The sequence below is a fragment of the Paramormyrops kingsleyae genome, chromosome 6, assembly GCF_048594095.1.
Source record: "Paramormyrops kingsleyae isolate MSU_618 chromosome 6, PKINGS_0.4, whole genome shotgun sequence".
Classification (NCBI taxonomy): domain Eukaryota; kingdom Metazoa; phylum Chordata; class Actinopteri; order Osteoglossiformes; family Mormyridae; genus Paramormyrops; species Paramormyrops kingsleyae.
The window spans coordinates 11,371,453-11,512,684 of NC_132802.1; the positions used below are offsets into that span (position 1 = coordinate 11,371,453).

At 41.9% G+C, this 141,232-nt stretch overlaps 8 protein-coding genes across 22 annotated transcripts; 6 read left to right on the forward strand and 2 right to left on the reverse strand.

Annotated features, from left to right (window-relative positions):
• The first annotated feature begins 200 nt into the window (after window positions 1–200).
• ocstamp (osteoclast stimulatory transmembrane protein) lies at window positions 201–3,517 on the forward strand. Its single transcript, XM_023835221.2, has 3 exons — window positions 201–317; window positions 953–1,922; window positions 2,906–3,517. Exons 1-3 carry the CDS (start codon window positions 280–282, stop codon window positions 3,305–3,307), a joined length of 1,410 nt encoding a protein of 469 aa, XP_023690989.2. The 5' UTR covers window positions 201–279; the 3' UTR covers window positions 3,308–3,517.
• Window positions 3,518–10,536: 7,019 nt separating this feature from the next.
• Window positions 10,537–17,637, forward strand: LOC111855760 (thyrotropin-releasing hormone receptor-like). Of its 2 annotated transcripts, none has more exons than XM_023835098.2 (3): window positions 10,537–10,750; window positions 10,942–11,821; window positions 14,028–17,637. In XM_023835098.2, exons 2-3 carry the CDS (start codon window positions 11,021–11,023, stop codon window positions 14,442–14,444), a joined length of 1,218 nt encoding a protein of 405 aa, XP_023690866.2. In that variant the 5' UTR covers window positions 10,537–10,750; window positions 10,942–11,020; the 3' UTR covers window positions 14,445–17,637. The 2 variants fall into 2 exon arrangements, with proteins under 2 accessions (XP_023690866.2, XP_023690865.2); XM_023835097.2 differs by having other exon boundaries at window positions 10,537–10,725.
• A 24,506-nt stretch (window positions 17,638–42,143) lies between these two features.
• LOC111855758 (peripherin-like) lies at window positions 42,144–57,147 on the forward strand. Of its 4 annotated transcripts, XM_023835094.2 has the most exons (10): window positions 42,144–42,219; window positions 49,734–50,268; window positions 53,439–53,499; window positions 53,587–53,682; window positions 54,134–54,298; window positions 54,701–54,826; window positions 54,990–55,210; window positions 55,643–55,692; window positions 56,051–56,124; window positions 56,252–57,147. In XM_023835094.2, exons 2-10 carry the CDS (start codon window positions 49,763–49,765, stop codon window positions 56,297–56,299), a joined length of 1,347 nt encoding a protein of 448 aa, XP_023690862.1. In that variant the 5' UTR covers window positions 42,144–42,219; window positions 49,734–49,762; the 3' UTR covers window positions 56,300–57,147. The 4 variants fall into 4 exon arrangements, with proteins under 4 accessions (XP_023690862.1, XP_072569748.1, XP_023690864.1 ...); XM_072713647.1 differs by lacking the exon at window positions 42,144–42,219 and having other exon boundaries at window positions 49,632–50,268; XM_023835096.2 differs by lacking the exons at window positions 42,144–42,219; window positions 56,051–56,124 and having other exon boundaries at window positions 49,632–50,268; window positions 56,252–56,344.
• Window positions 57,148–59,767: 2,620 nt separating this feature from the next.
• On the forward strand, window positions 59,768–79,518 carry LOC111855761 (transmembrane protein 198-like). 4 transcript variants are annotated; one of them, XM_023835101.2, is made up of 6 exons: window positions 60,788–61,524; window positions 62,255–62,388; window positions 76,515–76,759; window positions 77,353–77,928; window positions 78,002–78,150; window positions 78,466–79,518. In XM_023835101.2, exons 3-6 carry the CDS (start codon window positions 76,606–76,608, stop codon window positions 78,613–78,615), a joined length of 1,029 nt encoding a protein of 342 aa, XP_023690869.1. In that variant the 5' UTR covers window positions 60,788–61,524; window positions 62,255–62,388; window positions 76,515–76,605; the 3' UTR covers window positions 78,616–79,518. The 4 variants fall into 4 exon arrangements, with proteins under 4 accessions (XP_023690871.1, XP_023690869.1, XP_023690870.1 ...); XM_023835103.2 differs by lacking the exons at window positions 60,788–61,524; window positions 62,255–62,388 and adding an exon at window positions 59,768–59,903; XM_023835102.2 differs by lacking the exon at window positions 62,255–62,388 and having other exon boundaries at window positions 60,788–61,516.
• A 364-nt stretch (window positions 79,519–79,882) lies between these two features.
• On the reverse strand, window positions 79,883–85,262 carry LOC111855691 (matrix metalloproteinase-19-like). Its single transcript, XM_023834924.2, has 9 exons — window positions 85,028–85,262; window positions 83,968–84,056; window positions 83,483–83,613; window positions 82,984–83,196; window positions 82,649–82,894; window positions 82,170–82,265; window positions 81,682–81,846; window positions 80,568–80,695; window positions 79,883–80,412 (listed from the first exon to the last, which is right to left on the reverse strand). Exons 1-9 carry the CDS (start codon window positions 85,118–85,120, stop codon window positions 80,176–80,178), a joined length of 1,398 nt encoding a protein of 465 aa, XP_023690692.1. The 5' UTR covers window positions 85,121–85,262; the 3' UTR covers window positions 79,883–80,175.
• Window positions 85,263–89,547: 4,285 nt separating this feature from the next.
• On the reverse strand, window positions 89,548–93,202 carry pym1 (PYM homolog 1, exon junction complex associated factor). Its single transcript, XM_023834854.1, has 3 exons — window positions 93,125–93,202; window positions 92,021–92,114; window positions 89,548–91,642 (listed from the first exon to the last, which is right to left on the reverse strand). Exons 1-3 carry the CDS (start codon window positions 93,153–93,155, stop codon window positions 91,114–91,116), a joined length of 654 nt encoding a protein of 217 aa, XP_023690622.1. The 5' UTR covers window positions 93,156–93,202; the 3' UTR covers window positions 89,548–91,113.
• A 6,425-nt stretch (window positions 93,203–99,627) lies between these two features.
• Window positions 99,628–120,616, forward strand: spats2 (spermatogenesis associated serine rich 2). 5 transcript variants are annotated; one of them, XM_023835089.2, is made up of 14 exons: window positions 99,628–99,756; window positions 107,265–107,702; window positions 110,244–110,323; window positions 110,706–110,814; window positions 111,716–111,765; window positions 111,912–112,140; window positions 112,690–112,878; window positions 115,833–115,968; window positions 116,572–116,630; window positions 117,128–117,181; window positions 117,442–117,551; window positions 117,673–117,775; window positions 117,887–118,035; window positions 118,131–120,616. In XM_023835089.2, the coding sequence occupies exons 2-14, from the start codon at window positions 107,678–107,680 to the stop codon at window positions 118,401–118,403; spliced, it is 1,566 nt and encodes a 521-aa protein (XP_023690857.1). In that variant the 5' UTR covers window positions 99,628–99,756; window positions 107,265–107,677; the 3' UTR covers window positions 118,404–120,616. The 5 variants fall into 5 exon arrangements, with proteins under 5 accessions (XP_023690857.1, XP_023690861.1, XP_023690859.1 ...); XM_023835091.2 differs by having other exon boundaries at window positions 99,741–99,815; XM_023835090.2 differs by lacking the exon at window positions 99,628–99,756 and adding an exon at window positions 100,272–100,523.
• Window positions 120,617–131,933: 11,317 nt separating this feature from the next.
• Window positions 131,934–137,531, forward strand: ormdl2 (ORMDL sphingolipid biosynthesis regulator 2). Of its 4 annotated transcripts, none has more exons than XM_023834861.2 (4): window positions 131,934–131,986; window positions 132,557–132,731; window positions 136,518–136,639; window positions 137,018–137,531. In XM_023834861.2, exons 2-4 carry the CDS (start codon window positions 132,558–132,560, stop codon window positions 137,151–137,153), a joined length of 432 nt encoding a protein of 143 aa, XP_023690629.1. In that variant the 5' UTR covers window positions 131,934–131,986; window position 132,557; the 3' UTR covers window positions 137,154–137,531. The 4 variants fall into 4 exon arrangements, with proteins under 4 accessions (XP_023690629.1, XP_023690626.1, XP_023690627.1 ...); XM_023834858.2 differs by having other exon boundaries at window positions 136,488–136,639; window positions 137,018–137,527; XM_023834859.2 differs by lacking the exon at window positions 131,934–131,986 and adding an exon at window positions 131,992–132,072 and having other exon boundaries at window positions 136,488–136,639; window positions 137,018–137,528.
• Window positions 137,532–141,232: the final 3,701 nt, after the last annotated feature.

Consider the following 141,232-nt stretch of genomic DNA (forward strand, 5'->3'; position numbering starts at 1 on the left):
AGCCCTAACGGTGGCCTTGCATGGAGCTGATTTGTGAAACAGGCTTTTAAAGCGTGACACAACACATGCCGCTTTGCGTGCTGGTGCACGAGGGACGTTACATGCTCGTTACCTTCTTCCCCATGTGGATACCCACAACATGAGCCACAGCGCATGAGCCACAGTGCGTGAGCCACAGCGCTGTGGCAGTGACTCTCAGAGGTGACAGATAGCAGTTCTCTTTTTCGACAGTCAGAGACAGATCCTTCCCACAAGAGCTGTTGGAGCCATTTAAGTGCGATGTCGTCGATTAAGGAGCCGGCCTGCTGGAAATTCAGGTGTGTGTCATTTCAATTCTGTTCAATATACATCAATTTTTGCACTCATATATCCAGTTTACGCTAATAAGATGTTGGTAGCTATGCTGGTTCCAGACGACTCACAGTCCAGTTGGTTTTGGATGTTTTGTTACATATTAGTAGTAACCTACTGATAATCAACAAAGGTAGTTTCATACACAACTGACTAAAAAAGATTATTTAGGTGACTAAACCAGTAACTAGCTGGTTACACATTTATACACAACCCTCATATATATATTATTCAGTGGTATATATAGTTAAGTTCTCCAGGACAACAATGGAAAAACTATGATTAACTGATAACAACATTTAATACATAACTATTTTATTGCTTATAAAAACTTTTTTAGTTAAATCAAACTTCACATTTTTGCACATAATTTTCCACACTGTGTTTTCTTGCAGTGATTCTTTGCTTATATAAATAAAATATATCAAATTATAGCTGATGCATTTTTTCAGCATTTCAAGTTTGAGGATCTGGTTGAAATGAAATCTTTGTCTGAATTTTTACTTTCTGGACCAGAAATTTCCACATCTGTGTGTTTTAAGCAGGAAGGACTGTCGACGTCTTAAATTAGTATCATTGACGCATCGCATTGCTTTTTCAGGTCGGGTCTTTGGCACAGAGCCAATGCGACCCTTGGGTGGCTCTGGAGCATCTATTCAAAGACCCACCCAGATGGCATCAAAGAGGTTGTGACCCTGATGTTCTTGTGTTTGGCTGTGGCGTTCCTGAGTGGCATCATCCTCTTCAGCTGGATGGCAAGCTCCCTGAGTTACGGGCAGCGCGTTTCCGGGGCGACGGCGTCCATCTACGGCGTGGCTGCCTTCGTCTCGCTCTTCCTCTGTCACCCTGTCCGCTGCGTGTTCACCATGGCCCTGCCCACGCTGGGCACCAAACAAGGGCGTCGCTTTATTCTGTCAGCCGCCGTTACCCTGCTGATGCTCAACGTCCTCCCCAACATCGGCGCAAACGTGGGTGTGGTGTCACACACCTTGAAATGCAGTGGGGGCAACCTAGCCCAGAGCCTGATAAATTCCTCGGAGATAATTAACTGGGCAAAAGGAGAGCTGGTCACTGCGGCGATGAAAGCAAAAGAGACAGAGCTGCAGTTTGTGCGCAGTTTGAGAAATTTTGATCACTTTACTTATATAAACCTCTCTAACATCAACCAGAGGTTTGTAAGTGTCAGCCAAAATATCGAAAGAGACTTTTCTCATGCCAAATACACCATAAAAAACATGAAATTAGTGGCCAGCAGATTTATAGCTGCCCTTTTTATTATCTATCTCTTTGTTGAATCTGCCCTTTACCTAAAATCGTATTTGACAGACGTGAAATTTGACAACCCATACATTACTGGCCATAAGAAACGTAATTCTCATTCTGCAATCTGCAGAATCTCTCGACAAGAACTTTTACGATGTGCTCCTCGCATATTGGTCATGTCTTGGTATTTCACAGTGACCCTGTTGGTTATTATCTTGGATCACATATTGTACCATTTAGTCAGTGCCAGTAAAGCTAGGCTGCTGGATATTCCGCCGATTTCCATCAACATCAGCTTGGCGTACAAGGTAAGGATCAAACACCCTGTTAATAAAGCTGAATGTTCTTATTATATTCCAAGCAAAACTAAAAACCTCAAGAACCCAGCAAACACTAAATTTGTAGTTTAATATAATAATATTCAGTAATATAATAATATTCTTTAGACATTTATCTGGTGATTGAAAATCTATATACAGCCACCTCTCAGCTGTACAACCTGCTTAAGTTAATTCAGACTTAATGCAAAATATATCCTAGCTGCACAGTTTATGGAAACATTAATGCAAAAAGGCAACCTTATTTTTTCATTTATTTAATATGTGTTCCTTTTTAATTATATTACTAAAAAAATATGCTATATTAGTAACACTTTACTTGATGAGGCACAAATACTTATAAATAACTCAGTTACTGCTGAACAAATCATGAACAAATATAATTGCTACATGAGAAACGATGTGTCACAATTCATGAGAGTATTTCACTTGTGTTATTCATTGCTTCCTTCAGTAGTTCCTTCAGTGGTTTACAAAGGTTTATAGAATAAGAAATATAGTAAATGCTTGGGATGATTCATTAATGATGAATTAACATGAGATCAGTACAGTATGTAGCTAAGACTTAGTTTGAGGTTAATTAATACACAACTAATAGTATAATGCTATACTATAAACTAATAGTATAATACTATACTATAAACTCTGTGCTTCATTAAGTGAAGTGCTACCTATATATTTTTGGCTTTTGTGTTTTTTGCTATAAAGTGTCTTGAATGGTATGGAAAAATGCAACTATAAAATGTTATTATTGTTATTATTATTATTATTATTATTATTATTATTATTATTATTATTATTATTTAGCTAATGGTTTGTGAAATGGATTAAGTTGGTCGAGAACAGCCTGTACAAGTAATGAAAATACTAAAGACTGAATACCAAAAAAAGACTATAGTAATATAAAACAAGAGTAGCAGTTGTGGTAACAGGCATCTTGCCTCTCCTGTCAGGTTGAGTCCTACAGTCCATCCCTCTGTATCTTCGACCCAAGCTGTGGGACCGGGGTTTTGGTAGACTTCCAGAGGGTATATCCCTGGTCCATCAGAACTGGGTCAGAGCACTGCACCTCGGACCTATCGGCACCAGACCCCGGAGTTGCCGCCCTCCTGGGACTGCTCTACCTGCTGGCCTACAGCATGGTGTTCCTCGAGGTGTTTGCCACACGGTGGCGCTACACCATCTCTGCTTCCTTCTTCAAGAGTCAGGAGGCGATAAGACTCAAGCACCTGCATCAAAGAATACGAGCTAAGCAGGGGAACAGCAGCATTTTTTCCATTGAGACGCATGCGAGTGGTGGCTACTCTGGCCATCATCCTTCCTTTCCATTGACTGCTCACCCAGAACCACAGTGACAGAGTCACTGTACTTCTGGCCTGGGCAGCACAGGGTCTGAGGCAGTGTGAGATAGGCCTGGGCAGCACAGGGTTTGAGGCAGTGTGAGGCAGGGCTGGGCAGCACAGTTTCTGAGGCAGTGTGAGACAAGAGATTCAGCTGAAATTCAGCTGAAATGAATGACATTTTATGATATGAACTGCCACTAAATAAGAAGAGAAGACTTAATTGTCATTAAATTGCTGGGAAATGTAGAATAAAACATAGCACTACTGAAAAACGCTGCTTCAGCAATTTCAGTAATTAAACTTGGAATGTTTAGGTTCCTATTGCAGTTATTAAGCACCACTGAGATAAGCCTATTACAGCGTGAAAGAATTCCAAAAATTAGCCTGAGTCCTTTCTAGCCAGGATTGCCCTACAATAAACACGGTTTTACTTTGTTCTGCTGGTGACCCCTGCTGGAATCCAGGCAGTGGCAGGTGGAAATCGACTCTCTTCTTCCCATTTCAACGTTCCTCATTCCTCATTTGTTAATTCAAATTAGCTTCATGATGGCAGCACGCCGGTCAGTTTAGTCCAGATGACACCAAGCAGGTGAAGAAAATGAATGGATGGGTAAAAATGAAGGACAACAGTTATGGAGAAAAACACTTTGAAGAATGAGCTTTAAAACACAGGTAAGTATGTAATACCTGCAGATATATATTTGACCCAGCTTCTGTGGAGTCAAAGGTAATTGAAGGTCATCAACATCAAAAAAAACTGAGAGGTCCTTCCCATTTTTCACTATAGCTTATAAAACCATATTCTAATAGTCGGAGGCAAATGCAGCGGGGAAAAGTATTCAGAAATTGCAGAGCCATAATCCTTAAAAGATGGGAAAGTGAGTTGAGAAGAGACAAGCCCCTTTAATCCACTGATCTGCCCTCTAGCAGCATCACCGATTTCACCATAAACCCTACAAATGCAGTTAGATAAAGGTCAGTCTGCTCGAGGTCATTTCCATGAACGATAACAATGAACTTCCCTCCACTTCCATGTTTAGTGGTCAAAGGCATTTCTTGTCCTGCAATTAAATGGTAACACATGGTATGAAAAAGAATGTGAGTTCATACACAAGAGGTCACGAATGAACAGAAACGCAGAGGTTGCACTGTGTCATACAAGACCTGTGCTTGTTTTTCCCACGATACACCCATCTTGTTTACTTAGAACAGCCTTAATTGCATGAATATCCTCCTGAGACCCAAGGAGAAAAGTATCCTTCAATTATAGGTTATTTGTCTTTGGAGGAAATAAGACATCTTACAATTTAGATTTTTTTCTAATTTATTTTTATTTTTAATTTGACGGCATGTCCTCTTTAGTGTACAACAGGAATAAATAAGTTTCCTTACATCAGTGAAAAGATAGATGCAAAAACAAAATGTCCACTACAATGGACATAAATGAATGGGTGGGGTCTCAGGAGGTTATAAAAGACCTAGAATAACAGTTGCGACGAATCCTTCACCGGGGGTGCTAGCTGGGCAGCAACAAGCATCAAAAATAGCACAGGAGGCACAACTGAAATGAAAATAATACAGCACTTAGCAAGGAACCTAGAATGAACAACTGCTTTTAATTACAGCGCTATGAAAGGAACACAAGGACTCAAGTATTATGCATGTCTGGTTGTAATCTTTGTGGAGACAGCTTTTAGTCAGCGCCTCGCACCTTCAGCCAAATACGCTGCAGAATATATTTATATGTTTTAAGCAGGTGCTCCTATCCAAAGCAACACACAATAGTAGGGTCAGCCCGTCCTGGGCCATGTAGGATTAAGGGCCAAACAATAAAAGCACTTTAGCGGCTGCAGGATTTGAAGCAGCAACCTTCTAATCACAAACATAGAGTCCTAACTCACAGAATCACACATTCATTTGCTAAAGGGTTTGAGTGACAAAAGGGCCACAATTTTTTTTGGAAAAGCAACATAATTGGCAAATTCGACTCCATCTTAATTGTTTTCAAAATATTAAAAATCTCTGCTTTACATTGAAGTAAACTAGTGGGTGTAAAAATTAAGAAGTATCTTCTGATGGTGCTGTTTGCTGTAACTCAAACCAAAGCATTGACTAATGAGACATAATTAGTTATAAAATTAATATGTCTAGCTTCCTTTTCAGATTGTGCTTCTCCTTTTTACTCTTTGCTGCCTGACATCCATTCCCTGTACAATCCTGACAAGGATAACGGACTAATATGTTAATTAACATTGACTGCATATGGATTTACCAGATTATTCCATTGAAGAAACAATGATACAATGATACAAGCCTCAGTTCAGAAACGGCATGGTTCGTGTTGTCATACCTTTTTGTACCACCGGGGGCCGCTAAGTATATGGAAGATGTTCACTTCCCATTCACTCAAAGAAGAGTAAATAGAATAGGACTAGTTTGTGATGTTAATGACCACTTTACTGGGGCATGAATAAGCAATGTGGGGTCACAGGCCCTGATTATCATTTTTATCTATGAGTATGTCCAGTGAATGGGCTCAGAATTTACATGAAACACTATAGTGCACATATATATTCACCCTGAATTTAATAGATACAAAGAGGCATATTGTGTGCTAATGAAGCCTAAGCTGATTATTACATACTAATCAGAGGTTCCTCCTATTTTCTTTTCTTTTATTTAATACCCTAAATTTAGATTAGGGTAATTTTATTAATGTTCTATTTACATATCATTATATTTCACCTGTTCGAGACAGCAGCTCAGCCTGCTTTCCTGGCTTATTTTGTAACAGTGTACATCTCAATAATAAAATCTTTAAAATAATCATAACCTGCTATCACAGGCATAACACAGGTATTTGACTGAATACTCTTTCTGTGTTCATCTTACATATTAGCACTGTGTGCAGTGAACAGTTCAATCAAAAATAAATTATAAAAGATGGTTGCTTAAGAGGAGCCAAAATGTACTGAATTTAAATCCTTCCTTTAACTGAAATGCTTGTTAGGGACCAATGGAACACGGCACCACTTCACTTCACTTCTCTAGTTTGCTGAGCAGCCTGACTTCAGGGAAGCTGAACCCTTCAATAAAGCCCTTCAGTTCAGTTCTGCGGCAAGAAGGCAAATATTCGGATAATTAAACTTTAATTTAAGGGACCTTATATTAATTAATGCGCCATTTTGGCTTCTGAAATGAAGGACTGGTGAATGTCCTGTTTGATTATTAAATGGGCCATTTCAAGAGATAACACAGCCATTAGTTAGCCAGTAATTTACTGGTCTCGCAAGAAAAATTGTATTTAACTAATGCAACAGGCTTTTTACTCTGTTTTAAGATATTGTGAATGTACATTCCGTTTGAGAACGTAAATGACTAGGGTTTAAGCTATTGGTGGTTTAACATCTATGCAAGAGTAGAGTTCTATATATACTGATCAATGCTAAATCGGGCATATGTCACAAATAATGGGGGTCATATTTATTCACATTTATAGTTGTGTGATGTATTAAGTCTGAAATGATCTGCTGCTCTGTGCAGCATTTCAGTGCAGTTACCTGCAGGCAATGTCCCTCTGCTTAGAGGTAATTTGAGGGTTTCAATTTTCTCTGCATGAATTCGTCAATTAATCCGTCAGAAGTCAGGAAACCATGAGCAGTTCATGGTTATAATAATACTTGGGAAAATGTATACATTTTTAGTCCTGATGTACGAAGCATTAATTTATTTGAATCATGTATCTACGCATGTATTGCTATATGTTAAGGATCTGATGTTCATTATACCTGATGTACAGTACTATGCATCATTTTCTTTGTACGGTCAAAGAAAATGATGTATAAATGATCTTCACGTTGGTGTAAAACTATGATTTCATATCTCTGAAAATACAACAGTTTAGTCATTTCGAAACATAAAATCACCTCAGTATTTGTAGCAACAGTCCAATACACCCATGTATTTTTTAACTCGACCACTACCCCACCTTATTTGGCTAATCAATAACTCATTGAATTTTTAACTAATTAAGTTAATTAATTAATTGAGCTGGTTGTGAAATGTAATGATGCATGGAACTGCTGAAGTGCCCCTGATGAGAGGTTTGGGAACTGAAGCTGTGTTCATCTAGCCGTCTAACATGACATCAGTTACTTTTTGCATGAAACAAGGAATTTTCATATGCTGTAATATTTCATTGTGTTTTTTCTTTATTTACCAAATATACACTTTTACACTTACTACTCTAACTGCTTAAGACTTTTGCAAGTAGTATGTTTTACTGCAAGGCCTTCTAAGCCCCATAAAATAAAATAAAATAAAACACAACAGAAAAACACATCAAACATGCTCTCTCTGTCACAGTCTTTCTGGGAACTCTGCTTAAGCATTTACAACTGAGTGTTTCCATTTCAGAGAATATTCTGGCAATATCAGAAAAATTCAGGTCAGTCATTTTCTCTGAAAGCAGTTACTCAGTCTTCCGTGTTTTTTCTTTTTGTCAGGCTGCCTTTTAAATCAGAGAGAGGATTTTGGTGCCTTACAGTTTGCATTTAGCTTACAAATGAAATGCAGCTTTCACTGTGTTCCACTTTCACTACCCTATTCAGGTCCAGCTTAATGGCTAAAACAGTGAGCAGAGTCATATCTGTGACAGAAATATCTTGCAAATGATACATTTCCATTAGTTTACCCAGCGGTGTGTGTGTCCATGTTCGTGTCTGTCTGTCTGTGTGTCTGTGTCTGTCTGTGTGTCTGTCTGTGTGTTTGTCAGTCTTTGTGTCTGTCTGTCTGTGTGTCTGTGTCTGTCTGTGTGTGTGTGTGTCTGTGTATGAGTGTACATCCACATGTGTCTAGGTGTGTATCCATTAATCCTCTGCACCACACGTTTCATCCTATAATCTTCCATATCACAACAAATAGTTAACTAAGCAAGAAGCAATACAGGAACAATAAATGAACTCAAATTTGGTTCATTTCATTTTATTTATTAATGACAAGAGAAAATATCAAAAGGGACATATTCTGCACTTAATTTTGAAAAAAGTCATACTGCTTAGCTAATGATCTTTGGCTACATGTCTTAATTTAAACTTCCAATCCTCACATGAAGAACAATAAAACAGAATATTGACTCCACCATGCCTTTTTTCCATTTTTCTATTATTTACAAGTGATCAAACGTATACATAGCTCAGAAAAAAAGGTTCCCACAGACACATACTATAAAATGATGAGTAGATTTGCCTTCCAGTTCAGCACTGCAGGTACCAGCTTTTGTATCCGAATCTGCAGTTTCTTCAGACTTGGAAACAGACCCTTGACTTTAGCTGCTGTGTTTGTAATCTTCCCATCAAAGCACAATGGTTATTTTTTTGATCATAGACTCTGACCTATAAAGCAATTTATAAAGGCTGAGGCTATGGATCTGTGCCAGCAATTGGAAGGTTATTGGTTTGAATCCCATAAATACCTGGAGTGTTTCTACTGCACTGGGTCCATGATCGAGGCCTTGAAGCTGCAACTGCTTCATCCTGGGTATGAGGTTAATCTCCATCCAGCCCTGCAAGCAGCTACTCCAACTTCCAGGGAGTGACAGAGTGGTGGCAGGACTGACACTCTAGCTGCTGGAAAAAACTCACACTGTTCCGTCTGGATGCTGAGGTGTTGCCCGCCACATGGCTGCACTCAGGTTCTCATCCCTGAGGTGGTTCTGTCCTGTGATGGGTAGCAGTAATCAGCACATGCTCCTTACTTCCACTTCACTTTTATTTTTGTTCATGCATTTATTTATTTTTTTCTTGGTTATTGTATGTGTAAAGGGGGATAACTAGTACAGTATATGCAACTTAGCCAACGCTGAAATTTGACTAGAATACATTTCCTACTGCGACACCATGCGTCTATCTTACAAACACGTAACATATCCAGGGAACAGGGAGGGGGGTCAATTTAGAGATGCCAATTTATATTATTGCATGTTTTTGGATAAGTGGAGGAAGCCAGAGAACATGGAGTGATATGGTAAGAACATGCAAACTTGACATGCAGTGGAGGCAGATTTCAAACCCCCATCCCTGGAGGTTCGGGAAACTTCTCTTGGTTTTAGATTAAGATCAAACCTCCAGCGGAAAACATACAATGCGAACAGACAATGCTGTTAGTGGAGAACTGATTTCAGCTGTTATATGAACTGCTAAATTCTAGAGCATTAACAAAGTTCCTGGGATGAACTCTCTAGTGGAAAAGAAATATGCGCAAATTTCAATAAGAATGGAAGGGCACTACATGCCAAAGATATAGAAGCAAGTCATACATCTACAAGAGTCCGATACAGTCTGGTACACAAGATTCAAATCTGCCAGAACATATATATACTGTAGTGCAGTGCACATATGAAAGGACAGGAGAGGTACTAAAAGCAACACGTGTTCTTTTTCTTTTTCTGGTTGTGGAGGAGACACTATCTTGCATGCCACCCTGCAGCCATTGAATCGAACCATAGCCAGAAATAAAATTTGGGGAGGGGGAGGGATGGGCGTCTGGCCAACCTACTGATAGGTTCCCCGCAAAAAATTTTTGTAGGGTACAAATTCATAATTTTTTTATATACCTACATGCCGGATTCAAACACAGCCCATTCTCTTTGCTCTCCATTGTGGGTCATGAACACAAAACCATCAAAGCCCTGTCCTTTGTGACATCACCACTTCCTTCTCTTCTTCTCCTGCTGCTTCTCGAGATCCAAGGCATCATCAAGGTGATGCAGAGAAACATCCAGCGAAAGAGGGCAGACGGAAGTGCTTTGTGATGGAACCCATGGACTAAAAGTACATGTTTGATATCATGTGCAAATCTGCACCACGTCAATAAACAGCTACTTTCAGATAAGGCGGTGAGGTCATCCTACCAGTAGTTCAAGGAAGGGGGTAACGTGGTATACGAATTAGGCAGCTGATCAGTTTTTAAAATTTTATAAGTGATTACTGTGCGTTTTATTATTTATGTGAGGGTCTGGTAGGTGGGCGGGACTCTTATGCTGCCGAGAAAAGGAACATTAAAAGCACCTCCAGGTCTTACAAGGTCAGATATTCATCAACCTTCCATACTGCCCTCAAACAGGCTAGGGGGAGGGGGGGGGATAAGAGATGGGCGGTAGAGGGAGGGTGAGAAAGAGAAGGTGTATGTGAGAGAGAGGCAGAAGGAGGGAGTGAGACAGTCCATCATATGCAGCATCTAACTGGTCTGAAGCTGGATAGGAAGAGCACGGCTCTCCCTGCATCACCACTAAAAATGTTTAGTGGCTATGTGCCATTTCCACCCTTTGGCATTCAGCCCAGTTCAAAATAATCAACATAATCTCAACAGTTTCCCCACCAGCTGGACACAACCATGGACCCCAAGGGACTTACATCAATCATGGAATCATGGTGAGCGTTAGATCATCTCATCCCGGTTTGTGTCTCTCTTCCTATGTATCGGTTAATTTTTAAGCTATTGATAAACTTTGGTCAGCAGTGGTGATAGATCTATGTCTCTCATTACGTAAATATTTAGAACTTAAAAATCGCACAGCACTCCGTACCAAATGCAGTATTAACTTTTCCCAAAAGGAGTAGTTAATTTTCTCCTTATCCTATCTCCAGGATTTATGACAACTCGTACGGACGCTAATAACCGCCTTTCAAGACCTCCGAAAATCCACGCAGTAGCAAGACGCACACGATGGAGAACCTAACGAGGCTTCTCGGGAAGGATACCCATATCAACTTAACGAAAAGCGAAGCGCTCATAAAGATGCCACAAAACCCCGTGGAAGTCCAGGTTACCACAATCCTCTTAGCGTTAGTTATATGCGGAGTGGGAATTGCTGGAAATATAATGGTGGTGCTGGTAGTACTTCGCACCAAGCACATGATGACCCCGACAAACTGCTACCTCGTAAGTCTGGCTATAGCAGATCTCATAGTGCTTCTAGCTGCAGGTCTCCCCAACATCTCCGAAGTTGTCGCCTCCTGGGTTTACGGCTACGCCGGATGCCTGTGCATCACATACCTGCAATACCTGGGCATCAACGTGTCCTCTTGCTCTATCACGGCTTTTACAGTTGAACGGTACATTGCCATTTGCCACTCAATCAAAGCGCAATTCATCTGCACCGTATCACGGGCAAAGAAGATCATAGCGTGCGTCTGGATCTTCACCTCGCTTTACTGCATCATGTGGTTCTTTTTGGTGGACACCAACGAGACCGCGTACGCCGATGGGGTGGTGGTAAGGTGTGGTTACCGCGTCTCCAGAAACCTCTACATGCCGATCTACTTCTTGGACTTCACGTTGTTTTATGTCATACCTCTGATCGTGGCCACCGTGCTGTACGGTCTCATCGCCCGGATTTTGTTCTCCAACCCGATCCCGGCCACCCCGGCAGAAAGAGCCGGGAACGATTCGGTCCATCAGGGACGAGCGAGCACGGTTAAAGTGTCATGCAAATCCAATAAGGGAGCCATCGCATCCAGGAAACAGGTATTTTAAAGTTTGTTTTTATCATTATCTTAATTACTTACGAATTAATGGATAAGCCATCCAATTAATAACCATTGTAGCTTAATAAAGAGATAATTTACAAGTTTATTTCTAGAATAAATGTTAAATATTATTTTTAAAACTGGTCATATTTCAGAAAGAAATGTTTTTCTTTACAATGGACAGAATTCCTTATATCGGGATAAATGTTTCCAATGATGGAATATACTAAGTGTATATTCTAATGTATTGCATAGTCTTTGCTTATAATTATAATTATCTTGCAAGTTATTATTATTATTTTAATTCTGCTAAATTACAACGCGTACTTGTAAATAGTAGTGAAGACTTAGAGATTTTTAATTGGCCGTTTAGTCCCGTATTCCATGAAATAGAAAGCCCATAAATGTCAAGCTATAGTATATAAGAATCAATTTATGTGCTTCTGTAGCACCCATGGGAAATTCCATTGCAGTCCGGTTGAATATTTAGCTGTAGATGTATTGGTTTGGGAAAAATAAATCTTCTTTAGCAATGGGTGTACCAGTTGATCTGGTAAATAATGCAGATCAGGAACAATTGTTGGATTGGACCCTTGGCGGGGGTGTGGGATGGGGAGAGGGGGGGAGGTCTTCCGCAGTAACATTTGCAGAGAAAATGCACAAGAAAATGACAAATTGCTAAATGGTTATAGAAGAGACGCAAAATAAGAGGGACTGACTCCCCCCCCCCCCCCCCCCCCCCCCCAAATAGGGTCTACAACTGCGTGTAATGAAGATCAATCCCATTGTAAAAATCTATATGAAAACAATGTACAACGTTTGCTGGGTTCAGCTGAAATTACCTTTAAGATATACCCTTACTCATATATTAATTAAATTTGGCTTATACAAAATTCAAATATACAAGCCACCTTTTTTGTATGACATGTAAAAGAAATCCTGGTCTTAGTATGAAATAAGACTGGAGCTGACTAAAGTATAATTATTCTGGCAGGTAAACGACAGTTAAACAAGATTAGTTGATTTCGCTGGGTGAGCTGTCACTCAGGCCCATATCAAATGTATTTGTTCTGTAACTGTTGGCACAAATCTATCATCCAGTAGAGCATAACGTAATCAAAATGCAGATTACTATGCAGGCTATGTTGGAGCGAAAGTCACATGCCCATGAAAGGGAGTTTGGATTTTATCATGGCTATTTATATGAGTAATAGCTTTGAGGTATGATGCTGGACAGCACTGTCAAACTGTCATGATTTTACAGTGATGTTCAGTGATATATTTATCAGCCAGATGTTTTACACAGCAGTACTTAAATATTGTTTTTATTTTACTTGGAAATTTAGTTTTGTTTTAATATTTCATGGAAAAGAGATATCGGTCTGATAAATTACAGGTAATAGACATCTTACATTGACAGGCATGTGTGGGGACCCGGGGGGGGGGGGGGGGGGGGGGGCGTGGGATGGATTGGGGATGCCTGAGCACCTGTCCCTTTTTCCTAAACAAATGATAGTGCCCCCCTTTGGTATTCCAAGTGCCAATGGTTTACAACCGATGAGGAGGACCCCTCTCCAGATTGTGAAAATGAATCGAGAGGGGGCACTCCATAAAAAAATAACAAAAATTCTACAGGTCAGCCATGCACCACTATTCAGCAACAAAATTACTTAGCAAAAGTCACACGATCCCATGCAGAATAACCGGTCGAAGGATGGGTGCATGGGTGGCTAGCAGAAGCTGAAAACATGCTGTTAACCAGATTTTAAACCAACTTTCAACTGTACAATATGCAACCAAAATCCCCATTTGCTACATACCTATTTAAAGACTGATTGTTTGCCTGAAAACTCTCCCATGAATCACAGTTTGCTCTCTAAAATACTTGCGTAATATGAATCTTTTTTATCCAGTTTAATGAATGATTTTCAGACCTAGTTCTTTGCTTCAGAGCTAATTCACATGCTTTTCTTTATAAAACCTCCTTAAGATATTAATACAACTTAAACATATTTGCACACTGTATACCATCTAGGCCTTTTATATTTTCTATATTTATTCATAGTACATTTAACTACATGTTGTACTTGCATAACTATGTACGTAATAAATAAAGGAATCTTGAACCTAATATTACTACCATGTTATATCCGCTTTGAAGGCTTTCTTGTTGTTTTTATCCTGCTTTGTCCACCACACTTTAGGTGACCAAAATGTTGGCGGTCGTGGTGGTCCTTTTCGCCCTGCTGTGGATGCCTTACCGCACGTTGGTGGTGGTCAACTCCCTTATGGACCCTCCTTACCTCAACACCTGGTTCCTGCTCTTCTCCCGCATGAGCATCTACACTAACAGCGCCATCAACCCCATCATCTACAACCTCATGTCACAGAAGTTCCGCAGCGCCTTCCGGCGACTCTGCGAATGCAAGCGGCAGCGAGCGGAGAAGGTGACCAAGTACAACGTGCCCGTCTACTACAGCGTCATGAAGGACTCCTCCCACGAGAGCCCCGAGCACGACGGCACTGAGCACGAGGATCTCGCCTCCTACGGCGCCGGCAGCCGGAAGGTCAACTTCACAGGCAAATGCGACAGTGCCAACGCCATGTTTAGCATCGCCTGATGCCGGATCCCCTCGCCCGGTTGAGATGGCGAATTTTTCCCATTGAAGGGATGCGTGATGAACAGAAAACTTTTCAAGGCCAATTAAGAAACAGTGAGTGGCAGTAGCTTGAAATTATGTTTGTAGCAGTGCTTTTACTCTTATTTGAAAAGCTTTATTTTTTAAGTACAATCATGAAGTTTAAATTATAGCAGACAATGCCTAAATTCCAAAAAGATATATATTTATGGGAAAGATTAAGAAATGGTCAAAAGTATGTGGATACTCCTATTAATTAGAGCAGTGTTTCCCAACCCAGTCCTCGGGGGAACCCCAGACAGTCCACATTTTTGCTTCCTCTCAGCTCCCAGCGCACCTGTACCAGGTATACAGTGTTCCTGATTGGCTGCGAGCTGGGAGGGAGCAAAAACGTTCCTCGAGGACTGGGTTGGGAAACACTGAATTAGAGGAATTAGCTGATCAAACCACACCCACTGCTGACACGGGTGTATAATTAAGCACACAGCCAATGGGAGGTTTTACAGAAGAGGTTAATGACTTTCAACTTGGCACCATTATAGGACACCATCGTTCCAAACAATAAGTCAGTCTGCCAGTTAGAACTGCCCTGGTAAAATTAAGTGATTGAGATGTTAGATGTTAGAACATCTGCAAGCAAGTTCAGGTGTGAAATGGTCGACCACCCAAGCTCACAGAATAGGACCTGATCACCCAGCATCAATTCCCAACCTAAACAGCAGCACATCCCACCAGCAATGTTCCAACATCTGGAGAAAATCCTTCCCAGAAGAGTACAGGCTATAATTGCAACAAAGTACAAACCAACTTCATATTAATAGCTGGACAAACTGGTCTCCACATACATTTGGCCATACAATGTATCATTGATTTCTTGCTAAAATTCCTCATCCAGTGATTTTCAGCAGATCCAGAAGGTCCAGATGATGTCCTCCAGGTCCACCTGGATATATTTCAAGTAAAACTGCAAATGATCCAAAAACTGTATTACATCAACAGTTAAACAGCCATCTGTTGCTTGTCATTTACAAAATATTTTTTTCTTTTAGCAGACCTGACCTCCTATTCATAGTTGAAACATATTTGTCTGTTACCTGAAAATGTTCCCAGTCATCGTTGCTTGCTTGAAAAAGCAGTGTAAATGTCAGAGGTGGAGGTCTTGTGTGCTCACTGTTTGCGTCTCACTACGGTTCAGTATCTTTCCCGAAAGTGACCACTTAAAGCACTTGATAAGGTTTAAACACAACCCAAGTATAATGGAGTTAATGATTTAACAACAACCCCATATATCAGCACAAATTGTCACAGACTGAGGAGAATATTTCATTTAAAAATAAACTTCATATATGGGAAATGTATCAAGCATTTTGAACAGTCACAATATTGCCTTTTTGTAATTTTGATCTTTAAAAAGAAGAGATGTCTTCACTGATATTGTTGCTTTTCCAGAAGGATTATTTGGTCAGAATGGTGGTGTTGTTGTTAGTAAAATATTATTACCATTTCATTGTAAATAGAGTGACATATCTTATTTTAAAGGGCTGTAAGTAAGTGCCGTTTATTTGCATTACTCATGTTACATTATGGAAGGAATTTGTACATGTTCAGTATTAGTTTTTTCTGCAAAATTTGCTCATTGAGTGTAGATTGATCAACTGAAGTCAGGCAACACAGAGAACATCTGGAGGCCACGATGCTGTAATGTTAAGCTACGCTAAAAGATAACCAAGTCTTCAGAGTAGGTGGCTGTTGAGTTGTCCCTATGAGGGGTTAACCAGGCTGGTCCCTGATACACTATAGTGACCTCAAACCAGATGCTGGTGATGTGGATTCTGACCTTCAGAAGTGCAGACATTGTAGAGAGCTCTCAGATTCTTGGCTTACTGTTTCAGTCAGCTTTTCTGAATCTTGTAATAGATGTATGAAAAAGAGCCAAGCTCCTTAAATTGTTCAGTTTAACGTGTAAGTTTGATGCCCTTGATGTTTAATTTCAAAAGGCTTGTTTACTGGAAGAATATGTCACGAGGGTTTAACAGGAAATTTCACCCAAACTCAGTTGTTTCGTGCATCCAAAGAAATTTTGTTACATGCAACTTGGAAAGTATTTTCTGAAGTATATCATCCTCTGCTATTATTAGGAGATGTGAGATGTACTGAGTTTATGGAGAGTAAAATGTATACAGTACTCTGTGCAAATAGTATTGTTTTCTTATTTTAGTGACAGTGCCTGATATGTTCAGTATGGTGGTATCACATTAATGTTAAAAGATGTAGCTGAAGGTTCCTTGGTGCTAGGAAAAGATTGTTGTCTAGATGGCTGCGAAACCTCCACAGACACAAACGCGGCAGCCTGAGCTGAAGATGGAAATGTCCGATTTATCACTATTCAAAGTGCAATGAATGTTATGCTTTGATTCTTTGTGCAGTAAATATCGCAAACAATGCATAAGATGATCAAACTTCTGTCTGAGATTCCACTGCAGTTTTTTTATTTGTTCTTTTTAACTATTTATTTGTTTAATCTGTAGGGGATTTGATTTCCATTTTGATTGCCTACCGAATTTAGGCCACGATCCTGTGACAGAAAGATAAGCACAAGACCATCATCTCACAGGTAAAAGAAGGAAACGGAACTATTTTTAAACACTATAGAAGTGAAATATACTGACCCCAAGAAGGACAATGTGTAAATTTGCCTGAAACACTCTCCATTAAATGTTTTTATCAACATGTAGTGAGGAGTTGCCACTGACTGGGAGATTAAGAAGTACACAAATGCCAAGTATTGGCTCCGGGCATTAAAATACTGCTTAGACCCCACACTGCATAAGACATGCAGTCCATGACAGCGAGAATTTTTTGTTAATATTGCACTCCTATTTTATAGGAACTAGAGAGCACTTAAATTATGCATTGTTCAAGCCAAACCACGAATATGTCATTTCCAAAGGCAGCAAGTCAAAAATATAATAGCCCAGTTATAGACAGTGTTCATTTTAGAATTTCTGTGACCTTTTTTCTTTGTGTTAATTTGACCAAAGACGCTACCATAACATGTTAATGCTTTAATGTTTTCAGGGCTTCTTGTGGTCTCAATGCTACAGAGGTTTGCTGCGGTCATTTCCGAACCTGTTTGTGTTTTCACCAGTTGCTTGCTTGCCTGTGTTTTTAAAGAGCAAACATTAAAAATTTTTGATTTAAATTAATAAGGATCTTGCTTAGTATACATTATTCCTAGCAGGAAGTATGATTATGGAACAGTACTGGGATTAGGTGAATTAAGTTTCCATCCTAATTAATAACTGGCCCAGCCTGATGTAAGGAAACCAGCTCACCATGACTGGATTGTAAGATGACATTTACATTTCACCTGGCACTTTTATCCAAAGTGACTTATAGTAGAGGTAAGAGTTAAAATGTATGCATGCTCCCTTGGATTTGAACCCACAACCTTTGGATCATACTTGTTGAACTAGAGGAGCGTATAACAAAGTCTTTTGCTGACTTTCATTCAGTCATTGTTTTCTAATTCTAAGGTACCTGCAAGCAGGACATTACTTATCTGAATGGAAGCCAAAGTAAAAAAAAATAAAGTGTCTTGCAGTATTAACCCAAGCTTATGTCCTAGAAAGGTAAAACCCAACATTGTGTTGTGATGTGCTGAGGGTGTAGCTGGCAGCTTCTGAAACCACAGCCCTATCTGCATGGTGAGTATCATGCACACTGGGGGCTCGGGCAGCGTGTTGACCACACCAATATGGGCTACAGGATGGAGCGTTTCATTATGCCAGTGACTTCCACACTAACAGGATTAATATGTACCGGGGGCAAATACAGGGGCGGGGCCACAGGGGCAGTGGCTCAATGTGAAAGCTAATTGGCTCCAGGAGTGCTGCCTCCCCTGTCACTCACCGATTCAAAACATATCATTGGCTAATGAAAAAGTTGGTCCCTCTTATGCCTCACCCCCTAAAAAAATCTCAGTATCGCTCCTGATACGTTCGCATGCAGCAGCTCTGGATGAGGGGGGGGGGAGGGTGTTTATTATGTCGCTCACCTCAAGGTGAAGTATCAAAATGCACTCAGCAGCAGAACCACTGTGCTACTGAAGATAACAACAGGCACACTTCACCATGAACATGATTTACCACACAGTCCCTGTGGCTTTACGCCTGATACTTACATAAAAAGCTCTCAAACATACAATTTTATAAAACATCACTCAGTGTAATTCATGGTATTGCAGCTGGGCTATTTCCTAAATTATTTTGTCGTTCACTTTTTGCTTCTAATACCTTTTACTTTAAGTGCTCTAGAACATATACATCAAGTCCGTAACTAATTCTGTTGAACAGTCAACTTCTAAAAAGTGGGATTTTTCAGATGTTTTCAGTTATTACTGTGCAGTCAGTTCAGTTGTATCCAGTCCATCTCTGTTAAATTGCATGTTTTCTCAAATATATATTTTGTTGTTGCCCTGGTTCCCTACACTCAAACAAATCACCGAATTTGAATTCCTAAACATACCTGGGAGATGTGAAGGCACATCTTCGGTCTAGGTTCATAGGTTCCGTTGAATGTATGTTTTCCGTCAGAGGAATAGAGCTCTTGGTAAATAGCTGTTGCTATATATAGAGTCGTCAGCCAGTCGGGGTGTTCTGCGACATGCCAGATGGCCTTGCGATACACGTGCAGCCTTTCCGTAAAGAGACAGTAATTGCAACGTTTCACAGGAGTGCAAAGCAGGCGGCAATTGTGAAAAGAGATGGTGAACCAGAGGCTATGAGAGCTAGGCCTTGCGATTACTCCTAAAGTGCCTATGCTTTTCATGATAGCTATAATAAGTATTGTGAGCCAGCTGGGGGTGAATGATGGCACGTGGGCCAGTCGATCTTCCATTACTATGTCTTTTACATCATTAGCGTCAACCCGACACCATTAGCTTAACAACAATGCTGGTCTGGGCCTAATCCCAAAATCCATTTGCCACTGGTTATATTCAAATGTGCTTCAATAAATACTAGATTAGAGGATATACGGTGAATGCATATTGTACAGACGTAGTGCTGCTGTCATTTGCCATTTTTATGTGAGGGATCCTCTCTTTGAATTTTGAATATTTTTTAGAAATTATCCTTTGCAAAAAAAGGATCAAATCCAAAGCTTTCATTTTTGTCATAAATCGTACTGTTGATGCAATAAGCCTCCATCTTCCATGCTGTTGATGCAGTACACGGTCCCTGGAGGCTAACTAAGAAGCTAATTGTGCTAACCAAGCAGCGCCGGGGAACACCCTGGAAAGGATGCCAATTCATCTCATGACACGCAAACAGCATAAAGATGCTAATTTGCCTAAACTCACTTCGGATTGTGGCATGAAACCCCCCCACACACAGATGCAGGGGCAGGATTTAAACCTCTGACTCTACAGCACCCCCTACTGTGTAGCCCTGCAACTAGCATCAATTTTATAACTACCTATATTTGTTGCTTCTAATGTCGAATCAATGCAAGAAGCCGACACACCTTCGGCATCAATTTCTAATTGTTACTGCAGTGGGGATTCAGTGCAAAACATCCTATCCATGTGATCCATGCCATTGTCCTACAACCGGGACTGAGTCATCGTGCGCAGACACGCCGGGCCACCAAGTGGCTGAGAGCGAATGCCGAGAGCTTCACGCACGATCGGTCACTTCCTGCCATGGCGAGCATTCGAGATGCTTGCTTGCTCCCGTCATGGATGCGCACAATTAGTACCACAGTATTGATCAGCCTTTTGATTAATGGACCCATAGTGCTTATACCTGCACTTCTGAGGGAGTTTTTCTTTTTTTTCGCTAATGGAATGCTTCTGTGCTCCCCTGCCGCATGATCCGTGTCTTTTTATGAAGGCTTGTGTCACCAAAAATAGGACCAGATAAAGGATATGTCTCTTCCCTTTGGATGAGGTAATATGAAATATATTTAGACATGACATGAAATATATGGTTATGCAATCTTTTACCTATATGGTAATACAAAAATCCAAGTTATGCATTTAGGTTATATTATATGGGTTTTTAAATCGCTGGGTTAGATGTAGTACTGAGAGATGTCCTTTAAATAGCTCTAGGTTTCATGTAGAGTAATAAGTCACCTGTAGTGTTAAACTAAACCAACTGACCTATAAGATAATATATTAAAACAGCTCTACCTTTAAGACTCTAATGTGACTGGGCATTAGTGAGTCAGAGTGCTGCTGATTGGCTGAGCCAGCATCACAGAAATGTATAGCACCTCCTCTTTAGTAATATTCTCATTCTGTAATACCCTCAAAATCAGCTTGAGAGGTAATTGAATGGCTAAATAGTTTGTCTTATTGGTTCCTCTGACCCATACAAATGTGCACAAGGGTGACAAACTGCGCCCCTCAAGAGCTGTTCACATTGGCATTCAGATAAGAGCCACTTGCTACCAAATTTCAATGACGTGGCAGATTTTGAGCACTGGACCAGCTCTGAAGACCAACTTGGGCACTCTATGATTGTTTATAGTTCTATGCTCCGGGATCTTGACTAACACCAGGAGGGTTATATTTAACATGGGTAAGAAGGATTTGCTGCAATACAGCAATACACGCCCCCACCTTTGTAAATCAGACACATCACAAGGGAATCAAACAATGTAATGTGTAATTATTTGTAATCACAGTAATCTTCTTCTATTCCTCATCTTCGCAGATAAAAGGAAGGTTTAAAATTTTAACTCAATATAAATAATTTAGAACAACACAATTCCAAATAGTTTCCCACTTGGATATTTTGATATGATAATTACAAATTATAAATGCTATGGAATGTAATATTGGATCCAATACATTAACCATTATACTTCTTTCTAATGTTACATAAGATATGGGTCTGTGCAAGACCATAGCCATGGAATCAGCATTGGAGGGGACCTAGGCTGTAATTATAATATATACTGGGAGGGACATTGTGAGCACATCTGAATATTGGGGGGGGGGGGGGGTGTCCCCCAGTATTATATTATAATTATGGCCTTGGTTCTGTGTATAATATTCTGCCAGTTGACCAGTGTAGTATGACCTCTGTGTGTGTGGTTTCATCCCAAAACCACAAAATACTATGAGCGAAGTCGTATGGAAACTTTATGAACCAACCTGGGGTCAAATCTTCCAACTCTAAATAAACATCTGGTGAAAAAATCAGCATTGAAAAAAGACAGATTGCATGGAAAGCTCAATGTCACAACATCCAAAAAAACTATGGAAAAAGACCCACTTAAGGCAGTTAACGACATGCTATAAATCAGGCGCTTTAGTGTAGGTAATAAAAAGTGGTATTTGTGACGAAGAGCGATACCTTTTCACAATGTAAGGTAAAGCCACTCTGCTTGTCCTGATTGAACATGCATACTTCTGATTTGTCAGGAGAACGTGCGCTGGTGGCAAGTCCAGCATCTCTGGCAGAAGAGCGAAAAGATGGCCAATTATCTGCAGCCTCTGCAGTGCTGCTTATCAAGGCTGGAAGTAAGTGCTAAAATCCAAAGAATCAGAGCTGTATTAGCCACAGGGGAGCTCGTTACGGCGGACAGCGAGGCTCTGTACTTATGAACTTCAGAGGCGGTCGCCGAGCAGAAGCCCGAGTCCCCTGTGTCTGTCAAAAACTGAGTGATATGCCGTCCATGAAAAAAAACAGAGCGAATGTTTGTCTATTCAGTCGGCCGTCTCCCTTCCAACCATTTAAAGCATTAATCACGTTTAGCAGCTTCGATGGGGAAAAAAACACCACAGAGACGTTTGCTGCTCTTTCTGCCTCCTGAGAGCCTTTAATGATCCATGGAGAGACACTTACATAACAAACAAATAACCAGCGACGAATGGTAGCTTCCTGTCCGTTGTTTTCCGCTGAGTGCAACCATTTATCAAGAAACTGAAATTTTCACAATATATTAACCATTTAAAATCAAAGCCTTCTCGGTGTGTTCAGGAAAAGCGGCGATACGTCAAATTTGCTGAAAACTTTACTGAAACTATACTGGAACTCAGACTCACCTAGGAGCTTACTGAATGTTCCTGAGAAATGAGTGAATTCACAATGCTAATCTGATGGCGTCCACTTTGTATGATTACAGAGGATGATTACTACATGGGGACCTCATTCACATGAACATACCAAACCCCCCAAACAGTGGGGCTGTTTGGACCTCGTGTCCCTTTGCCTATCTCCATGAGTCATTATCGTTTGGGTAATTTATTCCACGCTGAAGAGTCCATCCTCCTTGTCATTCGGATTCTAACAGGCATAATCAAAAAATGAATAGAGCAGGACAATGGCTGTCCAGCATTAAGAGGTGAATCATTTCATCTTGATTTCAAGATGCCTAATATATTACACTGAAGCAGCTGTATTTTTTTTCTTTTTTATGTTTATTAAATCTCAATAATGAATATTCATTCACCTGGCTCTTACGCTGATCCAGGACCAGGAACAGAGCTCTCAGTCAGAAATGCCTGATAATTCTTTGCTCTCAAGAAGCAACTAACAACGAAGTTACCCTCAACTCACCAAAGTGAAGATCAACCACTGAGCCTTTTCTCAAACGTTCAGTTCCAGTACAAAAGATTTTACTGAACCTTACTGGGTAATTTATTGAATCTCAGAAGGTATTTTATTGAATGTTTGGTTTACCTTTTGTACACTATGCCTTATTATTACCAATAACCAAAGCAAGCATTAGGGAAGATTAACTCCTGTTTCACTTTTGTTTTTTACATAATCAACGTATATTAAATGCAGCATGTGTTAAAACTGACATATGAATGAATGAATGAATTTGACATTTATTTAGCACTTTACAGAACCAATGGGGAGCCACTTCAACCACCACCACTGTATAGCCCCCACCTGGATGATGTGACAGGAACCATTCTGCACCAGTACACTGACCACACAGTAGCTAAGGTGGTGAAGGGGCAGGAGATAATTCACCAAATAGATATCTCATGAAGCTTAATTCCTCTTGTGTGCTTTGGTTACACAGTTCAACAGCAACAATTCAGCAAGACAGCTATTCTATCACTTATAATTTGTACATGCCTATATCTAATAATTGAAAAATGCCAGAAAATCTGGATTCCTTGACAAGCACAGCTTTTATGTGATTATGCTACTCCTACTATTATCTCTATGTTGAAATCTGTGGTCTCCTTTGTCATAAAAACGGAATGATTTTTTTTCTGATTATCCCTAAAACAAATGAAATGGGTTACAGACTTAACTAAATTTTCCATCAGTGACTTTATTCTGTCATGATGAAATTCTGTCTGCCCCATCTAAAGAAAATGTTGTAAAATAATGGCCCATAATCCCATCAGCAGCCTGGTAATTGAATCGGTTTTTGTGCTTGGGACACATCCATACAATAGCTTGCCTTCTTTAACCGTATCAGTAACACAGAAAACCAATTTCTTCATAAAGACCTAGCTTAGTCATAGACTGCCCATAGTGTGTGTGTGTGTGCGTGTGTATGTGCCTACTGCCTAGTGATGGACTGGCATCCCCCCTCCCCCAAATACCCCCATCCTATTTGTTCTAACAAGTACACAATTATATAAAACCAAAAATGTGTGGTGGGCAAGGAGCCATTAGAACTGAGGGTACAGGTAAATACCCCTGGTTGGGAGGGAGGGGGGTGTGCTGATGGATGGGCGATGGTCACCAGCTCAGGAGGAAGCTCCTCTTCCCCTAAACAAGCGGCATGCTTCCTTTCTCCCCAACTCAGGCTTTAAGCTGCACTGGGGAAGACAGTCGGGGCAATTAACAGCCCCCAGCCTGCCTTTGGTCGAGTGTGAGAAAACCACAGTTACGGTCTGCCTTTGTGGCGGTGACTGCCCCCTGCTGGCGGGCAGGGGATTCCCACTGGATTATAATGTCATAAAGGATAAAAATAGAGTAATTTTGTGCGCCCACCATACGATATCCTTATATATGTGCATAGGTTTTAAAGGCTCTAACTCCTAGTAAATGAGGTCAACTAATTAAGGTCCATTTGTGTTTACTAAGAGCTGTTCCAGAGTATATTGCCAGAATCAGTAGATTAGATAGATAGATAGATAGATAGATAGATAGATAGATAGATAGATAGATAGATAGATAGCACATATGCTCTTCGGCTAAGTGTGGCAGGTAAGATTTGCAAACCGCAAAAAAGCAGTTCAGACCTGACCATCTTTTACGGTTACGGCTCAGATGCAATCTATGCTGTCGTGTCACTTCATTCTCGGGGCAGGGGGTTATTGCAAAGACCTGCGGCTGCCTGCATCTGAGCCTTTACCCTTAAAACTGTCACCCCCCCTCCCCCAACTAGATCATGGAGATGAACTGCCCGCTCGCTGCACTGCCATTTGTCCCTGTAGCTGTGGTGTGAGTAAAAATGTAATGATTTTCAAGACTGACTCAAATTATGCCAGTGATAGGTAATGTGTGCAAGTGTTCAGTAATTCATTGCCTGTACCCAGAATGTGAATTATTATTCCTGTTCAAAGAAGCATGCCGCAGCTTCTGTACTTTGTAAACCCAGGTCCTTTACAGAAGCGTGCTATAGATTGGAGTAATACCTTCTTTGACCAACGGGGGGACCTCAAATTCCCCAACCTCTTTCAATTCAATTCAATTCAATTGATTTTTATATAGCGCCTTTCATAACTGAGACGTTCCAAAGTGTTTTACATGGATGTGTTGTGATACATTAAACATCATTAGAGTAATACAGAATGTGAAAAAGGAAGGAAAGAACTTAAATAAAGAAAGCCAAATGACAACAGAGGAGAGTAACCAAAAACTTCCAAAAACTTCTAATTGTTTGATTTCATGATTAGAATTAAATAGAGATAATCCCTGTGGGAAAATTCTCTTTTTGCCTGCACCATCTTGCTTTCTATCAGACAGACAGACAGGTGAGAGCAAGCTTGGGGGGGCACAGGCAGGGTTCAGCCAGCATGCCGCATCCCTGGAACTGGGGGTTAGGGGCCTTGCTCAAGGGACCACAGACATGTGATTCTGTGGAGGCAACAGCTCGAACCGCCACTCTTCCGATCACAGGCACAAAGGCCTTGCCCACTGAACCACAAACCAGGGTTTTTATTCAATAACTGTGTAAATAATCAGGTTTAATCAATAATCGTGTAACAGAGTTAAACCACAAACCGAAGCAGAATTGATTCTGGTTACTTACTTAAAACACAGATGTTTACTCCTGTGCAAATACATGACGAAGTAAAAGGTAGAGAGGCTTTAAAAAATGTTTTAATACATGTTATTTATATATTTTCACTCACATGGATCTTGCCAAGGGCTAGTAAGTACACTGTGTCTGTAAGAGACATAAGGGAAACTGAGCTGCTTTTTCAGCAAAACAGACCTTAGTGTTTTTGCAATGTGTAATATAAAAAGATGCCACTCATCGCTGCTCTCTTTGATCCACAGCACTACAGAAAGCATTTCTGATATAATTATGCAGTCCACCAGCTCCCTGACCATCTCTTTCGGCTGAGCACTTCATGCTGCCGCCAAACCTATTTCATGGAGTTCTGTTGGCAAGGAGCACGCAAAGACCATGACGTCCATTCAAAAGACCACTCCCTTAAGAGACAGAAGAAACTGGACCTGTCTGGATTGTTCGGATTTCCTGGAGGAGGTGTAATTTGATCAGGTTGGTGTGCACTGTTGTCCCCCCCCCCCCCCCCTCGGGCCAGGGTTTGAGTCCCTGCCCTGGCTCCATTTGTGAGGGTTGGCCTGTTCACCTTGTGATGTTTTGGGGTATTTTTCTATGGTTTCCACCCACAGACCAAAAACATGCAGAGGTGAACTGGAGTTCCTAAATTGACCATAGGTGTGTATGTGCATGTACCTTGTGTTGGGTTGGTGCCCCATCCTGGGTTATTCCCTGCCTTGCGCACATAGCTTCTGGGATCTGTTCCCCGCGGCCCTGCATAAGACGAGCAATTGAAGAAGAAGTATGGAAACTGCATCATAACATCTCAGTTGGTAAACTGGAAAGTCACTACTAAGACCAAACTCATTTTTCACTGGCTTTAAGTTTGGTGGACCTCTGCCCTGTGGAAATAAATATTAGGAGGGATTTGAACTAGTGATAGATTGTTATTTCAGGTCCATCAAATATATTTATCGGAGGGGCCTTTCAGGACACTGATGTGAAAGAAACTCTTTGTCTTTCAATTGTGTTTTGGATAGTCAATCTGAATGGGAGACTGGTTTGAAAGATACAGTGTTTCAGTTATCGAAGCAATTGATGAATGTGCTTTTAAAGTTTTCTAAAGATGATGGTACAAGATAAGACACAGGAATTTTTCTTTCTTTAAATGAGCTCTCAGAACTTATTCTGAGAGTCATAGACTGCCCATAGTGTGTGTGTGTGTGTGTGTGTGTCCGTGTGTGTGTGTGTGTGCATATTTGTGCATAGGATCTATTAGGATCTAGGGGAGGAGACAGTCACAAGTCAGTCACTGGAGAACATTTTAAAATGAGAAAGCACTTCTTTACACAGCATGTAGTTAGAGTATGGAATAGTCTTCCTGTTAGTGTAGCACAAGCTAAAACCTTGGGTTCCTTTAAATCAGTGCTAGATAAGATTTTAACAGCTCTGAGCTCTTACTCGAGTTCTCTCCAAACAAGCTTGATGGGCCGAATGGCCTCCTCTCATTTGTTCTTCTGTTCTTACAAACAAAATGTGAGAAAAAACTACTATGAATATGTTTGTGTGTGTGTGTGTGTGTACATTCATAGTTGTTTGGTTCTTAAAGGCACCATGCAAACAGGATGTTAGCACTACGCGATGAATTCACACCTTAATATGTGCTACATTTTCTCCCACACAGCTATAACCTGTGATGGAGTGCTGATGGATTTCACAAAAAGAAAAACTAAATTATTAATTATTTGTCAGAGGAGAGTTCATCTTCCAGCTGAAGAAAAAAGGGGAGAGCGGTAATGAACATATTGATGCTTTGGAGGGCTGTGTGGCACACGCTCCATGTGATTATCTGGGGTCACCTACCGTGGGAAGCAGGGGCACCCGGCACATTCAGGTCTTTGGGTTCAAGTCCCAGCCTGGCTTCATTTATGTGGTGTTTGCATTTTCTCCCAGAGGTCCCGCGGAGCTCGTCTGCAGTCTCCACTTTCCCTTCATGGTACAAATTACGTAATTTAGGTGAATTGCTGTGTCTGTGCTGCTCCCTTGAGTGGCTGGGTCTGTGATGGACATACCCTACCTCCTGTGATTGGCTCCAGATACGTGGAAACCCGATATCATTATAAGCGATTATGTAAAATAGCTGGCTGAATGGAAGGGACAACTCATCCACAGAAAATCCTCAGAAGAAACAATTAGTGTTATTCACACCAAAATGGGAATGAAACAAATTATGGAATAAGTCTGATAAATCAAGGCATATAAATTTCCTTTAAAAAAATCAGTCTTCAAGTTATTCCTTAAAGCACAGTTCAATCATGCATTTTTTTCTGTTATGGTTAGAAGCATTTGTTTAGGTTTCCACCCAGTTCTTTGTGTTCCCCAGTAAATTAGCACCCTATCACTCTGATATTGGAATAATAGGTGGTTGCTATGAGACAGATGAGGCCGGTGTAATTCCAGGCATCTACAGTCTGCTCTGAGCAGAAACAGTCATATCCAGCTGAGGTCTTTTTGCCTGTTCCTCAATAACAAGGATGCAATTGACTTCCTGGAAAATTCCAGAAGATGGCCCAAGTGATTGTGTTCATTGGCATCTTGAACTTGTATTTTGAGCTGCTTGCATTGAACAAACATAAAATAAAAGCATGAAAGAAACATCTAAAGGTAAGAAATCAGCCATGAAACTTATCTGTTATATTACAAATAATAAAGAGGCAAAATTAGTCTTTAACAAGTTTTTTTTTAGGGCAAATATAACAATTAAGAATTAAAATCTGTGGCATATACAAGTTTGAATTTGCGAGCCAGCAGCTTGAGTTAAATACTAGCACTCAGTAAGGAATAGATGCTCAGATAATTAATTACTATGAGACTGCGAGAGGTCATTTCACAGACAGGATAGGTAACTGAGAAAAATAAAAAGACTTTTGCTGCAAATAAACACATGTGCCCTGTCTGTTAATGGCTTTGGAAATCTTATTAATTGCTGATAGTCAAGGGCTGAAAAATACTCAGAAGTCTGGAATATTTTCTAACCCATCTTTTGGGAGAAGTTTCGTTCAGTTGGATTATTTGTGTTTCATAATCATTGACATTGTATTCAGAAGACACTTTCAGACAAAGCAGAGTGGGACTCATTGTGAGAGGCTCAATGGGCCGTGGGGTTGTCAGTTTGAAGGTTGCCGTGATCAGAAGGTTGCAGGTTTGAGCCCTGGCCTTGACAGAACAGTCACATGTCCAGTGGCCCTTAAGTAAGGCCCTTAACCCCCAGCTCCAGAGGTGCTGCACATTGGCTGACCCTGCACTGTGACCCCCCCCCCCCCCCCAAAACCATGAGGAGCAAGATGGGGTAGGTAAAAAGACTAATTCCTATATACTTGTACTCATAGATGTGCAATGGTCAATAAAGGATTACTAATTAATTAAACAGGGTTATTTTAAGGGCCTTGCACAAGGGCCCACTGGTGACCTCATTCTCTCAAACCTGGGATTTGAACCACCATACTAACCCAGGGCAGCACAGTAACCCCAAACACTGAAAAACATTGCCAAAGGTGGGACTGGAAGCCACGACTTTGACGTTAAAGGTCATATGCTGTAACAAACGAGCTAGCCAGGCTCGAATTGCTGTTTTTCTCTGATGCCTTGGTTCTTTGCCACGCTCTGTATATTTACACTGTGTGTGTACTGACAGTTACGAAAAGGTCTGTAACAACACTCTGAGCCCAAAAACATAAATACCTACACAGCCATCACAGAAGTCTGTATTTATCTTTATGTGTGTAGATTATTGGTCTTTTCTTTTAGTTATAAAAATAAAATAAAATACAATTGCTTGGAATATTTTGCTTGCTGTATTTGTTCGCTGGCGTGTCATAATGACGTCTATTAAAACTCGCAGATATTTCTGTTACATTTGGATATTTAGGAGAATGGATTTTTGAATGCATGCATTTCTGGAGTCAATGATGAAAACATGAACACTTTGTTTTTTATAGCAGTTTGTTATGAATCCAGTAGATCTTAATAGTGGATGTAGTCATGTAAAACCCCTCTTCCTAGTATGGCTTGCTGTGAAATCTCAAAATTCAGATGTTCAGGCCTGTAGACATCTTCCATCAATCACCTCAGGCCTGTAGACATCTCCCACTGTCTGTGAGAAACTCTGTGGATATTTGCAATATACCAGCATAGTAATAAATGAAAAATCCTTATCCTATAAATCACTAGTTGTTGTCTTTGCATGTGATTGTTCAGTGTAATGAAAAAATAACACTGTTAGGTAAATTGATTAACTTAGACCACAAACACTGCGCTTATAAAGGAATGATCGCTAAAATGGTTTATTGCTACATTACATATCCATACAAAGAACATGAAATTCAGTATATCACTCAAGTATTTTACAAAGGGCTAGCAATATAAGCTACATGTTTCCATAAGCTCACGACACCATGGTCAGGACTAGGGGCCCATGGTAGTTAGAGGATTCCAACGGCCCATGAGTTACAGGGGCCCTCACAAAAACTGGACCATAATTATTAACATAATAACTGGTCTGGGTTGGAGGCTGAAAATCAAATGCTTTTCTAGTGGCACCCCTGCTCACAACAGCCCTCTCACTTCAGGAGAGCAGACCCTGAGGTCAGACGTTTAAATGTTTGCTAACTGAGACACAGACCGCCATTTTGTGATGAAGCAGCATGAGTTGGAAAAGGTTCACCTTAGAAAACATGCCCTGCTTAACGATTTATCGGTATTCAGTAAGCAAGAAATAAATTATTTGTTCTCTAGCTATTTAACAAACCTGTGCTGAAATTCGCGTTCATAAATATACCTTCGGAGGCAGGCCCTCCGTCTTGGGGGGACAACTAAGGAAATTGTCCCGGGCCTTGCCCAGGGGTGGGGGGTCCAGGTGGGAGGCATTGTACGTCATGTAATTTACTCTGGGGCCCTGGAATTATGAGAGGTGGGCCTGTCCAAAGGCCAATCAATGGAGAGTCATGGAATAAGGCCGCACATCGGGGGGGGGGGGGGGTGTAGGATTCAGTGTGACACAGGTCAGGGAAGAAATGGCATATTGAGCACCTTTTTTATAATAGTAAAAAACTAAAGTTTCTTAAAATTCCATTTTGTAAACGGAAAAACACACCTTTGTCCATTCGTGATGTTGAGTATAAAAATGCATTGAGAAACCCTTAATCTATAATTCATTTACAATTTGTTTAACTACAGCCCTGGGTGAAAAGTAATAAAATTGATTATATGAGGAGAGTAAAGCATTGCATTACATTGCTACTTGTTTTTCAGAATTACAAGATAATCTCATCATTGTTCAAATTCTAGGAGGGTTCCATTGATTGTGAGGCCTTCAGGGTGAGTCATCTGATTAAGAATCAATTTATAACCTTTATAAATGCATAAATCGTTTCTCGTTGGAGCAATCTGTGTTATAGCATAATAGCCTAATTAACCAGCACACAGAGAGCTATTAAGAAAATAAATTAGTTTAATAACACAATGAGGCATTAGCATTATGTGGTTTTTCTGAAACAGCCTTTGTATCCATGCATGGTCTCTGAAAGCTGGACCTGAAAAATGGTTATAAAATACCATTTTGCATCCATTTTGCTAACCTATAATTAAACTTGTTTGAGCTTTCGTCTAACTGGTGATGCAGGGTTAGAACACAGTGCAATTAGGCAAACAGTGTGGCTTTGAGAATTGGTGACCTCTACGATGATTGTTTAGGAATCTCACAAGTTCTTAAAAGTCTTCCATATTTAGATCAATAAGATGTTTTGATGTCACCATCAGCAATGTTTGAGTGAGTCAGTGTCTGATCTGCTATGTATGTTAATATAACTCATCACTAGTTCTAATAATCAATAAACTCTGGTATAGTGGCCCCTATTATGAAATTGTCTGCAAAGGCCCTAGATGCGTACCACAGCCTTGACCAGGCTAAGCAGTTGGTTGGATGGATGAATGGATGGATGCACGCATTGGTGGATTTATTTATGGGCAACATGGCCAGCCAGCGAGGGCGGCATCTTGCTAGGGGCAGCATGGGGCAATTTTCTGGCTCATTTACACGTGTCACCTTGTGGATCAGTTAACCTTGTCGGAGTGGGCGCCCCAATTCTAGTTTGTGAACTAGGCAGACTACCAGTCAGAAGCATGATATGAGGAGGGGGCGGGGGTGGCCTGACCTCAAGTCACCCCACTGGAGGTAGGGAGAGCAGGGGAGGACATGGCATGACGCACCTCTGACTTTATACAGTACTAATGCAATTAGTAAAATCAGTCACATTATAAAATGCTACCACAATGAACCACAATGAACATGCACTCACTGGCCACTTTATTAGGTACACTTTGCTAGTACCAGGTTGGAGCCCTGCTTGCCTTCAGAACTGCCTTAATTATAGATTCAACAACATCCCTCAGAGACTTCGGTTCATGCAGACAGGACGCAGTTGCTGCAGATTTGTCGGCTGCACCTTCATGATACATATCTCTTGTTCTGCCACATCCTACAGGTGCTAAGATCTAAGCCATCAGGTGCCCAGTTTAGAAAGAAGAGGAAGGAAGAGGAGAAACGTGCAAAAGATAAAGGAATGCAGCTATTCATCTCTTCATGAGTATAATATTATGCATGCAATGAAATAAGCTAGTACAACATCAGTATGTTTGTTAGCCAGTGGAGTGTAGTGGTGGAGTGTAATGTTATAATTCAATTCTCTTTTTAATTTTTTTAATTATACACAATCTATTTCTATTTGTCTTATATTTTTGTTGATAATTATGTATTTATTATCTATTTATATAGTTTACATTTTTATTATTATATATTTATATCATTCCAGATGTCTTAATAAATATGACAGTTAGTGCTAAATGGTGCTCTTTGGTGGGGAGGTGAGTGATGGATACTCAGTGTTTGCTGAAGGGGGGGGCTGTCCACCCAGGGTGCCATTCAAGCTGGAACCGCCACTGGATGGATGGATGGATGGATGGATGGATTGATCTCGCTGTGCATCGTGACTGTCGTGACTGTGCCTGGCATTTAAAGTCAATCAAGAAATTGAATGATTTTGCTACAGTGCCAGTCATAACGAAGCCACGTGAAAATGACAATCTTCTGACATAGTAATAAAGCAAATGAATAAAAATTAAATAAAAGCTTTTACTGTGTTTATTCAAAGTAGGTATTTTATTGATAGGAACAACCGCAGAGGATTCATATATAGGTAAACGTCTTTCTAAATTTGCAGGGATAAATGTTAAAATCAGCTTTAAAATCAACTGAAATGCTGACATCGACTTCAGTGAATGTCTGCTGTGTCCAAGCAAGTCTATTTTTATCTTCATAGATTTGAGCAGAGATGTGGTGTCTGATCAGATCCTCAAAGTCTGACCCGCATGTCAATCTTTCAGCATCAGGACCACTTTCACTGTAGTCCAATTTGACAATTCAAATATCCATCTCAACCGTTGCTACTCGTTATTTCTGTCCTTTTTCTGTTTTGCGGTCAGAGCAAGATAACTGAACTCCACAGTCTAATGTTTCAGAACCCATCTGAATGTTTGTCGCACAAATTTCTGGGTTTCTTTGTGGAAAAATAACATCTATGTACACTCTACTGTCATTTTACCATATATTTTTCAACATAAGAGCGAGTTACAGCTCCTTGTAGCTCAGAAAGCAGGAATATTTGTTCTTTATGTGAAGCAGGTGCTGTCCTCAGCATGTAATACTGACCTGATATTGTAAAAATTATTGTTTACAAAGTAAAGAACTGCCACACGGTAGAGAAAAGGTACAGGACAGCAGGCATTTGATAAAAATAAAATCTTTGATTAAAACACAGTGCAAGCCATTGATGGGGCCATTTTATCCAAATTGGTGGGCAGGGGCGGTGGCAAGGCCACATCCCGCATGCTTAGGCCACATCCCGCATGCTTAGGCCACATCCCGCATGCTTAGGCCACATCCCGCATGCTTTCCCCGTTTCTCTTCCAATACTCCTCTCCCTAGCAACCCAGCTGACCTTCTTAATAATGCAGTCAGGCTTGAGGACCAGCTGGGTGCCACTCCCTGCTACCCAGACCCTGGGCTGATGATCCATCACTATGGCAACGCATTTGATTACCAAAACCATGTGATGTATTCTAGTTTAGAATACCTTGCCGGAACATATGGTGTTCATAGTTTTTACATAGGTGCGTTTTACGTACTTTTGTCACTGTCCAGTGTTTACCTTGCTTCATGGCCTGTGACTTCTAGCATAAGGTTCCATGTTCACTTTCACTGAATGAACAAGATGTTTCTAGAAGATGATTAACTGGATGGATGCATTTTAAGTATAATGCATCAAATTATAATTAGCTAAAAAAGCCTTTTTATATAGCATAAAAATGTCCATTTGTGTGTTAAAATGGTCCTTCTTATACTATAATACCAGATGCACGCATGCATGCTGGGTCCTTGAGCCTGGTCCTTAACCTCAAGCGCTCCAGGGACTCTGGCCGACCCTGCTCTGCTCTCAGACCTTCCCCAGTCGTCCATTGCTTTGGACAAAAGCATCTGCTATGTTTATGACTGCGAATCTGCATAAGTGCTGACATGCAAGCTTGTTTCATATGCATTTACAGAAATGTTTTTAGTGGTAATTTGCACTCACCAGAGTGCCTCTAATGGCTTATCTGTTTTCTACTTTCAGTTGTCCCAGAAAAATCATTCATTGGGTTCTACCAGCACTTCATAAAAAATACCACGCAAACCAGAATCTATTGCTCGCTTCATTATAGTTCATTTTATTTATTTTTAGTGTTTTCCACTCTTGTTTTACATAGCAGGCGGCCCTGAGGCATTGTGCCTTCTCACAAAGGGCTCTGCATCCATAATAATAATGGAATGACATTCTGTCCCCATGATTCTTTTCTTGCAGTCCAGTCCTTTGCCACAGTCCCCAGTTGCTGTCCATCCAAAGCTTATGCAATGATGTCATAATTGGATATACTTCTGCTCTGGTCCGCTGCCTTCTGAGCTCAATACAATCCACTGCAGGAGTGCACAAGTCCAAATGAATAGACTTCCATAAATGAGATTGCACAGTGCCATTTCCTCATATCATTTTTTGCTTTTTCCACAATTTGCAAGATGTAGATTGGGGGGGGGATGTCATGATTTGTGCCTCAAGTTGACATATATCTATATATCTATATATACATCAAAAATGGATTAATTGTACAATATATACCCTGAGTCAAGAAGCCAAAGTTATCCTGTTAATCTTCACATTGTCAATATTTCCAAAGCAACCTAATTTTTTGCCTGGTCACTGCTGTGCTCCATCTAAAGGTTTCGTCTGATGGCTTTGTGCCTTCAATAAACCCAACTTTTTAAATTCTGAATTAATGTTGTAATTCTACTTACTTAATTCAAAAAAATTGTCTTACAAAATGAGTCTCACTCTTCAGCATTGTGCGGCTACCATTGAGTAGTACCTGTTTATGCAGCAATAAGTCACTGATCAGCCATAACATTAAAACCAAACAGCCTTATGTTGTGTAGGACCCCCTCATGCTGCCAAAACAGCTCTGACCCATGGAGGCATGGAGTCCACAAGACCTCTGAAGGTGTCCTCTGGTATCTGGCAGCAGGACGTTAGCAGCAGATCCTTTAAGTCCGTAACTTGCGAGGTGGAGTCTCCATGGATCAGACTCGTTTGTCCAGCACATCCCACAAGTGCTGGATCAGATTGAGATCTGGGGAATCTGGAGGCCAAGTCAACACCTTGAACTCTTGTAAGACTGCTGGCCGTGTTGGACTCTGTGACCCTGGATTTCTTTTGGCCCGCGCTGCGTTTCACCTGGGGGGAGCAAACGTCAACTCAGCTCCGATGAGGCTGGGCAAAGGCCATCAGACCAGGATCAGCGGCCTCACCTCAAGCCCCACTGAGTGAGAAAGCCCACGGGCAGACTGGCTGACCGCACACCCATCCTGCCCTCTCCCCCCTCCCTTCCGACTCCCCTGACCCTGTCCCAGGTCCCAAATGGTCACACAGAAAGCCAAAATGGGAAAAGCATTGTCTGATGGTAATGTAATCAATGTACCTACCCAGGCTTGGTCTCATTTGAATGATCTCAGTGAGACTGATATAATGATCTCAATCTTAAACCAGTATCATAACATTATGAAGATCTAGAGAATTAGACAAACCTTGCCTTGTTGGAAGGCTCTGCCCCTCACTGAACAAAAGGCCCTAATGATCCAACCATTAACATTCCGACTGACCATTAGTTTCGGGACTTATCTGCCCACTGACTTATCAGTATACACTGATGGGGACCACAAAGAGATCACAGCCTAAAACCAATATCTCTAAGTAAACAATAACCATAACATCTGGTCAGAGACTGGTGGACCCGACTGGCCATCTAAGCGGACACCGTGTCAGTTGTAGTGATCCCTCAACCTCTGAACTGAGACCAGACATGGTAGATCTGCGGATCGCCTTATCGGCCAAGGCGAATCTGCCGCAAGGCCCCGATTGTCACTGACCGATCTGCAGCCGTGTGTGTATTAGGTTTTGCCGCACCCGCGCACTGTGCAATATTTTGCAGCGTTCTCTGATTTTTACCATGCATGCTCCAACAGTTTGTGGTTTTCTATTCTATTCTTTTTATATTTTATATATTGATATCTTATATTTTGTTACATGCTTAATTGAAAATTTGCGCAAATTTTCTAAGTAAAAAGAAAAAAAAGAATAAAATACGAGTAAGTATATCTTTGTTGAGTAAATAATTCCAAATGTAATAAGAAATAGGTCTTTCCCTGTGGTCATTTTATATAAACCATTTATTGACTGAATTTACAGAAAATGCGCTGTATTGTGATATGCATGAGATTTTGGTCATATTACAAATCGCCGCATGTGCGGATTATTTCATAAAACTCAGCACAGAATGCAGATTTGAACAATTCTGTCATTACATTATTAACATGCTAATCACAATTCACCAATAAGTCAGCCTGATCACAAACATCCAAGGATCACCTCCAGTCATTTCCAGAGCCACTTTCCATAATGAATCAAAAGGGGTTGTACGTATGTAATACAAAGCATATATATAAAAAAAAAACTCTGACGCCCCAAAGGTTTCATCTCGCTTTTATAAAAATTTCTTAGAGCTGATACGATTGGAAACCTCTGAGGTCTACTGCCTGCTTCGAGTCGCTGGGCTTTACTTGGACGAGAAAAAGCTCAGAAATCTCTGTATTATCTCTGCCATCACTATCCTTCCCTGTGGGCATACGGTTAAAAATTATAAATATTTGCAGTAAGATGTAGTAGAATAAAAGTCAAAAGTGTCCATGACTAAATTTACTTAAGTACAGATATGCGAAAAACATACTTACTGTAGATACTTCATTACTTTCCATCACTGTCTTAGAGATCGGTCAGATGGGCTAAGCCTTCACTCCCCATACACATCACTGAGCATTGGGTGCCTACTACTCGTTCGCCATGTTTGGTTTGAACTGAGCACAGCATACCAGTAACACCCCATGAGACTTGCCTTTTTTTTTTTTGATGCTCTGACCTGGACGTCTAACCAACGCAACACAATCTTTGCTCAGATCCTTATGCTTGTTCATTTTTCCTGCTTCCGATACATCAACTTCAAGAACTGACTGTTCAGTTGTCTAATATACAGTATAATGGCATCCTTGACAGGTGCCATTGTAACCAGTTAATCAATGTTCACTCCACTTGTCAGTGGTTTCAATGTTATAGCTGATCAGTGTAAGGTGAGTACAGGAGGGTCATGTGACCAATTTTTGTAGCACAACAATCCCAGCACTATGTGTTAGGGCTGCTTCCATATGGGGGAGAGACCCAAGTAAGAGTTAAGTACTGTAAGAGCTAAGTAAGTAAGTAAGAATTAAGTAAGAGCTAAGTAAGTAAGTAAGAGTTAAGTAAGAGCTAAGTAAGTAAGTAAGAGTTAAGTAAGAGCTAAGTAAGTAAGTAAGAGATAAGTAAGAGCTAAGTAAGTAAGTAAGAGCTAAGTAAGTAAGACTTAAATAAGTAAGAAAGACATGAGCAAGTAAGTGCTGCCAGCTCACCTGGGATTGTTTTAATATCCAGACGAGGAAACGGGTGACTTCTGTTACAGAAGCCCCTGCTGTGGGAATATTATTATAAAAAACATGATCCAATTTGCCACGTATCAAGCTGTACTTTGAAGTGCCTCCTTTGAGGTTCTGTACAGTAAGGATTCAAGGGTACTTTCCTTACTTAACATGGTCTAATTAAAAGCACTCCAGCATGTGATTTTAACAGCCTTTTCAGCCTGAGAGTAACAGGTTGTCTGTTATCTCTCAGTAGCACATTAGTTCTTTGTAGCTGTACTTGGGGTTATGCTAAACTGAAAGTTCTTTCTGTTTTTGTGTATGTGCATGTGTGGGTGAGTGGATCTATGTTTTTTTCTCTGACCATATGTTCCTCCCAAAACATCAGAACATTTCCAGGAAGTTCACGCTCAGACAATGAAGTTTGGTCAGCAGTACTCAGCTTTTCCTCAAACAGGCTCTTGTCACTGGGAAAGCAGGGCACCCCATTACCTGGGGAGTTGCTGGGTGAAGGTTCAAGATTCTAAATTCTTCATGGTCATGTGACCATATACGGATACATGTGCACAAACATTTCTGTTCCACGCCCCACATGGCTCAATGACGAAGTAAAGACAAGTAAAAAAATATAAAGCTAGAAAAGCATCCCTTCAACATGACTGATTGTAGGAGTTATGGATATTTACAACAATGCATATGCAGCCATGCAGATTATGCATGAATACATACTGTATATACACTATATATTGATATAAGTCATTACACCTATCATTTCACGTACAGGAACTTTTATGACATCCCATTCTAAATCCATAGGCATCAATATGGATTTGCTCCCCCCTTTGCAGCTATAACAGCTGCCACTCTTCTGGGAAGACTTTCCACAAGATTTTGGAGTGTGTCTGTGGGAATTGTTGCCCATTGAGAATAGCATTTGTGACTTGTTTGTCTGATATAGGACTACAATCATAGTGTTTTGTCCTTGCACTCTGCATGCCTCGGTAATGCTCGGATTCATAATAAAACAAAAGGAACACGTTATTATTTATTTATTTGTTTGTTTGTTTATTGGGGAGGAAGGCGTGCGAGGGGAGCTGCTGATTTAGGGGGTACGTCTCCCCCCCTGGCCCCCCCTATTTCTAACGCACTGTCATCCATATTGTTTCACACCATCTGTATTGTTTAGTGCTGTCATTAGTCTCTGTAACCCCGAGCGGCTGACTGACGAAGTATCCCAATATACCTGCTGCACATGGCCAATAAAGTCCTCGACTCTTGAGATCTTTCCCTCTTTCCCTGCTGTTTTCCAGACCATCTTAGCAGGCTCTGATCCAGTCAACGTGAAACTGTTCTATTTTACAGGCACCCAAAACTATTCACCCTAATGATAGCACCAACTAATAAACACGAGACTATGACTGACGAAAACGCATCACTCACTATGACTAAGTGCCTGTGAATAAAACCATTTCCTCTTATCGCACTTACGGTATGAAAGAGTACATTTCAACGTGTCATTAATCCACCTTACCATTATGAAAAAGTAGCATGTGAAACAGATAAATCAATTCACCTCATAAAGCATTACAAAAGTGAACCATCTATTACGCATACATATATAAATTGTAAAACTGAAATCATTTGCATTTAATGTCTCCTTGTTTTAACCCACAGTGAAGCACATTTTAACAAATACACAGCCTTTTAACAAATTCACGTTTTTAAATTATCAGTCACCAAGTTGTTACAACGCTCAGATTAAATTGACAGCATAATGGAACTTGACTGGTAGTCCAGTAATATAAACAGCACCTTTGTCAGTCAACGATACTGACAAACGTTATATCCCGTATCCTTCCAGAGCACATGCGTCATCTTAGAATGTAAAATCCATTTATATTGTCAGAACCCTCCTTCGTGGGAATTATTCCTGTAGATAAATACATATTAGCTGTTTTATGGCCCTTGTACATATTTATACTGCTCATCCCTCCTTCCATCCCTCCTTCCAGCCATCCATCCAATAATATTGCTTATGCTCGGCGGGGTCACAGGGTGTAGGGACTGCTGCCCATTCCAGACAGCAAGGCAGGGTACATCCTACACTGCACAGGTCCCCATTCCATCCAATATCTATATAGGATGCAGTGTTCTTCTATTAAACCATGAAAATTTCCTTCAGACTAACCTTGGCAATATTTTTTTTCTGGCCAAGTCAAATTATTATGCATAGGATTTTTTGCAGTAAAAACAGATTAGGCTTACAGTATATGACAGAAGACGAACATGTCAAACATGTTCAAAGCAAGGCATTGAAGGTTATTTATGCTGATGAAGACAAGAGGGCACTGAACTTGTAAGTCATCTTTAAAGCCGATAAATCCCTCGTCTGGCCCCCAGCTGCCAGTCACCGGGTTCATAGGTTTTGTTTGGTGCTGCAGATCTTTAACTCAGAGCCACATCCACTGTATTTGTCATATTAATTTGTGAAATGGAATGTAATTTAACCCTGTAGTAAATGGGATAACATAATTCAGTGAAATCTCACTGACTCATAAAAATCTTTGTACCATTTCCATCTCTGCTATTAGTTTAGCTCTTTTACCCAGACTTTGTAAAGCAAAAAAAAAAACAGACTGAAAAGACTTTAATGGCTTTAGCAGCAGTAAGACCATTGTCGCATGTCACCCCATTGAAATTATATAACTATATTATCTAAATGATTATTTTAATATCCTTGCTCTAATTTCACAGTGAAATTGGCTTGAGACTTTTCAGTTTTGTCATTTTGTTAAAAACATCAGAGCCGTGTGAGAGGCGTCCTGTGTTTTTAAATTTGCTAATTGCTTAACACTTTTTGAAGATTAATTACTGTTAAATGGACAAAATAATTGAATAAAGTATATGGAAAATTATGCCTAAATGAACTCAAAAGTTAAGTCCAGGGAATACAATCCTTGGAGAAATATAAAAGTCTGCCAGTTTGTATATTACAGATCCACTAACCCTATACCTACCTTTTCAGTGTATGCGTTACAATGACTAACTCATCAGAAATTATTTAGCCACAATTTTTGTGCACAGTGCCTAGAAAAAAATAAAAAGTTAAAATACATGCAAAGACCACATGGTTTATATTGTATTTATAGCCGCTTTGATATAATTTGCTAGTAAAATGCTTTTATCAAAGGTACGGCATTTTAGATGACATCTGTGTATTAATCCTGTTAGGTCCCCTCTCAATAGAACAACAGCAGTCCCTGCATAGGGCTTCTTTTGATCATCGGGCCAATTCTTTCACCGCTGCACTAGTGTCTGTCCTCAGTAATGGGAGATAACAAAATCAGCTGCCTGCTCCACGTTCTCCAGCGCACACAGAAACAACAACAGCCCATGAGAAACATCATTCATTCATTGCTTAAGGAATTAAAAATATAGGTGTTATACTGTATACACTCACTTTTTATCTCTTACATTATGCAACTTGCATACAGTATGAGATTAACCGTGCAGTGCTCTTGAATATAAGTGGAAATTCACTCCACCTCTCTACTATGAACCTGTGTGTTTGAATTCATAAGTTCAAGATTAGAGTCAGACTGAAGGCACGTACTTTGTACGTAATCTGTGTTATTTTTAATATTGCGGTAATTCTTCTGTAAAATGAGAATCGTTGTGTGTTTTGTAGGGCTTTATATGCCCGGAGAGACACCTTCTGTTAAAAAAGCGTATTACAATGTGATTACCATGAGGCTGTCCCTCATTTGTTGTCTAATGACTAAGGTGTTTCTGCTTTTTAAATGTCTCCATTTGCACTATTTATTACTGTTAATTTAATTAAACCATTAATGTAATCACTCCAGTTATATTTTATTAAAGGCGAAATGCTGCTGTCGCTTTGCTTTACTTTAATGTTTCCTGTCACTGAGCACTTTACCACCTGGAGCGTGGGATGGTGTCTCGGTGAATACCCCTGTCTCTTCACATCTGTGGGCTGAAGATGGATGGCTGAAGGCCTGGACCTCTGTAAGAGCAGCTAAGGCTTCGGTGTCCTTTCTAGCTAGAAACAAAGGCTGCAGTAGTATCTTTCATTTGAAAGCCAGATTGGAAAAGCGCTTTAAAGCATATTCATCTATCATTTGTTAGGCTCTTCTTCTCAACAGGTAATATAAACATACTTCAAAGCCAAAGCAATTTATACTCATTAAGCTAACATTCCAGTGTTTGTTGGCAAAAATGAGCTCAGAGGAAGTAAGAGGCTTTTGGGATGCACAGTCCAAGCCTGCGGTAAATAAGCGTTTATTGCACCAAAAGATGGACACTGGCCCTGAGGAGGCCACTGATTCTCAGAATGTGGATGTGTGCGGTTTCAATCTGCTGACAAACTTGCAGGTGAGTCCGAAGGTGAATTTTCACATTTCTCTTAATTGGCTAACAACTGTAGCCTCAAAAAGATACTTTACCAAAGTTATTAGCTGAATTAGCTGCTTACACACTGTGGTAATGCATTGGAAAACTGTTATTATATTGGGAACCTCCTGATAGATTTACTTATGTATAGAGCTTTTAAATCACCTTTTCTCAATAGCCCTAGTTAAACTGAAGAACTTGTAAATTGAATTAATGTAAATTTTACACATTTCATGGGAGGCTGTAAATGACGGATTATGATTTGTTGCGCAATCTTTTGCCCGACTAGCCGCTAACCTCCTTTTTTGATGGAAGGATTTTTTTGTAGAATCTGATAGGCAGAGGTTTCGACCAATCAGAGGCTGAGTTTTAGTCATTGTACCATTTCCAAGACAGACAATTAGAAGCAATCAGAGGGGTATAGATGGAGATAATAGAGGAGAGGAAATATACAGAAACAAAGAAGCAATCACAAGGGAGCCTTGTTAGATGATGTAACATTGGCCAGAGGTTTAGCTGGCCAAATGTAAACTGGGAAAGATGCCAACAAGACGCTGTGCTGGTTTACAGTTCTCCAATTCATTGCCTTTACCATTACAGGGGGAAAAAAACATTCTGCTTAAGAACTGTTACATTGAGCAGAATTGGCAAAATATTCCTTTGGTGTGACTATTAGAGTTAGCTTTGTCAAGGGAATAGCTGCTTATATGTGATAAGAGGGGTTGGACTCTCATGCCATGGCCACCCCTGCAGGGGATTGTGGGTAAACATGATAACTGATCCCTATCACCTAAAGCACTCCAGCTGCCCAGCTTAGTGTGTCCCTGCTTTTCTTCTGCTACGCTACTCTGGCTGCACTTTAAGTAAACAAAACCCTTATCTGCAAAGTCCGAAGTTTCCATCCAGGTTCTCTGCGATTCTGTTGGCCTCCAAGCTTCTGGACTGCTGGGATTTTATCGGCTTCTGTCCAGTGCAAGTTACTGTCCACAAGACTCTGGGGCACATATATCGCAAGAAGACAAGAGGGAAGCGGGAAACTCCCAAATTCCTTCCTACCTTTTTCCCATCCCCAAACCTTCAGGAATCTCACAATAAAAATTGCTCTTAAGATACAATGATTCCATTTACTCTATCCTTCCAAACTAAAGGCCAATTCATACTTCACTTTTTTGTGTTTGCTTTCGAATGCAGACGAGGGGACGTTACATAAATTTTGTAATCAAGGGTTGGCTGCGACTGTGGTCGGTGTGTGTGTAGCCCAATTTTTATGTCTAGTGGAAACCTTGCATGTCCGTCGTCCACACGTGTGCAAGATAATTGATTAGATGTTTCCAGTAGGTGGCAGTATGGACTTCCATAGATCAGCAGTCAATGGCAAAACAGTAGAGGAAGAACAGTATTTTGCTGTTGTAGTAGTTATGATGAGCAGCTGTATTTGGAGGGATGGAGGTACAAATATTTTATACTGTCCAGACATTATACCAAGATATATTGTGTTTAAAAAAACAGCACTATAATGGCATTTTGAAAAAATGCGCCAAGCGGGTGGGGTCCCAGCTAATTTTGTCATAAGGATGTCATAAGTATTGTGGTATGCCTTATTAACCCCAGCCAAGCCCTGACTAGTAGCTTTAAATCTGTTCATAAAAGTTTACCAGTTTCACTACACTGTTTATATTTGTGTTTGTTGCAATGCAGTGGAATATCACTGCTGCATGTATGCACCAACCGAGACCATCCGCACCCGCAGCCAAATGTAGTATGAACAGAAGCTGTAGTAGTTATGATGAGCAGCTGTATTTGGATATATATATATATATATGGCTCAGTGGGCTAAGCCTGCGTGCTTGTAATCACAAGGTCGCAGATTCAAACCCAGCCTCGGTATGTCTGCGGGTCCTTGAGCAAGGCCCTTAACCCCCAGCTCCCAGGGTGCTGCCATGAGTGGCTGCTTTTCACGGACAGCTTGCTTACAAAAGAGCAAGTTGAGGGAGGTGTAAAAAAAAGACAACTCCCCCCATGGGGATTAATAAAGTGATTATTATTATTTAAATACTGTAGGGTAGATTTTTCTGTTTACCCAACCTGTAGACATATTGTTTAAAACCATATACCACACAAACAATTTAACTGATTAAATGTTATATGTTTATTATATTAAATATTGACAAAATCACAGATGCAGTAACAATAGACCTAATCGATATGCTGAACTCATTAAAGCAAAATTATTGAAAAAAATGTGCTCCCCGAAACACACATTAGCATATGTAATAATTTAAATTTTGTTAATAGGCTTAAATGGAATGTGATCATTTAACAACGTTCTGATCTTAAATCAATGTCCTGCCGATGTATGTGCTAAGCATTAATAGGAAAATTAAAATAATGCAAGTTACTTTCCCTAGTAACTAATTACTTTTATATGCAGTAATTGGTAAAGTAATTGAATTACTTTTGAATGAAGTAACAAGTAACTGTAACTAACCACTAATTTTCTGTAACTTGCACATCACTGATTGCCAGTGACCTCAGACCTTTTTTTATTTATTTTGTGTTAGTTTGTTTATCCATCCGCCCATCTTCCAAATGCTTATTCTCATCAGGGTCAGGGGTTATATATTTATTTTTGTGATTTTTGTGTTTGCTTGTGTCATGGTTTTTTTGCCCCTTCCTGCAATTTAACTGCCCCTGCATATAATGGAATTTTCCCCTTGTGCAAGATAGTGGTACCTTTTGAATTGTGTGTGTTGTCCTGTTCTTTTCCCTTTAAGGCCTGTACCTATTCAGAAAAATATGCTTGTTTATAAAAGCTGCCGGGTAATGATGTAACACAGCACACCCTGGAGTGCGTTTCTGAAAGTGAAACTTCTGGGTTTTGTGTGATGTGCTGAGGTCGAACCTGTTAGAATTTCATTCCGTTATTATACAAAATCTTAAGGAACGAAACGTGACTGGCATCGCAAACCAGCAGAAGAGCCAAAAGCTGAGATGCAATCATACTCTATTGGCTGATCGGCCACCATTGGTCTGAACTGGTCTGAAAGACTTCAGGGGCCCTCTTTACTATTGGCTAACGATGACATCATACCCCATTGTATGCTTTTACTTCTGTAAATGGAGAAATATTTCACCACAGTTTTAAAAAAAAAAAAACTTTCACTTTAAGTTAATTATTCTGGGCTTTGGCAATGAAAATAGTACTATATTCACATTTAAGCAGTTACGTTTCTTTTATGTACCCTTTGGGGCAAATAGCCCATGAATGCACTTGTGCTGTAACTTTGTGGGATGCCATGTGATCTTCCCGGCCCAATAAAATTGCCAAGGGAAGAGACACAGGGTATAAAAAGAAGCATTCATTTCCCATTCACTTACTTTCAATGACACTTGACCTTTTGACAGCTTTTCTTTGCTTCAGAACTCGTGTTGCACACAGAAACATTAAATGTGAGTTCCCAGCATTGCTTTGCCAATTAGTCAGCTTGCTGAGGCTTTCCTTTTTTGCCCCAGATTATATAAGTTTATTTTGTCTGTTAGCTTGGCATCATCAGGTGTATGCAGGCATTAGTTTAATGCAGGAATTTAAAACCCAGGCTCTTCTGTCTTGATGTTGGCCTACACTTAGTAGACCAAACATGTTCTTTCAGTTATAGGCTAGTATGGACTTTCTACAACATTGCTGACACTAATTCTAGACAATCCATGGAGACAATGGTCAATAAATAGACTAATAAGTATTTCACCCGCACGGCTTCTCTGCTACTCCTACTCTTACTGCCAAAATGTTTGTTAGTTTGTGTGGTTTGGCTCTTGCTGCTCTGTTTTTATTAAGAAATGTTTCTCGTTTGAGAACGGCCAGAAGGGTTGGGCAGTTTAGCTGAATGAGTGTGGATGAATAGCCTCTCTCTACAGGTTCTACAAAAAGGGTCACAGAAGTGAATATTTTGTGAGGTGAGCTTCCTGGCACAGAAGTCTGGATTCACAGAAGCGTTGACTCTGTATAACTTCCTCAAACTGCGCCGGTCAGTAGCCAATAAAAAACTATAGCTTAAAGGGGGCTCACCATTGTACAAATTGTCACATAGGGTCTTATATCTTTTTAGTTGGCTGTTTACCATACTTTTTCATCCTGACAAGCCAGCCAAAATTTACAAAAAGACTGACCAAGATATCCAGCAATCCAACATGCCAGGTGGAAAATTCAAGCAGCAGCTCCCTGTTCCAGGGGCTTCCTGGAAGGTCTACACAGCCACGCAGTGTCTTCCATGCTTCATATGCCTTCATTCAGTCAGCCAGATAATGTTGTCACTGGTGTGCTGTCTCCAAAGTCAGCTGCAGTCTCTAACAGCACCTTAACTGTTGACCTATGTGTCATTAGATGGGATTGAACCGAATTGTCAGAAACCAAAATGCAGTGAAGGTGCTTAATTGGCCACAAAAGGATTCGGACCCAGATATTCAAAGACACTGAAGCCTACAGCCAGCACCTTAGACCACTCAACTGCCATCAGTTAACAGCAAGCAGCAAACAAGCAAACTTCAGATAAATCACTTACGAGATCCAGTACCAAAATACTTCACAATGTCTTTATCACAACCAGAAGAATGCAACTTATTGCTAAAATTAGTTTCATATGACAAAGTCTGGAGCTTATCCCAGGAAGTACAGTGCATGAGCACTCCTGGATGGGATGTCAGCCCATCGTAGGGAATGCAGTCACATACTGCATGTCTTTGGGAGAAGAGGAAGAGGAAGAGGAAGCCCAAACAGTAAGTACATGCAAACTTCACACCAAGAAAGCCAGTGATTAGAGCGGAACTGACAACCCTGACAGTCGGAGGCAACAGTGCTAATCACTGAGACTTTATGCTCCACACAGTGATTCAAACTGCATGAAAGCAACACATTTTCACAAGCGAGTTTCTCACAAAAACTATCGTCAGAAACTGGGGAAAATGAACATTGCTTCATGGTGTCTGCAAAAACAGGGATTAAGCAATACTTGTGAGAAATAGAGTCTCTGGAATGTGTAAATAACAAGGCCAATGACATGCAATTTTTAAAAATGTCCTGATAATGGGAGAAAACAATTGGGGAGTAGTGAGGAAATGAAATGATGAAATGATGCAATGCTGTTTTATTTGCCATTTGCATTGGAATTGTTATTTTTGCATCTCCTATCCTGCGATGGGTTGGTGCCCTTCCTGGGTTATTCCCTGACTTGCGCCCATAGCTTCCAGGATAAGCTTGAGACCCCCTGCAACCTTGAATAGGAGAAACAGGTCCAGAAAATGGATAAATGGCAGATGCTATCTGTGAGACATCCACATGTACAACTGAGAACAAAGTTTGGGTTGTGAATACAGGTTTAGCCATTAATCTGGCACATCTGGATCATTTTTGGAGCTTTTGGTGCAGAGGATTAAGAAAGGCCTATGTTGGTATGCTGGATTCACTATAGATTAACACAGGTCAGCAGGAGGTGGGACCAACCAATCAGATGTCTTGGTCCCGCCTCCTCTAGTTGCCTGCAGTAGACCCACCTCTTCTACAGTCTAATTGGTTATCTCTTTGAACCAATCGTTTTTACCTTCTGCCCTCAGAACATTTCTGTGTAAGTAACACTCCCATAAGCTCTGGGTCCAGCTGATGATGTTTGCTCCGGTCCAGATAGATAGTTCAGATAATTTACAGTATAATCCTAATCACCAATGTAATTTATTAATCACTGCCACTTTAAACCTCAGGACCTTGTTGTCCTACTTGTGTGTTATTGTATTTTGCTTCTATATTGTATATATTATTGTATTGTATGTTATTATTTTCCTGTTATTACAATGTATGTACTTCATCATTATAGGCAGTTAATCTCAAGGCACAGGCATTGTACAGTGATAATGAAGAGTTTAAATCCTTGAATCCCGAAATAAAATATAGCAGGAAGATGGGAAAACGGGAAAAAACAGGTTTGTATTATTGTGTGTGCATAAAACTAAAATAAATATTTACTGAAGTACTCATCTGCCACAATGAATAGGTGAAATACGACATACGGCTGCTCATGCGTATCTTCTGAAACAACTGACGTAGTCCCCAATAAAATCTTCCTCCATGTGACAAAATTAGGGCTTTACTTCATTGTTTAAACCCCCTTTTTCCCACTGGATTACCAAATGACCACTTTCTTCAGTTCAACTGACTGTTGCCCTGACAACAGCCAGACTTTTGGCTGGGGGCTCCCAGTGTACAATGGGGTCAGTGTGAATGGGAAAGACTGCACGAGTCATATTTTTGATGGCAGGGAACAGAATATGCACAGTGGGCCGAGGCCGTGTGGACTCGCCCTGCATACGCTGGAGGCAGTTTTTCACAGGGGGAAAAAAAATCAACAATGAGCTCCATCGGCAAAAAGGCAAGCAAAGCCAGGCGATTGTCAAAAGGGTGATTTATGGGTAATAACCCCTGTCATGGTCTCCCTCCGTCACACTGGTTAGCCACCTTCCACAAATCCACTTGTTGATGTATAACATCACTTGTTAGCATTGAATGTCATTTCAGCTTCTCAGTAAAGCCTACAGGGTTAAAAGGGGGGGGGGGGCGGAGATTGCTGAGCTAAAGTCATCGTTGAGGCCCCTAAACTCAGAGCCCTGTGCTACAGCCTGTATGACCTTGTGAAGTATGACCTTGAAAGATTGCATTGGCCTTGCCTTCATTCTGGAATATTCTATACCCATGCTTGTGTCCCACTGAGAGGTTCTAGTACACTCACTGGGCAAAAGCTAACAGTCCTTAACAGCAGCACATTTGACCTCATTGGTTCTCAGACCCATGTGATCACCATATGTCATCCAATCCTTGACCTCGTTCAGACAGGGGTAGGGGAGGGGCCAGGAAAGAATGGGAAAGCCAGATACTACAAAGACAGAGAAAGTGATGGACACTGCAGCTGGATAAAAGTCATGAACCATTGGGACTATTGGGAAAGAGACACTATATAGTATAACTCAAATTCAGTAACACTTAATTGATTGGGTTATGTCCTTAGGTCACTGTTGGGCAACTGGACACAAAGGAACAAGGAACAAAGTTTCCACCAACCTTGGTCATGTGGCTTAAGCATCCTGATTCTGAGCACACGGTGATGAAAATCATTTAGAGGAAATGGTGGAAAAATCAGGAGGTGATGCATGGAGGATCTGGAGATACAGTGGGGGCGGGGCGTACGTTGGAAGAGATGCGCTGCTCCGGGATGTGGATTAGGGTCTGTGCCTTGGATTTGGGGGAGGGGGCGCATGTTAGAGGAGGAGGGGGCAAGGGGGGTGAGTGGAGGGTGGGAGGGGGCGTATTTGAGCAATAAATGGAGAAGGAGGTGCAGAGTGGCAGAGGGAGGTGGAGGTACGGGGGGAGTAATCAGACAGGGGTATAAAAGCCCTCAGTACTACTCGGACTCTTGTCTGACACCATTGTTTCCCATCCTCTTCAACTTCTTCAGAGACACCAACGGAGACACAGGAGCCAAACATGAGTTCCTCAGCCGGCGCATCTTCATACCGACGTTCCTTCAGGGAGACTAATTATGGCACCCCCCTTCTCTCCCGCCTGTCTCTATCCGGGGGGCGCTATCCGACCTCTGCCTCTCCCGTATCCTCCCGCCCGGGGGGCCACCGACCACGCTCCAGCACCCCCGCACCCCGGCTTGTCTACGACAAGGTGGATTTCTCGTTGGCCGACGCGGTCAACCAGGAAATACTGGCGGCGCGTACCAACGAGAAGACGGAGCTCCGGGAGCTGAACGACCGCTTCGCTGGCTTCATCGAGAAGGTGCGCTACCTGGAGCAGCAGAATGCTGGGCTGCGGGCCGAGCTGGGCAGGCAGCAGAGCCGCCAGGAGCCTGGCCGGGCCTGTGAGCTGTACCAGCAAGAGCTTCGCGAGCTCCGGCTCCAGCTGGACCTCGTGGCCAAGGAGAGGGACGGCATCCAGGTGGAGCGAGACAACCTGGCGGAGGACTTGACGCTGCTCCAGCAGAGGTTTGTGCCAACAGGGGGGAGGTTTGGGTATCAAGGGCAACAGGACATGAAGGACAACCAGAGGTTACAGGCTGCAGGGCGACCTAGTTCCCTTGAAGATTGGAGAACTTTTTTCAGAGTGCAGGTATGACACTGAGGAGGTCTGATGTATACGAGTCCATAGCGGTACAGTGAAAACTTTGAATGGGACCATCAGGGGCCAGTTATATTTACAAGGGTGGAGGCACCCTCCGTATTTTATTATTTTGACGTGGGATGGCAGCAGGGGTGGCCACAAATTACACCCCTGCCCCCCCGATCTGCCCATGCAGCTAGTAAATGTTAAGCATTTATATGCATATAAATATGGACAATATGGACTCATTTTTATAAACATAAAATGTTTAGTGGTTCTAACTGAATGTTTGTCTCGTGGCAGCAATAGATCAGTTACAAACCTGACCTATCACTGCGTAGCATAACTTTGTTTAGAAGGAGCATTAAATCAAAGACGCCCGTATCACTAAACTGGGGGAAAGCCTTCTTGGACAGAGAAACCTCATTGATGCTGGGAGACTCCTGAGCATTTAGTGTCCATTGTAAAGCCACATGCTGCCTGACCGTGAAAGAAAAAGCACAGATAAATGAGAACGCGGGGGAGGGGTGGCTGGGTATGGATCGGTGCACTGGGGGGGTAAAACACTGCCGTTCTCTTAAAGACTACGTCAAAGGATTTAGTTGCCCCGGCCAATGGTCCAGGAATGCCATTAAGAAGGGGGGGCCCAGCACTGAGCCATGAATTAAAGATGAGCCGCATCTGCCTCTGTCCCTCTGGTCATTGTGTGAGGGGCCAGGATCCAGAATATTACCACCAGATGTTCAGTCACTGTCTTCACAGAGCAGTAAGAAAGTAAACAGGCTCTATTACAAGCGGCCCAGCCCTAAAGAACCTGACAGAGTAATGCATGTAGATGTAGCTTTCAGCTAAACTGAAAGAAGAAGATCAAGAAGAAACTAGAAACTGCTTCTAGACAGTGATGGGAAGGAGCGTCCTACTTCTGGACAGTGACGAGAAGGAACGTCGTGCTTCGAGGCCGTCATGAGAAGGAACGTCCTGCTTCTAGGCCGTCATGAGAAGGACCGTCCTGCTTCTAGGCCGTCATGAGAAGGACCGTCCTGCTTCTAGGCCGTCATGAGAAGGACCGTCCTGCTTCGAGGCCGTCATGAGAAGGAACGTCCTGCTTCGAGGCCTTCATGAGAAGGAACGTCCTGCTTCGAGGCCGTCATGAGAAGGAACGTCCTGCTTCGAGGCCGTCATGAGAAGGAACGTCCTGCTTCGAGGCCGTCATGAGAAGGAACGTCCTGCTTCGAGGCCGTCATGAGAAGGAACGTCCTGCTTCTAGGCCGTCATGAGAAGGAACGTCCTGCTTCTAGGCCGTCATGAGAAGGAACGTCCTGCTTCTAGGCCGTCATGAGAAGGAACGTCCTGCTTCTAGGCCGTGACGGAAAGGAACATCCTGTTTCCAGACAGTAATAGCTTCTTTTGCTATTGTTTAATACATGCTAAAAAAGGGACAGAGGCGATTGTTATGATGGTTACCCTGGGTGTGATACCTGGCACCTTTCTGACTGTAGCTGCACTTTCCAGAAGTGAACCTGCTGCCACTGTGATGCATTGTTTTTCTGAGAGTAGCTGTGCATCTTCATTGCTAAGCGACTGGAATTTTCCCTATGGTAATTAGCCTTTTCTATTCATAAATCTATCCAAACTGGGAGACTATGTGATATCAGAGGGGTGACAAGCAGACTAATTCAGGTCAACTTTCCTTTCCCAGTTACTATATTTACATTCAATGTATTTAGCACACTCTTTAATCCAAAGCAACACACATTTTTTTGTGTAAACAGACTCAGCCAGTCCCTGTAACAATTTGCGGTTACAGGCCTTGCTCAAGAAACTCAACGGTGTAACCATTCTGCCAACCAGGGGATTTGAACTGAATTTCCAATTTGAATTTGAACTTTCATTTTGGTGACGTACACACATTCATAAATATCCGTATATACACATTGACTGAAAAGGTCTAGGCTGAAGTTTTACTGTATTATACCTAACCTTTTTACATAACATTTTCTAATAGGTAACCCTTTCACTATTAGTTTAACCAATATAAATAATAATAATAAAAAAAAACTTCCAAATTGTTCACACAATGTTTAGTTTTATATTTAGTCTTATTTTAAAACATTTTTAAACAGAGTTCACATTCTGAATTCCTATTCTAAAATTCTTGAACTTTGACAGATATGCATCTATCTTTTTATATTTGCCCTTACCCTTGTTTTTTAAAACATACCTCTTTCCTTACCTCTGCCAGCAACCTTCCTATCACAGATACAGGGTCTCTGTGAGCCACACACTTCCCCAAAACTACACTATGTACCGCCATTGTATAAGATTTCCTTTTGACGCTCGGTGCTGGACACCAATCCCAGCTTATTCCCGCTCACAAAGTCTGTGCTTCTTCCTTCCATCCTCATGTCATGTGATCCTGTTCTCCACCCCGCCAACATGCCAATCAGAAACGCCCGGCAACCACATACTGCATGATGGGAAGGCGACAGAAGATAGCAGATTGGCGTAACTGTAATGAATGGCTGTTGGTGGGAGCCATGACGCACGCAAGCGTCCTCCTGAAGTGCATCTTAATTATCTCAGGCAGGACAAAATACAAAAGGCTGGACTCTGTGGAGAAGTGTGTAGGAGGGTGAGAAGAGCTGAGAGCCACAGTACTAATGGCCTGTTACTGAACATCTGACCAATCCCCCAACACCACGGGAAGGCGAAGGTCAAATGAGTCCTTCTCCAAACCAATTTGCAAATTCTGCAGGCAGGGGAGATTCTAGGATTGTTTTAAAGCAGAGGCATAAAAGGGGCCATAATTGATGGGCCATCTTTATTATTAGCCAATGATATGTTTTGAATTGGTGAGTGGAGAGGGCACTCCGGGAGCCAATCAGCTTTGAGCTGGGATCAGAGCCCCTGTAGCCCCGCCCCTGTATGAAGGGCAAAGGCAGCTGGTATAAGGGGCACAACTGAAAACGGGCAAGACAAGCGGAGTTTAATCTGAACATCATGCATGTTTTTGCAGCCAGCTAACACAAATGCTTGTCCTGTTACTCACCCCCAGGCTAGAGGAAGAGGTACAGAAGAGAAAAGAAGCAGAGAGTAACTTAGCCCTCTTTCGAAAGGTAAGTAAAGAAACCAGCATTTCTTACCAAATGACCCCTGTGTAGGATATCTGGATCATAACAGAACTAATCCCCAATATCTCAAAGGATGTGGATGATGCCACATTGACTCGCCTAGGGCTGGAGAGGAAAATCGAGTCTTTGATGGATGAAATTGAGTTCTTGCAGAAAATCCACGAGGAGGTGAGTGCTGCCCTCTAGTTTGTATCCATTGTATTGCAGGCAGCACCATGGGAGAAATGAAATGATGACTTATTCGCCATTGCCAACAGTACAGCTGTGTTGGAATGCTTTTCACATATCCACTCTTGCTCTCCTGAGACATACACATAGGTGAGAGTAACACTTGGGGTCAATGCACATGGTCAGCAATTTATCTAGCAACCTAGGAGCATTTTAGGGAGTCAAGGGCTCAACAGACATGTGACTTTTCTGCCGAGATCGAGATTTGAACCTTCCAATCCCAGGCGCCACTGAGCCCCACAGTACCCAAGGGCAAAACTAATTTCTAATAATTATAACCACAATTAATAAAGCATATGAAACCTGGAACCTCAAGTAAGCTATAATTAGGCATTAATAGCGGCCCTGCCCTCAGCACCCCCCACATTTGGCTTATTCCCGCACCCTCCAGGAGATCCATGACTTGAGGATGAGCATGCAGACCCAGCAGCAGCAGACAGAGGTGGACACCACCCCCAGGCCCGACCTGACTGCAGCTCTGAGGGACATCCGGGCCCAATATGAGAGCATCACCTGCAAGAATATCCAGGAGGCTGAGGAGTGGTACAAGTCCAAGGTGAGTAGGACTCACATACACCTTGACAGGTGACAGGCACCAGCCAATAAGGATCCTTTAAGGAGCCAATAAGGATCTGTTATTGTAAAATGTATGGCTGTGTCAATATCAAAGAAACTCAACAAACTGTGACTATGAGCCGGATGAGAACCTCAGTGTGTTTCAAGATCCGCAACCTTGCTATGAAACGGAATTTTTTTCCCAGTTCATTTTCCTGTCCTCTGAATGTACCGTGCAGGACCATAGGGTCACTGGTTCCAACTACATGCTGATTGGCCCCCACAGTGTCACCTCCCCTGTCAGTGACTGATTCCAAACAAATCATTGGCTAATGATAAGGATGGCCCTTCTTTATGAATCGCCCTCAGAAGCACCATCCTGTGTGTATCTTTAATGGCACAGATTGCAGACCTGACTGAATCCGCAGCCCGCAACATGGAGGCGATACGTCAGGCGAAGCACGACGCTAATGAGTCCCGAAGGCAGATGCAGTCGCTGACTTCCGAAATGGATGCTCTGAGGAGCACGGTAGGGCTCCACCACTGCTGGGTCAAAGACTCCATGATATATGTCATTAGCTACTGTGTTGCATGCTGGTTCTTTCCCCTCTCCTGTGTTCCTTCCTTATTATATACCCGGTGACATCCCCATATCTCACTGTGGGTGAACCGCACACCCTGATTGGCTGTAGAATGAGGCTCTGCTGAGGCAGATGAGGGAGATGGAGGAGAAGTTCGCCGAGGAGACGAGTGGATACCAGGGTGCCGCGGCTCGCTTGGAAGAGGAGATCCAGCGACTGAAGGAGGAGATGTCACGCCACCTCCGCGAGTACCAGGATCTCCTCAATGTCAAGATGGCCCTGGACATTGAGATCACCACCTACCGCAAGCTCCTGGAGGGCGAGGAGAACCGGTACTGAATCTTCTTACTTTGTGACCGTATTAATCAAGTCAAGCCAAAGTCAAAGTATCTTTAAGGTTGCCTCAGCTCCATGATACGCGAGTCATACGGTGAGATGAAATATCGTTTTTCTTGGTCGTAGTGAAAATACAAGTATATGTAAAAAACATAAACCATGAGAAATATAAGACACCAAATTAAAAAATTATGGAATTCAACACTCAAGACAAAATAAGACGTAAAACACAGTATAAAAATCCAGATCAATGAAAATATGTTTCATGACTGAGGTTGTTCATGGAGAGTAGTTTCCATCCTAGGCAGGAGACCCTTTGGTCTGAGTCCAGGAGGTGCACATACAGTATGAGGCTCTCTGTAGTATTTCTCTCTCATGGTTAACCATCAGGTGAATCCATCACCCCTTTGTCTGCCTCTTTCCTATAGAATAACAGCTCCTGTTCACAACTTCTCCTCCCTTAACCTACGAAGCACAGGTGAGGATCTGGAACACACCTGCATTGAAGACGACTCACAGGCACACTGGCTGACAACCACATAAACACTAAGACCCAGGCTAACACACCCTATGTGGGGAGGTCATGTCGTCAAAATCCCATGGCTGATGGAGAAATCATATCACTGTTAGGACCTTGAACAAGACCCCAATTGCTCCAGGGACCCTGGAAGACCGTGCTAAATATATATATATATATGTACACACATCACAACCAACAAAACTTATGTATGCATGCAGCTCCTGAATGTGCCATTCTGTCCTTCAGTGTTGACCTGCAGCTCCATCCCACCTCATTGCAAATTAACTCATCCTATGTTGCCATCTCCTCTACATAGAGTTTGACCGCACCCTAGACACGCAGACCAAGCGGATGCTGCTGATCAAAACCATAGAGACACATGATGGAGAGGTCAGCAGTCTCAGCACATTCCAAACTGTTCAAAAGCACCACCTGTCAGGATATTTTCATATTTTTTGTTTGTTTTCAGTTTTCACATGGCTATCCAACTAACCCCCTGTGATTTCCCTCTCCATAGGTGGTCAGTGAGTCCAGGAAGGACAGAGAATTTGACAGAGATGTTTAGAGAAGTGCCAACGTGCTTGTCACAGAAGAAGAAGTAGCCAGTCGAGAAAGGAAAAAGAAAACACGACGAGGTCATACTTCCTTGTCGAATTTTCAACATCTGGAAAATCAGCATTGCAACATACTTAACCAAAAGCTGGGGTGTGTCCTGTAAACTCCAGAGAGAAAAGAAAGAGGAGCATTTTCTCACTTACTGACTGTTATACTGAGAGAAAAAATAGCCTTCCCAAGTGCACCAGCAGTCAGTTTTGTGTTGTTCCTATAGTAACCTCATTGCATTTTGATATCTGTATCTAAGTCAGTAACACGCCCTCACACATTATTATTTTTTAGTCATACCTTAAAAGTATTCTTTGATCTCCACCAATAGTGTTTTGATGCCTTAAGCAACGTCTGCGCATCATAAATCAGGGTTTTCGCCGGAGAAAATTAAAGTATAATAGTCAAATTAAAAAGTGTTATGTTCTTTGCCGTGGGTCATATTAGAGTTACAATCCGTCGGCGTTTTCTGAAAAATCATCCAATTACATCTTAATAAGTATTTAAGAAAAAACACGAATCTGTAATTGTCATTTGTCCGTAAAGATACAATCACTGAGCATGCAAAGGCATATGCATACATGGCCTATATATAAATGCTTGTTGTGTTTTCATGCATACAGTACCATGCAAAATTATGTTTAAAGATATTTGTCAGGGGCAAGTGGCATTTACTTGATTAGAAAATATACTACAAATATACTACAAACTAGCATAGTATATAGAATACTGTAATACACAGAGGCAGAAAAAAATGACCAGTTTCAGGCATGGCATCTTATGGGTGAATAAAAGTACATGAGTCCTATTCTTGGGGGCACTCCAGCCATTTCATGTATTCGTTAAATTTCACCCAATTAATTCACTCAATTGGTTAATTACTTTCATGAGGTATTGATTAGTCAAGCGTGGCATGCTAGCCATGGCCATTCAGGGTGTACTCCTGCTCTGTCTCGTATGCTTCCTGGGAGACCCTCCAGGGGGGGTGTTCCACGAAGAAGGATTTCTCGGTTAGCTGGTTTTAACTTAGCTAGAACTCATTATTGTCCAATAGAAATGCTCCTTACCTAAACTCTTATTGGACAATCATGAATTCCAACTTTAGTTACAACCAGCTAACCAAGAAATCCTGTGGCCTGTACTACGAAGTGGGGTTACTGGCTTATCAGGGTAACTTGTTGGATTTAAGGTACCACATTTTAAATAGACTATATATTTGTTCACTTACATTTTGCCCAGACTACCTTAAATCCGACAAGTTAGCCAGTAACCCCGCTTCGTAGTACAGGCCCCTGCTTCGTGGAACACCCCCTGGTTCTTGCGCAACCTCGACCTGAACTGACGGATACTTACACCCACGAAGTTTTGGTGTTATTCATTATGACCACCAGAGGGAGCCAACATTCTCATTTTAAAATGATTACAACACCATTCCACAGCAATAAAAAGACAAATAAGCAAGGAAAATTTGTAAATTAAAACTTTAAAATCTTTAAAATCACTCTGAACTCTAATTATCATTGCTGGTTCTTTGTGTGCAGGCGATCAAGTCAGTCAAATTAATCAGGTAAATCCTACAACACAATCATGGAACAGTAACAGCTTTTATAACCTAGCTCATACATATGAGTCTCTTTTATAGGAAACTTTGTTTTTTTAATGTGACACTCAGGTCAGATTCCAGTTTTTTCAAATACGCCGATTTGTGACTTGCTAGTGATAGTTAACTCATAATTAGAGGTGAGTGTAAATTTCGTTAAATCACAACATCTGTCAGATAGGAAATTTCGCTAAAAGCTAGTTTGGCTTTAAATATTTCATTCCAAAATACAATTATTACCTGGGGTAAATAGACAACATATACAGTCCGATAGTTTCTATTGATGCAAGTTAGATAACGAGTCAAATTGTATGCATGACGACACTGAAGTACAACCTTCTGGTTTATGCAATCACCCCTGAGATGCTCTTAGATTAGTTTTTTTTCACACCATACATGTAAAAACAACTCAACATCTGTTTATCTTATAAAAGTGGCTTATATACTTTCCCCTCCAAAGATATATAAACTCATGCATCTTTCCAAGGCATGAGCACCATGTCATCCTTGTCCGTGGTATTTTAAAGCCCTGGTCTGTCTGTCACTTCGCATCCTGAGATCTTCAGCTTTTCACAGTCAAACTCTCCCTGCCTTCTGCAGCTGTATTGGACTCCACTCCCCACATCTGGCCTACATTAACCACTTCCTGCCAGATTTATCCGGTCAGCCCGGAGTGTGAGGGATGGAGAAGTAGAGTCGTCAAAAGATAAACATAAGCAGGAGCCCTTTAAGCCGGAGGAGTGATGTCCAGCAACAAATAAATCCGGTGTGGTCAAGACAGTAAATCACAACAAGCTCAGCAGTCCTGTGTGTTTTGTTGGGACTCATAGTAATGTACAGAGCCCTTAAAGAGAAACATTACAGTATGTAGGTCAACTTTTAAAGCGGAAGAGATTTAGACTATATTTTAATTGGGATTTAAACCAAACAAACATTACACATTTCCTTCAGTTTGCCAGTCCTGGAGATCAAATGAAGTTCTTAATTACAGCCTCACCACCATCCACTCATATCCCATTATGTCATAACCCTATGTTTATAATTAACACTAAAACCATTTCTTTCCCAACATGGTGTCTTAGAGGAACAAAAAGCTGGGGACAATTATCCAGTGATGACCTATAATATACCAAACACAGCACATCCAATTAAAAGAAGCCATTAGGAAAGAAGTAAACAAATATTACAAACCAATTGGCAAATCCTACACAATAACATGACATGGAATTCTGAAATCTATCCAATGCAATATAAATTCCTTCACAGAACTCACATTACGAATCACAATTAAACTCTACCTCATGGGGGTCATCGGAAAAAATACATGACCACCTTGAGCAATGATATTAAACATTTTGATGATACCTGGTCTCCCTGCTCACAATACCTTCCGATTCCTATATCCCCTTGTCTATAATATCTTAGACTAATATATATATATATATATATAGCAAGGTACCTGTTATTTCATCTTTCCCCCTTCTTCATTTGCAAATGTTTTCTATCTACCATGCCTCATATTGTCTTTATTATCAACAAAAAAAGACACATTTCCTGTAGAATGAAATCTTGAACAATAATACAGACTTTGCAAATTATACAAAACGCTTAAGCGTTATATTAGCGACATTAACTTAGTATACGCTTTTCATTCTCTCACATGTTAATTGTTCTAGCTGTTTTTCTTTAAATATCTTTGTAATTGGCTGACAACATCAGTTATAGCTACTTTCGACCACCCATTAGAAGCAGGACTTGCCTTCTTGGATTTTTTTGCTTTTCTTTTTTTAGCTAACGGATTGTGCTGTTTACGTTCAAATCTCCGTCAGAAGGCGGCTCTGTGAATGACTGTGAGATGCCTGAGAACACAGCTCCATTCAGGGCATATTATGGCCGGCTTTTCTCTCCCTCACTCCCTCTCTTTTCCTTCTCCTCATAGAAATGCTTCAGCCGTTGGTTACATCTGGTTGGTATGCTGCAACTGAATGGCAATTCATGTAAATTGGGAGGGGGGGGGAGGGGGGTGCTGTTTCTCATGCAGGACCAGTTTACAGTATGTGGGTGTTTTTATTCATACACTACACCAATTATGATTTCATTCTCTAATTGGAATTATTCGAAATCAGAAACGATCTTGCAGTTTTCCCATAAAATGACAGATTAGGAATCCAAGGAGTCAATGGTTTCTGTATGGGAAAAGTAGATTTTGTACTACTAGTTGACTATTTTTACATGAAGCGTCATGATGTAGTATAGTGTATCCAGCACCTTCTGTTGGTTTAGCTTAATTCAGCTGCTGTCAAGGCCCCAAACATTCACTTTTGTTATATTCAAATGAAAATAACGGCCACATGCAAGGCCAGGGTTGCCACGTTGGGGAAAATCCCCATTAATCTATAGAAAATTATGAATAATTGCTTTAACCGATACCTTTGTATAAAATGAAATATGTACTTGTAGAAAAAAAGCAACATTCTCTCTGCTGGTGTGTTTATAATCTGTGCTGTTTTGAGTCCATGTTATATGGAATTACTAGATATGGAAAATAAAACTTCATCGTAGGCATATATATATATATATATATATATATATATATATATATATATATATATATATATATATATATATATATGCACTGAATGGCTTATTTTGGAACTGAGCATAAAATCTTTAATATGATTACACATTTAAGGTAAAATGTGTCTTCAAACTTTCCTTGCACCGCTGCTGAGATAAGGAACAGAAAAACAATTAAGTGGAATTCTTGTTAGGAGAAAATAGTTTCCACACTACAAAGTTGCTATATATTTAACTTAAGCGTTTAAACATTAAGGATAAAATGATAATGAACAGTGCACTGCGTGAGATTTTTGCGCGCGTGTTGACCGTAAAAATAGAGGATCTGGCAACCCCCGTGTGAGCGTCGCATGTCGCTGCGTCCCCGCGGCCACCCTCTCGCCCCAGCCGGCACAGATGGTCCCAGGATCGCCTATGATGTCAAACACTTTCAGCTGTTGCTGGCTTAGCAGGAAAGAAACTCCGATGAAACTTTTTGGTGGGGAATTAAAGAAAGCCTCGGCAAGCGAGCTACATATCCGTGACATCAGTTTTAAAACAAGAAAAAGAAGTGAACGCGGCGTGATATAGGGCACGCCAGCATTACCAGTTAGCTAACTTTTTCCAGACTCATGTCTCCGATCCAGCATTGGGGAGGGGGAATGCGCTAGCTAATATAGCAACACGTCAAAATAGTCAATAACCGACTTGCAGACTGTTATTACTTCGCTCCGTTGTAGCCTCTGAAGTGTTTTTTGGATGTTTAAAAAAATAAAGGAAAAAGAAAGCGTCGATTCGCCAATTCATAAGTGACGGGTGGCATCTAAGAAGAACATTTAAGGATAAATCTACATCAGTATTCCCATCAGAAATGGGCCGACTGCTCGAGGGGGATATACTGGTCAGTTTGCGAGCCTGCAGCGAACGGAAAGCGGCGAAATAAGCGGCCCACCTGTTTGTTTGGGGCTTTTATCCGCTTTCACTTCGGTTTTCTTCGTCACCGACACAGTCCTACGCGGCCAGGTAAACAGGTATGTTAAGTTTAGCTGGCTACACGCACTATTTATATAAGATAACTAACTGACGTGCGAAAAAGACTAATACTCCACTTGATAAACTTATCATTGCTCATCGTGCTTATTTACTGTTACGCTAAACTGGCTTTAATTATTGCTTTTTGTTCGTTTTATGACCGATCACCTACCTAGAATATCTTGTTTTTTTTTCCTTGCCTTCCTTCTGACTCCGGCTGCAAAATGCGTGCAGTGTCAGCGCGAAACTTGGTTTACGAGCTCATGTGTTATTCCTCATAAATTATGAGCAAATAAAAGTTAATCACTTAAGTGGAGCTTTTCAAACTCGAAGTGTTTCTTCTTCATTTTAAGTGTGTGCATTAATTAGTTCTTTGCAAAATGTGTATTTAGAAAATTCTTGCAGGTGCTAGAAGAGCAACACGTCAGTTATCTGATGTCTAATTGAATACTTTTTGGCTTGGTGCTTTCTGTCTAACCCCAACGCCAATGGTTACCTGAGATAGGGCTTTTAGGTGGAGTGACTGAGGTATAAAGACACGCACCGGTTATCTCCCTCATATAGGTACAAAAACACATTTTCAGCTGGTGTCTGTGTTCAGGTGTGCTACTTGTCCTTTGCTATATATTGAACTATAATAATGTACTCATTTTTTCATTAACTTCATCTGGTTGGCTTTTGTATAGTTTGTATTCAGGGTGTGATGTGAGGTTTTCTTTTTTACAATAGAGATGTGTTAAGCAAGAGGGCATGTGGGTTCGTTTGCAACATATTGGGAACACATGCTGAGCACTTCAAGAACTCGTTGCCTTTCCCTTTGTTTACAACCTGGATGATGACCTCATCCTCTGATCTTATAGAAGGTGTGTAGCTTTTCTCTGCATATTTTCAGGTTGTTGCGATCACACGTGGCCTCACTGGAGGGTGTGTGTGTGTGTGTGTGTGTGTGTGTGTGTGTCAGTCATAGAGCAGAAGGCCATCTGTTCTCTAGGAGGTGTAATGTTGGTCATTGCCCTCTCTGGTGGACACATTGCATCTCCAGTTACTTCCCAGATGGAATCTGCTTGGGAGAGGTCTCTCATCTTGCCTTTTAGATGTGCCTTTTTTCAACCTAACTGTGGAAATTAGAAGCTGATATTTCACCCTAGCAACTGGAGCCGGCTGTAAATAAAGTTATAGCCATGTAGCTAAATTGGACTTCTGTTTAAACAGTGTGTCAAATACAGTGAGACAAAAATGTGCAAAGTGTTTGTATGGAGGTTCTTATAGCACAGTGTAGCTATAGTTCTGTTAATTTTGTGAGGACTGCTTTGCCATTGGAAACAAAAGCATATTGTGTGTCTCTGGTTTTACTTAGCCTTTTGGTTTTGTTTTGCCAAACTTAAAAATGGGAGCAGCACTGAAAACGTAGTATAATTATAAGTACTATTTAACAATAACGGTTAAGGTATTGTAAATGCTCATGTAACTATACACATCCATTATCTGGATTCAGTCATGCTGTTTCCTACAGAGGAAACTAAAGCCCTTATTCTTTCTGTAACCTTCTGATGTTTGTCCAGTGTTTTCTCATTAGTTATAACTGTCACTTGCTATCAGCAACCATGCTTTTAGTTTGATCAAGAGCTTTCACCGAGTTAGGTTAAATGCTCTTTTTGTTAAAATCTCTGGAAGTTCTTCTGCCAGTAAAACTAGTGTTATTTTGGGGAAGTTTGATTTCTGATGTGGACGACACATATTTCCCTTCCAGCAACAGTTGCACGTATAAAATGGTAACTACATTTTTAAGACAAAGGAAGCTCTTTAAACTTGTCATATATAGTTAAGCTGTTTTGTACTGTAAGTTGAATGTCTTTTCAGGGGATCTGAGATCTCCTGTAGGTCTGACGCGATTAGTAGACATCGTCAACGTCATCGACTACGAAAATGCGTATTCTATATTGACGCATCGTTTTTTGAAATTATTGTAATAAAATTACCTTTTTGATTTATAAAATGCTTCATTTCGTTATAACAAGTTTTCCTTTAATATCACTACGTAATTATGGGAGTTCTTCAAATTATCACAAAACAAAAAGGTGGTTTAACACTGCGCAAAGTCTCAGTTGCATACCGCGGTAGCACTAGCGGTATGTACGAGCACCTGAAGAGGAAAGGCACGCACGCCGTGCTGGATTGTGGACCGCCAGAAGAGGAAAAGCCACCTTAAGTGTTGTCTTAATTGGTAAAATAGATTAATTGATACAAAAACAGTTGTTAGAGGCAGCATTAATCTCCCTTAATGCCTGTCACCTGTAAGAACCATCTGCTCCATGTATAACGGCTCACCACCCATCCATTCTCCTTTTTAAACCTTAAAAATGTATTTCTGATGGTTTTAATGCACCTGTTATAGCTTCTCCAGCCTGTGCAATGCCTTCCATATTCTGCTTCTTTACAAACCAGTTTCTGGTTCCAGATTTGAAGGACTGGGCTTCAGTTGTGCTTCCACTACAGAGAAGTATCTGCATAGTTACTGAGTGTATTTCCGATACCCAGTGGACCCTCTGTGTTGGGTTCTTGGGTGTATTGGGGTGCCATCCACAGAACACTGGGCCTTTCTTCCCAGTGCCAAGAAGTGAAATGAGCCAGAAATGAAAACCATTGAAGTGTGGTTTCAAGAAATGTTTAATCTGTGTTTTTCCATAATTTGTCTTTCTTAGTTTAGGTCAACTGCACCATCCAAATGTTGGTATTTACTTGGTCCTGGCCAGCGACTTGCTTATACAATTCAACATTGCTGTGCCTGTTTGGGGTGATCAGTGTTGGTGTTCTTGGTCGATAATTGCTAAGCTGTGTGTGTTTTAAGCTCACGTGTCTGTTGGTTAATTTTTTTATTTTCCTCTATAAATGTGTGCATGTATACTGACGATTAAATAGTCATGTTATTTATTAACTGTGTTTAAAGGAATAGTCTTATTGAGGGCCTTGATTAAATGGACCACATGAATGAGGTTTATAAGTGGTACACAGAGCAGTTGTTAAGATTAGAAAATGTACTTCGGCCGAAATGTGTACTTTACATGTATATTAAGTCATCAAAGACCAAGTATAATAATAATTCGGTTATTTTTATTACCTGCAGACTCTGATACCAAAAAGTTGGCTTTTTCACTACGCAGAATTAGAATTTTCTCAGGCTGTACAGCTGAATTCACACAATAGCAATAACAAATAGTGTCAAACAAACCATTTAGCCTAAATTTGTTTTTTATAGTAATTTGTTAATGTTCTAATGTAAAGAATGTATTTCCATCAAATTAAATATTTGGTGTTTGGGGTTAGAGATTTCAGTGCATGTTCTTTGGTCATTGGTTACAGACGATACTGAAATGCCTATTAGACAAATATGTTTCACGTTCAGCAGGGAGAAATTTCAGGCACAGACCTCACTGGAATGCTCAGATGGCCCTCTGAAGGAAGCATTAGCTTCCTGTTGTGGACATTCCCTCCATTCTCAACTGCTGATGGGCTGGGCCTGAAACCTGGCTCATGGCTCTTTATTAAACGGTGTTACTGCTTTGTTTTGCGCTAGTGAGATGGAGGAGGAAAACGTGGCAGAAAAACAACACTGCGTGTTAAGCTGCCATAAAACATAAAATAATCTGCACTGATACTCAGCCAGCCCTATCCATACTCACGAAAAATAAATCATGCTCCTATGTTAAGCCATCCTGGCTGGAGATTTTTGGAAGGAGACGTTTCTGCAATGAATATCAGAACTTTTTCAGACCGAATGCCTAACCCTGCTCTTGCCAGACAGACCGTTTTTGAGAGTGTCCCCCTATTTAAAGTAAGCCAAAATTTTGAGAGTATCTTTCTTTTATCTGAGAAATAACAATGAGTTTATCGTGAAAGTAGCCATTATGCTTTGTATTTATAGGTACAAAAGCTTATCTACTTTGTTCCCCTTCCTGCTGGCACGTTGACAACATTGTAGTGATTTAACACAGAAGATTAGTGGTCAGCATAGAGTCAGAATATTCCACTTCCTGTCTCGCCTTTTTCATGGATTATTGTTTTAGACTGGTTGTACGTCGTCAGCTTTTTATGTTATTGATTTCACTTGAATTGGATACTTTGGAATAATTTTAGTATTTTTATCATGAGTATGTACCTATGACAGTACTGGTTTATGTAAGACACTCCCCCGCACAAAGGCATGTGGTGATAGATTCTCTTAATGCCATTTTAATTCAATTTACTCGTCACACCCGAAGTTGCCATCGTGGCTGGATGGTCTATAAATAAGGTCCTTGAGTGCCCCTCTCTAGCAGGTGCTGAGTGGGGTGACAGTTGGACATATGGACTTGACAGTCCGGGGGCCAGACGTGGGGCTATTAATCACCCGGGGTGTAGTGTGCAGTTAATGGCATGTCCGATGTAGAGGACGCCAGGGTGCTGGGGAGGGCAAGAGGGCATGAGGCTTCACTGCTGTTGGCTGATAGGTCTATGCAGAACATTGCTGCTGATGGAAAACATTGCACCGCGACGGGAGAGCCTCACTCATTTTTGCTCCAATCAGATAGCTCTGCTGCCATTAACCCACCCACTTTTATTTACCCTTTGGGCAGTCAGCCGTATGAACGCATGGGAGACCCAGAATGGAACCCGTTGCTATTTGGACTGATGATGGGCCAAGTTTGATATCAGGACCACATGCTCCAGTGCTGGAGCCAGAACCATAGCAAAAAGGTTCTTGAGTTTTCTTGGTTTTTCCCATCCTGTTGAAAATGTACAATATGTGCAATTCATGGATTCCATTGCTTTCTTATAAGGATGATGGCAGATATTTCTGTTAATTGCTTTTGCTATATAATTGATCTCTGTGTGGGGTTTTGGTCTTCATACCGTCTCTTTCAAATTAACCACCCATGATCTCAGTCCCTTTTCAGCCGAAATGAGCATCTGAACTGTTTTCAATAAGAGCTGTTATGGGAAGGGACCACAGCAACGAGCCAGATAGTTTTCGACGGAGAATGAAGGTCGTTCCACTTTGTCACGTGTAGTACGAGTGAAATGTGGAAACAGGCTCTTAAGGAGGCGAATACACATGGATGCTGCAATCTGCATTTAAATCCCAGAAGCAACTTCAGAAGATGTTCTTAGGGTGGCATTGTTTAGTTTCCCCTCTATGATAAAGCCTCCACCGTCAGATCGTCAGCCTCCCACACCTCCCGCTGATTCTGGTTCCCGTTTGAGAGGCTTGCGGGCCAGTGGACTGAAAGGAGGGATTGTCTGCTGGCTCAGAGGCCAGACCAGGCACCCATTCACCACGGCTCAGCTCCAGGGTCCCAGCGGGTCTGCTTGTGGATTACCAGTGCCTCCAGGCCGACTCTCACTGTGCCCCTAAACATGCGAAAGTCTTTGCACTGTATTTCTGCAAGGAAGTGGTTTTGAAGTCCATGCCTGGCATGTGTCCTGAGCCATTAATAATGCATGTTTGCTAAAAATGAAGCACTGTGTTTTCTGAGTGCAGTTAATCGCACTGTGAGAACTTAATATGCTGTAGGATGTTGCATGCCATAGGGCTAGGCGATAATACAATAACGATAATTATTGTAATTTTCCTCTAGCAATATAACAAACGTTCCATAAAAGTTCTATATAATTTAGGACCCGATGTTTGGCATCGCAGTAGAGCAGGTAAGTCTAAAGCAATCGGTCCAATAAGCGTAATTCCAATGCCAATCTGTGGAAGGACATACATTCACACATTGAACAATTTAGAGAAGCCTGGTTATTTATATAGTAGGTGAAATCTAGAGTACCCTCAGGCAACCTGCACAAATAGGGTGAGAACATGCAAGCTCCACGCATGCAGCAGCACCACTAAACCACCATATCTCCCAGGAGGGATTGAGACACTTATAGACCCTCTCAATGAATATAAAACTACCATTTCAACTGGTGAGTGAAACAACGCTGCATAGACTCTGCCATGGCGCATTTGGTCTGATATTTCTGCCAAAAATGACCACGCTAATGAGAGACACGGGGGTAAAGCAAAAACAGATCCATCCTCACCCATCTAACCGTGGTGGGCCTGCCCCCCTTCCGATTCGAAAAATGATTAAAAATACAAGAGGTGTTTTACATGATGAACAGAACTAAAGCTGATAGTTCAGTTCTTTCATTATTTTGTGCAGGATGTTTTATCCACAGTAAACATCTGTGTAATACTAAAAAAAACTATTTCTTAGTGTGGCTGCTGGGATTGCTGTAGAGGCTGCTGGGGCTGCTGGGATTGCTGTACTGTTCAAGCCGGACGGGTTGTGTTGTGTGCCTGTTGAAGCGGTTGATTTGATTTGAATTATCTGTAAAGTATATTTGAGCGTTTGTGTGCCAGCACGGTTACGTGGGTGGTTGTTGTTGTTTTTATTTTTTACTCTTATTTTTACGTGTGTACTTGTCTGTCCTTGTGAGTGTTACCGACAGCCGCGGGCGCGAGTGGCGTTTCTGTTTGCGTCCTTCGCATCAAACACCCGCGGGTAATATTATCGAACATCGGTAACATTAACTCTAAAAGGTCAGTTGCTCCGGAGCTTTGCTCGGTCGCCGGTCGGGGCCGGGAGGACATTTTCCACTTTTTTTCCCGCTCCGGCAGTAGCCTGCTTTGAGAGGGTTTTTGTGGTTTTTTGGCCTCCCTAGAGCAACTTCGCTTTAGTTTAAGCTAAACGTGGTTCAGCAGGAAGTTAATCTCGGGTAAGTAATTGTAAATTTGGTTATTTTAAAAGTTAAATTTAAAGGTTGTTATCGCTGACGCTGCCGGATAATTTATAATAAAGTACCGATTTAACGCAAGTGTTAATTTAGTGTTTTAGTGTACTCGGCACTCTGTTTTAACTATACGTTAATTAGATCAACTAAAAGTTTATATATTCTCTATTAATATACTGGGCTGGGAGTAAAGGACGGGAACATAGTGAGTTAGGTAATTATGGGGCCAGCTCAGTGTTGTGTTTGCAAGATGTTTGCCCTTCTGGATGCTTGCGTCCAGTCGGACTTCGTCTGCGAGCGATGTGGGTTAGTTGACTCACTCATGGTCCAGGTTCGTGACCTAGAGGAGCGGCTGGCTCTCATCCAGCATAGCAATGAGTTAAAGGAGAGAGTTAATACGCCTTCTAGGGAGACTATGTGTACGTCACAAGCGGGGAGGGGGGAGAATGATGAACAGGTAGGTCGAGAGAGCTGGGTGAACGTAGGTCGTAGAGGTAGAAAAGGACGTACACAGTTCACAGAGGCGGCATCACCTGAAGTAACGGTTTCTAACCGCTTTCAGGTGCTTCCAGCTTTAGAGCCGGAAGAGACTGGGGAGGCAGGTGGGCCCTTGGGCACCAAGGAGCCACCTAACCCTAGTAGGAGGGAGGTTGTGGTAGTTGGGGATTCAATTATAAGAGGTGTAGATAGTTATGTGTGCACCCGTGATAGAGGGTCCCGTACGGTGTCTTGCCTGCCTGGTGCCCAGGTAGGGGACCTTCCAGATCGAGTGGACAGGCTTTTGGCCCCAGCCGGGGTGGATCCAGTGGTCGTGGTGCATGTTGGCACCAATGACATAGGAAAGGGCAGAAGGGCTGTTCTGCAAGATAAATTTATAGAAGTCGCGGATAAGCTCAGAAGCAGAACATCCACGGTGGTATTCTCTGGAATACTTCCCGTGCCACGTGCAAGTCAGGCAAAATTAGCTGAGATAAGGGGATTAAATGCGTGGCTAAAATGGTGGTGTAGGAAAGAGGGGTTCAGGTTTATGGGGCACTGGAAGACCTTCTGGAACAGGTGGGACCTGTTCAAGCCGGACGGGTTGCATCTGAACCATAGGGGAACCAGTGTATTGGGGAGGCGTATGTGCAGAATAGTTGAGGAATGTTTAAACTAGGGACTGGGGGGGCAGGGAGGTCAGTTAAGAATTTATGTGGGGAGAGACGGAAAGCCCAAATAAAAATTAAAAGTAGACACTGTAAAAGGCCTACCATTAGTGGTCTGTATTTGAATGCTAGGAGTATTAGAAACAAAATTAACGACTTAGAGGCTTTAATTTCTTCAGACAATTACGACATTATAGGAATAACTGAAACATGGATGAGTGACAATGATGGTGATGAATATAATATGGATGGTTATACGTTGTTCCGTAGAGACCGGATAGGCAAGAAGGGAGGTGGTGTTGCAGTATACGTAAAAGAAAACTTGCAGGCAAGGGATCTCACTGATAAAAATAAAAATTCAGAAGCTGTATGGATCAAACTTGATGCTAAAGATTCAAATGGCCTAATTGTCGGGGTTTGTTATAGGGCACCTAATGTGGCTGTAGAGGAAAGCAGAATATTATATGATGATATCAGGATTATGAGTAATAAAAATGATGTGGTGGTTATGGGTGATTTTAATTTACCTGGGATACAGTGGGACACAGTCTCTGGCTCTTCTGTAAATGAACTTGAGATGGTGGAATTAGTACAGGATTGTTTTTTTACTCAGTTTGTTAATACTCCTACCAGGGGAGAAGCCCTTCTTGATCTCGTTTTTTGTAATAACCAGGATAGGATTGGAAAATTAGAGGTTTTAGACCCATTGTACGGTAGTGATCATAACATGGTTAAATTCGAGGTTAATTTTAGTGTCCAAAGAGCAAAGTCTAAATTAAAAGTATACAATGTTAGGAAGGCTAACTTTAATGGTATGAGACGGAAATTAGAAACTGTAAACTGGACAGAGTTAAATAGCAAAACAGTAGAAGAGGCATGGGAATTTTTCAAAAGCACATTGTTGCAAGTGCAAGAGGACTTCATACCTGTTTCCAGCAAAACTAAATCTAGGAAACGACAACCAAGGTGGTTTACTAAGGAAATTAAGAATAAAGTCAGGAGGAAAAGGGCTCTGTTCCACAACTGGAAAATAACTAATGATTTCAAAATCAAGCAGGAGTATCTAAGTCTACAGGCAGAGTTAAAAAATGACATTAGGCTATCAAAGAGGGATGTAGAAAGAAAAATTGCATTGGAGGCTAAGCATGACAGTAAAGGTTTCTTCCAATATTTTAACTCCAAGAGAGCACTAAAAGCTGAAATCACTAATTTACAGGATAGTAAGGGCCTTATAATTGATAACGAAATTGATATGGTAAATGAGTTTAATGATTATTTTTCAAGGGTGTTCACAATAGAGAACACAAGTAACTTACCACCAATTAATACGAATACAGCATCGTCTATGACCAATATATGTATAACTGAGGTTGATGTGATACTAAGCCTAGCTAAACTCAAAATAAATAAATCACAGGGGCCTGATGGCATCTTACCTTTAGTCTTGAAAGAGATGAGGGATATTATTAGCCAACCTTTGACTTTAATATTCCAGAAATCGTTATCTGCGGGTGTGGTACCATCAGATTGGAAGCATGCTAATATAACACCCATATTCAAAAAAGGGGATAGAAGTAATCCGGCAAACTATAGGCCAATCAGTTTAACTAGCATTACTGGAAAAATAATGGAAGCTATAATTCAAGTGAAAATGGTAGATTACCTAGATGCAAATAACATTATAAAGGATAGCCAACATGGATTTAGGAGAGGTAGATCCTGCTTAACGAATCTGCTTGAGTTCTTTGAGGAAGCTACAAGTGAAATTGATCACAAAAAGGCCTATGATGTGATTTACTTAGATTTCCAGAAAGCCTTTGATGTTGTCCCCCACAAACGGCTCTTGTTAAAGCTTAAAGCTGCAGGAATTTTAGGAACTGTGGCAGCTTGGATCAAAAACTGGCTAACTGATAGGAAGCAGCGAGTAGTTATTAGAGGCACTATGTCACAGTGGGCCTCCGTTTATAGTGGGGTACCGCAGGGTTCAATTTTAGGACCACTATTGTTCCTAATTTACATTAATGATATTGACACGAATACATACAGTAAACTGGTTAAATTTGCAGACGACACTAAGGTGGGCGGGGTAGCAGATACTAATCTAGCAGCAGAGAGGCTCCAACGGGATCTGGATTTAATTAGCGAATGGGCTGATACTTGGCAGATGAAATTTAACACAGATAAATGTAAGGTAATCCATGCAGGGAGCAGAAATATACAGTACAGATATTTTATGGGTTCCACTGAAATAAAGGTAGCTGATTACGAGAAAGATCTCGGTATGTATGTTGATGCTTCCATGTCCCACTCTCGCCAATGTGGGGAAGCAATAAAAAAGGCGAACAGAATGTTGGGTTATATCTCTAGATGTGTGGAGTTTAAGTCAAGGGAGGTGATGTTACACTTATATAATTCCTTGGTAAGACCCCACCTAGAATACTGTGTGCAGGTTTGGTCACCATACCTCAAGAAGGACATTGCTGCCTTAGAAAAGGTGCAACGAAGAGCTACGAGAATGATTCCTGGTCTTAGAGGAATGTCTTACGAGGAGAGGTTAGCGGAACTGAATCTGTTCAGCCTTGAGCAAAGGAGGCTAAGGGGGGATATGATTCAGGTCTATAAGATTCTAACGGGTCTGGATGCCGTTCAGCCAAATGACTATTTCAATATTAGTCTAAATACTAGAACTCGTGGCCATAAGTGGAAATTAGCGGGAGAACATTTTAAAACAAATTTGAGGAAGCACTTCTTTACACAGCGTGTAGTCAGAGTATGGAATAGTCTTCCTGCTATTGTAGTGGAAGCTAAAACCATGGGTTCCTTTAAATCAGAGCTAGATAAGATTTTAACAACTCTGAGCTATTAGCTAAGTTCTCCCCAAACGAGCTTGATGGGCCGAATGGCCTCCTCTCGTTTGTAAATTTCTTATGTTCTTATGTTCTTATGTTCTTATGTGTGTATCAAGTTTTTTGCAAGTCGGACTTTACATTAGTTATTTTTAATATGTTTCATGTAGCAGTGGGGATTCCCGACAATATACAGGGATAAGTTATTACACAACTGTTTTTGTTTGCAAATACCAAACTTTGTGTATACATTTCAGTACTAAGGCAGGTATGAATATAATGTTTACAATATTGTCATTGTATAGTATTTAGTGGCAGGGGTGCAGCTGGAGATCTTGGGCCCTATGAAAACGTACCATATTGGGCCCCAAACCCAGACCAATCCATTTATGTTTCAACTTTTTGGGGCCCCTGTCACTCAGGGACCCATGGAATTGTCCTAACTAAGTTAAGTACTCTGCTTTAGGGTCTAACAGAAGGGGCCTTTCGGATACTTAATCCAGCCTCTGTGTAGCTGCGGTCTTAGCTGTTACGATGGCTACACTTTCTTTTACACAAGTGTGCTGTTCGGAATAAAATCAGTGCATGCTGCCCATTTGTTACTTTGCATGAGTCTTCAGAAATACAAAGCAGCATTGTCCCCCTCCAGCCCTACTTCTTCGTGTAACGCTGCGAGCTCAGGCGATAGCAGGCCGGATTTCTAGGGATGAGCCAGCAGCCTGGCGATGTGGTTCAGGTCCCTGTTGTTGATTAATGAGCGGCAGGAAGGCCTGTGGTTTAGATCCTTTTACGGTAGCGTGACCATGTGGGGTATCCACGGTGACCGAGCATGGAGGTGTCCGTCCCCCGTCCCCTCATGTGGAGCGCTTCCTCTCCTCTGCAGCTGCATGGCAACTTCTCTATTCTCTCGCCTTCTCTCATTCTCTTTTTTGTTGTTTGTTGTTTTTGCTCATTCATCTGTGACTATAAGCAGAGCGAAATCACCAAAATTAACAGGGCATCCAATAAGCAGTATTTTTGCTGCCGCTGTTTGGCGTGAGGGACACTTTGCACAGCTCTTCAGAAATACGACTAACCCTCTCCTATCCTGAGCTCTGTGAAAGATTTCACAGAAACACTAGATTTTGAGTTTACTATGATGTAAGTGTCTTGCTGCTGTAGCCACAACAGTCATGCTTACTGTTCAGAATCTGATTGCAGGAGGATTTCAAGAGAACATTTCCTGAGGATTGTATAAAGGGAAAAATTTCACAATAGAAAATGAGATTTTGACTTTGCCTTTAGACATTGAAGACTTTTTATTTAGACTTCTGTGTCCTGAGGAGAAGTGTGTCGCTATGCATGTTCTCTATTCTCACTTGTGCTCCTTTTATTTTGCCAAACAGTGCCGCTTCGCTGTGGGACCTTCCCCAGCCGGGCTGCATTTGCTGCACCATGTAATCAGACGCTTTGCTCATTTGGCAAAGCGAAGCAGCTCGGTGTTGGGGCTGGCATCCCACCTGCCCCAGTTTCGCTGGCCGCTTCTGTTTTTGAAGAGAAAGTTCTTTCTCTCTGCTGTCCTTTTCAATCCCTTCTCTCCTGAAAGTGTGAGGACAGGTCTCCTCAGAGCTGCCAATCAGACTGTCACCTGATCCGCCTCATCACTACTGCAGGGTTTGTGATGTCACCGTGACGGTCGCACGCCTCTCGCATTCTCTGTGACAGCTCACAGCGTATCTGTCTGCCGGCTGGGGCCGTGAAAATGGCATTGTCTGGCCACCAGGTGACACAGTGATGGGTTCAGTGCCAGGCAGCGGTACACCATGGCGTAGGCTTTCATGCCAGCTGGTCCACTCACTCAGGGAGCGGGACTCTGATTCTAGCTGTTGTACATGCTTTGCATGCGCGTGCGTGCATGTCACCCTAGGGTCAGCAACCCTGACCCGCCCCCGCCCCAGTGAGGGATGCGGAAAACCCCCCAGGCATGCTCTCACTGTGGGGCCTTTGTCAGCTGCTCTGCATGGTTATCGCAGGACGAGGAGAGGAGCGGCGGAACAATGCCGGCCTCTTTAAGGCTCGAGCGAGCCGGCGAATGCGGACCAGCCCAAGTGAGCGAGTTCTGGCAGCGTCTTCTGAAGTGGGGTGGAAGTGGTGTCACCCTCCTTAATTCTGCCCCCTGCTCTCCAGTTCACAGGACCCATAATGTGGGCTTTTGGGTTGCTACACTCAGTCCCTCAATCTTCACAGACGGCAGCCACAGCTGAGGACGTGGGAACGGACCACATCGTGGGTACTGCGAGCTGGAGAGTGGCTATAAACCACTTAGCAGACTATATCCAAAGTAGCTATGTCCAAAGTACATATTTCAAGGAATAAGGGTTGGACAGCCCCTGAGGCAATTGGGGTTAAAGGCCTTACCAGAGGGCCCAACTGTGACATCGTTCTGCCAGCCATGGGCCTTGAACTGATGACCTTCCAATCACAGACACGACATCCTACCAGAGAGCCACGCACCTCTCCCCAGCCCCACTCTGTTTTCCCTGCTAAATGGCTCAAATAGGGGATGTCCTTAACATGGGAAGGGGAGGGGAGGGGAGTATTATATAACCTGGATGCAGCTATACTGTGCTGTAATACTAACTCGCAATAAGTGTGTCTTTGGCACCGCTCTGGGCATAATAAATCAGTATCCAATTATATTGCCTCGAAGCAGTGGTGAGCCGTGTTGACGATGAAAATAGATAGCGATCTGGCCCGATCGTTTATCCACATTCCACAAAGCCTGTGATTGTGTTCTGACATTGTTTGTTTTATTTTGTATCTTTTTTTTTTGTTTGAGTTTGAAGCAGGGGGTAGTTAACGCACATATGGCCCCTGCCACAAACCTGACAAGCGGCCAGTGAGGGGCAGCTCTGAGAGGAGCCGCTCTGTAATGGGAGAGCGGGCGACACAAGGACATCGTCCTGCAGGCCCTCATTCTTTCCAAGTCAAATCATTCTGGGGGCTCACAGGCCGGGTCTGTCCCGAGGGGGGGGGGGGGGATTGTCTGAGAGTGGCCAGGCTGGCTGGGGTCTGCTTTGCCCCGTCTGGAAAACATGTGGGCTAAAACCAAATAGCAGCTGGAGTGTAAGCAAATAGCAGCACGGAGTTTAGGAAGCATAGAATCGGCATTATTAATCAGCTTTGCCATCAGTTTCTCTGGCGGGTTAAATTTCTGATCCAAATTGCTCAGCATAATAAAAATTATTGACTAACCAGCTGGCGGAGGCTTTCAGTTGTGAATTAAGAATGCTTCAGGGAAATATACTCATTAATATTATAAAAATGATCAACTGCTTAATAATGGCTGACTTTGCATCCTGCATGGGGAGGGACGTTGCTATGTTCGTGTCCCCTGAGAGGGCACTCTACCCGGCCCGCTGGTCTCCAGTCTCGGTGCCCGTGCCGTCTGAACCGCAGCGTCTGTGCCGAGTTTACGGGGCCCGCGAGGATGAATGCCGGCACTCTGCTGGACATTCCTGTGGGGAGCCCCCCCGGGTGCAGAGTGGGCGTCTCCCAGCGAGCCACCCTCCGCTGCTGGACCCTCACTCTGCTCTCGATGCCCCGAGCAGCCTGCCGGGACATGCCCGGGCCTGTGCCACAGCGCCACAGCTCTGAGGGAGTGTCCCACAGAGCCGCACCCCAGCAGGCCCACGAGCAGGCCCAGCCGTCAGCCCAGGGAGTGCTGTTCACCCAGCCGTCAGGCCCCGCACCTCCCCACACCGCCAGCGTGTCTCGTATAGGCTTTCAGTGTGGCTGTAGGGCCAAAACAAACAGCTGGGAAATTTTTATGGTTTCTAAGAAAGTGTATCATGTATTTGATGGTATCTTCTTTAATCCATTCATCCATCTTCTCACTCCTTATTCTGGACAGGGTCACCATGGGGGCCTGGAGCCTATCCCTAGTTAGGAATGGCATGGTGACACCCTGGCTAGGAAGTAGCCCATCACAGGGCACGTACACCACAAGCAGTTTTAGCTTGAATGCATGTCTGTGAAAGTGGAAGGAAACCAGGAGCACAGGGAGAACATGCAAACTGCACAGACGCTGCAGGCAGAAATCAGACCCCTCCGCTTCGGGGGTGTGAGCCAGCGTGCCCCCTTCTTTGCTTTTGTGTAATGTACATTGCTCTCTTATGAAGTTGTGCTCAAGCATATAGATAAGTAGGCTGTCCCTTGTCCCTTTGGGATCCCAGACTGTATGTTCCCTTTCCTTTATAGGTACAGAGCTGAGCATGCTCTCATGGACATAATCTGCAATTGACATCGATCGCCCATCTTCAGTCTCAGCCCCCCGAACCTCCGCCTCAACATGACGGACCCCTCCCCGCTGGTCCTGGAAGGGACAGAGGCCAGCATGGCTGAGCTGGACACGTGCACCCTGGAGATCGAGCGCAAGTACGAAGTCATCCCGGCCGTGATCTGCTCCATGTGCTTCCTGTTTGGCATCATCTACTGCTTCTTTGGTAAGCCCAGACTGCCCCCGCGCTTTGTGCCAATCTTTGGTTGTTTTTTCTACCTGCTCTCATCTCCATTCCACCTGAGTCTGTCAGCAAGCCGTGTTAAATAGGATCAGGCCTGATCTACCCATAGCAAGGGAATGGCTTAGAATCTGCCTGCCAGTGTAAGCAGATTAGCTGCTTTCCTGCCAGCTGGGTGAGGCAGATGGGAATCCTGAGCTGCCCCCCACCTCAAATCAATTTTTTGCTCCGCTTTCCAAGTCATGGCTCGGATGAGTGAAACCTGCTTAGCTCAGCACCTGTCTAGTAGATGAATGAGGTATTTGTCGATACTTTGCTAGCCAGGTGTACTTTTTTGTGTCTTCATTCAGCTAAAATGATAATGACTCCTATGTTGAACTTGTTTTTACTTCAGACTCGCTGGCTTTGGGGTAGTTCACCAATTTGTGGATAGAATGTATATTTTAAAAAAATAGTCTCTGCTGCCACCCAGTGGGTGTGCAGAATACTGCAGTCTCTGGTCTTTCAGCAATGGTATTTCAGTTTTTTCCCCTACCTGTCTGACCTTTCCTGCCCATTTGCTCCTCTTCCCCTCTCAGGTTACCGCTGCTTCAAGGCCGTTATGTTCCTGTCTGGCCTGATGTTCGGCTCGGTGGTCGTCTTCCTGCTGTGTCACAGAGAGCGGCTGCTGGACACAGAGCTCGGCGTGGAAGCCAGCGCGGGAATCGGCCTGGGCATCGGCCTGCTCTGTGGGATGGTTACCATGCTGGTGCGCAGTGTCGGCCTCTTCATGACCGGCCTGCTGCTGGGGCTCCTGCTGGCTGTCGCCGCTCTGGTGGCCATCGGCCATTTTTACACACCAGGTACGGTGTGGGTGCCCCTAGGGGCGCTGTTGGGCACAGGCGTGCTGTGTGCCGTGTTGGCGTTACAGTGGCAGAAACCCCTGACGGTGGTTTCTACCGCCGTGTTCGGCGCGGCCGTGGTGACAGTGTGCGCGGACTACTTCGTGGAGATGTTTGCCCTGGCGTCACACGTGTACAACTGCCTGTGCCTGGCGCCCACCCCTCCGCTCTGCTGGTACAGCTGGGTGATCATGGGCATCTGGCCGGCCCTCAGCTTCATGGGAATGCTGGTCCAATGGAAGCTGACCGCCGACGGATACTCCCACGCAGAGGGTGAGCCGCCCGTCCGCCCCGACCGGCAGCCACGTCCGGCCCGCCGGCTAACGGCGCTCTCTTTCACCCTCAGTCATCGTCAGCAGGAGGCAGAAGAAGGTCCAGCTGATGCGAATCCGCCAAAGAGAGGCCAAGAAGCAGCAGCAGGGAGGGGGTCAGCTGGCCACGTACCGCCGCAAAGCCACGCCAATCAAGCGCTACGCCGGAGACATCCTGGCACCGGTCCGTGTCAGCAAGGAATGATGGGAATTCTTTCTTATACGATGACACAAGATTGGTGTCCCAGGGACATTAAAATTCAATCCAAACTGATGTACTATTACATTTAATATGACTTTTTAAATTAGTGCTCATGTGTTTGCTCTGACAGTAAAGTGCTGCTATAATTCTATTTGGAAATCAGTAATATATGAACAGCACAACTAGAGGGTGCTAGTGTTACAGTATAAAGTCAATATGATGTCAGCATATGTAAGTGCTGATACATTAGTGTTAAGTTGGGCTCTTGCAGTCAACCTTGTCATTTTCCTTCCTCAGAGCTACCTGCAGAGCCTGCGGGAGCGTCAGATGGGCACAGGCACCTCCATGAGCAGCCTGGGCACCGCCAACCACACCACCCTCGACTACGACTTCGAGACAGGCTCCACCGTGCCCCTGACGGCAACCAGTCCTGTCGTGCGGGTCTGAGGCTGTGTCCCGGCTAAGCTGATACCGGGCCATGCTGAGTCTGCTCTGTGAAACGCTGCAGCTCTCAAACTGACTCGATTCTTCATCGCCGCAGAAGAATCCAGAGATCCAGTCATGCTGTCTGCCACAAGGGAGCCGATTTCTGCCCGTCTAGTCAGCCGTGAGAATCATGATGGAGAAATAAAATCATGCTATGAAATTACAATTCCGAAACATATGCAATCATGGAGTAATTGCTGTCATTGTGGTACAGTTGAAAACATATTTGAATATGAGGAAATCCGCATGCATTCTGTGATTGCCATGAGAGAGGCCAGACTCTGTGAGGCAACATTCTCATGTGTCTGCCAGCGGTGGCAGATTTAACCTGGTCTTTGACTTTTTCACTGGTTATTTCGACTTGTCCTTTTATGGTAGGATGCAGTGTCTGTCTTAGAGTCTGTGCTTATGATCCACCAGGATTTCACAGATGGTAAATACTCTGATCTGTTTAGCGTGTTGCTGACTGTTTACAGTGAGGACTGTAGATTCTTATGTTTTAGTTAAAAATATTAAAAGCTTTTTTTTTTTTTTTTGCAAAAAAAGTGATACTCTGCAAATGATTTTCCTCTAATTAGATTACAGGAATTGTACATAAGGTTGTTTATTATTAGAAACAGGTGAATTACTTCCCTAATGTCTTAACCTGATAAATGTGATTGACAGGTTACTTAGCAATGAGTACTGTGTTTTCTGACAACCATGAAAAAACAAAATCTCCATGGCAACCAAAGTTTTGTTTATATGTTATAAACGGTTGCCACACCTGGCTTTCAGATTACCTGGAACAACAGGTAACTCAAGTTCAATTTCTGTCTGTGGCGTGTGTCATAATGAAATTAAAGAAACTACATGTGCTGTTTATTTGAGATCCCATCTTTCATTCATTATTGATTGACCTGCAGTGTCACACTTTCAGCAAGGCTCAAAAATACCTCATAAATTAATTTTCCTACCTATTAAGAGAGAAGTTTCAAACATTACTTTAATTTAACACAGTCTCAGCATCCATCCACCCTCCAGCTGTTTGGCTCACGGGGTGATTCTCAGAAGTTTGTTAAATAGGTCATGGGATGTTCAGCTGCCCATGGAGTTAGCTAGACCTGGATCATTCTGTTATGTGTACATTTACACTGCTGTTATATGTGTTGATTTGTGTGTTTTCTGACCCCCAGGTTTCGCAGTTATATAGAGACGTACACCATGTTCAGGACCTCAGACCACCAGCTGTACACAATGGCATCAGCATACTTTATTGTTTTTCTTTAATTGCTTGGTTGGTAATGTCACAGGACCATACAGAACGCATTGCCATGTCCCACGGGGACAGATAACGTTACTATGGGCCTTTGTTTCTTTAATAGCAAGTGCACTGCACTGAGATGTGTGTAGTGCATTCAGGTTTCTGCTGTTAAATGTCCAATGAGGCTTGAGCTTATGCCTGATCCCGCCTCCTGGCGCCCCTCCCCACGCATTGAATTATCAGCATCACCGCTGTCCTGATGTCATTCGTCCGTGACGTCAGTCATCGCACATCATCCAGCGCTCCCTCTTGCTCAGTGGGTAGCCACTCTCCACGCTCATCTGCTTGCCAATGCGCCAATATTGATCGCCCTTGAAGATGTAGACTCTGCCATTGGTCCAGGTGAGGGCGGAGTCAGGTTTGGGGGGCACGCCTTTGAAGAGCTGGGAGGTGGGCCTGGGGTAGGAGTTGAGGCTAGTACTGTCCAGCTCATTCCACTGCCAGTGCTCAGAGCCCTGAGGGGCAAGAGGGGGGACATAGTTTGGCATTACAGTCCCATCACCCAGCAAGGCGCCTCATCCCTGGAACTAGAGGCTATCCTCTTTAGCTACCGGCTAAAATACCCGTTTCCTTACACCTGCAGCATCTGAACTGAAAGTTTCTCTCTTACCTTAAAGAAAACAAGTTTCTTGGTGGCTTCAAGGTACAAAGCGGCATCGATGTTTGGGGGAATTCTGTTCAGTTTTTTGGGGAAGCCACTGTCAAGCTGGAAGTTGGTGTACCTCCACACTTTGTCACCTGAGTTGGAGTGTGTGGATGAGGGAAATGAGAAGCTAACATGTCGGTTACAGATCAAGAGAATGGAGAACGGTGCAATCTAAGCTTGCAAATAATGATCCATTTTCCAGAAGCACTAATCTAGAGTAACGAGATAATCCATGTTAGGGAGGACACTTCAAACTACATTAAAATTGAAAGGTTCCTGTGCTTGGCTAAATAGTTCATCTTGTACTTTGGCTGGTTTGTTTCCTTGATTGAAAGATTCATCCAGCTGTTTAACATTAACATTAGTGACGCATGCATGATTATAGCAGACTGACCAATCAGCACACAGCAACAACTGTATTGAAATGCTAGTTTACAAATCCTGTCCAAGCTCAAAGTATCCTTCCTGACAGAGATTATCTGGTCACCCTAACTAGTCCAATGCAAGGTTATGGTGAGCCTGAAGCAGGATACACCATGGACAGGTTGCAAGACCATTATTGGAAGCAGGGCTAGAGAAATTTAGAGATGAAGGTTGACTTGACCAGCATATCCTTGAGCAGGTGCAGGCAAGAGTACTGGAGGGTCATGGATACCCTGAGAGATTCAGGGGCCCCAGTCCTTAACAAGGGCCCTTGAATATGTAAAACTATACATAAAATTGGGGTGGGGGCCCAAGGTGACATTTGTCTAGGGACCCAGAATTTTTAGGTACACCCCACCCCAGGGAGCATGCCTCAACCCTCCTTCCCTTCAATGCTTCTTCTGCTGGATGTTTGCATGTGGAGTTTGCATGTTCTCCCTGGGTTTCTTCCCATTGGCCAATAATATGGTAAATTAGATAATTTGGCAGAAAAAACAAATTGTGGCCCATTGTACCTGACATTCCACCCAGGCTGTATCCCGGCCTTGTTCTCCATGCTGTCTGGGACAGGCTCCATGCCAGTTTTGAAATATAAAAAGGTTCCAATTCTTTACAAAACCATAACATTCATTTGGACTTTTAATGGTGCGGTTACCTTTCAGGAAGTAGGTCTTGCCGGTTCTCTGGGAGTGGACGGTGGCGTCGAGGTTGCCAGGGAGACCCTTCCATAGCAGGATAGTTTTGACGGGGGCGTTGTAGCCCTTGTCTGACACTGTCCATACATACTCCCCACTGAAGGCATATGTCTTTCGTAGGGGACCTTGATGAGTAGAGATAGCAAGGATGTTTGGACTTCAGGCAAAAGGTATAACACAATAATTATATGCAGAATAATATCACTGAAAGACAGGTGATGCTAATCTGATGTGAAGCTGTAGGAACCTGATTGGTTCTTGCTTGCCTTAATACTGAGTTAATGCTTCTTTTATATACTGTGTACTATGATGATGTAGGGCAGTGTTTCCCAACTTGGTCCTGGGACCCACAGGTAGTCTATGTTTTTGAGGGAGCAAACATGTGGACCTTCGGCAGGGTCCCTGAGGACCGGATTGGGAAACACTGATGTAAAGGCTCTCTTCATACCTAGCATGATGGCATCCAGGCTGACCGTACAGGGATCCGGAGGTTTCCCTTGACCCCCTGACGAGTGGCTTGGGGAATTGGGAGTGGTTGGCCGGCCTTAAAGGGAAGAGCAAATCATGGACAAAGCTGTGTGCGAAATCATTCTGAATGAACACATCTCAAGCTCACATTAATGTTCCATCTGTCTATTCCAGTGTTTCCCAACCCAGTCCATGGGGACCCCCAGACAGTCCACGTTTTTGCTCCCTCCCAGACAGTCCACGTTTTTGCTCCCTCCCAGACAGTCCACGTTTTTGCTCCCTCCCAGCTCCCAACACCGAATACCTGGTGCAGGTGTGTCAGGAGCTGGGAGGGAACTAAAAAATGTCTGTCAGGGGGTCCGCGAGGATTAGGTTGGAAAACACTGGTCTCTTTAGGCAGTGTTGACTCCCTTGTAAACCTGAATATTTAATAAAATGGGGGTCAGTTCTGTCTCTCACCATAAAGGACCTGGATGCCTATCACGTCGTCAGGGTGCAGCTTGAAGTTGCTACGGTAACCGCTGTAGATGGGACCCATGAGGGCACTGCTATACTGGGAGTGGCCCAGCCCCAGGGCGTGGCCGATCTCGTGGGCGGCGACAATGCGCAGGTTGGTGCCGTCGTGCTTGCCCTCTGTCCAGAACTCGTCCTCGTCGAAGTGCACTATGCCCGACTCTGGGGCGTCAGCATGGGCCAGCACGCCACCTAGGGGGCGGGGGCAGAAACACATCAACGGTACTTTGCCTGCATGTGTCCTGACCCCCTCCTAACCAATCAGAGTTCAGCATCTTTACCTAACCCGTCGAATGCAGCCGGACATGATCCCTCTTTCTTATGGAATGAGATCTTGATGTCGGCTCTCCCGTCTGTCACCTCTCGGAATTTCAGGGGAGCAACGTCACTCCAGTATTTAAAAGCGGTCCGGACAGCTGCGCGGGTTTGAGCCTGACCCATATCGGGTGTGTAGTTATATATACGGTATGTCAGGTCCTTCTTCCGCCAACGGCCTGTGTAACGCACATAAACAGCGATTACAAAGATGTCTCCAGCTTAATTATCCTTCTGGTAATGACATTGGTGAGGATTATTCAAATTTTGGTTTTCAAGCACTTTTAAAATGAATTCTTAATTTATAGAAATAGATGTTTTCAGCTGAGAGACTGAGGATAAGCGCAACAGTTGGGTAATGTGCCATGATCTAACTGGCTGGGTTAGTCATTAAACTCTCAGTTAAAGATAATTGTCATATGAAATATTTAGATGCTGCTATAGCCGCGTTGGCCGCCGACTTGCCTATCACACGGTATTTGTGAGTCTTCTGGGTAAAAGGGTCTTGCAGACCACAACGAGGCCTTTTCATCATCGCTGCTGTTCCATTGTCAAAGTTTCCGGTCAGGGGGAGGTTTGCTGCCTTCTGGAAGACCCTGGGGAGAGGAGGAAATCGGAGCGGGAGGGAATGAGAGTAAGAATGGGGCAATTATACCGCCCAGGAGAAGCTAGCAAACCAGTGCTACTCCTAATCCCTACAGTGAGATCCTCAAAAATAATGACTGATGGTACATTCTGGAAAAAAGGCTTCCATAAGCTTCAGCCTTGATCCTCCACACAACCAAGCTTTTCATTCTGATCTTCGGCGATTCAGTTGTGTTTACAAAAAACTAAGCCTAGTGAAAACAATAAGATGGCAACATCAAACACACGCATATGTTCAGACTAGTTGCAGGCAGCTTTACTGTTGTTAGCACAAGTGTCATTGTTAGCACAAACATTCTGGTTACCTGAGAGGCTCTGTAATGTCCTCTGGCCCATAGCTGTGCTCTTTTGCCTCCAGCGAGGTGTGCAAGTAGCCGTAACGCTTCAGGTAAGTCTGGAGAGACAGGGGAATGACCCTTTCAGTCACTTGCCCTTGGCTTTCAAATTGTGAAAAGAATAGCAAAGTCCTGAAGCTTTCCTGCTGAAAAGAGGCTATGCCTACTTGGCATTATGTCAGTCAGAGAAGGAATTATGTGTTAAACAGACTTTGGGTATGAAAAAGACTAACGCGTAGGCCAAGCAGATGCTGTGCCATAACAGATTAAATTACAGCTAGAGCCATTTTCTGTCAATGCAGACATTAGTCCTCCAGCAGGTTTCAAGACCACAAAACTCCAGATCTAAAAACCATTGCAGATTAATCACAGAGATTCCAGAAGTATATATTTCTGTGTATTTCCATTAATCTCCTGCTGTCAGCTGTAATGTTCTATAACAGCTTGACAACAAGAGGTGTGGATTTTCCACAGTAAGTAGCAGAAGAGACTTTTAGCAGTTTTAGTCTGAGTGATGGAAAGCTGCCCTTTTAATGCAGAAACCATGTTCATCAACAGCATTTTAGATATACGTTTGCATGAAGATGGCTAAACAAAATAGACTAGCTCCATTATGAAACTACAATTACATTTTATTTTATTTTATTTAGCAAACTCTTTTATCCAAACCAACATACAATCGAGAAGGCGGAGTCAGACAGCAGTTGGGGGTTTCATGCCTCACTCAGGGGCCCAACAGTGAAATCATTCTACTGGCCCTGGGATCAGAACTGACGACCTTCCGATCACAACATGCTAGGTCCTAAGGTTGGGACAGCCAAGTATCATAGTATCACCCCCACCACCATCCCAAAGAGAACTTAATACCTCCCCCCAAACGCAGAGATGTACACGGTCGTCCGTTAATGAGCCGTGTCTGCAGTGGGACCGGACGTCATCCAGGCCTCGTGTATACGACCCTATTGGTAACGGGAATGTCTGAAGCAAGCCTGATGAGCGGCACCCTTGTGTCTTCATTCCTCGCTCTTACCGTGGCTTCCAGAAGGTTGCTCCAGTCTATCGGGGTGGAGAGCGTGGTGGAGAGGACACCTGAGAGCAGCACTGCTGGGAGTAAGAGGCCCATCTTCCACCAGGAGCAGTCAGCTGTTCTACAATGACAAGACCCCTGTGTGTTTTGCAGATGAGTATGTTTGCCTTGACTGAGGACTCCCTCACGGTCCTCTCCAGCATTTGCTCTTGACTTTCCACTCGTTGTCTCACTTCTCCTCCTGTCGTTTTTATACCCTCTGATGAGTCAGTGCCCCTTGAGCCCCCGCTGTGACCTACCCCCAAGGATCCAGGCCCGTTTTGGGATGGGAGGCAACCGGCTACCACTCAGAGTTATTCACCGCAAGCCTGCCCTTCCCAGAAGACAGGCACTCCAAACCTCCCCCCTAACAAAAGCAGTCGTCTTACTTTTAATATCCTCTCTGCTTGCGTAAACTAAAATAATTAGCTCAATAAATTCAGTATTAAAGATGGAAAAAAAACATGTACACTGTTGGTGTAGGTTACTTTTTTTACTGACGTCACTTGTCATATATCGTAAAATGTAATTAGACAGAAAGGAAGATTTTTGGTGGTTAGGAATTCTTACTGATCTTTAATTACGGCTGAGTCACGCCTTGGAAAGGCTAATGAGTTGCTCCCAGGAATTTACACGTGGGATTTCATTCAGTCTGAAAAGCAAAATTATTCTGGTCTTAGAATTAAAATTAAATTTTAATTTCATATGTGAAAAAAACACACGCATATGGCTTCAGATTCTTAATGCACATTTGTGCTTTTGTATGTCCCAGTAACAGCTGCTGTCCTATGAATTACGCCCACATTTAGCGTAAAATGACCTTTATTGAAGCGTTTACCAAACCACGCACCATGAAATGGTTTCATTTTGGGAAGTTATCCCAGGATGAAGAGGACATACGCAGTGGGATTTGGAAGGGGACCAGTGTTCCACTAATTCAGAGAAGCCAATTTATTGAAACCCACCCACATTCACCGAGGACATTTAATCCCCATGTGGAAGTACTCAAACCCATGGCCGTGGAGGTCACAGCCACCCCAGGAGGCACCTCATGAACATTCGGGACAGAAGACTGGACTCCATGGGGGCCCAGTCACCTCCATACACACCATATCTGTTTGCATTTTTAATCTGTACTCTATGGCTACATGTTTACCCATTCTGCTTATGTTAGTGAATTATAGGGGATTCTGTCTGTAATCAGAATCACGAAGCAGCACTTCGTTCACTTTTACGCAATAGCAGGAGGATAATTGAGTTAAACGTGCGTCATTCCACTTATGGCGCTAACAATGACGGTAAGTTGATTGCAATCAGAGGGACAGCCCTGCTTTTACAAAGGATTTGATGTAATTTACATACCAACATACTTAACGAGCCTAAAATAATCTCTGCATGCCTCTTTGATTTATGACAACTTAATTAGCATTAAATAGTTGCCACAAAACCAAGCTAAGGCAGATGGCGTGAAGAGCCAAAGATAGACATTTATTCCTGCATTTATACAGCATATTATAGCTATCGCTGAGCAAGCTAAATGCCTCCAGGCTGTTGTCTTATTGCTTACTGTTGTGGTGAAAAATGCACAAGCAGTCTTTCCATACCACATTTATATTCATCTGACGTCTGGTTTTACAGTCCCCGTGTGATTATCTACTAACTTGTCTTAGGAGGAACATGTTTGTTAGTGCCAGACTGTCCACATCCCATTACTGAAACTTCAAAAACCTGTGCACTATATGAGACCTGCACTCATATTTATCTCCATTTTTACTGATTGTTGTTACATCTGTCTCTCGCAAAATTTCATTCCATATGAAATGTCATCCTTCTCTTTTATTTTCACCCATCCCTTTAATCGTGACCCACCACATTAATAGTCACTCATCCCTTTTTGTCCCCACAATTTTCCTCATTCTCCATCTCGCTCGTGATTAATTTCCTGTGTGTATCTGCCCTCTGACTCCATTTAATATGTCTGTGTCATACTCCATGTATACAGGGTTAGGTGTGGCTTTCAACAAATTTTGGGAAAAATCCAGCCAAACAAGGAGATCTCATCCTGCATTTTCTGTTCTTCAACAAAAATGTAACATGACAGAGACAATTAATAACCAACATATCCAATTCTGTCCTGTTACCACTTTTCGAGGTGGCATGAAAGACTTTGCACAATTCTATAACGTTTATTTTATTGTAGTAAATTATTATCCGAAGCAACTTAAAGTTAATCCAAACTTTCACAGGCACTGTTTTCAGAGCAATTCAGATTCTGTGAATTCACCAGCCCTGGAATCTGAAGCAGCAATCTTCACATTTAGCCACTATGCCCCCTGCAGTCTGAAATGCTCACATGCTGCAGAGATTGTTTATTGAATGTCACTTGGTGACTGTTTTCTTGCAGCACAGCAGAGATCCCGCTATTCTGCTCTGAGGCCGGAAACCATGCCCCTCCACCCCTGACAGCGGGTCCACCTCATGCTGATTGATTGCTCTGTGTGAGCGTACTTGTCTCCAAACCAGTGTTTACACCGAGGCCTGCACCACTGTACTTTATCATGGAGAAAAAGGGGAAAAAAAACGACAATTTTAAACAGAATGCCTGCTTTCAGAGCACACCATAAATTCCCTCTTTGAGAACACTTAAATTTTGAGGGCTGAAGTTTTGCCCCCTCCCACTTCCATCCATGGTAGAGAACTCAACATACCTCCATTTCCACGACAACGATCCACATCTCACTATCACAGCACTCAAAAAATGGGGTCCCATGTGCAATAAAAATCATGAACTTTTACATTCTTACTTGCAAAAAGGAAATATTTATTTAGCTAGAACAGAATTTATATTCCACAGCTAACACTTGTCTTACTCATGAGCAGAGTTAATTACTTGTCCCTCCCCTCATCAAAATAACTCTCTATTCTTTCTGTCTACGTCTCTAACACTTAATAGCCCGCTGGGGCCAACACCTTATCCGTAGAGGTGGTTCACACCCTGAAACTGCAGCTCATATCCCACAGAAATGCACAATACTGTCGGCACCTCATTTCCATCTGAAGGTGTGGTGTGCCAAAGTCTGGATTAGTTCGACCCTCTTAAACCATGGTCAGTGACATCAGCAAATCCGTGTGGGTGACTGCGACAGCTGTTGCATGGTCATGGGGTTCCGGAAATTTCTTAGGCAGAAATGCACGGACAACAGAAGGCAGCTGGACTCGCACAAGGGCGAAAAACATCTGGAATCATCCCTGGCTTGATAGAGCAATAGGGAAGGACAAAAAAACACTTCTGAACACAACAGTCTGTTCCCAGTAAAAACTTTCATTATGCTGATATGGCTCTTGAAGACACCAGTTACCAGGTCTGGGCAAAACACCACAGTGAACAGCAGCTACCTGATAGCTAATCGTAGAAGGTGGCCAGTAGATTAAGACCTGAACTTCGGATCAAAAGGGTGGAGCAGCCTTGAGCGAAGCAACGGCCCCTTGATACCAGAGGGAGGGAGAGTGGCAGTTATTACCCAGAATCACTTTGGCTAAGTAACTCATTATTACTTGCACATGCCTCTCCAAATGTCTGGCGTCGGGTAGATACTGGCTCAGGGGTTTAAAAACAGCCCACAGAAATAACATGTGATGAAGTGACTGAATGCAAACCACGAGTATTTAAAGTATGTTCAAAATCATCATGGTAAAACACAGTCAAAATCAGGAAAGAGGGAAAGCCCCATTAAAGTCTTGCACTGGAACATCTAAAGGTATTTAGAAAATGAAGGAACCTACAGCATATCCTGACAGCTGTCGCAGACCAAAAGTTGCTGAAGTAAAATGGAAGCGATACAGTGAAGCATCAGAATAATCTGAAATTCCTGGGTGGTGAGTCGTTCTGTGTGTTAGGACCAGTGCCTGTGATGTCACCATTGAGCAAAACCTTTAATCCCAATTTTTCCAGGGCGCTGGATGCTGGCCGATCCTGTGCTATGGCCCCCAAACTTGTTCTCACCAATGTATGAGTCTCATGGAGAGCAAGAGAGGATAGGCAAAAAGATGAATTCCTCAGTGAAGTATCACTATTCTGCAGTTAGCTGGCTTTGTTGTGGATTTTGTTTCTTGTCTTTGAATGGTGTGGGAACTTCTCATTTATTTTTTTTTTGTTTATAATTATTGAAAGTTGCCTTTCTGTCATGGCACAATCTTTTAGTCTATTAAAGGCCTGTATTGTGCCACTTGCTGATAATTTCCAGGCTAACTTTAAAAGATACAGTGTCTCAAACATGTAAGATCTTAACATTCTTTCAGAACAAACAAGGCTGAATTTTAAAGGGCATCCCTCAGGCCAGGGTTGCAATACATGCAGGTCTTTGTGCCAGCTGTTATCAAAGACGCGATCACACTTCTCCTGGAAGATAATGAAAAACACTGGCCGTGGAAGACCGGTTTTTGTAATAATAAAACTGCCTGTAGCGAAAAGACAGAGACGGGCATCGGACCACCGCAAACCTCAGCCTCTGCAGGAACAACAGCTAAACAGACCTGCTTTTAGGTTCAATTACATTAGCTAGACTGTCTCTTGCATAACCATGACTGAAGATCCTAAACTCCCCCTAGAGGATGGCACTGGAATCTCCAAGCATGTAACCACCAATGAAGAAATGCGAATGGCAGCGGTTTCACGACTGACAGCGACTGCCATTTCTATAACAGAGGATCAGAGGTTTTTTTTTTAATTGCTATATTGGAAAAAGTTAAGAACACAACCAACTCTAAAGAAAAAAAAAAGTTCATGCTTTATAAATCTCACAGATTTTCTTTACAAAACTGCAGCAACTTTAATTTGTCTTTTCCTACACCCAGAAGAAACATTCCCAAATCCCCACCCTTAAATCCCACCCCTCCTTACAGAGAATTCTGTCTAGAATATAAACATGCAGGGCACCACATAACCCAGACTACAGCAGGCTGGGAATGCAGAAACCCCACATCTCTTTCAGCACACAGCTCTCAGGTCACTCTCAGTGGCGGCAGTGTGCACATAACTTCCCAGGTACTGGCATAGAGTGAATGCTGTGTTTTCAGAAAACAGGCTCAGAACTTCAGAACCAAACACCCCTTCCCGCGGAAGTTACCACCCACATAAAATATGCTAGTTTCTACCAAGAAGGAGCATCTTTGCAGAAACCACACAAAATCGCATGCTGAAAAAGGAACAGAACAAACATAGAAAACATCTGTAAATTAAAATCTTTCCTAATGGTAAAATAATACTTTTACAGCTGAATTTACAGAAAACTGTTCAGTGGTTTACCAGCATAAAGATGTATATCCATTTAAAAAATTCTGTTCCTCTTTTACTATACAACTTACCTGCAAAACAGGAAAACCTATATATGCCACCTTTTTATCTCACCACATCAAGTTTCTGGGGTTTTTTTTCAACCCAGGATACTTTTAGCCACTGACAAGAAACCCTAGAGCAATAATTTGCATCCAACACTTCAACAACATGAAGAAATTTACAGAAAATGCCACAAGCCTTTACAGCATCCTATAAAGGGGGAAGAAGACAAGCCTCAAAGTCAGTTGTGATCAGGACTGAAATGACAGACAACCTGAACTATTCTCATGGAACTGTCAAGCAATATCAGATCTACTAACCTTCAACATAAATGGCATATTTGAAGTAAGGAAGTGATCTGTTGTTATTATACATGTGTTAATGTCCAGTCCGACTGTTAGGATAGTGCAGTGTTTCCCAATCCAGTCCTCAGGGACAGTCCACATTTTTGCTCCCACCCAGCTCTCTGCAAGACAGTCCACATTTTGCTCAGCTGGGAGGGACAAAAAACGTGGACTGTCCATGGGTCCCCGAGGACCGGATTAGGAAACACTGTGATAGCGTATACTCCAGCCTGTGCTGATAATTCCGTCTGGCTGACAGTACTAATGTCTCTATGATGTCCAGGCCGAGTTGGTCCAAATCACGTTCCGCAGCTGGATGTTTATATTCTTGACAGTGTCTCCCCGCCCAACCCTGCCCACATGTCCCAGGTTTACAAATCCTTCTCCAGGTCCTCCAGCTCTTCCCGCAGAGCCTGGGCCCGGCCCAGCTTCTCCAGTTGCTCCTTGGTCGGCTGCTTTATCTCCCCGGAGTCCAGTTTCTGCTGCAGGTCCTCTACCTGTCGTAGCTTCTTCCGCAGGCCTTTGATCTTCTTGGTTTTCTCGGCTGCCGCCTCCCCCTGGGCCTGTGGCGAGGGGCTGTTGTGCTGCGGCGCCCCCTTGTGGTCGCTCGCCTTCCCCCCGATCTCCATCTTCCCAACGGCGGCGCTGAGCGTCTCCGCCCCTTCCTCGGCACTCACGTCGCCATCCTGTCCCGGCAACTGCTGCTGTTGCTGCTGCTTGCGCTTCTCCTTGCGCTTCATGTTGCGCTTCGCGGTCTTCGAGAGACCCGCAGTCTCGCCGTCCCTCTCCACGCCGCCCCCTGTCGACGCCTGCTGCCTCGTCTGCTCCGCATCTTCTGGATTCATGCCTGGAGGAAGGTCTGGTTTGCTCTTGAAGAACTTGACATATTTGTTCTCGTAGCTGGAAAAGCAAAGTTAGTTTATTGCAATTACGCATACTCCCCGGGTTCCAATGGTCCGTGTTTCGATAATTCGTGTTTATGATGGGTAAATGTTTTTCATTTTTGCTACATTATTCAATGAATTACATAAGATATTCAACACTTCATTATAAAGTATGCTTTGCGTTAATGATTTTGCCTAACTGAAGGCTAATGTAAGTGTAACGTAACCCCATTGTAACCTGGGATGTAAATGAATTTGCATTAACTTAGACTATCATGCAGAAAATCCACAGCTGACACTAATGGGAGAATAATGAATGGAGTTACAGTGCACTGCTGTGATTGTTGGGGGTTGGGGGGCACAGGACATCTCCATGTGCCTGGTCCATACTTACACAGGGACCTCTTCCTGAGGCACATAACCCTCCTTCACCCGGCGAGGTTTTCGCCAGGTTCCGTCTGGCCTCTGCGTGGCAGCGATGTATTTTCCTGGGAGAAAGTGAGGCCGACACAATAAAATGAATAAGGCAAGTTTGTGCATAGAATCACACATATTTTAGACCAAGATATACATTAAATATTGAATAGTATATATGTAACCAAATTAATTATCCAAATCAAGTAAAGCAATTGTCTAACCATGTATTGTCCACTTAGATTCAAGGGCATAGCTTTGGTTTCAGCAGTGGTAGGGACCAAATTTGCCCAGAACCACCCCCCGCATTAAACACTGACGGTACTCCCACAAAATTAGTAGGGACGCGTCCCGACCATGCCCAAATCTATGCCCATCCTGAGATTACATTAAATAATGCAGCTTGTGTACTTTAATTCATATTCTATACAAAAAGGCTTAATAATTAGCTTACTAATACAGGGCGGTGAATTGCATAAAGGCCCTACCTCGGTACGTTTTGCTTTCGTACGGTAGGAATGTGCCGATGTGGCTTCAGGCAAAAGAGAAACCATACGTACGTAACTATGGCAACTGCGTTTGTTCCCGTCGTACTGTACAAATGCACCACCCCGCTGCTAATCAATGAATCCATGCAAGTACTGACATAAAACGACTAGCCAACTGCATCAATGGGCACATATATATGTTTATGCTTAGCTAACTTAAGACAACTAGGAATTTGGTTATTTAGAAAACAGTGAAACAGAAGTCGTGATGTTAACTTCTGCGTGGCGGTCTAAAACGCTGGCTGGACTGCTGAATGCAGCGGCATTTTCTCGTTTTATCAACCACACTAATCTTCTGGCTGGCCGATAGGTATACATAATATTAAAGCTTTGGAAATAGCAGATCATAATAACCATTTTAGCTAGCTAGCATACCAGATTCCCAAATAGCAATGCTCTGCAAAACGTGTCGACGAAACTGGATTGTTTAGGACCCAGATTTAAAATATACAACATATCTGTTACGCGTATATACGAGGATAGGAAGAAACACGGAAAAATTGCGCTTGACCCAAAAATAAATGCTCCAGTTTTACCAGATTCATCTGTCACATAGGGGGTCGCCATCTTGAAACGCGATACTCTTCCGTCGCGCGGCGGAAGCGGCGCTGATGGATCGGAATGTTTAAAAAAAATCGCCGTGGCTATATTTTCGTTCTTTTTGTTGATTTCTTTCTTTCTTTATTAGAGTTATCAACTCTCACGCATCTGGCACGACACTCATGCTTTCAGACGGGCACGCAAGAAATCTTACGGCAAATCTATTATTCCATTATTAACCTAAATTAGCCATATCAAAAGCGATTGGGTAGTCTGCAAACCCTACAGATTATTTACAAGGTGATAAAACTGCTACTTACATGTGTACATGTTGCTGGCCGAAGTTGGTGACACTGCTTAATCCCTCCTGTTATGTTGATAAACTAGGCACACCTGTTATTTTGCGCATATTGTACATTTCAGTTCTGGTCATAGTAGTAGAAAAGTGCTTTAAAAAGACATGTCTTTAACTTTCCCATAAAAAGATAAGAAGTTGGAAGATTTCTGTATGTGTGTTGGATAAATGCCTGTTTAATAGTAGTATATATTTGAAAACTTTTTTGTTCAAATCAGTTTTTATTATCAGTTACCATTAAAGTTATGCACATTCAGTTTTCACAGAAACATTTAGGTATACTTAGAAGTCCTTGAACTCTACTCGTCTACTATCAACTTCTATTTCACTCAGTTTTCATCTTGTGTATGTGTGTGTGTGAGTGAGAGAGAAATAGTAACATTTTGTAAATGTGCTTCACTTTCTGCATTTGGCACATGTGGTGCTGGTTATATTGTCATAGCCAGGGAGATTGAACTGCATTTCTTCACATTTTTCCCACATTTGCACCTACTGCAGCTGATCTGAAAGGGGGCTTTGGTGCCTCAGTCCAAACTCCCTGAACATTTCTTCCAGCTGTTGGTTGGCCTTGCTTCTGGATTTGGGCTTTTCCAAGTTCCTTGGGGAATACGTGGTGTTAGTGAAAGTTCCATCATTCCACTGCTGATTTCTGTTTCTCTAGAGCAGATAGGTGTTGTATGCAGACATTGTTGTCACCTTGTCAATGCATCATAATTAAACCGCTTCTTTAGTGAAACTGTTGCCCAGAATGGATTGTAGCTTCATATCTTCTGTTTAGAAATAGCTCTTTGTGCTTTTGAGGCAGGACAAACGCGGCAGGAATTTTGGGAGAAAGCTCATTTTGGGGATTTCACAAATCTCATTAGGAAGATCTATTTAATTCCTAACCCCCCATACCCCCCTCCCCCACCACCACCCTAGATAGTTTGCTATTTCATTAGTCAGCTCCAGGTTTTAGATTGTACATTGTAAAATATGATATTATGACCCTGCAGCCTTTCACTTGTATCAAGGTTCATGTTGTCATGTGTAAACATAACAGTTAAATTCTTACCTGTGTGCTGACATTTAAAGTAATTTTTTTCTAAATGGTTTTCTTCTGTAAGCTGGTGTATTTTAGAGCCAAATACTGATGCCATACTTTCTGTACTTTTTGGAGTGTAGAAGCTGTAGGCACAATATCCTTCAACTGCAAAACATTAGTCCTGTGTAACCCGAGGGTCAGGGGCCTGTTTCACAGAGCCGGTTTTCTTGTTTAGCTAGATAACTTGTTGGATTTAATTTACCCCAGTTTAAATTACCTTTACGTTTGTCCACCTACATTTAGCTCAGACCACCTTAAATACAACAAGTTATCCCGCTAAGCAAGCAATACCTCAAACCAATTTACTCCATACTTCTTTAGTTGTAGCCAGTTTGTGTCTTTGCCCAAAGTCAGGTATGTCTGATACCATAATAATATTAAATGGGGGGGGGGTCACCTTTCCACAGGCTAGCAGTTCATGTATAGTTTCCAGCTAATATCAACAAAGCAATGCATGCATGTAAGTTTGTTTTATCTGATTGTGTTTACCTGAAAACCATGCCTTCTGTTTAAGTTGATCGTGTCCAGTATGATCTTCTCTATTTCGTGATGTATACAGTATTCAGATGTAGTTTCATTACACTACATGACATTGTCTTGCACTGTCTTCTGTTTCTAGAATGCAGTCTCTGAAATCTCTTCTTCACTGTCATGATCACCAACAAGAAACTAGGATAACACTTTTTATGAAATCAGATATTGCAAGTGCAATTATAACAATTCAAATTACATCCATCCATCTTCCAGCTGCTTGAACCAGCACAGGGTCAGGATGAGCTTGGAGCCAATCACAGGGCACAAGGCAGGGGTACAGCCTGGACAGGATGCCCGTCCATCACAGGGCACAAGGCATGGGTACAGCCTGGACAGGATGCCCGTCCATCACAGGGCACAAGGCAGGGGTACAGCCTGGACAGGATGCCCGTCCATCACAGGGCACAAGGCTGGGGTACAGCCTGGACAGGATGCCCGTCCATCACAGGGCACAAGGCTGGGGTACAGCCTGGATAGGATGCCCGTCCATCACAGGGCACACACACACACACATTCACACTTTATGGGTTATTTAGGGACACCAATTCACAGCTTCACACACACATGCCACGGGATCCAAACCACTAACCTGAAGGTGTGAGAGTACATTACACTAAGCTACTGTGCTGTGTTAAGGCATTAGTTTTGTAATTGGATAATTAAAATGCCAGACAGCTTGGTAGATGAGTGCACAGCTATATTCCCTCACACCTCTGGGATCAGGAGAGTTTGTATTTTGCCCTTATGATGCAAGGGATCCATGCTGCTGTCCAAATGCATGCAATTAGGCTGATAGGTATACTGTACTGTGGTGTATGTGGCAAAAGTATCAGGTAACTTATAATGATGGCAAACAATTGTGATAAAATGAAAATATATTTTCCTTCTTGGTAATATGGATCAACAAAAAAAGCCTTACTGTATCTTCCTTGAGCATTCTCCTCATAGGCATGGATTTCAAATTATAAATGTTAACAACAAACATTATGTATCACTATTTAAAAGGCCCCTGGTACATATCGCATTCCATTGTATCGTGAAAGTATAACTGAAATATTAAATCAATTTTAACAAAGAAAATTATACTGATGTAATGAAGTTTTTTCATTAATAAACAACTTGATGCTATTGTTCAAAGGGTGTGGATTGAAAAACATTACCTTAACGAAAGCAGGTCTCCACTGCTTGTTTTTTGGTAATATTGTATCTTATGGTCAGCCAGCACCTTAAAAACAGGTACTGGTACATCAACCATAAAACAGACTTACAATACATTCCTTGCTACCTAAAATGCATTCCAATTTATTAAAGAATCTATTTAAATGCTGCCTTTATGATCTAGAGTGGGCTGGAGTCCCATTGAGGGTGTCCTCTGCCCTGTGCTAGGTCCCAGGGCCCCTGTAATGGGTAAGCGTTATGTAATATCGATGGCTGGAGTGACATACAATTGAGAAAGCAGGATCTCTCAGTCTCTGGAGCAATTAAGGACCTTGCTCAAGGGCCCAACATTGAAATTACTCTGCCAGTGCTAGGATTTGAACCAGCAAGTTTTTGATCACAGGCACAGTAGCCTGACCCACTGAGTCTCACATCACCCCCTGAAAGTGACATGACAAATGTATAAATATGACCACTGTCTGAGAGCTACGTTTCATAAAACTATACAATGCCACCCACAATGGGAATTCAATAAAGTTGCTAAAAAACCGTACTTACTTATATATATATATATATATGTGTGTGTGTGTGTTTGTGTGTGTGTGTGCGTGTGCACTAAAAGAACCCCCCAGTACTCTTGCTTTACTCCTCACACACCCCCGGCCTACCCAAGATACTGGTACTACCTGTACTTGGATCTGCCAGGTCAAACATACAGTGTTGACGCCATAATCCCCAACTGTGCAAGGCCATTAGTTCCACGCCCTGCTGAAGTATAGGTTCCAAGCTTGCCGGGCTGCCCAAACAATCGGTGCAGACGTGAAAAAAGAGGCAATTTAAAAGAAGATGAAAAGCTGAAAGTGCAAGAGACATGCCGAGACGAAAGGGTATTTGGGAAACTGGACCTACCAGAAAATGATAAAGGACTTTTTGTTAAGCCCATTACATTGCAAGAAATTATAAAATGTACAATAACCGCTTTGCTGTATAAAAGTTAATCTACTTTTATTTTATCTCTATTGACTTTCAAACATATTGCAAGATGTGAACCAATACTACAGTGGGACATCTACACAGAACCTTGTAGTACTGTACAAAAGTCGCAGGCAGCCAAAGAAAATTATGTTTAAATGATCTTCATGTTGGTGTAAAACTATGCTGTTACGCTTGTCAAAAGTGTCAGCTTAGCCATTTCAAAACCTCTGCTAAAATCACCCCATTATTTCCACTAACCATACAATATACCCATGTATTTTTTGACCCGCCCACCTCATATAGCTAATCAATATCTCACTGAATTTTTAATTAATTAAATTAATTAATTAAGTGAGCTGGTGGTGAAATTTTATAAATATATGAAATGGTTGGGGTGCCCCTGAAGAGAGGTTTGGGAACTGATCTAGCCATCCAACTAGATATCAGTAGCTTTTTAGAGAACAGAAGGCGATTTTGCTGGTTTTTTTATTGTGTTACTCCTAATTTGTATATGTTCTGATATTATATTGTGTTTTTGTTTTGAGTAAATGTGCACAAACTACGCAGACAAATAACTGCAAACATTTCTTTTGACTGTGTAAGACTTTTGCACAGTACTGTAGATGTGTGATAAAATAATATCAGAACTTTTCAAAACGTAACACAAATAACAGATAAACACAGAATATCACAGAATGACAGATAATGATGCACTCTGCTTTTCTATACAATAAGTAAATGTTAGTATGCAATCTTTGAGTACCGACAGCATCAAAACCACAGTGGCACCTCTCGATTTGACAGAGAAAGTAAAAAGAGAGTGTTGGTCTTGCCCTGGAAGTGAATCATTAATAATAATGCATCATTGTAATTGAAAATAACATTTTAATATTGTACATTACATATTTATATAAGGGTCCCCTCATTTGTAGCACTGTCTCCTCAGACTTCCAGGGTTGCAGCTTGTTAACTGAATTGTCGTCTCTGCATATTTACATGTGCTCCCTGTGATCGAATGGCATCTCGCACCTCAGCGTTATGCTGTCTGCTTTGTCCTGTGATGAGCTGCAGGCTAACCCTGTGACCCTCAACTGGGTAAGTAGGGCATGGTTTGATGAGTGCGAATCTACAGGCAGTCGGTATACAAAACGGGAGGCAATCATGCCTGAGGACAGAGGTGCCCAAATCTGACTGTTATACAGTTAAATGTTAACCGAATAATGGCCTATTAACCCATCCATCCATCTTCCCACCGCTTATCCTAGTCAGGGTTGCAGCAGTCTATTAATCATTCATCATAAAAATACTTTGTCATTTTGTATTTCTTGAACAATACTTGACATTAATGCCTTGTAAAGTAAATTTCAGTAGGCTGGTTTAAAGCCAATTTTTCAAAGGACACTTGGGGGAATGAGATGAACTTGCTTCTTAAGTAAAATGGACTGCAGTACATTGATCACGTCTAAATTAAAGAGATATTTCATTTGTAAAAAGTGAATATGTAATTAGGGCATTTGAAGTATTACGTCAGTATTGCTGCTGGGGTCTATTTATGCTCAAAGGGACTCTGCTCACTTAGCAGGAACTATGATACAGAAATATACAGAATTATTTTGATTGTAAATCGTTCATACAATTTAAATGCAATCTCGAAGACGCTTTCCTCGTGCATTCAGTCAAAATGTTCATTTCCACGGTTCTTCGCAAGAGAAATGGACCAGCATACCAAACAAATTAATCTAAAAGGTTTTCTTATTTGATTTCATTTGATTTGTACTGACAGTAAAATGTGTTGCTGGGAAAATGTTACACAAGTAACAATAACTGCAGTCCTGTAGGAATTCCCTGGGTGATTATAGACGTTTAGAAGGGGTATCTGCAGAGTTGCCTAGCTAATACCCAGGAAGGAAGCTTCGGGGAGGTTGGTTGGTTCTGGTTTTGGTAGACCTATAGTATTGTAGTCCTTGGAGTACAGTGCCCAACCAGACATTAATGGAGAATGTTCAGATCTTGATGGCTCCATCCTACATTTCTAGGGAGAGACATGCAAGGTTTTTTATGACATGCTTTTGATTACATTTCTATACCCTTAAACAGGACGGTACTATTTGTGAACTTTAACTGAAAATAATGCTACTTTAACAGAGACGTGCAGCCATTCTTTTATAGTAAATTAAATTAATGGTCAAAAGCTTATACTCGGGTAGTTGTGAAAAGAAAATCTACGGTGTAACATATTTTCTTCAGGCGAATCAATTTCCTTCTCGTCTTCTTAAGGTAATTAATTTGTAATGCTACGATTTCGCTTCCAGCTGCAGTTATATTTGAGTGAAAATCGGGCCCCTTGACAAAGCAATATATACGAGCCATTGTAAAACGTCAGGCAGCATTACCCAACACGTACGCAATAGGAAGCGAAAGCCATGAACTGGGAGGAGAGGAAGGTGGGTGGATCCAGACCCTGCTTTAAAAAGGACCTCGGAAGTGACGCCACCATTGCCGGCTGAGGGGCGATTGCTACGGTAAGCTCGGAAAGACGAGTGCTTTGGCGGCTTTCATTAACTTCGCTAGACAATTGGCGGTAAGGATCGTGGTTGATCCGCACGATCGCGCAGAAAACGCTGGGTTGTAATGGACGAGTTTGGGGTATTGCCTACGTTTGATGTATCTTTTATTTGAATCCGTAATAGTACGGGAATAGCTGGTGGTCAGAACAATTGAATTTCTAGGGGGTCTGAGGGAGGGGACTTTATCTCTTCGTATTAAATTGAGCACAGAGCTGGTGCACGCAAGTTACCAGACGTGCATACACGTAAGTGCAATGCTACACAGAACAGAGATCGTTTATTGTACTTTAGGCTGGTGTTCAAGAATGTAGCGCGATATTATTCGCCTAGGGGTAAGTCGGCGAAACTAATAATGGGGGGCCTTCTCGTTTATGTGCGCTGGATGAAGTTTGACTGTGGGTGCGACGGAAGGCGCGCGGGGGTGCGATGCGCGAGCGGCGGCCGTTTGGTCGGTCGGCCGTCCTGCACGCGCAGCGGTGTCCCTTCGCATAAGTCCCCGGCGACGGCGTGAAAGGCTCACCTGGAGGTTTAAGTAGCCCTGTGCCGTGGTCTGTGTGTGAACAGCATTGCTCCCCCACACTTCCTCCTCAGTTCTGCAGAACCGGGCCCCCGCGTACCCGGCTACTGAGCACAAAGAGGACCACCGCCTCCGCCGTGATGCTATCCCGCGGGCCAGCTGCTCTCGGTCCCGCTGCGGTCTAGCGCCTCGCTTTCGGTTCGGGGTGAGCTGCGGTTCCCCTTCCTCACGGGTTATTTAAAGCTCTGTAACACGCCGCACATGTAACCTTTGGTCGCTGGTGGGTAAGCTTGGTTTCTTTCTTGGTCGTTACAAGAAGCGACTGGAAAGCTAGCTAGCTAGCCGGCTAAAAGGGATGGTCACTTTTGTGTATTAAGCTTAAAGTATGAAGACGGTGTCTAGGCGGCTGGATACATAGGCGATTGTTATTAAAAATTCCAGGAGTCAAGTTTAGTTAAAAAAAGAGAACTTAAAGACTTGTTAGTAATTTCACTTTGTGGTGCGTTTTTGACATTTACATGTAAGACTAACATTTTCGAAATATAAGATAATACTTAGATAAGTGCACTTCCTTTCAAATGAGCACTTTACGTACGTAATATTTGTGATATGTGACATACATGAGTTAATTTAAGTAGGCTAAATAATGGTTCTTCGCTATAGCCAGGCTTTTTGTAGTGTTCAAAGAGTTAACTGATTAACTGATTCAACTTTATAATAGCCTAATACTTCGTTCAAGTAAGTGGTTAAGTGTCCGTCTTAAACTGCACACTGATGTAGGTTAGGGACCATAAATCAGAATTGGTCTGCAAACCGTTGACCTCATTGAGGTCAGGCTGGCACAAAGGTACTTCATACCATGCAAATAAGTTAAATCTGATTCTCTGATTACTGTTAGGTTGTTTGGGGCTAGGGCGGTGGTAGGTCACTTTAGAGAGGGTTTGAAGGCTTTCGTTTTTTGTTTACTCCCTATCATTGGCCAAGTGCAGAGATCCCCCCAGAAACCTGCTATGCCGGGATCTGTTGCTTTTCCATTTCTGTCGAGCTGTTCAAACTTTCTTTTGCTTTGGTTCAGCTGGAGCCTTCAATCAAGTCGAAGGTTTTGACTGCAGATTAATTGTCATCCATCCATCGAAGTTTCAGTAATAATTTGTCCGGAACCTATACCAGATGCTACGGGTGCAAGGCAGGGTAAAACCAAGGATGGGCCACCAACCCATTACAAATATGTATAATTGTCAGTAATTGCATCATTAATCTAGGTATAATTTAATGGTGGTCAGAAAATGGTCATCAGCGCAGAAAATTTATTCCCAGCTTTTGGTTTGTGGTGTATAAGCATGCCAGAATACGAGAATTTGAATTAGGTCAACTCTTTAAGGCCTCAACTATTAACTGGGCAGAAATAAGTAATGTTAGAAATGATTGATGTACATTTATCTGTACTGGGAAGTTCCTATTAGGTCGGTAAAACGAGTGAATCTGTAACATTTTGATTATATGTGATCTGTGTTGTGTAGCTGATTTAACCAAGAGCCCAATGAAAGTAACAGCTCTAATGAAAACCTGCACACTTTGGCCTTCAAGGACCCGTGCTTTTAGGCACTGCTGTTACAAAATGGATCACACCACCTGTTTTGGATGCCTTTTTACTTAAACCTCATGAATTTCACTATTACCTCTTTTAATGAATGTGTTCCTAGGAGTAATCCACATAGACCTCTAAGGAACGTAGTTCTTTGAACCTGTTTTGTGATAACCATACGAGTCAGTCTTGCTTACTGCTTTGTGTATGTTCACTGGCTAATGTAGTTCACCCCCACCCCATGGTTTGGTTTCCCCTTCCCTCATCTTTTGAATGTATAATGTCATTTGTGCATGACTTTGATAGATGGCTGAACTGCATAAAGCACTGGTGTTTCATGTTAACAGTCATTAAACCGTAGTTTGTGCAGCCAGTGGACATATGTAACTTCCTACAGTTGTCAACAAAAGTATACATGAAAATGGCCTGTAGCAGACTTTATTTCTCTACCAAACTTTTAGCTGCAAACCTACGCACACATCTGGATTCTTGCCCATGCTGATGGCTTTAATGGCCACGTTGGTTATTTGGTTGGATTTATTTGCAATAGTGGGCTATATAGCAGCATTCAGAGATTGATCTTAAAACCATGCCATCTTGTTTTTGTCTTGTAGAGTGAGAAAATTATGCAAAGAATTTCTTCACCATGTATCCTGGTCAGGGTCATGGGGGAGAGGGTGCTAAGCCATCACAGTTTACTTGCATTCATGAGCTATGGTTCAAGTGGCCTACCTGCATGCCTTTATGGACTGCAGGAGGCGTCCTCAAAGGGAATCCTAACCATGAAGGTGTTGGGCAACAGCTCATGAGCTGGCCTGTCATTCTTTTACGAATAGCTTTTGTGAATGTGTGTGGTAAAAGGTGGCAGTCTTTCTCGTTTAATTTTTTTTTATATCCTACCTTCAGTGAAGAGATGTGGAGGATATGCTGCTTTATTGAGCAAAATATTAAGTTTAAAGAATCAAAGAAAGCAGAGCTTATGCAACAAGTGTCCTTAAGGCATATTCCTGCGAGTCCGTTGGTTTTCCTCAATATACGGCAGTAAATAAATTTTGTAGTGTTTGCTTGCTTTGCACATATTTTAATTGTGAATTGTTTGCCATGAGATCAGTGCTTACAAAAATTCCACACCAGGCCATGCTGTAAATTCAGCAAATGTCATAGCTTCTGTTCTTATAACCAATAATGCAGGTTATATACATTACACAGTGAAGACTGGATTGTCTGTGTGCATGTAAGACACTTTTACTTAAGATACCATAAATTCAAGCTGAATGTTGATTCAAGCTGATGCCTCTTAGCTGCTCCTGCAAACCACAAGCCGTTGAAGTGAAAGAACTTTTTTGGTTAGCAGGCTATATTTATGTACATTATGTGTATATGCTGAAGGCTGATTAAATTAGTTGTCTGACTTGTTCGTACATTTCTAGCACCTCTATGATTGTTCTTGCATTCTTTCTCAAGTTTGTATCGTTTTGTGAAGCTGCCTTTGTGTCATCTTTAAAAAGCCAGTAGGGCCGGAAGATGCCCCAATTCCAATTTACAAACTATTTGATTCAATCTGATTCTATATGAACCTGATAAGAATGAGACGAATACTATATAGCAGCTTTCCGTAGTTTGAGACATGTTTAGAAAGCTGTACATGGAACACAAATTTACAGATGCCGAGTCACTGGAAACAAATTGTGGAAACCAATGAAGAAAGACCAAAGGCTTGTATACCAAATCTTTATTTGAATAACATATGGGAATACTTCCTTAAAAACAACCAATCTGTCTCTTTCAAACCACCAAAAATTACTTCTGACTGAAAAGAATAGCTGAAAATAGTGTTCACCTCATGTGTCAGAATGGACTTTAACTTGGATATGTGCAAGAATAAATTATAATCTTGAGGAACATACAGGTATTGTTTAGGGCTGGGAGATGACTCTGACCTCACAATTTTCATTTGATCAGATTTCGATTCACAGGTGCCCCGACTGGATTCCATTTAAGACTCTTCAATCTACATTTAAGACACATTTACTAATATGTGATCAACCCAGATCTGTTGTAAAAGACATGTACAGCACTGTAGCCTTAACATTGCAAAGCAACATAATTGTTAGCATTACATAAAAAAAGATATTGGGAAAAACAATATATAATGACATTTATTCTTGTGCTTGCCTGTGAATCCAATAATTTATTTGCATTGTTTGCTTTTATTTAGTTTTATTTTGCTTTTATATAATTCTATTTTACATCACTGTAAGCAGTGTTGTGGTGGACTTGACTTGCACCAAGATCTGGGCACGAGGCAATTGCACAATATTATTGCAACCCTCCTGTAGGTGAAAGTAGCACCACCTATACGATAAGGGCACCGATACAGTAAAATTCAGTAAATATTTTTCATAGTCATGGGGGGAAAAAGGCTTTAATGAATCTTGGGATTTTATAAATCAATATTGAATAGTCAAAACTAGGATCACAATTAATCATATTTCCCACCCCTAGAAACCAGTTGTGTGGAACTTCTGATTCCTGATTTAGACCCACTTAAGCTGGTTTAAATTCCAGTGCCTCAAAACAAAAGTTACCCCCCCCCCCCTGGTTTCTGACTGCTCTGCTGATTAAGCCTAATGATTTGGTGACTAGTGTCAACGGGATCCCTTGAAAGTACTTAAGTTCTTGGCAGTTGCTCTTCTAAATAGCTAGTAAGTTGGTTTTGATGACTCTGTTCGAATGCCCTTAACATGCTGTTACCCACAAGCTGTTACCCACCCCACGTTTAGTATTACATTGGTTTGCAGTGCTCCGGATAGGCTGTGAGGCACGATTCACTCTCCTTGGGACATCAGTTCACTTATAATGGGCGAGCCACATGGCCAGATGTTCCCAACCCCCAGTCCTTGGCCAGTTTTGTAGTGGGCCACTGAATGCTGGAAGTTTTGTGAAGTGAAATGAAACTATGCATTTTCATTTTTTTTTTTTTTTTTTTTTTTTTTTTTTTAACAACCTGTCAGTTTGCGCATTCTGTTCCCATCTGAAATAAACAGAAACCATTTAAGTTGAGATCGGGAATCGATCTGCTGGTTTCCCCCTTCTTGGCCTTTTCACTGTGCCGTGAAACTTTTCTACAGTGTAAACCAGGCTGCAGATACGAAAAGGTTGGGAACCTCTCGTGTAAGTGCTGTGCACAGCTGGCACTATGTCTTTGCACATTGGGAAGATGCTGGAGTACCTGTAGGAAAGTCTTGTAAGGATAATGTAGCAAGTCTGTTCTTGTGACGCTGTGGGCATCAGGCAGAAGTGCTGTTGAAATAATCAGTGATTAAAATCTAAGGTAGCAGACTTTACCTTGTTAGCCAACATGTTCAGTAATGTAGCTTTCTAAATTTTAATTCTGCCTGGACACACACACACTAGTACTTAAACTGCTGTTACAATGTCCAAGCAAATGTGCATGCATTTTCAGATATTTTAGTGAGTCTGTGGGTTTTTTAAAGAATAATAGGGATCCCATAGGCCGTATCTTTTTAAATATTCAGCCTTAAGCGGTCCTTCATTCTTTGTTGTATTCTGCTGTCGGTGTGATATGGTGTACTCTGAGTAAAACAGTGTGCCATTATTGAAAGTAGGGCAGCAGAAAAGGCTGACATTTCACCCTTAGGACAGGTACTAAGCAGGTACACTCTGGCCCACGAGGGATCCAGTTGAGCAAACTGGAGTTGGTCACATTCTAGACTGGTCTATAGAACCACCTGGAAACTTCAATCCAGGGCCTACCTGTCCCCCTGCAATGAAAGGAACACACTGTGGTATGACATGGATCTGGCCCTACAGAGGGGGAGAAAATAATTTTTTTTTTTTTTTAAATTTTATTTATTTTTTTTTAAACGAAGATAAGGCAAATGTCGACAATGAATGTTAGTTTCTGTATTCTATTTTGCCATGAACCCAAGTTTTAATCTAGAGTCCTGGAACTAATCTAGTGTCCTTTATGCACTTTGCCTTACCAAGCAGCTAATTATGCATGGAAGTACATTTTGGCCTTCTGAGGTGATTTGTGAAATGTCACCTTCACTTGAGTCTGCTTTTCATTGACTGCAGAAAGACATGTGTGACTAGGCTTTGCGTGGTAAAATGTCATTCCCTTACACTTAGGTCTTTGTTGGCCCATATCAGTGTCTCTCCATTCAGTAACCCTCTTTCACAATGCATTAAGCTCAGCTGTTCATGTTACCAGCCTATCTTTGCTCCTATCTCAGGAGTCTAGTTAGTGCCTGGCTGTCCCGCCTTTTATCGTTCAAAGTCCCAAAGCCATTGACTTTGCATAGCTGTCAGCTGCGCCAGCCGCACCCGCCTCCCCTTTGATCAACACGGACACATTTTTCCAGGCTCCGGATTTAAATGCGGGTGTGACGTCTGTTTGCCTCGCTGTTACTGGAGTCCCCGGGCCTATCCCGCAGGTAGGATCGTCTCGCTGACGTGCGAGCTGTTCGTCACAGGGGCGTGTGTTTGCACAGCTTAAGTTTCTCTTCCAGAGTTGTGCTGCAGTAAAATGAAACTTTGGTGGATGAGCAGGGTGTGTGTGTGTGTGTGTGTGTGTGTGTGTGAGAGAGAGAAAAAGAAGTCATGATGACCTCAGTGCCTGATGTTTCTACAGTTGTATTTTGAGAGCTTTAGGAAATTGAAGGCCGTTTGTACTGAATTTTATTGCCTGTTTCTGTTACTCTTAGGAAAGATTTGAAGGACTTTTGTGTATAACAAGAAATTGCTGGACCCCTGCATTCTGAAATATGAATTGGTATTTGCTTTTTTTTTTTAAGCTGCATTTTGTCACTCCTCTTAGGGTGTTTTGGAGTTTCCTATTTAAACAACGGTGAATCTCTACCGTTATCAAAAAAAGTGGAACCAGCATGGTTTTAAGTTGGATCCTTCAAGGGCCTGTTTGCCGAGTCTGATCCTGAGACCCAGCTCCTAGCTGTGGCCAATGACGTTTGATACAGATTAGTAGTTTGCTAAGCAGAAAGTAATTTGATGAAATCTTTTTCAGAATAGTTTTGTGCACGAAATGAGTTCCCCAAAATGAGATGCAGGCTGGGGGTGTACTACTGTACTTTTGTCTTGGGCTCCAAAAATTGCTGTAGCCAGTCCTGTCTGCATAGTTGTAGCAGATCATTTCCGTGTTAGGATTTGTTGCCGCCGGGACCAGTTGAGACCCAGTGCCAGTAAATGAATCCTTATGTCCCCCCTCCTAACCCATAGTTATCCTTCCAGAACGCCACCAAATTGATGTGAATGGAAAAAATTTCTCCTCCCCCTGCCCTTTAAAAAAATTTTTTAAGACCTTTTTTTTTTCCTTTGCAGGAAAGAGGGAAGCGGACTGTTCCAAGCGTGTGATCGTGGACGGTGAGCTTGCATCCAGAAGGGGGGGGGGGGTGTCCATGGGCTGATCTGCCCCAGCTTCCACGTCGTCTTGTCCTCGTGTCTTGTAATGTGAGCCTTTGCTGGCATCTGGCGGGAGAGCAAGAGTGAGCGAGTGAGAAACCAAGAGGTGGGGGGAATCCCCTCTTATGAGAGGACGAGGAGGCATCTGCGAAAAGACTGGAGCTCCTAAATCCACCAGCGTGACTCGCAAGCATTCAGACTATAGTTGTCCTGCATTTCCCCCTCGGAGGTGAAAAGTGCTGCAGATCATCAAACAGAGCTCGTTTGGAGAGGCTCTTACTGGGGACCAACAGGCTTTTTTTTTTTTTTTTTTTTGCGTCTGGATTTGCAGTATGGCCAAGAAGAATAGCCAAAAGGGTAAGTCTTCATCCACTGTCAGCATTGTTAACTCCTTTGTGCTGCCTCTGTTTTCCTTTAAGGCCACTTCCACTGCATGTACAAGGTGGCGACTACAGCCTTGAGACCCCTGTGTGTTGTGGTGCCATCCCAGGAGATTTCCTACAATGAACCTCACTGTGCACCGCAGTGCAAATGAGCGCTTAACTCCTCTGCCCCCAAGTGTGGGGAAAAAAGCAGCTTAAGTGGCCTGTCTTTGGCATGGGGACCGTCTGCATCCCATAGGCATTGTGTCACGTGTATCTGCGTGACATACAGAATCCTGACCTTATTATGGGGGGCGTTCCCAGCTGTTTCTTGCTGGCTGTGCACAGGAAGCCCAGATACATGTCGGTAATCTGCACTTAAATCACAGGCTTTCCCGTTCCAACACCTGAGATTTAGGCAAGCGCTGTATGGTCCAAAATGAGGATGATGTGTTCATGGGAGCACTGGGTCGTGTTGCTGTTAGTTTTAGTGCCATGTAGTTGATGCTTGCTCCTGGTGACCCTGTAGATGAGATTTCTTCTGAATTTCAGGGTGTTCAGACTCGAGTTGACAAATTTTTCTTAAAATTCTAGCCTTTTCACTAAGACTTCAGCCAACTTAGGGTATTTTCCTTTTGCCTGCTGGGATACAGATAGAAAACCTTTTGCTTTCCTGAAACTGTTGCTCAAGGTGCTGATTTTTGGTCTTGTGCACATGTGACCTTGTGGCTTAGGACCTACTCAGACAAACTGGATGTTCCTTACCTTGGCTTGCATGTGGGCTTGTGCTGATGTGGAGGAACAGATGAACTCTGGCTAGTGACTAACAAGCCTGTGGGAAGTTGATGCTGCCGGCCAGTCTTATCTGGTCCACCGTCTGAGCTATAGGACACAGTGAATTCCAGATGTCCACCCTCAGGATGGGAATTACTTGAGCCCTGTAATTCCACCCTTGCCAGTTGCTCTTCTGCTATCTCCAACCTGCCACGCTGTAAAAGTGGGAGGCCAGCCAGGCATTTATCACTGAGAGCTTGGAGCACAGCCCTCTGATGCTCCTAGAGTTTCTCAGGGCGCTTTAAAAGCGGATCGGCTGTCGTCTCGCTTGTTCACCACATTGTTGGTTCTGCCTGGAGAGCCTTCAAGCATGCAGTTTTTAACTTGCCACTTAGGCTTTGATGCCATATTTATGGCACCATTGGCGCTGGAAGGCTTAGTTGTGTTTTTGAAGCGGAAGTACAGAGACACTGAGTGAGAAGATCCCCCTCGTGTCCGAAACGGCTGTGTTTTAGATATCCTAGCTACTCAGCAGAGACCTCCCTCATGTACTTTGCTGTTTGTTGCTTTTAACTTAAGTTGTTGCTGAAGTATTGCACAGCTGTGGTGTATTTGGACTCTGACATAGGCTGTGCGCATTTCCATTTTGGATTCCACTGAAAACCAGTAATGTGCAATGACTTTCAGTAGGTTTTGTTAGCTGCTGACTGCTCTGATCCTGAGACTTTTGTTTGGCAAATCTGTAGCCTCATTTGAACGGCTTTGCAATTCTTGTCACCTTAATTAGGGAAATTGAGGGGTCAAGGGCATCCAGGAAAGTCCAGAGGGTTTATGCATGTGGCAGAGTTTCAAGCAGTGGCATTCTCGATGCGGCTCGGACATGATTTTCTAATTAAGCCGCCTTTGGCAGGCTTGCCATGAGCAGCGTTTCACTGAGACTGACTACTCCCATGCCAGTCCAGTTAGCTGCATAGCCAACCTCCAAAAGGACAGCCAGCTGTGACAAAACAACCTTGTCATGTCATCTCTCTTCTGCCACTTTAGGGCTTGGTTGTGCAACTGTACTGCACTGTAACATCAGTGGGGCTAATTGGGGCCAAGTTGCCAAGCGGGGCTGCTAGATCACTTATTACTCAACTGGTATTTTTAATCCGAGCACCTCTACTCAACCGGAGGCACAGTCCATACAGATAAGATATTTATGTTTGGTGTGTCTATTTATATACTGCCTACTCATCCTTGTAGGTATTGCACGTATTTAAGGTTTTATTGAAAATTAAATATGATATGGTCCTCCTGCTTTCTGACACCTATGCTTGATTGTTGCTCTTAAGTGGCACTCAGTACCGACCAGAGACACACTGGCTTCTTCTCTGAGCAGTTGTTTTTGTTCATGGCTGATCAGCCCCTGTGGCACTAAGCAGGATGGAGGAACAAGGGAATCCAGTGCTATAGGAGTCTCCAGACCCAGGTAGCACCTGACTGGCTGAATAGGTTGGACACCTGAGGGTATGAGACACCTGGCTATTTATATCTGTCCCACAGGCAGTGCCTTTCCAGGCCCCTCGTAGGATAAACTGCTGTACCTTGAGTAAGGAGGGTAGGTTTTCGTTTTAAGCAGGACTGATATTTAAACAGCATGACTTCAGTAGGTTATGTTGGTTTTAAAGGAGGGCCCTTGGCCATGCATTCTTGACCACCTTCTGCAGGTATGCTTAGTTCTGCCCTGCACCATGCTAACACCTGGGGCTATTTGTTCTAGATGTCAGCGGTGTGGTGTTCGACACTCACTCGAAGATGGTGATGTCCCAGGGAGGCACCTTTGAGAGGATGAAGGAGAAGGTAAAGGTTTACTAGCCCCCCACACACACACACACACACACGCTTCGTGTTCTGCCACTGCCTTGCCCCGCCCCTTTTTTGCATGCATTTTGTGTGCCCTGCAGTAGTTAATGTCACATACAGCTGGTGTTAAAAAAAAAGAAACAAACATGGTATTCAAATACAGCCATGCCCTCACCTTCCTGCGTCAGTCTGCACCTGTTCCAGAATTTCTGGTATTCAGAGGTCTACCAGTTTAAACCTGGTGCTCCAGGAGTGTAGCAGGAAATGGGCATTTTTAAATGTCTGCATTAGTACATAATGTTGCAGTGGATAGGTCTTTTGCTGTGATGAATTGCTTGCTGTTCTGTCATCCCTGTCTGCTTCTCCTTATCTTCCCAAGATAAATGCGGTTAGGGCAGTTGTTCCCAACAAGAGCAACAACGAGATCGTTCTGGTCTTGCAACACTTTGACAACTGCGTTGACCGTGCCGTCCAAGCCTTCGTGGAAGGTAATGTGACAGCAACTTGCCCCCCCCCCCCCCACCCGTGTCACTGTGACACACGAATTGACACACAAACGGTTGTGACCCAAATCTTGGTCTGCCTACACTGAACATGCTGTGATGTGCATTACTGCAATTAAGAACGTACAAATTTATGGTGGCGCTAGGTCAACAAGTTAGATAATTAATTAAGATTTACATTTGTCTGTCTAAAAATCATCAATCCTGCCAGTTAAATGAAGGTTGCTTTCAGCTTCTACGCTAACCAGCTGAGAGCTCATTGTAGTATTCCTTCTAAATTATTAGCTCAGAAATCAAATGCCTAGGTTGGGGAAACTTTGAGGAGTTGGTACTGATGGCAGTTTAAACGGTGCTATAACCTGCACTGTAGTGTTATGGTTGAAAAATGTTTCTGCTGCTCTTTGAATCAAATTGCCCCTAGATTTTTCTTTTCTTTTTTTTTTTTCTTTCTGAAATGGTTCTGGTGAGTCAGGCTTGGCAGCCCGTAAGTCTGCCTCAGTCTGTATGTGTCTGGACCAACAGCCAGGCCCTGACGTGGCAGTGCTGGAGTAGACTGCCGTACTCGGGCCATAAACAACAGGCGCTTTGACTCTAAGCCCAGGAAACGATCCCCACCCACCCCCGGTCCCAGAGCTTCTCCAGAGGTCTGCTGCTGTTTAGTCCTTGCCTGCGATCAGAAACGCAGCAGGTTTTAAAGATTTGGCCTCTAAACTTTTGTCTTGCTCCGTATTTCTCCAATATTCAGAAATGCAAACATTAGTGTTTCGTTACTTTAAGTCAAGTAGAGTGGTGAGTCATGTGTCTCACCAGTCTGACACTCATGGCTGTCCATTTTGAAAGGTTACATGTCTGACATGATTTGGATGTTTGTCTGTTTCCCTGTCAGGTAGTGCAGCTGATATTTTGAAGGAGTGGAATGTAACTGGTAAAAAGAAGGTATGCATGTGTGCTGACTGCACATTGTTTTAATCTGCAACATGTATAATTAGCCTTTTTAAGTTATTTTATGCTGGAATAATGCTGACTGAAACTGGTTTTTCTCCCTTTCATAATTCCTGTATTACAATGCTTTTGGAAAACAGCCCAAGAAGAAAAAACCCAAACCCCAACCAGAACCACAGCCAGAACCCGCCCAAGCTGTAGTCACCCCTCCTGCAGAGAGCAAAGATGAAGTGAATGGTTTCCATGCCAATGGGTCAGTCATGGATGGTGACTCTTTGGACTCCCTGAGCGAGCAGTTGGAGTCGGCCTCCCTTGATGCCACCGAGCTGGACTCGGACACTGCCACACCTGACCTTTTAGATGCTACAGGTATCTGGGTAATATAGGAACCTCAAGAGAGATGCGTGCTGCTCTGCAGTTCAGTCCGTCATTAGAACATCAACAAAAGTATAGGCAGAGTTACGGACGTCCATAGACTTTGCATGCCAGTGACTTTGTAACGTAATTCTATGAAGATGTAGCTGAGACTTCTTCAAATCCCTACTTTCTATTTTCCTTGTTCTAGCTAACTTGTGTCATTAGATTTGCTCTGCTCAGCTGGTACAGACTTGGTTCTACAGAGATATAACAGATTATTAACAGCTTGGGTTTCTATAAAGAACATTATGAATGTAGGAAGTAAGTGATTCACCCACACTACCAAGTATTCTTTAAGTGACAAAATTGCAGAGAATACAAATGTACTGTATGCCAATGAACATATACTGTGTGTGTGGGGGGGCTTTTAACTAGGCTGTAACATTTTGTGTGTTTGTAGAATTCATGCATTATTTCTGTAGATTTCTACCATCTTGTGTTAACCTTGAGTTCCGTTGCATCCTGGTGCTGTTTAACCCAAAATATCTGCCTTGTTTTAAGCTGCTGATATGGATTCTAAACCCGATACCCTGAGTCTGGGGTTTCAACACACCCACGTGGGGAGAAGTCACCAGGGTCCACGTGGCAGCAAGAACCGTCCTCGTCCCTCCCTCTCCTCCCAGCAGGCATCTGTCTTCTCCCTGCTTGCTCTCGATAGCCAGCATGGGGCATCTGCCAACAAGAAGATAGGTAAGCCAGAAAGGGAAGCGCAAAGCGGTTTAAAACTGATGGTACATTCAGCATTTTCTGAATCATTGAGGGTATAATGAGAGCTGCGGTTTCTGTATTTGGCCCTGATAAGAATAGAATACAGTGAGTGGGTTTCAATAAATTTGGTCTTGAGGATTGAAACAAATGGGTCCTCGGTAGCACTGTTACTGTTCAGTTGTTGAACTGAAGCTGTGCCTGAGGCCACCACAAAGTAGGAAGGAGGGTAGAGGTGCTAGATGTCATTCTTTCAGTAAGATTTGATTAACAACCTACTGTGGGTGGATCCCTCAGTTTATCTGCTGGAATGTGTAGATCAGTGTTTCCCAAACCGGTCCTTAGGGACTGTGAGCTGGGAGGGAGCAAAAACGTGGACTATGAGCTGGGAGGGAGCAAAAATGTGGACTGTCTGGGGGTCCCTGAGGACCGGGTTGGGGAAACACTGGTATAGATGACCTGTTGGCACTGTCAACAATGACATCGATGCAGTGTGGCAAATGAATGTAAAGCCGTTTTTCAGTTAAACATGAGGTCTGGTGTCTAAGGCTCTTCTGTCTGGAACACGCAGAGCTTTAAACATTGTTTCGCTTTCTAACCCCTACGTAAATGGTAAATTTTGTACTTTATTAGCACATATTAGAATATGGATGTCAGCAATAGTGCAAATCCTCATTCCACAAGCTGCACTTGAGTTGCTTCTAATGGTAAACTTAACAGTCACGTGCTACTTGATACTGTATCCTGATCTAGTGGTTTTTTGGGCCTGGCAGACTGCCATGCCTACAGGATTGGTGAGGTTTCAAAAAACGGTTAAGGAATTAGAGCTAGGGCTGCACGATTTGGGGAAAATATCGAATCGATATTTCTGACAATTGCGATTACGATTTGATTTGCGATTTAATTTTTTTTGTCACGCTTCATTTCAATATTCAGTGTGTAGTAATTTTAAAACATGATGCAGCATAAGATACCATCAGTATTAACTGGTCTATATTCTAATGCAAGGATGAGAATTTAAAGATGTGACGTGTCAAGTTAAAGTAATAATGAAAACAATTGCAGCAAAAAGAAAAATAACGATCTTGCAGGTAACGGTTATTGCCCCCCTAATAACACTAGAACCGCCTTTTCCCACACCAATGAACAAGCAAGAACTACTTCGGTGTATGCAGCCCTTTTGTTTGCGCTGTTGTGTTAGCTGCTGTTAATAACACTAATAACACTCAAAAAACCGTAATGCTCATAAGAGTGGCTGTTCTGTCCTGAAACCGTAAAGCTGGACATTTTTAAACGCAGTATGCATTTTATAAAACGTTGAATAAATAGAAGTTGTTTATTGGTGATTTCATGTTGGTCTGTTTCCGCTTTTTAATAACTGTATATGATTATTTTCTTTACAAATCAATTCAGGTGAAACAAAAAATGTACGTGTTCATGGTTGCAAACTCTTTCAGACTCACGCAAGAAATCTTACGGCAAATCTATATTCCATTCTGAACTTTAAATTAGCTGCATCAAAAACGTTACAGCAGTTTGCAAACCCTACAGACTATTTACAAGGTAATAAAACTTGCATACATGTAAATGTGTGTGCAGAACATAGAACAGAAATCTCACTCCATGCAGCTGACCAAAGTTGCCAACCCTGCATTTTATTTTAAACGAGAAGTAAAATGCAGTTTTCAACTGAAGCAGCTTATTCCTGTGCTTTGTTACTCGGACAAATACAAAACAAATGATTCAACATTATGTGCATCTTTTTGTATGTTTTCTAAATAAGACTGCGTGCCCATACCCAACTGTAATAGCGATTAAAGCGATCTATTCTTTTAGTATTTGTTAAAGCAAGACTTGTATTATTACTGTTGTGGGATTAATCTTTGGAAACGCATAAATTTAATAAGCACAAAAACATATGACATAAACATGACTGTATTGTGGGTTTACGGCTTTTTTGGAGGTCACCGACTCCGCTGCTGTGAGAATTACTGACTGTCTCATTGTTATCTTGATGGGTTAGCGGTATACTAATGCTATTGCCTATTAACAAAAACCAAAGGTATGATACACTGAAGTATATTGTAGCTGGTGTTTAAAAGGAGCTTGCCGGTTCTATTGATAGGACCTTTCTGAAACAATCTCGGACCATGAAATAGGAAGGCAATTCACTTACGGCTCAGCAGCGGAATCAGTATTTTTCTGCACCGCAAATGTAACATTTTCCTTGGGTTTCACGTGTATTTTGTTTGTGGGCCTTTACGCCTTCTTGGGTCACTTCTGATTGGTGAGCATGACTGTCACACAGGGAGCATGGCATGAATTTGTAAAACTATTCTCACAGCAGTTTTAAACCCTGGGTCCTATGTGCTGTATAATGTATATCCTAAATCGCGATTTTTTTTTTAGACTTGCTAATCGTGTTCCAAACCGCGATTTCGATTTGAAGTCGATAAATTGTACAGCCCTAATTAGAGCTATTATATAGACCATATAATCATATGGGCAGACCTAGAAAGGCCTTTTAGTTCAATGCTAATGTTTGAGGGTTTTTTAAGTTGCTGTTTTAAAATTCTGCATTATAGTCCTTTTCTTGTAAAATTAACAGTACATCATGGTATTTTTACTATGCACATGAATGTCTCAAATTCACTCGAGTTTATTTCGAACTGCTTTAATATGAAATAATTTGTTTCCTTTAATATGAAATCAATCGCTTCCAGATCATCAGTCTCAAGGCAAGTTTTAGACCTGGAAGATTAGATCCCAGAGGTATTCATGCAGTTTCCACATTATCTGCAGAGAAAGTGGTGAATTTAGAATTCTAAAGGAAAAGTGTTCTTTGGGGTGCCCCCCTGCCCCCAGTAGTTATAATTGGAGCAGTTTGGGTTGGTGTGTCTCAGCAGCCTGAACTAATACCTTGTCTCCACCTTTCTCAGCACCTAACATCGATAAGTCCATGAAAGACTTGCAGCGCTGCACTGCCTCTCTCACTCGCTACCGCGTAGTGGTGAAACAGGAAATGGACTCTTCCATCAAGAAGATGAAGCAGACCTTTGCTGAGCTCCAGAGCTGGTCAGCATTTCTCCATCACATTTCATTGGTATCTAGGCTTCCTGCCCAGATTCCTGCCCTTGTAGTGATTATTTACCTTGTGTGTGGCAACCTTGTACGGTTGTTTTTATATGTATAATTTTAAAAGGGGTAGAGTGCTAAATGGTGATTATAAACAGTTATAACCTTAAAGTTGAGTTGGTACTTTTAACCGCAGTGCCCAAGCAGTCTTTGCTGGCATTGTTTTACAGCTGCATAGAGTACCTCTGGCTTGTCAGCATAAGCAAAAGTGGTGCTGTATGACCTCTGTCTGTTTGTTCTTTTGGTAGAAACACATTGATATGTGTCACGATGTTAATGTCACTTAGGAGCCTAAAACTAACAGTGAATCAGTTCAGGACGAACTCTGTGCTGTTGCATGATCGGTCAGGTTGTCCTGAAAAACAATTTTGTAACGTCTCATCAGTTCATGCAAACATTAAATTCATTTTCCCTCATCCCATCAACTTGTCTATAAAAAGGTATCACAAAGACTGGTTGACATCTGAAAGTGGAGGCCTTATCAGGGGTATGCGAAAGGTCATGGGTGCTGTGGCAAGCTCTGTAATCATGTCTCTCTTCCAGCCTGATGGATCGAGAGGTGGCCCTGTTAGCAGAGATGGATAAAGTTAAAGCTGAGGCTAGTAAGTACTTCCTCCATGTGACCTTGCATCTTATCAATACATTTCTGATGTGGTGAATTTGTCTGGAATGATGACTTTCTTGATCAGTTGGACCTTGACAAAGTTCCAGCATACTGTAGAATAACATTCCAGATGGTTGGTATATAGTTTCATGCCTAAAGTAATGCTGACTGTTATTGTGATGACATTTTAGCTTGATGCTGTTTTTTTGCCTTAAAGAATCAAGATGGTTCTTTATGAATGCTTCACCATTTCTCAGATGTTTGATGCAGGTGTTGCCCTCTTTAGACTGAGAAGGAATGCATAGTTACTGAATTGAGGTCTTCATTAGCTGGCTCAGTGGAGTTGTCATGAGGAAGGCCAGAACAGTGTGAGGTGCTTGACTGTGGTATCTGGGAGTGATTTCGCTTTATGTGTAAACGGGGGTGATTTAGGGGAGGCAGCCTTTTGTCAGGGAGCTGTGTGTGATGGTTGACCAGAGTCTTCCCCATTCATAGCCACTGCAGACAAGGGAATCCCTCTGCTGAAGTCATCCAAGGCGGAGTGCAGCAGTGAGTGTAGTCGGAGCAGTCAGTCCTGTGCGGTGTCCTCCTTTATTGGCCAGCTGTTTGGAGGCAGCTGGTCTACTCCAGAGTTTGAACTCTGAGCGAGCTTGACTGCATAATCGAGATGCTGAGCAAGCAAAATGCTTAGATCTGTGGCTAGATAATTATCTCTGCAAATGCCTACTAGAGGTGTGCGAACGTGGGTGTTGCACTTACGGCAGCATGGCTTGCTGGTTCACATGCTTAACGCTCATGCTGTGTTCCAGTGGCCATTCTGGATGGCCGCCAGAAGAGGGCAGAGGAGCTCCGCCGGTTGACTGACCAGTCAGGCACCATGTCAGAGGATCAGTTGACCGAATTGCGTGCAGACATCAAGGTGAGGCTCCCAAGGAACTGGGACAGTCCAACCCTATATGGCCTCAAAGTAACCTTTTGGTGTAATACTTGGATTTCTAGAGTGTGCCATCTGCTAACCAAATCTATTTCACTGTTGGCAGCACTTTGTAAGCGAGCGCAAGTACGATGAGGACCTAGGGAGGGCCGTGAAGTTTACTTATGAGATGGAGCCTCTGAAAAAGAGTATCATGAACTTTGGACAAGGTAAAGCTCTGCATGAGATTAACATGAAGGAACCAACAGGCTCTCCTTGTCAATGCGATGACCCAATGATGACCCTATAAGTCAGTGGTTTTCTGTGTTGTTTCCTGTCAGTGTACCACCCTCAGACTGGTTATTCCAGTCGCTCCCGCTGTAGTTCTGCCGCTTCCTCAGTTACTGGCACAACTTCCCAGGAGGGGCCATCCACACCTCAGCCCCAGTCCTCATCACATGGGGGTCGTATCGTCCAGCCTAGTAAACAGGTAAGTGGCCAACAGTACCGTGCATGTGATGCAATTCCACTTTCCGCTGGCAGTACCTGTTCTGATCCGATCATTCTTTTTGTGGGCTAATGCAGAGTAATCAAGGTCACCGGCGTTCTGGTCAAGGGCTCTCGTCTGGGGGTCAGAAGTTCAACAGTGGTGCTCACCAGGATAGGAACCCCAATCGGACAAGCCGACGTAACCCTGATACCTGTGGAGGAGGTCCAAACTTCAGCAGCACCTCGCCATCCTCCCCACTGTACACAGTCTCCACAAACGGTTCCTCTTGGCCCACTTCAGTCACCCCCCAACCAGACCAACCATCTAACAGCCTGCCCCAGAGACCCCCACGGACTCGCTGCCCCTGAGATCACACCCTGCACGTCATTTCCACTCATGCCCCAAAAATATCCCCAACTTCCACAATGAAGGATAGAACTGAAGTTTACATCTTTCCATTTTCTTGAGCTGTAGTGCCACCTATAGGCAACTTTGTTTGTCCTCTAGTTGGGAAAAACCTTTCCCTGCATTCTGCCATATGATCTTCCTCTTCTATTTCCTTTCTGCTGATGGCTATACTTCCCATGCTCTGTCACATCCACAGACCTACATTTGGCTGTGCCCCTCTCCCCCCCCCCAACCCCCTTACTTTAAAAGCAGTGTCTGCAGGAGCCATTTTATTTTTTTTTGTAAGCCCCTGGCTCCATCAGTGACAGAAGACCTCCCCCCCCCCTTCCACTCTATAGTTGTATGCATCTTTATTTTAGCTTTTGATTTTAGTTTTCCCTGTAGTTTCATTTCCGTTCCTCAATGTTTTTTGCTTTAGTTTGCTTTGCTCTGGTGGACTCTTCATAGTAAATCATAAAGGGGAAGTCAAACTTATTGCTCCGCCATTAGTACCACACTACTGGAAGCTCAGGAATGAAGGAGACGAGCTTTTCTAAACAATCACCTCTCCTCGCCGTCAAGGCCGTGGGTTATGAGCTTAATCTCAGTTCATGCGTGTCTGCTAGTACTGCTTATGCATGATACAAACAAAGGTGGAGAGTGTTTTGTTTCTAATGGAGACAGGTACACATGCTGCAGTTTCACCTGCAGATGGCTCTACAGCTGTTGCAACCCAAACACATGCCTGGGTTTATGTGAAGGCAAAGGCTTTGATCATTGTAGAGCAGAGTAGACAACGTGCACACATCCATTCAATATTTTTTTTTTCTTTGTCATCCAAGTGCCGTGCTTATTCTGTTCTATAGCAAAAATCTGTTCCCAGAACCCCTTCTTCCAGTTTGCATTATGGCTGTATGTTGAACAAGCTTCCCACACCTGTCAGTGGTGCCAGGGAAAGGTTTTAAAACAAATGTGCATGACAGTAGAAGGAAAGCTGTAGACTGACGCTATGCTTTTTAGCCTGGTGTCGAGAAACTGTTTGCAGTTAATGCTACAAGCTGTTGAGTGGTCAGTTTTACAGAAGCCTGCTTTGAAATGTCATTTGGGCTAGATAGTATGTCGTATGGCTGCAGCAGTGGCAGATACTGACTTTTGGCTCTGATATAGAAGGTAACCATATGTACAAAGTATTGCTAAAATATCTGCTCCTAGTTTTGAAGAACAGTTTTGGTTGACCATGCTGATTGATTTTAGCATCAACCAGTGGCTGCTAAATCGAACCCAACCAGAGATGAGGCGCTTCCTTTGGGAGATGATGGGAACTGATGCCCATGCCCATCAGAGGAAAGTAGCATCAAGTTCTTCGACATGGCAGTGAAACAATCTTGCTCTCCCCCCCCCCCCCCCCCCCTGCAACTTGGCTTCATTCACATTTCCTACCACTCCTGATGTCTATTATATCGCCCTCTGTGCATTGTAGGTAGGTGTTTGTCTCCTCTGCCAGCTGTGCAGCTGTGTTTTCTGTTGGCTCAGCTTTGTAAATTTCAGAGTTTCGTTTTAAGGTCACCTCAGTCAGAGTTTATGCTGGGCCTGACAGTCCATTCACTTTCATGACTGAAGTAGCCTTTTGGATCATCGTTTAATCTCACTTGGTGCCTCCATACCTTGCCTACTGTCTAGTTCTTGACCGCAGTTGCTACACCGCGCCCCCCAGGGTTATTCAATGTAAATGTAGTAACCTCCAAAGAATCAATGTTATCTGGTTCTAGTTGCTGCCTTAATGCTGCCTCTTTTTGGTAAAACTTAATCTTTTTATGGAGGGTTATGATGCTGGACCACCATTTTGAGTCATTCTGCTTGTTTAGCCTAGAATCCACTTTCAAATTTTTTTCACAATTGCATCTATCTTGAATGCTCACTTCACCTTGGGACCTCCGCTACATATAGGATCCTCCTCCTTCAGGACCCCCCCCCCCCCATTGGGACTTACTGCCACAGTGAATCTGAGACGATTGTAAACTAAAGTGCCTTCTCTCCTCTTTGTCCCCCTTCCCTTCTTCATTTTGCTAAACATGGACCAAAGACTCTAAGAGCCTGATTCCCCACATTTTCTCCTCAGCATAAACACAACTTGGACACTGCATAGTCGCTGACATGCCTCTCATTTACTATAATAAAGTGTTAGCAAATGCAACATTTGTTTCTGACTCTTTGTGTTGCTTTAGACCTAAATATATTCATACTGGGTTGGTGAAGTTGCCTTTTTTTATGGGAAGCAATGCACAAACAAAATCATTTGAAATACTGATGGAGATTTGTGGCCAAATAACATAAATGCATATGAAGTATGATAAACTGCCGTGATGCCTGTGCCGGTGTTTAAAAATCAGAAGTTTGAACTAAAAAATACAATTTTAATCCTTTATGGCAATTTCAATTAACCATTAATTTCATCGGTATACACCACAGGTTTTAGTTCTATGCTATGAAATAAGGGCAAAAAATACTGCCGTAAAAACTTTTAATGGAAACTTGACCTATGTGGGAGCTAAAAGAGACCGTTCATTGAAGTTCTGGTCAGTAGTGTGCTTTGATGTGGACAGAGTGTAACTTGTGCCTGTCTTGGATGTATTGGCCTACACTGACACCCTAAGCAGCTTTGAACGTTGAGGCTTTAATCGGCTAATTCTCACATGCACCTTTTGATTCGGTTAATACCCAGATACAGCCTGCGAGATCTGGCGTCTGGCCTCAGTGAGCATCAAAGCCTTGGTTAACCTTGTGATTTGAACAGTGAGTGACCCTTCTCTTGGCACTCATTTTATTTGGGTTATTTTGTTTCACCAGCTGTAGCATTTAGTAACTGGTCAGAATAACCAGATGCATATGTGACAGATGAATACCTTGATTACCATAATGAGTCTCTAAATTATGCACTGTGCAGTCTGAAATCCCAAGGGAAGCTTCTGTTTATCTTGACCAGACAATGCAATTTTATTTTGTGAATAACGTTTCATAAGGAACCCTGTTGAGTGTGAGCAAATTTAAACAACTTTAGGCAAAGTATGTATATCAGATTTCATAGGTACTATAGAAAAAAATATACACATCTAACATTTCAGCACTATGATTTGTCTTCTGTCAGTACTCTAAATACAATGTTAAATTGCTGATACTGAATTTCACATGGATTATGGCCTAGATCAGGGGTCTCCAACTCCAGTCCTGGAGAGCTACTATCCAGTAGGTTTTCTATCCTACCTGGCTTCTGATGAGCCGCACCTGTTCTCAGGTAAATACCAGGAGCAGGTGTGGCTCATCAGAAGCCAAGTGGGACAGAAAACCTACTGTATAGTAGCTCTCCAGGACCGGAGTTGGAGACCCCTGGCCTAGATTCTATGAGAAGCTGTACTGCAACTGAAAGGGTAATAATTGAATTGACAAACGTGCATACTAGTGATAAAAAGGTGAATTCCCCTTTTTAACTGGGTAAAATTAATTTTACTGAGACAAACTCCCAAAATAAGGATTCCCAATGCCTTCCGATTTCATAGAAATGTTAACAGTAGCAAGCTTTTATAGACTGATATCTGTGATCCTATTAAAATGTTATTCTCATGTAAAACCTCTGCCTATTGTATTTTTTTCCTTGGTTTGCATAATAGCAAGAAATTCAAACAGTGAATAACAGCATGTTTGTGAGTCCGAGCAGCCCCTATTGCCGTATAAGGAATAATCTGAGCATGTAACAGAGGGGCCAACCAAAAGCCTGGCTTTGAAGTGTGGGAGCTTCCTGGTATATTTAGTGTTTCTATGTGCCAGTCTGTTGTAATGTGCAGACTATGTAGAAGCGATTCATTCAATCACATGTTTTTGGACTGTGGGAGGAAACATAGGAATTGAACCCACACTTGAGAAACGGAGCTATGGTCCCGCAATGTTGCCACATCTCCTAATAACATAATTTTTAAATTAAAAAAAATCCGTTTCCCTTTCTCCACCAGTGACTACCAGTTATTTGCCTTCTAGACAAACTGGAATTTGGATTAACAAGTTAGAATTTACTGTACTTGATTATGAGCTGACAGACCAGCCCTCAATTTTGCACTTCACCAGTAATAAATATGTGAATAGGTGAAGAATATTGCTGAATTACAATCAGCTAGCTAACTTTCAGATAGAGAAACACAACAAGCTTTCCTGGCAGCAGCAACTGATGAGAATCCATCTCTCACTTCCCACACTGAAAGCAAATATCCAGATGGTCAAGATCCATCCTCTTCCAGTATAGCCTACAGGTTGTATAGGCGTAGATTTGGGTGGACGGAAGGGAGATGTCCCAACAAATATTGTAGGAGTATCATGTCTTTTTAGGAGGGTGGGGGGTTTCGGGGCTGATTTAGCTCCAAGATGTGTGCAAACCAAACCTACGCACTTGCAATGTCTTTCAGGAAGCACTACGCACAAAGCAGTACACATGCTGAGTGGGATTCTTTCAATGCTCATCTGATGGCTGTTTATATCTTTGGAAAATCTCTGATTTTAGCCACTCAAAAATGTGTATAAAGGCTAGATGAGACTGATTGGTGATGATTATATAATGGTAGTATATTTAAATATTCACACAACGTACTCAACGTACACAAGACATTGTACTCAATGTCTGCCTGACAGTAAAAATACAGTTAACTGGTATAGATAATATGTCCAGGCTAAGATAAATAAATGGTAAATGGACTGCATTTATTTAGTGCTTTTTACTATGCTTATGAGTACCAAAGTGCTTTACAATCTATGCCTCACATTCACACACTGGTGGTAGAGGCTGCCATGCAAGGCGCCAACCAGCTCACCGGGAGCAATTTGGGGTTCAGTGTCTTGCTCAAGGACACTTCGATGGGGTCAGGAGGACCCGGGGCTCGAACCTGCAACTCTCCAGTTGCTGAACGGTAGCACTGCCTCCTGCACCACCATCGCCACACAAAGTGCAGAAATACAGGGTTCCTTTGTAGCTATAATACTTGTATTTTTTGATGTTAAGAAATGGTATAGACTGTGAACATGAAAATTTCTCTATAGTATATTCCTATGTGATTGTTATGCAAGTTATTGCTTCTATGCAAATGTTTTTGCGATGCTCGTATTCGACCACGGGGTGTCAGTGTTGGGAAACATCTGCTTCGCTGCTGTTTCGTCAACTTTGCGGAAGCAATGAGTACTGGTGTAAAATACTTAATGATTTTGAATAAGCACGAGAATTCGCATGGGGGTGTATACTATAATAATTTCTACTGTACTGTGTCATTGGGATGTGGAGGAGAAAAAAAAATTGCAGCTTTCTGGAATTTCATACGGCCCCTCCCTTACACATTCATCTAACCGTATTCACTGTCATTACGAAATTAGTCATCAGGCTCCATAAATAGTATAATGTTCACTTCCAGAATTGACATTATCTTTTGAGAAATTAACCTCAGCATGTTTTAACGTTAGGAAAAATACTGCTTTAAGATATATTTATGTTGGACCCATGAACCTGCCGAAAAAGCAGATTGGTAACAGATGGATCTACTTATGCAGGCTGCAAGTTTTTCCGGAATACATTAGTCTCGTGAAAACCCATAAATGGCTTCTGAATGTGAGAACTAGTAGCCATCTAAAAGTGAAATGGCAAAAATATAGGTATAATTACGTGAATTAGTATAGTATTGGAAGACCAGCTATGGATGGATGGATTTTTGTATGCAGACATTGCACTGCTTTTTCCTTGACATTGACTGAACAAGAAAATCCAGCTCATAGCTATGATCTCTAAATTGTATGGCTGTCAAATTTACTTCAATCACTGTAGATAAATGGGAAAAGACTGATTTAAAGAAGCATTTTTATGACTTGAGTAAACTGAGGCACAGATTAAACAAGTAAAGAGGAATTAGTATATATATACAGTATATATATATATATATATATATATATATATATATATATATATACACACACACACACACTCTCTCGCTCTCTTATACTATATATACTATATATATATGTACTTCAATACTGCCCCTGTGTATCAGGAGCGATCCATGTCACAAGGAATGTCACTGACAGTTGTTGAGGCCCTGCCCCAAAGACCTGATGCCGTTTTGAGTTAAAAGGAGGTGCAGTGCAATATCTGGAATAGAACACTGAGCGCATATTACCATTTCCTAAGTATTGTGAAAATGAAAAAAATAAGTCTTTAAAAATTCCATCACTTTTACTGGATTATTCACAAAGGTGTTTTTGTAGACAGTACCTCATTCCTTTTAACAGATTTTCCTCCGAGTTGTATATGCAGTGCTTACAAAAAGTCTTGTAATCCTATAAAATGTTGCAGATGTATTGGTTTTGTAACAAGTCCATTGACAAGCAATGTTTAACATATCAGCACATATTATCTACACAGACATTTTCTTTTTAAGTGTCGCAATTTTTTTGACTGACTCATTCAGTTCTGTTCTTGCCATTTTACTATTAATAGCAAGATTTTTATCATTGCAATGTTGTTACTAATTAAAAAACACCCAATGAGTTTTATCTAAAGAGTAAACAAAGTATGAAAACAAAATATGAAATGTCTTATGTTCAGGTTGAATATGTAGAATTTTAAAAAAATATTCTTATAAATATGCAGATATACTACTTTCACACATTTTGGATGGTGTCTTACTTGTGTTCTTTGTTCTCCAAACTTTGTGACCTTACGACCTTGGACTGCTTGCTTTTCATATGGCGCCATCATGTTAGGTCTAAGCAAAGAGAGTCTTCTGAAAAAACACTGGAATGTGTATTTGGGTTGGGAAGCTAAGGAAACATTATCCTTGTGGAATGAAAGGAACCTAAACACTTTTCACAGACCCAAGAGTGCTCATCTCTTCATTTTCATTTGTTTCATACTTCTGGTGTTATATCTATTATACAGTAATCACTGTGAACTCAACCATCTCCAGAGCTGGTGATTTCCAGCAAAATCCAACACGACTTACAGTAACTACAATCACAAGAGAGCCCCTATTCCCATTGTATGGTATAATATATGGACCTTCTAAAATTCCATTAATTCTGTCACAGTGTGCCCTGCAGCAGTATTTCTCAACTGTAGTCATGGACCATGTGGTTAAAAGCGTGTGGTTAAAAATCACCAAAACCCCCCAAGTTGAAAAATGTAAAAATGAATTTGGGTCGTGACCTAGTATCAATGTGGGCTCAGAACCTAAACCGATTAAGAACCCCTGCCCTACAGAGGCTACAGAAGACCTGTAGTGTGTGTCTCAGCAGCTTAAATCGTTGTGCCTGTGATCCTCTGACATTGTGTTCATATGTGTCTTTAAGAAAGAGAGAAACAGATAGGACATGCATATGAAGCTACATTTCTGAGTGGCTTGATTGGGAATGTTACTTCTGCAATGTGGCCTGTCATGCACGTTCTGAACCGACCACATAAATATTTGTCCAATTTTTCAAAAGAGGAAGTCACACTGTTGAGTCTACGCATCCATTGATGAGTCTAATAACACATGAAAGTTAGATGTCAATGGAATTTTTTAGTACGCACGGCTAGAGTGTGAGAAATAATTTTGTTTAAAGGCTTTTCAATTACAGGGCACACAGACAGCTGATGCAATTTGTGTTCTGTATTAAATGGGAAAATGTACAAATTTTCACTGAAACAAGAAAGGGAAACAAGTACATTTATTTTATTATTCTTTTATTTTATTCTCGTTTTACATACCAAGGTTTTCAAAAAAAATATGGTTTATTGGGTGTTCTTACTAGAACTACAAAATTATTTAGATACAGAATTTTTGTAATTGTGAACAATACTATATTTTATTCTTTCCCATTTTGTTTTTGTTCTCAACGCATCAATGTCTGGAATGTTTTCTAAATGCTGAGCATCAAATAAAATATTCATTTTCTTTACACTGTCAAAATTAAAGCATTCAGTGTACTCAGCCTATATTTTGTTAGCTAAAGGAATGAACAAAAATAGAATGGTATTCAGTTAGTACTGGAAATTGTTGGGTATGTTTATTTTAAAGAGTAATGTGAGGTTTAGTTTGAAATATTGTTAAGAGCCAGAAACTACATTAACACTGACTCACTGCTTTTCCTATTAGTAATGCATTTTAATATAAACATTGCCAACAAGAACCACCATATTTGAATATATTTGGATGAGAAGGTATCCTGAAATTAAAAGCACAATTAAGAGCATCTTAAAAAGATGAATAACTTAAAAAGATGAATAACTTCAGGCAGTTACAATTGGTTGTTTATAGTATGAATTTTAACCAACATGCATACAAGCAGAACATTTTGAAAACCAGGTATAGTTTTCCTTTTGTTATTGAAGGTCACACTCTTTCTCCCCGTTCTCAAGATTTGACGAATTTGCAATATAATTTTCCCCAATGGCTTAATATGGGTCAGAAAAGGGAGCCGTCATATGCAGTCACTTCTGCAAGTTCTTTTTATGATTTTGAACAGAACTGCAAACTGCTTATCATTAGCAGTGTGGATATTATGCTGACCAGTGCTGGATTCCCCAATGAGAGATACGCTTAGGGATGTTAAGGGGACTGTATGGAAATTTCACAGCCCTACCTCTTGTCATCTGCATTTTGAGTGAGACGAGCCACAAACAGTATGACCATTCAGAGACCTAATGGGCTTCCGGAAAGATGGACAATGCTCTCAGGGGAATCAGACGTCACTGGTTTTCTGTACTTCAAAGCAAGCCAGAATTTGCCTGGGCATTCCAACATTTCTTACATTAGGAACCTCCCCTCCAGAATGGAAACAGACCGCAGGCAGTGACCCCCCTAATATCAATGGGTGCTCACTTAAGTGACTAGAGACTACAGAGTAGTGGTTCTTCATCCTGTTACTGAAGGACCCCCTATCCGAATGCTTTTATTCCAACCCTATCTGAATCAGTCTTATATGGTCCTTAATAGGCTAATAATGAATATGACAGGTTGAAATAGTGTGAGTTCTAATGGGCTGGAATGAAAACATTCTGGCAGGTGGGGGTGACAGGATCAGGATTGAGAACCACTGCTATAGAAGAGGAGATAGTGGGGGCTTGAAAATGTTTCCTCCCTATTTTTCTCATTTCATAAACCATAACTATACCAATAGTTTGTTAATTTACAATAAGCTTCTACGGACCCTTTCAAACTGACCCCCCCGGATAGAAACCCGAAGTACAAGCATTTAAAACTGCAGTCTTCCCATTCAAGAATGAATTCTTAAAAACTGAAAAGTTAGCTGCTGAAAAATAACTGTTAATAAGGATGCATAATAAAACTCTAATTATTCAATTACATAGAAATTATGAGATTCTGAAAACTGTACTCAACTGTAATTCATTCACCCTCCAGAAACACCGACAAAGCTGCCAGGTTTTCAAAACCCAAAGAGAAATCAGAAATGCTACTTTTTTCTGCCTTTCAAACCGAATCATCCCTTAAGTATATATAGGAGACACAACAATGCATAACTTATAATTAGGCCTAATTTACAATGCATTCTGCATTATGACGTAATCTGTTGTAATAGGGGAGACTCCAGTTTTACACTGTTGCACATATCCTGTGCTTTAACTCCAAATTAAAATAGTAAGTGCGTCCGATATCCGCTAAATTTGAAGGATAAGGATCCAGAACCAACAACCTTTATCCTCCATGACTCATATTTTGTAGAATTTTTCAAAGAAGATCAATAATAAATCATGATTGGAGTACTGCAGCCTACGGAATGACCTATCTACAGTACCAAACATCAGCGAGCGAATGAATAATCAGTTCTGAGAATTCCCTGTATATGTCTTAACATTATTTGATGGATTCGATACGAAAATATTTGGAGAAGTTTTTGCTGAAGTCATTAAACCGGCAGTTATTAAAGTGAAACCCCGAGCAATTTTGTATCAGCTACCTGGCCGGGGCCGGGAAAGTCCTCGCGTGAGTCACCGAGTTGTATAAATGTAGATAGGTATTCATTTTTCTTTTCACATGCTCCTGTTGGAATACTGCAGTCGTACAGTGCAAGTTTCATGCACAAGAATCTACTACAGGTGTACACGCCGCCAGAGACATGCACTCGCTCCGTGGCATTACTGTTGTGCTTTTTATTCAGGCATCTATCCATACGGGATACGCGAATCCGATCATCCCTTGGGATAAATTCACCGAAGTCTCTACCATATTAAACCAAAAAGCTCAACATATTGCACAGCACGTAAGTATTTTTTTTAAATCTTACTTAAATGATTTTACAAAATGTATCAATTGTGCAAATGATGCTACACGATGCCAGATAGAACATTGTGATCACTATGTAATTATTACCAAAATTTGTATTACCATTTTTTATTTAGAATCATGATTCATTACATTTTATGTTTTTTTTTAATAGGTCCTTGGGAGTTCGCCGTATGTACATTTAAAAACAGATGACAGCGTCTTGGCAATTTCGTCTGATATATGCAGTCCCAATAATTTAACAACTGACTATAAGGTAAGCCTTAATGAAGTGTTTGCTCCCTGACATGGATGGATGGATGAATGGATAAATGGATGGATGGATGGATATTGGGTGATTGTCAGTGAGGGTTGCATAAAACAGTTAATTTAATTTGCATGCATATCAATTTTGTCGAACTTTTTTTTTTTTTAATGACATTGACGATTAAGATCTGTAGTACGCGCACCACAGGTTCATTTCTCTCAGAACTAAAATTAAAGTCGGCCACGCTGCCTGATTGGGAAAGAATTTAGCGCGTTATTGCCTCTGTCCCAGCCCTGTCTACAGAAGATCGATATTGCTCTGAAGACGCACTCCAATATGTTTGGGGCGGATGGTCTGTTCCGGCACTGTGACACAGCACGGAGCGCAGCAGAAGCGTTATCTGACCTCCAGGAGCTCCTACATTCCGCGAGCCTTGTAGTAAGACACCCGTAGCACTGATTTTGCAGGCTGCCTCACTTCTCATTTAAACAGGACCATCTGCTACCACGTGACTGGTGCAATCAGAGAAGTTACAGATGTTCAGGTTTTGCCGTGATCTTTATTTGTAGATTTTTCCCTAATGTTATATGCAAATGGATTCTGTAGTATGACCTACATCAAGTTTCTAGAAAAAAAAATGTAATTGATTAAATCTTTAATCTTCAATCTTCAACTTGCCTGACCAACAGACTTCTCTTTCCAGGATGAGCGAAATCCGGCTACGGGGAAGCAGGCCGCCTATCCAAAGTCTGACTGGATGCTGGAGGATCTCCGCCGCCACAGCGCACAACGTCTGCTTTCCTTCTCCATTCTGGTAGCCCGGGTCTTCGGTGCTGGCAATCCTGCTATGCACGGAAATGCCTCTGGGGGGAGCTGCACCCACGGCTGAGGGTCCTGCTGAGTGCAATAACGATGGCTGCTCAGTATTAGGCTAGAAGGTGAAAGAAGAAAAATGTTAGCGACTTTCCAGACTTGGTGTGTGACTGTTCTTTGATCGATCGTTGTGAAAAATAGTGCTAGAGTGCTGAAGAACATTTCCATTTCTTTTTTGTGAACTTTTTTTTTATGCAATGGGAGCACATTAGTATATTTATGGAAAATCCTGCGTTCATATTTAAGACGAAATAATTTATGTAATGTGTATTTATGTCATAATCTATTTATTTAAACATATTTATTTTATTTATTATGTTTAACAAGAATTAACCTATCTATCTTATTAACTGTGAAACATAAAACTGCAAATAAATCGGTAGATTAAGAGTCTGTTTTTGCTATTCCCTGAATTAATGTTCACCCTATCCCTGTTTTAGCAGGGTTAAATTAGACGGGAAAGTAAGACTTGTGCTTATCCACTGGAGTTTTATTGAATTCCCCAAAATATACTACTATCCTGGAAAATACAAGGAAGTTGTGTTTTTTTTTCCTGAAAGTCTCCAAGAAATTCTGAAATATACAACTTTTGGGTTTTTCCTGTATTTCACCGCTGGTGACGCTATGCATTAAATGGGTTCGGGCATATTTGTAGTTTTTTTTTCTTTTTCTTTCAAAGACATCGTAATACATTTGTAGTGAATAAAAACGACCCGAAGGCTAGACCTCAAACTGAAAGAGAATCGGCTCTGGCACAGCTGTTAAAAGGGTGTGTATTTCCTCTAGCTGAAAAACGGAAGTTGCACTCAGTAGGATATACGGCACATGTACGACCTCATACAAGGAAGTAAATTGCGTGACGCACGTTTCTTGCATTGGATTGAATTCACAGAATTTCCTATTTAGAACATTTTGTACTAAACTGATGTGCTATTGCCAATAATGCTGAATGCTGTTTATTGTTGTTATTCAGGAAAATAATTGGCGTGATTTTACATATTTAACTGTGAAAAAACATGTAAGCTAGTTTCGACCTTTGAGTTAGGCCTTTCGGATCCATTTGGTTAAGTCCTGTTATAATAACTTGCTCAAGAAACATATTAGAGTTGTACTTACTAACCTGGGGTAACACATAATCATTTGCCAAATTTAATTATGGAATCTTTTAGTTAGACATGCACTTATGCATACCAACTAACAGACTAATTTATCACAGCAAACTTGTCCTCTTATTGCATAATCAAAAGAACAGGGATGTAACCTTCTAAGGTGATAGGAAAATTGTGTTAAAAAACAAACAAACATACACATAGATAGATAGATAAGCTTTAAGTCGTATATACTCAAGCTACCAGGGATGGGCTTAAGGTTCACATTGAGTCACTAAGGGTGCCTGAACACCTGCCCCGGTTACATTTACTCTCCGAAAAGTAGCACTGCTGAATGTGTATCGATAGACAGATCTAACGTCATGGCTATACTGGCTGTCTGTCATTTCCTGGTGGGCCTGTCACTTTAATAATCATGTCGTGGGAAGCCCCTCCATTGAAAATTATATTGTATGTGCATATGTGGGTAAGGGCGTAGGTTTGATTTCTACAGTGATCGGGACCCCTTAAACACACATGGTACTCCCACAATATCCATGCCCAAATCTACGCTCTTGGTAGTGGGTCTGTATGGACACAAGCCCAGGGCTGATTTTTAATCTCAGTCCAGCCTTGATGGACACATATACCCTAAATGCAGCTTCTGATCTTGCTTCCACATGTACCCTTCATCACAGATTTACGATTATCATAAAACGTGTCAGATATTGCAAAAAAATGCTCTGTACTTTATTTGGTATCATTCAAAATTTTTATTCCAAAAAGCCTTACACACAGAGAGAACCTGACAGAACTAGAAAAAAAAAGATTTCACAACTATGTTCTAACAGACACCAGCTTCAAAGATCAATGCATTTTCTTAGACGAAGCGAGTACGTTGCATTTGGCTTGACTCGTCCTTGTAAGGTATTGGTGCATCTTTGCATTTCATAGTACTGTATTTTTAAGGATGAATGTCACAGCAGCCCAGCTCAGGCGAAGGCGTGGCTGACTTCAGAAACAGGACTTCCTGGTCGCAGAGGCGCAAGGTAGGAGTCGCTCCATTTTAATGGAAGATAAAACTTGGAATCCTACTTTCTGTTACCGGGTTGTATTGCAGACACGCAAGTGTAACGTAATTACGTTGATTTTATCGATAATATCCATCGAGATAGAGCAGCTTATGTAGAGAAAATAATGGCACGACGTTAGCGGAAGCGCGCGGCTTCAGGGTCCCTGTACCGTGTACGCTGCAGCTCACGAGGAATTCTTTGTCCAAACTGCATTTTTCATGTACTAAACGAAGCAGTCAGATTAAAAATTATATGCAAAACAACACGAACCAAACTTGTCAGACCCTTTTGCTTACTGTAGCAGGAAATACAGTGATATAGGTAGTAATTAGTTAATGTAGTTTTGAGTGTGTTACTTTTTAAAAAATAGTTTTGATGGATCTATTAAGTTGCGTTCGTGTATCGCTTGTCTTTCGTAATAGATAGGTGCTCGGTAAATGATATTCACTAGCCAGTAAGAAGACGCATGACATTGCAATATTTAAATGTGTAAGTGTGGTTTGGAGGACAGCAGTTTTACCAGTTTTTCCCCGTTTTAACCCCTAGAATGAACGTGGGCGTTGCTCACAGCGAGGTGAATCCCAACACCCGGGTCATGAACAGCCGGGGCATTTGGCTGGCCTACCTGCTTCTGGTCGTTGTACTACACGTGGTTCTACTTAGCATTCCCTTCCTGAGTGTGGGCCTGGTCTGGACACTAACCAATGTCATCCACAACTTGGTGAGTTGATTAGGGTGTCAGGGTCTACGCTGTGGTCGAGAATCTTTTTTCCAGTGTAAGTACCCAACCTTGGTTAGCCTTCATTAATTAAAACCCCTAATAAATCTTATTCTTTGGTTTTGGGAAATTCATGTGTTGTTCTCCTCAAAATAGAACAATAAATAGATAGGCATATAAGAGTGCACTCTGAGAGAAGTTAACATTAAAAATGTCTTTATAAGCTTTGGTGTTTTAGTGTATAGTCATTGCAATATGAGATCAGTCTCTCAGCAGAACAGTGTAATATACCAAATAGTCAGACTATAAATGAGGGAGGGGGGAGTCTGGCCATTCTGCCTGATAGTTCTGGGTTGTTATAAGCTCCAGGTATTCCAGTCCTAAGGCTATGATGGCTTAATGTCTGCACTGACCCCATTGTGATTGTGGTTATGTGTAACCGATACTTCCGTCTGCACAAGGACATAAAGAAACACATGTAAGATACACTTGGGTAAAGTAAATATTAATAACATCCATGGTATCTCAGTCCCTTGTATCCCAGTTTTGCAGTAACCCTATAACTCTCCTTGATACTGTTGGCAATGAATTATAATCTAGTCTTAAAATCCACCAATCAGCGAATAGATTTGCTGATATTAACCAAATTGCTCCAAACTGCAGCTGATGTCATCAGATAAATATGCTAATAATTATTTGGATGCTAATTGGAGGGGCTGCACGTAAAATTGTTTGTGAACAATGTGTACTAAAGAAAAGAGTAACGAGTTCCTTGAGGTGGTGCCATAATGCATCAAAGGAAGTCACTGACAGCTAGTTAGCTGGTACCTATCAGAGGAGTCAGAGATGCTGCTCAAGTTATGCTGCGTTCCATTTGAACTTGTAAGTTCCTGGTCAGAAATTTCAACTGGAATGCCCCCTGAAGTTGGAATTCCGTCTTGTGAACTCGGAGGAATCGACACACCCCCGAGCTCAGAATCCAAGATGGCTGCACCCTTTATCAACAGAAGTTAAAGCTGTATTTTATGCCGTTTATTAGCTTATTTGTGGCTTATCAAATTGGTGGCAAACACAATACTGTCCAGCCGCTATCTGTGGACGTGTTGCTATTCAAAATGCCGCTTAATGTGTTGTTATCCACTGATATTGTTAACAATGGCTAACAATTAACTAGGCTAGAACTGGGGCCCATTTCATTTAGCAGGATTTCTTGCTTAAGCAGACAACGAAGTGAACAAAGATAAAGGTCATTTAAACTGGGGTAAATTAAATCCAAAAAGTTATCCAGGTAAACAAGAAATCTTGCTTTTTGAAATGGATCCCTGGTACTACTAAATGGCTTTCCGACTTTATGTACTAAAACACTGTTAACTTGCGTGTGACGTCATTCCCAGTTCTGAGTTCCGACCTCCAAGATAAATGGAACGCAGCATTACACCCCAAGTTTGTTTCTGATAAGGCAAATCTATCTATTGGTACTGGGATGACATTTTAATGTATCAGCCTTTGCAGGTGGGAGATTTATTTATTGCTTATTTACATTGTCACGTGATTCCGATTGCGATCGGTCTGGTGGAAATCAGACGAAAATAGGGTCACGCTGATGACGTCACCATGTAAACAAACATTTATATCTCAGAAACTAAAATCACACAAACAAAAATTTTAACGGCACAATCCGGCACAAACGCGGCACATACGATTGAGACCAGTTTGGTTGAAATCTGAAACGTATGGGGCACCAGCTTCACGCAGGTGTTTGACCAACATTTAGGCTAGAATCTGGGCTTATTCTACGCTTATTGACGGTGCCAGTGTGTGTTCATGGGCGTTGGACTTGTTGGGACCAGTGTTACTGTTGCAAACGAAAACAAAACCGGACACTACCATTTAATAAAGAATAATAATTTATGAAATGAAATAAATTGGAAACTGTATTTACCAAAACAACATGTTTGACTTTAGACAGCAAAATGTACCACCATTCCCCAGCATTTTTTTTTTTTTTACTGTTTTTACACAATATCTCCTCTTTTAAAAGATGTCGTGCCTTTTGTTGTGCTGCTAACTAAACATAATAAACATACAGGTACACCGAATGTATGCAGATTACTAACTTATGGGCATCACAGTATGCCTCTGATGAATTTTTGTTAGGCATTCTACTAATATGCTTATCGAATTGTGGGCGTAAATAAGTTCAGAGAGGCTGGTGTCTGTTATCTAAAGCCCAACAAAGACATAGTTTGTTGTTGTCAAATCAAAATGAACTTAAATGAAACAGTCAATTTGGTTTTCTGGAGGAAAATTAATCGTTTAGATTAATCAACCGATCAGTAAAATAGTTAATAGATTAATTGATAGAAAAATTGTTGTTAGTGGCAGCCCTGATGTATGTATATAATGTATGGCGTTATTCCACTGGCATACCGGAACCAGACTGTACCGTAAAGAGTCACTAGTTACGGCACGGTTCCAGCTCACTTTAATTTTCCACTGTAAGAGGCTCGGATCGGTTGGATCATTGCCGGATTTGGAAAATGACAGTGATGTAAAGCTGAAGACATGCTTGTTTACTGTTCACATGGTGTTACTATCATGATTTACTATGTGCCAGTTTCCACCAGCACATCTGTTAGAATTGGTAAGATAAGATAGATCTTTATTGTCACAATTACAAAAACTGTGAAAAACAGTTTAGCAGCTCGCAGTTTAGCAGCATAAGTTAAAGTAGTAAATAAGAAATAAGAACAACTTTGTTTGAGTACAATGTGTACAATATGTCAGTCCGAGGTACTGTGTGCCTAATGACCTGCCCTAAGCATAGAGTTGCATAGAAGACAGTCATTCAGGGGGGTGGATTGTTTCACAGAAACAGTCATTCAGGGGGTGGGGGAATGTTAGCGTGTTATGGTAGCATCAAACGCTAGCGGAATTATTACCTTGCATAAATTTGCATTACAAATCCATTCATTGTAGCCGTATCATATAGTACTTTTTCAGGTTTTCAGGAATGTATCAATACACCAAAACAATCTGTTATATTACGAATAATGAATAATTCCAGTTCTTTCTTATCTCCATGCTTTTCGAGCAGTCAGATAGTGATGATGTAACCAGCTCTGTTTAATCACACTGTCATCCCTGCTAGTAATCAGGGCCAGGTGAATGTGGGCATGGGCTGGGTATGGATCGGTTCTTGGTCGCAGTGGAAAGTGCCATTTATGATAATAGTACATATTAAAAGACAAGAGTGTGGTAATAATTATGGGGTGGCTTGGGTTGAAGCAAACAGGAGGCTTCTCTCCTTATCAAGTTCTATTTGTTTTGCAGGCTTTTCTCATCTTCCTCCTTTCACATTAACTTTTTTTTTGCAGTCAATTTTCTTCAAAGCAATGTACAAGTGAAGATAGCTTGGGGTCAGAGAGTGGGTCAACCATCATCCAGTACCCATGGAGCAATTGGGGTTAAGGGCCTTGCTCATGGTCCCAGAGATAGTTATATCACTACTCTACCAGCCACAGGACTAGAACCAACAACCTTTTTGGACACAGGCATAGATAGTCAGCCTACTGAGCTATACACACCACAAAACAATTTTCACACAAAATGCAGCTGAATAATATCAAGCATCTAAACAAATCACCTGATATGTTGTTTGGGTAAACACTCCATGTTGCAGGTGAAACAGATGTGTGGTGTTTATGTCTGTTAAGTGGACAGTCATTACTGATGGTGCATCTACACTCTGACTGACAGGTGATGTACCTGTTCCTCCACACGGTCAAGGGCACCCCTTTCGAGACTCCTGACCAGGGCAAGGCACGCCTGCTTACACACTGGGAACAGATGGACTACGGCGTTCAGTTCACTTCCTCTCGCAAGTTCCTCACCATTTCTCCTATTGTGCTGTAAGATTTATTTGAACCCTATCTTTCTCCATAGTCATTCAATAAGCCTAGTAAACACTGAAGTACTACAGTTTCTTATAATAATAATTATAGTGATCATTATTCATTTTTAGACCAGATTCTCCTCTTCAGAGTTACATAGGCTTTCATTGATTTTCTTCATTTTTGTCATTGGATATTTACTGGAGCAGTTTGAATCAGTTACTACCATTCCATTATTACCTTTCCTGATATGTAGACTTCTCTGTGGAAAGACTGCAGCCTTTTAACCAATTACAGCCATAAGATCAATAGCAGCATGATCTTTTGCAATAGTCTTGATGTCTTGGAAAAACAGCTTCTCTACCATCTACTGTAATCTGTACCCTTTTCTTCTAGGTACATCCTGGCCAGTTTCTACACCAAGTACGATGTTACGCACTTCTTCATTAACACATGCTCTCTTCTTAGTGTGCTCCTTCCCAAACTCCCACAGTTCCATGGGGTACGTATATTTGGAATTAACAAATATTGAATCAAAACAGCAGTCATTTTTTTTCTGTAGACATGCTGTCAAATAGGGCCCTTAGTGCTTTACCACCGCACCAGGTACCGTACTTTCACTACGGTACTTTCCCTTTTCCATTGACTTCCGGTCGAATACCAGTATCAATCAAAAGTTCCAGTACCTAATGTGCCAAACTAACTGGGGTACTTCTTTGGTACTTCGGGGTGGGACTTGAAGCGCTTTCTTTGTCGATTGGTTATGCAAATAGCCTGCTTCTGAAACCGCCATCTTGGAAAAAGTTGCAAACTCAGAAAGCAATGATAAATTAAGTAAAACAATATATATATATATAAACAGTCAAATATATAAAGAGCTCCATATATATATATATATATATATATATATATATATATATATATATATATATATATATATATATATATATAATATATAGAGAGAGAGAGAGAGAGAGAGAGCGGACAAATGAAGAGATCAAAGCTTAAATCTAAAAACATATACAATAAGATCAGGATGGCATGACAAGGAATAGAGTATTTTGCATAATATAGCTACTAGGATCGCAATATGATTTTGTTGTAATACATATTTAGGTATTTATAAAGTAAGTTGTTCAATATAAATCTACTCACAAACCCGTCTAGGAGTGACTTAAACAGCAAGTATGAAAATGATTATGATTGGCTCTGAAAAGCATGCAGCGCTCATGCAAAAGCAGTGGAGGTACATTTTAAACCGATTTATAAATATCTACTAGATCATTTTGAAAAGGAATAATCATTACAATTTCAAAAGTTTTAGTGAAACTTGAACTCTCTGCACTATAATATCTGTACAGTATTGAAGGTAAGAAAAAGCCTGATCTCAGTCTAGCTAACTAGCAGTGTAAGACCTGCATGTAAATAACATGTGATGTTGGAATTATAATACAATACAATCCGAATTCAGTACCAAATACCTTGTGATGTTATTCGGCGCCAGTACCAGTTTTTACGCCAGTGGAAAACCAATAGCTTGAAGTACTGTACTTTTGGTACGTTCTTGAAGTACCAAAAGTACGGTGCCTAGTACGGTGGAAAAGAGCCCTTTGGTCAGCTGGGGTGAGATGTATGTTGGGAGGCATATGGAATTTGGGTTCTGCGATAGAGAGATTGTCTTTAAGAGCTCCATGTCTTTGCACTGCAAACGCTTTGGACCACTGTATTAGCTACACATTCAGGAACTGGGTAGCTAGTTGATGAAACACAAAAAGTGCTGTTTTTTTCCGTCTTCCTTTGTGTTTTTCCTCATTTTCCCCTTTGACTGTTTAATTTGGTATAAATGTACACGTGTGTTCAGAAATATACCAGTTCAGGAAAAACACATCCGGTTTATTTTAAAATTCATTTCACTGGCCTGTTGATTCATATCAAATACTTGAAATGTACTGAAGTTTTTCTGTGTATACTGTTAAATTTAGGGTGGTTTATTTGCTATCAGACGTCTGCTTGGCTGAGATCATGAACGTGCGCATCTTTATCCCGTAGAAAATAAAACTGTTGATTCTACAAAGAGAGTTACTTATGAATGAATGGAAAATGACGTATTTCAATATTTCGATATTGCTGAGGAGATATTGGTGGCCATTCTATGTCTAATCAAAAATTGTGCCTTTTGTACAGTTATGTCTGTATTTATTTATTTATTTTTATTTTATTTTATTTTTTTCAATTCAGTGTCCCTGCATTGCCTTTTTACTGTCTGGTGTTCTGCTGTTTTAAAAAATCCTTGTTGGATGAGGAACCCCCATCCCCTTTTTATTTTTACATTTGTATGCCTCTTGTCTCCATGCCTGGCTGGTGAAACTGGAGAGAAGCACAGCACTTCTTAATCTGGAACAGTCTTTGGGCCTCCCAGACAGTCTGGCTTTGTCAAGGGCTTGATAGACGTAGAAAATGAATTGTGCAGGTGGCAAGGGAAAACAAAAATGGTGGTCTGACTGCCTAGGGTTAAACTGGGTTGAAGACCAATGTCCCACATATATATTTGGCCTAAGTCAGGTTTTTATTAATTATAACACTTTCCTACTGCCACCAAGAACTGAGCGGTAGCCGAGCCGAACTGCGAAGAGACCGTTTCCCATTAAACTATTAAATTATGCGAGCCGTAGCTGACCCGTACCTGCACTGACGTGACCAGGCTTACTAGCAGGGCTGATAGTGTGACTAAACTGAGCTGGTCACCACTATCTGACTGCTCGAAATGCTCGGAGACAAGAAAGAACTGGAATTATTCATTATTAGTCATATTGCACTATGTATGGATGCATTTTCAATTCAGTCTATGCATTCTCAACCGGAAAATTTCCGACCTGCTACTTGAAAAAGTACAATAGAATGGCTAAATGGAATGGATTCATAGTGCAAATTTATGCAAGCTAATGCTAATTCCATCAGTGTTTGACGCTAACATAACACGGCGATTCTCTCAGCCATACTAGTGGAAACTGGCACATAATAAATCGTGATGTCTCTTCGCAGTGTGGGTCCAGTACTGCCTGGTTCTTGTATGCCAGTAGAAAAGCACCAGTAGACTCATGCTTATCATTTGGCAATGATCACTGGAAAATCGAAGTGCATTATTTTCCTAAAACTACCTCACAGTGCATGATATGACACGTTACATTTATCATATTCCATGCTTTTGATATAGATGTGAGGGGAAATGTTAGCTTTGTTTTTATCAAATTGACTTTTTAAAACACGTAACAGCCATTTTCTCCAGAGTACAGATGCAACTGTTGTGTGATGGGAATGGCTTGGATAATGGGAGAGGATTTTTTTTTTTCAAATTTATTTAGTCATGGAAAAGACACCGTTTAAGGTTAAGTTGATCAAAGTTTAACTAATCACTGGTTTTGATGATGAATTACTCACAGTATGGTTGAAGAATTGCTTGAATATCGATCTCCCCAACATCCCTTGGATTTATTTTCATCTGATGTGCATGAATATTATGTGAATACATTTATAATAAATTTATTCAAGAATAAAATAACATGGACTCTGTGTACTGTTTTACCAGTAGCTAGATACTTTTATTTGCAACAGTTGTGGCATTTCAGAATATATTTTTCACATATCTTCTCAGTTGAGTTGGACTGTGATATTACTTTACCTTTTTTACCTGAGTCAGTGCTTGTCACATTACATCTCAATATTTTTATTGTTTACCCCAATTAACAAGGGGGATTTCTACAGTTTCTGCCCTGATGTAAAGCAATGTAGTAATTTAAAATGCTCATGCTTTATTAAATGCAATTTTTATTATTGATTTCCCTAAGAAATTTCATTGTTATATCAAGACACTATATTATATTATGATATAAAATGATTTTAAAAAAATGAATTAGCTGTTATCGATGCCTATTTTGTATTATACAATTGTCAAATAACAATTTTGGATTTTCGATTTATATACTGGAGAGTGACTGTGCAAACTGGTTTTATTTCCTTCACTGTACATGATTTGATTTGGAGGAACTAAAAGCGGATATACTTTCATTAACGTATTATTAAGAAGTCATTTGACTACTTCACTCTGTTATAAAAAAAAAAACAAAAAAAAACACACATGAGCAAATAAGCAGTTGTAAATTCATGAGGGAACACCAGGAAAGAGAACAGTGGACCCTTCATGTTGGCCCGTGGGAGAACATGGAAATGTGTCGGGATTCCTGCTATAGGGCAAGCTGCCAGACTGAGGGAAATCCCATTGCTTTACATCAGGGGCTGCCCAACATGGTTAAGGGAATCCCCCCTTCCCGTTACAGACTTCAAGGATGTTACGATGAGGTGTCTTCCTAGTAGTGTGTAAACAGTTTTAATTTGTAGATAGGAATTAGTGGGGGGGGGGGGGGTGCACCTCAGTGCTCATTTGCCTGTGGTGTCACACAAACCTACCAGTAGACATTGGGAAACACATGCAAAATAAGTCACGCAGGTCTGGTTCTAGTGGAACAGGAATCCTTTAAAAAAAAAAAAAAATATGTAGTTCCCAGTGATGATATGAATGTTTTCCATCGTTGATAAGGAAGCGTTGAGCTTGAC

Coding starts and splice junctions, on each gene's coding strand:
- LOC111855760 (XM_023835098.2), top strand. CDS start 11,021: ATGGAGAACCTAACGAGGCTTCTCGGGAAGGATACCCATATCAACTTA. Junction 11,822..14,027: donor CCATCGCATCCAGGAAACAG/GTATTTTAAAGT, acceptor ACCACACTTTAG/GTGACCAAAATGTTGGCGGT.
- LOC111855758 (XM_023835094.2), top strand. CDS start 49,763: ATGAGTTCCTCAGCCGGCGCATCTTCATACCGACGTTCCTTCAGGGAG. Junction 54,827..54,989: donor TGGATGCTCTGAGGAGCACG/GTAGGGCTCCAC, acceptor GATTGGCTGTAG/AATGAGGCTCTGCTGAGGCA. Junction 56,125..56,251: donor TAGAGACACATGATGGAGAG/GTCAGCAGTCTC, acceptor CCCTCTCCATAG/GTGGTCAGTGAGTCCAGGAA.
- ormdl2 (XM_023834858.2), top strand. CDS start 132,558: ATGAACGTGGGCGTTGCTCACAGCGAGGTGAATCCCAACACCCGGGTC. Junction 132,732..136,487: donor CCAATGTCATCCACAACTTG/GTGAGTTGATTA, acceptor TCTGACTGACAG/GTGATGTACCTGTTCCTCCA. Junction 136,640..137,017: donor ACCATTTCTCCTATTGTGCT/GTAAGATTTATT, acceptor CTTTTCTTCTAG/GTACATCCTGGCCAGTTTCT.
- LOC111855761 (XM_023835103.2), top strand. CDS start 76,606: ATGACGGACCCCTCCCCGCTGGTCCTGGAAGGGACAGAGGCCAGCATG. Junction 77,929..78,001: donor CGGATACTCCCACGCAGAGG/GTGAGCCGCCCG, acceptor TTTCACCCTCAG/TCATCGTCAGCAGGAGGCAG. Junction 78,151..78,465: donor CCGGAGACATCCTGGCACCG/GTCCGTGTCAGC, acceptor TTCCTTCCTCAG/AGCTACCTGCAGAGCCTGCG.
- ocstamp (XM_023835221.2), top strand. CDS start 280: ATGTCGTCGATTAAGGAGCCGGCCTGCTGGAAATTCAG. Junction 318..952: donor CCGGCCTGCTGGAAATTCAG/GTGTGTGTCATT, acceptor TTGCTTTTTCAG/GTCGGGTCTTTGGCACAGAG. Junction 1,923..2,905: donor ACATCAGCTTGGCGTACAAG/GTAAGGATCAAA, acceptor CTCTCCTGTCAG/GTTGAGTCCTACAGTCCATC.
- LOC111855691 (XM_023834924.2), bottom strand. CDS start 85,120: ATGGGCCTCTTACTCCCAGCAGTGCTGCTCTCAGGTGTCCTCTCCACC. Junction 83,614..83,967: donor GACATTACAGAGCCTCTCAG/GTAACCAGAATG, acceptor TCCTCTCCCCAG/GGTCTTCCAGAAGGCAGCAA. Junction 83,197..83,482: donor TCACAAATACCGTGTGATAG/GCAAGTCGGCGG, acceptor TGCGTTACACAG/GCCGTTGGCGGAAGAAGGAC.
- pym1 (XM_023834854.1), bottom strand. CDS start 93,155: ATGGCGACCCCCTATGTGACAGATGAATCTG. Junction 92,115..93,124: donor CTATGTGACAGATGAATCTG/GTAAAACTGGAG, acceptor ACTTTCTCCCAG/GAAAATACATCGCTGCCACG. Junction 91,643..92,020: donor CCTCAGGAAGAGGTCCCTGT/GTAAGTATGGAC, acceptor TTGCTTTTCCAG/CTACGAGAACAAATATGTCA.
- spats2 (XM_023835089.2), top strand. CDS start 107,678: ATGGCCAAGAAGAATAGCCAAAAGG. Junction 111,766..111,911: donor ATGTAACTGGTAAAAAGAAG/GTATGCATGTGT, acceptor TTTGGAAAACAG/CCCAAGAAGAAAAAACCCAA. Junction 117,182..117,441: donor ATCCAAGGCGGAGTGCAGCA/GTGAGTGTAGTC, acceptor GCTGTGTTCCAG/TGGCCATTCTGGATGGCCGC.